The 142,771-nt window shown below is 38.8% G+C and overlaps 1 protein-coding gene and 1 long non-coding RNA gene across 3 annotated transcripts in view; both read left to right on the top strand.

Moving 5' to 3' along the window:
- The first annotated feature begins 22,570 nt into the window (after positions 1 to 22,570).
- On the top strand, positions 22,571 to 99,655 carry usp25 (ubiquitin specific peptidase 25). 2 transcript variants are annotated; one of them, XM_041800971.1, is made up of 26 exons: positions 22,571 to 22,809; positions 33,927 to 34,004; positions 34,345 to 34,489; positions 37,286 to 37,409; positions 43,536 to 43,698; positions 50,665 to 50,751; positions 52,273 to 52,410; positions 57,482 to 57,558; positions 60,137 to 60,210; positions 62,753 to 62,904; positions 66,478 to 66,605; positions 66,697 to 66,792; positions 66,942 to 67,106; positions 68,743 to 68,981; positions 69,102 to 69,172; positions 69,813 to 70,041; positions 70,713 to 70,973; positions 71,430 to 71,569; positions 73,990 to 74,163; positions 76,974 to 77,069; positions 77,766 to 77,944; positions 80,069 to 80,147; positions 80,336 to 80,415; positions 87,970 to 88,093; positions 94,709 to 94,901; positions 98,797 to 99,655. In XM_041800971.1, exons 1-26 carry the CDS (start codon positions 22,768 to 22,770, stop codon positions 98,967 to 98,969), a joined length of 3,507 nt encoding a protein of 1,168 aa, XP_041656905.1. In that variant the 5' UTR covers positions 22,571 to 22,767; the 3' UTR covers positions 98,970 to 99,655. The 2 variants fall into 2 exon arrangements, with proteins under 2 accessions (XP_041656905.1, XP_041656906.1); XM_041800972.1 differs by lacking the exons at positions 73,990 to 74,163; positions 76,974 to 77,069.
- Positions 99,656 to 133,115: 33,460 nt separating this feature from the next.
- The window catches only part of LOC121519313, a 14,009-nt gene continuing 4,353 nt past the window's right edge, over positions 133,116 to 142,771 (top strand). The window contains exons 1-3 of the long non-coding RNA XR_005992697.1: positions 133,116 to 133,241; positions 133,557 to 133,667; positions 136,739 to 136,825. This is a non-coding gene — a long non-coding RNA (uncharacterized LOC121519313). The remainder of the gene's footprint in view (positions 133,242 to 133,556; positions 133,668 to 136,738; positions 136,826 to 142,771) is intronic.

Below are 142,771 nucleotides of genomic sequence, written 5' to 3'. Positions count from 1 at the left end.
CAACACTGCAGAAGGTGTATTTACTAAACAGTGATTTTGGTTTCATAAATTTCTCTAACCTGACACGCCAGATAGACTCCATATCATGGATGTATTTCACATTCATCTGGGAAATCTAACTTTGCAAAGCAGATGGATTTGTCAGACCCCCATCCATGTGGTCCAGTCCCGATTAAGGCACTGGACCACATTTCTTTTTTAACCTTCATGCATCCCTTTAATTTTACACCTGTTTACCAAAATGGCTCATTTCTTATATTAGGTATACATCAATGTTTTCTTCAACTTTTTGTTGGTAATTTTTTTAACCAACTTCTCCCTTAATAACAGAAAATAATGTAAGTTGGAAAAATTTTAACCCCTTATTTGCCAGGTTCTGTCGGTGGTTAAATATTAGTTATTTTCAATATACTGCATGCAAGGTCAATTTTTTTCTGGTAATCAGAGCCTGATATGCCCCAATGATTTTCAGCAACATTGATTTTTATGCATTGTTACTTTTTACGCAGTTCAAAATGTAAAAGAAAAAAAATGCCCCTTGTGTCCTTAATAAGCCAATATCATTTATTCATGTAAGGCTATTGCATGTATAATACGTTAATATTTCTTTAATTATTTCAGAGTTAATTTCTTCAAGTACATTCTTTTTTTCATAAAAATTAAAAATTCGTAAGTTATACAAATTTTAACCCTTTATTGACCAGGTTCTATGTCACTCTGTTTTTTAGACGAGAAATCAACACACACATTTTCAAGTCTCAGGTATAAAAAAAAATTGTTTAAACAAATTGGTCGGTTATAAAAGACAAGAAATCTTTTTTTTTTTTTAAATCAATGTATTTTTCCCCCACTGACCGCAATATGAAAATGGTGCCAAAAACAAACAAACAAACAAACAAACAGATATAATGGATGTAGATGGGACCAAAATGGACTGTAGGGGCACAAACATTAGGATTTTTGTACACAGTGCATTAAAGGCATGGGGTATTAGTTAAAAATGACATTTTTTCAAAATCCCATAAAAATACCAAAGACTGCCTGAGCTCATGCCTGAGGCTTGAAAACTTTTAAAATATTGTAATGACAAATATTTGATTGACCCAAAATGGAACAAAGGGATACACGACGGTTAAAACAAGAGCAAAGAGCCACACCAAAAGCTTTTCTTGGCAGAGAAAATGTCTCCCAACTGGCCTTGGCACCAACTTTATTCCCTGAGAAGCCCCACCATTCACAACTACAACAGTGGAAGCCTGTCAGCTCAGGAGGAGCGCATGCTTACAACCTCATTTTGTCTTGTCGCTCTGATTGGCTGATCATGAATGTGACACAGAGCATTCCTCCAATCACCTTCTAAGGATTTTTTTAAATAGTCCTGCCCTTCCCAAACAGTTTATATGGGAGCTTTCCCGAATGAAAGTGAAATATATCCATGCGATGAATATATGAAACAGTTTATCTGGCATGTCGGGTTATGGCAAACCTTCCCAAAACATTTGGGAAGAGCAGGACGCATTTCCTTGATTTAGTACAAGCTACGTTTTTTTTTTTAGATTTTAGCCACTTGTTAACATTATTAAAGAAGTTTTAAGTTTTATACTTTGTGTATCTCACTGAAGGCCCCTATACAGCTGTTTTAGTCTACATCCTGTTCTTTTACTTCTTCAGGAAATGTAAACCACGAGGGCCTCTTGAGGGTTTTTACTCATGTCAAAAGGTTCAAGGATGAACTGAACTTGATTTGAACTTTCTGATCATGATGGTTAAACTCGATCTGAACTATCTTCACAAGCCTCAAATGTGAGACTCAGGGACTTTCCAAAGGTCAGAGCTGTGGAAAGGTACATAAGCAGTACTGTGTTGTGGTATCAAAAAAAAAAAAAAAAAAAACAACACTGGCTTATTTTAAACATCTCCATTTTAAATATTACAATATGTGCAACAAGTACCATAGGTGGGCATTAGACTTAAAAATGTGCCTATACTTTGGCTCCAGCGTGTTTACTAACCATCATTGTCTACCACTAAAAACATCTGTAGGTCTTTGCTGATATCTTCACCAATACACCTTGATATGTTGAGCCTTGTGCTGTTAAGAGGAAGTGGGATTGGGAATGCTTTCCTCAGTCTTCTGGCCTCATCAGATTCTCCTCCTCACCTCTATGAATCTTTCAAGGGTGGTGATTTGCAAAGTGGCTCCTCATGTACTTCGTATTTTTTGTTTGTCCATCACATTTTCTCATTTCTCATTTCTTGACACCATGAAACCAAATGGTTCGACATGTCAGATTTAAAAGTTGCTGGAGCCTCCACAATCTCAAAAACATCATTACATGGTTCCCCCTCACCACTCGCAGCATCCACCCCTTTAGTGCTGTTAGATCAAGCCAGCGAGTGGAGTACAAAGGATGATGGGTGTTCAAGAGCCGATGGTAGATGTAATTTCCACTTCCCTTTGCTCTGCTCCTCTAAAAAATGACACCTTTTTCCCTGAAGACCTATCGTTTGAAACAGTCACATGTCTACAAGGGTACTGAGATGCTTCTGTCCCCATGATACTGTGAATTTAACAATACCATTACATCTCTGGTGACAACTATTTTTCTCAGAATAGCTTCAAAGAGACGAGAGTTGACTTGGGTGTTCACTGAACAGATCTCTTCTCTCTCTGCAGAAAGGTACACCCCAAAATAATCCCTTGTTATTAAGATTTCAAGGTTTTATATTTTATCTTTTGTAGTAGTTGATTATCTTATGTAATCTTTTGATATTTCTATTTCAGTTTATTTCATACAGCTTAAAAGACACATCTCACAACCAGGGGTGTGGCATGGGGGGAAAAGGGTACTGATTACCTAGGCCAACAGCAGGGAGGGGCCCTTGAGGAAGTTGCAACGAAAAGTGTGTTTTTATCAATTTTTTTCTTAGTAATTAGTGTAATTACTTAATCAAAATTGACAACATTTATGGGTTAACACTCTAAAATGTGTATCAAATAGAGTAAAATGAAGGGGGTACAGTCCAGTGCTGCGAAATAATGCAGGTAAATTCCCTTTAACTATAGTAAATTGCTCATAAATGGGAAAATTATGCTTAAAAAATACATTAAAATGCATATGCAGTACTGTGCAGAAGTTTTAGGCATGTAGAGTGCTAACGGTTCTTCACAGGTTCTGATGTTCCACAACCCCGGGCTGAAGAGAGGAGGGAGGGCGGCGGCCAGATTTAGTGTCGACACATTTGACATGTACGTGTGTCGCTCAGGAAACAAGGTCAAGCTTAACAGCATTTCTTTTGTCCGGACCTTTGCACCCCTGGTAATACACCCGGCAACCACCTTCAGTTTTCAGCAGTGGTGTGCACAGGGGGGGCCGTTGCCCCCCCTTGTGGCCCAATTGTTGAAAAACGCACGCTAAAGTGCCCTCTTGGGAGGCAAAACACGTGCTAAAGTGCCCTCTTGGGAGGCAATACACATGCTAAAGTGCCCTTGAGAGCCAAAACACGTGCTAAAGTGCCCTTGAGAGCCAAAACACGTGCTAAAGTGCCCTCCTGGTTGGCAAAACACACTAAACTTCCCTCTTGGGTGGAAAAAACACACTAAACTCCAGAAGACCATTAGGGCCAAGAAATACTTTGAAACATAACTGTTGCAATGACTTTTATGTTGGGCCCTTTCTTGATCAATATTGAGCCAGAACTATATCTCACAGAACCAGTTTGGATTATCTGGTGCTAATATGGTGTTAAAATGCACTAGAATACAGGAAATGGCATACTTAATTGAAATGTTCAAGGGGAAGACCCCCAGACCCCCCAGGGATTTATTTATTTATTTCAGTGTGTTCTTCACAGTCCAGCGTTAAATCTACACAGTTCTTGTGGATTCTGATCCTAACTACAAACTAACTTGGGTAGTCTGTCTAGTTAGTCTGTTTTAAGGCTAAATAATGTGCCACTTGTATAACATATAAACATGTCTAAAGTGCCCTCAAAAACACGCAAAACTTAGTGCCCTCTTCAGTGACGAGAACACGCTGTATGTGCCCTTTTATTTCTTTTCGCCCCTGCCCTTCAAAAAGTCTGTGCACACCACTGGTTTCCAGGTGCTAAGAACATACACATGCCAACCAGAGGGTTGTGGCAACCGTCCTACCCGCCCTAACAGTACCCTAGGCTATGTTTAAGCACCACATCTACCCATAACTCTGCCCTAAAGCTGTGTTTTTTGTTTTGTTTTCATCAGATTATTTTCCCATGCCCCTGGTAATGTACAAAGACATCCAGAGTATGACCTGGGTTGTGTCAATCCTCCTCCCTGCCTGATGGGGCCCTCAGGTGGGCGTACTCGCCATTACATGCCTTAAATTTTGGCCCAAACATGCCTAAGACTTCTGCACAGTACTGTGTATTTGTAAAAATGATGCAACATTTGTTGCTTGGCTAGCCAGTCAAGTAATATATAAGTAATATATATTAATATATATGTAATATATAAGTATATAAGTAATATGTGTAATATTCTTTCTGGGGGTCCAAAGTCCCGAGCTACGCCCCTGCTCACAACAAGTAGAGTAGTTAGGAAGTGATGTGGGTTTCACCATAGCTGCTTTCTCAGAAGGGTGTGAAGACATTACCAGTTTTATATTGGACATTCACAAGAGTGTTCAATAGAATAAAACAGGTTAATAACTTATATTTCTAGTTTACTCAAAAAACTTTTATGTTCTATAGATTATTGCTTCCTTTGCATCAAACACCGTCTCTGTCAGGACAAAAATACAAATCATGAATGAGATACAGCCATCATTGCAGCAATAAACTTAGTCCTGTCCGTCATGGTGGCTCTGCCATTACAGCCACCACAACAGCCACACGTCCTGTTGCAATTATAGGAACGAAGAATTTTTCTGGCTTTGAAATATCCGAGGTAACATTTATAACATTGAAGTCATTTTTAAACTGATACAGACATTTCAGCGCACAGTCGGTCATCACCCAGAGTTCATGACCATAGGTGAGGGTTGGGGCATAGATTGACCGGTAAATCAAAAGCTTTGACTTTCAGCTCAACCCCCTCTTCACCACAATGGTACTGTACACTGCCTGCAAAACTGCTGACGCTGTGCCAGTCTGTGTGTCAATCTCACGGTCCATTATACCCTCACATGACAACAAGACCCAAAGATACTTGAACTCCTTCACTTGGGGCAAAGACTCACTCCCCACCCAGAGAAAGTAGTCCACCGTTTTCTGGCTGAGGATCATGGCCTCAGACTTGAAGATTCTTATTCCCATACTACAAACCTACATTGCTAAATCCATGACAATATGACTGTTTACATTTTTTTGCAATATAAAACTTCACAGCCTTGCGAGCTGTCCTCCATTTGGACATCTGAAGTAAAAGACAACAACTTCTTCTTCATCTAGCTACAATCAAGGCTAGCCAAAAATAATAAAGAGGCAAGACAGTTGTCGGACAGTTGGAAAGTTAAGAAAAAGAATCCTCTATGGCCCAAATAATGAAAAGAAGATGTTTTGGCTCCAAAAATTAGATTAATGAGCATTTTACACATCTTTGCAGGAGACATATTATGACAATCCAGGTTGTCCTGAAAAAAAAAAAAAGATGTGTATATTGTATTTGAGCCTAAAAGAGTTGACTAAAGGCATTTTAGCATAAAAATTACAAGCAGACCAAAAATAGCAGAACCTGGCTCGGGGTTCTTGTCTCCCTTCATTTGAATAGACGACGCTGCTAGGAGGTCTGCAGGACTGAGTAAACTGTAATATTGATTGCCTCCATGCCAGGTGAATCAGTTAAACTCTGAAAAAAGTATGGATGGTGCTTAATGTACGTACAAATTTTCTGATGATAATTGCGGTGTAGAGACCCATTTAAAACTGTAAAGAACAAACTTTCCTCTGTTCTCATTCATTCCTAATGGCTGTCCTCCACTTCCTGACCTGTGGTCACAAACAACCTGTGGTGATGGGATTGAAAGTCCGTGTATTGTGTTGCATGTTGAAGCTGACTGGTTGCATTGTGCGTTCTTGTTCCTGCTCTACATGGATTGACACATTTTTGCTGCACCCTCCGCTGAAAATTGACTCTACGAGTATCTAAAGTGGAGCTATGGTGGATCTGCCACATGCCACAGATGCATCAGGGCATATGCTGTGGAAGTGCAAAGAATTACAAGAAAAGGAACATTTTGCTCAGGACTGTGCTTCATGTGCCAATTACTGTGCAGCTGGAGTATGTGGAATTGGAGGGTAAGAGGCCAGTATATGGAAGATTTTAGGTCATGGTGATCTTGGCTTTTTACCTCATGATCCAGTCAGTTCATCCTCGTGTCAAGGTTTACACATGTGCAAAGTTTGAAGAAAATCCATTATCCCCCCAGCCCTTTAATCAATGCTGAGACATAATTAATCACTCTAAAATGGGGATTCCTTGGGTATTGAACTCAACTGCAATTGTCTGTGCTTCTGTGTTAGCTTGACTTTTTTTTACACCAGGCGCTGCTGCTTGTTCAGGCTAAACTCTGGTCCTCCTATATGTGTGGCTTCATAAGGTTTTATTTTCCTCATATGAATGATGTCTAATTGGATAACCATAAATGAGATTTACCAATTAAGCAGTGCCATTCCCCCTGCCTTTAAAATGTTGAAGGATAATGAGAGTAAAAGATAATGGGTGTCAGCATGCAGGAGATTCTGGACTCAGCCTGCTCCAACCAGAGATCCGTACACTTCTATCAAATTTCAGAGTGACTGTGCCAGCTCATTTGGACTTAAAGCCATTATATGAGAGACTACACTCATAAAAACTATCACAACTCAATTTCTTACTGCGTCTAACACAATGTTCTGTTCTGGAGCGGCTGGATGATAATGGATGATGCTTTGTCAGCCAGATTCAGAGACGTGTAATAGCTGCAAGCCTTTAATTAATAAGGAAAAATGCTTTGGTTACAGTAAAGCTACAGTATCCATCTGCAGGACTGGAGCAAGGGAAGGCCGCTCTCTGAAACCCCTGAATGAGAAAACACAGGCGGTGAATAAAACCTGAAAGGTGCATGAACGGACTGCAGAGGGCAGCAGAGAGGAGGAGGGATCCATTCAAGAATTTGTCTGCATGACATTGTTGTGATATTTTAAAGGGGCTGTCTTTATGGAGCTAACTTCACCTGGTGTATATTATAGGATCTGCTGACTTTATCCAGAAATTTTGGAAGGGAACTGTATTCATTTCTTTTTAAATTTAAACTTTACAAGGAAGTCCTGGTCAGGCAGCGGCATCAAAGTTTCATTTAAGTACAAATAATAGACCTCAACAAAAACAGATTACATTGGACAGTAAATAGAAAGCATTAATGCTCATCAAAAATGTCCCTTAATACTGTTTTTTACGTCAACCAAACAAATATTTAACATAACAAAAGCTCTGATTCCAGGTGGCCTTGTTTAGTAATAAAAAATCATTTATTCTAATGTTTTTTAGATTTGTATTTTTGTTTTTCAAATGTGTAAAAAAAAAAAAAAACATTACTATGAAATAAAACGTGAGAAATGTTGTGCAATATTTTTTTTTCTCAGAGTAATTTAATCTGAATATTCAACTCAACAAGTGATTTCTCAAACTGTTCAGTGAGACTTCTGCACCTGTCCACAGGTATTTTGGCCCATTCCTCGTGAAACTGCTCCAGCTGTCTCAGGTTTGAAGGCTGCCTTCTCCAGACTCCATGTGGATTTAGATCAAGGTTCATAGAAGGCCACTTCAGAATAGTCCAATGTTTCATTCTTAGACATCCTTGACTGTTTTAAGCTCTGTGTTTTGGGTCATTATCCTTTTAGAGGACCCATGACCTGTGACTGAGACAAGCTTTCTGACACTGCTGGGCAGCACATTTGACTCCAGAATGCCTTGATAGTCTTGAGATTTCATTGTACCCTTCACAGATTCAAGACATCCAGATGCAGCAAAGCACTCCTAATACCAGAGGTGTCAAAAGTATTCACATTCATTACTCAGGTAGGAGTATAGATACTTGGGTTTAAAAAGACTTCTGTAGAAGTTGAAGTATCAACTCAAGCTTTTTACTCGAGTAAAAGTGTAAATGTACTGGTTTCAAAACCACTTAAAGTATAAAAGTAAAAATAATGTAAGGGGGAAAAAAAGCCATTAAGGACAAAAGCTTAGGCCACTTCACAGGGGCCTATAGTGCACTACCCCACCTCCCCAAAAAACATTTTTCCTAAAGGCCATAATGACTACAATGTTATGTTAAAATTATAATGTTGATAAATTTAGGATGCACCTGTTTCAGCCGCATTTATGCCCATTGAAAATGAACACATTTTAGTACAATGCAAATACATTCAAGAGCGATATATTTGTACTACTGAGCATTAACATGTTTCATGGAACAGAAGATATAATGACTAGTTGCCTATAAGTACTGGTCTTCCTGGCTACCAACCTCCTCGCTGGTGCTTGGTTGGGACATTTCGCTCGAGTTCTCTTGAGTCTAACAGAGACATCTTCGTACTAGGCTACATACGTCTGCTATTTTCTTGCTGGAGTGTGATGTGATTTGTGTCATGTTCCCAGGTGTGAGGGATTGCGTACAAACCAATAGGGTGTCGGAATGGTATTATGTTTATAATTCTCATCTAACCACAATCAAATTCACTCTATGTTCTCTGCACCCTGGCTAACCTGGGGTCCCTGCTTTCTACAGCTGAGAGGCAAAAGAGCTACAGCTGCATCGTTTTTTGACAGATTTACCCACAGAGTAATTGTCCGATGAAAACTACATAACATTTTAGTCTAGTTTAAGTCATCTGGATGAAAACTAAACTTAGTTTTAGTCATTTTTAGTCATCACAGATCATTTTTTGTTAGTCTTAGTCTAGTTTTTGTCATGAAAAAAAGGCTGTTGATGAACATTTTTAGTGATAGTTTTAGTCAACGAAATTAACACTGCTTGACAACAAACAAAATCTCAATTATCTACACTCAGTACCCTATCATAACAAAGTGAAAACAAACAATAATTTGTCAGAGGGGACAACCTCCAGAATCCCTTATATTTTTTGTGTTTTACTTTATTTTCTGACAAATGCATTACGATGCTACAGAAATGTGAGAATTTGGCTGAGTGGGAGCTTCATACACCAGCACTGAAAGGTGTCTCTTACACTTTGGCCCTGTCTTTAATTGCTACCCAAATTCAGCTTATGATAGGAGCAACATTTTACTCTTTCTTATAAAAGTGCACGATGGGGACAAATATTTTTGTGGCTTATTTTTACAGAGAATAAGAGATGCATTGCATCTTTATCTTATCTGAGTGTTTGAGCCTCCTACGGCGAGCAGGTTGTTCAGTAGTTTACGTGTCCTGCGGTGAGTGAAGCTATCATCATACAGCCCTCAGGCTCACTTTCAGGATGCGTTTTGATCTTTGACAAAACAACTCTGAACTCTTTATATCAACCTGTCAGAGAGTAGGCTACTGTTTGACTTTACCAATTGATTCATCAGCGTGTTTTCTGATTGGTTGGCTGACAACAGCACAGATTGTCTGACTGATAGCTCTCTCTGCGGCCTGCAGGTCAGCAGAGAGATGAGCGTGCTCAGAGAGGAAAAAGGCTGTTATCAGAGGAGCGTGAGGTAACCTTCACTCACTCTGCTGGTCAATATTTCAGCACATTGAGGGATCAAATATTGATTATGGTGCAGAGCTGAAAATTGGAAACAGACTTTATGATTTATAATGCTACTTGATGTTCCAAGTGGAATCATTTTCATGATTCATTTCCTTTTGCTCACTCCTGCTGATGTGGTCTTTGGCCTTCTGAAATACTGTAAAAGAAGGATGCTGCCACCTGCTGGACAAAGCATGAATAACTGCAAGCAATCCTAAACAGCTACAGATAAGAGTAATGTCAGTGGAAAAAGCATGTATTGATTTTTGCATTTAATATCTATATGTTTGTGCAAATGAAATCAAATGCTGCTTATGTTTTTTTCACATTTCCTCTTATTATCAAACAACAGAATGAAATCAAATCTTCATCAACTATTCCTTTAACATGTCACAATGTCCTAAATCCTTCCCCCATACCAGCAGAGACCTGATTATTCCCATTAATATTTATATGCACCAGTTAGATGACACAGTTCATGTTAACAAAGCATGCTGACTGCCTCACTTATAACTCCTACAACAATGCTACTCCTGAACATCTAAAGGATGACCCAGTTCTGAGAGAGAGGACTCTGAATTAATCACTGCTGACACATTTCAGTGCCCACTGTTTGCATGTTGTTTCATCTGTTTGAGTAATCAGGCTGCGATAGACAACTGAGTTAAGTTCACAAACATGAAAACTGGTGGTGGAGCCTCATTTCAGGCATTAGCAGGTCAATAAAATATCCAGACACAGCGATGAGTCTCATACAACGTAGAGTTTCAGAGGCCAAGCATTGTTCAGGATAATGTGACAACTTAAATCAGAAGAGTCCCTAAAGAGGACACATTTTACCCCTTTAAGACAAGTATATATTAGTCTCAGAGGTCCCCAAAGCATGCCCGTGAAGTTTGTTGCTGAAAAAAAAATGGATTTTTGTATGTCTACAAAACCCTCTGTGTCAGCCCTGTTCAGAACTGATCTGTCTAACTCCACCCCTGACCACACCCATTTCAACAAAACCTGGGGGTGGTGCTAACTCACCACATGACATCATGAGGGGAAAGTCTGAGAACGGCTTGTTTCAGCACACATTTTCTGAAAGGTGGAGGTGGGGGAGGGGGCATTTTCTTGTAATTGTGGACAGGCCAGGGACAGATATTTTTGTTAGAAAAGCCTGAAGAGGTGATTTTGCATCAGTGTTAATTTTGGCAGCTATTTTTTTATTTTTGGCTTAGTTTTAGGGTGCTTTCACATTAGGGGCCCAGTCCTGGACCCAAGTGCACTTGAGCCCAAAGTCCAGTTCGTTTTGGTTGTGCCAATGCAAACGAACCACGCCCAGGCCCTGGGCCCTGGCCCACTTGGGGAGGTGGTCTCGGGTGCGATTCAAGTGGACTCTGGCTCGGTTCGGATGAGATGTGAATGCAACCGTGCTCTGATACGGCACAGAGCGCTGTATCAGTTTTATGACATCGTAAAAACTAAATGTCTTTAAAAAGCGCAGCAGTTTGTTCACATTTTTCCTCAATAAAGGGAGAAAATCATCAGAATCCAGTCAATAAATGGTCTGTTGTGACTCACCTTACAGATGAACACAAGTTGGAGTCAGTGGGAGGAGGTGCAAAGGCAATAAAAGTCTCCTGTCACCTCAAAAACCGCTGTATCTGTGTGAGCCGATTTAATCCTCTGAGCTGTTGCAGATGTGCAGATACGAAGAGCGAAGTTGCTCGCATCTTAAAAAGTGATTTTAAATCATCCACCGCAGTAGGATGGACAAATGGTGGTCAAAACAAAAACAATCTTTGCTCAGGTCATAACGCCAGTGGTTGCCATGGTAGCTTCTTCTTCTTTCTCCTCCTTTGCGGGGTTGTAAACCAGCTACATGCATACCGCCACCTACTGTTTCAGACCGAGTAAATACGGTGGACCTGAGCATGGTTCGATGTTGCTTGTGTGAAAGCACACAAGCGGGGGGAAGGGGGAGGGGGAGGAATCGCACCGCAGCCTGGTTCAAAACAGCTGGGCCTAATGTGAAAGCACCCTTAGTCTTTAAATGAAATGCATTTTAGTTTTAGTCTCATTTTAGTCATTTCTATCCTTTTTGTTTTAGTCTAGTTTAAGTCGTCAAAAACTCAAAACATTTTAGTCTATAAAAAGTCCTCATAGTTTAGTCTTTACTTATAGTCCAAGCATTAATTTTCTTGCCTAAATCTGGTACCACATCATGGTAGTGTGTTCTATACACTCTGCTAACCTGGGGTCCCTGCTTTCTACAGCTGAGGGGCAGAATAGGTACAGATATATTGTTTTTTGACAGATTTACCCACAGTGGAGAAATATCACAGATTTGACTGTCATGGAAAAAAAGACTGTTGACAAATAGTTTTAGTCAAAGTTTTAGTTGACAAAATTAACACTGGTTTGCATAACATGTCCCTTTAAAGACCCAAACGTTTGATAACCGGTATGCATGGTTTGGGCAGTACTGAAGGCAATCCTACAGGTTTGTATAAATAAAGCTTCTCAGGTGTAAATCTGTAGTTAGAATAGGAAAAAACTGCGAATAAAGAGACAAACTGAACTATAAATGTTTTGCCAAATCTGGGGATATGTCTGCAGTCTTTTCCTATGATGCCCTTGGGCAGGGTGCATATATGTAATTTAAATATGTGGTATTTACTTGTGTTTGATTTAGATGTTACCTGTTGTACATTGATAATGATTGGCAGTCTTTTGTTCGTGTTTTTTGATTGATTTTTTTTTATGTTCGATGCTTTTAGATTGTAACATTTTTCAAACCTGGGAGGATTGTATCTCTCCTGAGTGGGCGTGGCTTCAGCTCATTCAACAGACACGCCCACACCATCCTGGAGCAGATTTTACTGCCTCATTTTTCATGATTTTGAGGTTTCATTTTATAAACTTAAAGATGTTTTAGTTGACTGAAATTTCATTTAGGGGTTCATAACATAGTGACCTGTCATACAACAAATCTAAATACAGATTGATTTTCACCTTACAGGGTCTTTAAAATCCAGAATTCAGTCACATGTAGACCTCAGTGTTTTCATGTTTACAGAAACCATATTCCAACATATCTAGTTTGTTAAGAGAAAAACCTTGGATTTCACTTTACAGAGTCTTTAACATGTGACTAAAGTTTTTCACCTCTTTCCGGGCTGGATTTAATGTGGGCGGGGCCAATATGAGTCCACAGTGGGGAATGACCCCGCCCCTCTAACGCTACAATATAAAACCACAGAGCAGTTCATCTCAGTCCAGTCTGTTGTTAGCTGAAGTCACTGCCTTTATTGAAAGTTAACAGTCAGTTAAATACTGTTTTTTTGTTTGTTGTGAGGTAAATATATCAAGTCTATATATATATATATATATATATATGTGTGTGTATATATATATATATATATATGTGTGTGTATATATGCCCTGCCCTGGTAAAAATTCTTTGTTTTTTTTTTCTCTTCCTGTGGCCCTAATACTCCGTCGTAGTTCAGCACCTGTGCCAGCAATGGCGTGGCTGGTAAGAATAATACCCTTCCATGTCAGTGGGTGGCAGTGTGGTGCACAGTAATTACCTAAGACAACAGAATAAGTGATGCATGATAAAAACAAGTGGCAACCTCCAGCCCTGAAAAATGAAGACAATGTGGAAGTGCAAAAAATTGCTATACTGCAAGTGTCCACTTGAGGCTGGCTGCAGGAACACTGGAAGTTCCATCTGAACACATGTTAAACAGCCGGTTTTGACACTAGAAATAAACTGGTTTGCAGCCTGGTTCAAAACACCAAACGTGTCTCATTGGCTAGTGTCTTATTGTGCTCCCACTGTACGGGGGGGGGGGGTGATTTTTTGTACCACGATGGTTTGGATTATATTTAGGATGAAAGCTGATTGGCGCATCTCATTTGATTGACAGATAGCTCGGCAGGCAGAGGCTCTGTTTCTGTCAACCGGAATGCTAGTTAGCAGGCTGGGGATGTCGCGCTGAATGGGCGGGCCATTAGGTTGATCCAAAGTTTGGTTGAGACCGCGATTTCAATATGGAAGCCTCTGGGGATCGGTTTGAAGGGCTGTTTGAGTCTGCCTATTGTAAGCAGACGTCACATGGGCTTTGTCCAGTTCTTCCTACAGTCTATGGATAAATGTGGCGCTGACGAGAGGTTGTAACATTTTTGGCTTGTGGTGTGCCTTGGGATTTTCCTCATATAAAAATGTGCCATGCCTCAAAAAAGGTTGAAAAACACTGTTTTAAAACATTAAAATATGTCAGATTGTTACATTTATCACCTATACATAAAGAGTCAATGTTTCCCACTTCCATATTATACTGTGAATGCAGCACAGTTTCTCGGATAAGAATGGCGTCTTTCTCACTGGGGCAACCTGCTGGTGCACAGGTAAGAAATGCTACTTTTAGAAGAGGTGCAGAGGAAAGTATCCTAAATATTATATTGCTGGGAAACTTTGAAAAGTAAGGACACTCAGAAAGACGTTTTTATGTATCAATGCAGTAAGTAGGCATAAGGCTAGCATGAACAAGCCAAATGCTATTAGCGGCTGTTAACGTAATCTTCAGAGTGTTCAGTTGAAACTTCAGTCTTCAGTTGTCATTGATGACATCTGCGTGTCAATTACTTATGCAGCTGTTGAGAGCTGGTATAAAGCATGGTTTGTGCTGCCACTGTTGAGTTATAGTCCACATGCTAGCAAAAACAGATATTATCAGTGACAACTTTGGCAACTGAAGACTGAAAGTTGAGCTGAACACAACGTTAACAGCCGCTAATAGCATTCGGCTAGTTCATGCCAACCTTATGCCTACTTACTGCATGGATACATAAAAACATCTTTCTGAGTGTCCCTACTTTTCAAAGTTACCTAGCATTATGATAATTAGGATACTTTCCTCTGTACCTCTTCTGAAATATCTTACGCACAGGTAAGAAATGCCCAGGTGAGCATTTCGAGCTTGTCCTGTGATGCTGCGCTGCATTCACAGTCTAGTACAGAATTGGAGAAATTGTTTATTTAAGTGTGTGATGTGTGATGCATGTGCATGCTTACATATGATCAGGGCTTGACATTAACTTTTTTGCACACACCATCCACTGGTTAATGGCTACTAGCTGCTTCGTGTTTCCACTAGCCACAATTCTGCTGTTGGGAAACTATGTGTTATATATCATATGCACCTCTGGTATAAGAAGAAACACACACTCTATTTCCTTCATCAACAAGATCAGTTTAAGCTCTCCTCTAAATAAAGCGCTTCTCTGTGTACACATGAAACACTACAGAGACATGAGTCATACTTTACTGACAGACACTGAGACACTGGAGATTAAATGTTTCTGCTATTGACAAATATATCTCTTTAATGGTAGTAAGTTTATACTTGAAAACACAAAAGGTTAATGAACTCTTTATTCTGAAATATAATTCTCACTCAGACAGATCTTCAATAGAGAATGTTGGAAATCAGCCCCCCTCCCCAATTCTCCGTCATCATTTATGGTGTACATGTCCTTATATGCTGAATTTTACTTTATTCTGCTGAAATCTCCTAGATTCCTAAGTTAAATGATCAGTTGCAGCCTCTTATATGTTGACACCCCTGCAGAAGCGCACACAGAAATCCCCCGTGGTCAGAAAGGAGCTTTAGGGAAAGAGGAAAAAGTTCAGGAGATATTAACTTTTGCCCTCAACGGAGGCCTGAAGTGTGCTCTAGCGGCATGTTAGCGTGCTTTCACTGTAGGTGTGTCACATACAAAGAAGTGACCTGAATTGAATGCCATCTGCACCCAATAAATCAGAACCTGTGTGCACTGTTCCTACATTCATAGATTAAAAATGTGGGGAAGTGGATCAATCAAATCCTAAAAATACATAATTCTAACTTTTTTGTAACACTTAAAGTGTGTACTCATCATAGATTAATTTAAGGTCTATGCAAATCTTACAACAAAGAGTATAGCCTGAAGTGTCTAAAGATCATATATTTTTATACAGTCATTAGGTCTGTCTTTGACTTGGCACTTACACTGTGGAAATTGGCTAGATTTTTATCCTAGGCATTTTACTGGGGATTACAGGATGGAAAAACATCAAGATATTTAAATAACAAAACAGGTTTTCAAACTGTGACATTAATAAATAAATGTAAACAAGAAAATTATACTACTGATAATTATAATAATTAATCATGAAACTATGTTTATTAATAACTTTTCAGCTGTCTCATATATCTAACTTCTCATTTAAAAAACTTATCATAAAGTCTTGATTTTGAGGTTTTGTTCTTGTGTTTTTTGAGTTAATTTATTTTATCGGATAGAGTTACAGGAAATTGAGCCTAAATATTAAGCCGTTATTTATGAAAGCAACACTGGTTAAGTAAGGACGTTCATGGTTTTCATAGTGACAACAGAAATGGACGTAAACGTAAGGCTTCATACTTGTGATTGGTGGAAATTAATTCTCGAATTATACCCTCCATCCGGAGGGTATAAACACAAGCTGGAATCAACGCTCGTCCCTTTTTCACCAAGATACTTGGAGAGGTACATGTTCATTCTGAGCTAGTGAGCTAGGCTTAAAGTTAGTTAAGCTAGCTAAGCTTAGCCATTTTATACTTTTTGCTTACTTTTTGTGAATAAATATATTATGTTGGGTTTGAAAAAAAGATTTGAGTGCCTTTTGTTGTCAGAAATATTGTAAGGCTTATTTAAAAAGTGAAACAGTTTGTGGTTTAGATATGTTAGGTTTGGTTTTGAAACCTTAAAGGTGCAGTGTGTAAAACTGAATATCAACATCTAGAAGTGGGTTCTAGTTTGCATTTCTCTGCTGGAAACTGTGGCAACCAGTTGAATTTAATGTGTATCTGTGTATCTTTAATGTGAATACAATACAATACAATGCAATAACTTTATTTATCCTTTTTTCCTCTATGTTACCATGGAAACATGTAAAAATCCAAGATGGCAGCATCCATGGAAGGGACCCTCCCTATGTATTAATTAAAGGTGAGTTGTTTTTTCAAAATAGCTATTTTTGAATTTAGATGACTAAACACTTATTTAGATAGACCGTCTTAGAAATGTTTTGCTTTATTTTACCAAGTTTGTTCGGCTAAATGATACTAGGCTAAATATTACACACTGCACCTTTAAAGATTCTAAATCAAATCTGAGGGTATGAGATTTTCTTAGTGCTGTAAAATCTAAAGAAATATGACTAGTGAAGAGAAAAAAAAACAACTTTATGTGTCACTTTATTTAAAATAAAATAAAAATAAAGTTATTTGTCCTCCGATGAGAGTGGGTGGTGGTGGGTTTAGATGACAACACACAGAAATTGTGTAGTTTAACAATTTAAAAATAGAATTAAACTACTTTTAAAAATTAAAAAAACAACATTATTTTATTTTTTCATTAGAATAAATTTATTTGTCCTCCGATGAGGGGTGGTGGTGGCGGGTTTAGATGATAAAAGACAATGAATGTCTATTTAAATAATCATAAAAGGGAATAATATTATTTTTAAGAATTAAAAAACATGTTATTGAAATTTTTACTCAAAATAAAAAGTTATTTGTCCTTTGATGAGGGGGGTTGTGGTGGATTAAGATTGGAAAAGATAATTGATTGTCTAGTTTAACAAATTAAAATATAGAAAATAGAAAAAAGTAGTTTTTAAAATTAAATTTCAATGTTGTTTTTTTTTTTTTTCATTGGAATAAAGTCATTTGTCCTCTGCTGGGGGTTTAACAATTTAGAAATAGAATAAAAATAGTTTCAAAAGTTAAAGCAGTAAAATATTGTATTTTTTCACTAGAATGAAGTTATTTGTCCTCTGATGAGGGGTGGTGGGTCTAGATGAATAAAACACTCTAATTTTGTAGTGTAACAATTGAAAAATAGAATGAAAGCAACCTTAAAAAATTGAAACAAGTATATTCACATTTTTTTCACTTAGATGAAGTTATTTTTTGTCCCATTAGGTGGGGTGAACACAGATTTAGATTATAAAAAAAACACTGTCTAGTTTAACCAGTTAAAAATTGAATTAGAGTCGTTTTGTTTAAAAAGTAGAATATTGTATTTTTCACTAAAATAAAGTTGTTAGTCCTCCGATGATGTGGGGTGGAGGCAGGTTAAGATTGTTTAAGATAATTACTGTCTATATTAACTATTTAAAATTAGAATTAAAAGTAGTTTTCAAAATGAGAGAAAGAAAATTTATGTTTTTTCTCTGGAATAAAGTCATTTGTCCTCCGATGAGGGGTGGTGGTGGCTGGTTTAGATGACAACACACACTAATGGTCTAGTTTAAGCAATTTAGAAAATAGAATCACAGTAGTTTTAATAAAGAAATTAAAGGAAAATTTTATATTTTTTCACTAGAATATAGTTATTTGTCCTCCGATGAGGAGGGGTGCTGGCTGGTTTAGATGACAACACACACTTATTGTGTAGTTTAACAATGTAAAAAAACAGAATAAAAGTAGTTTTGATCATTTATAAAAAGGAAAATTTTGTATTTTTTCACTAGAATATAGTTATTTGTCCTCCAATGAGGATGAGTGGTGGTATAGGCTTAGAAAAGATAATGATTGTCTAGTTTAACTCTTAGAAAATAGAGTTTTAAAAATTAAAAAGAGTAAAATATTATACTTTTTTCACTAAATTAAAGCTATTTGTTCTCTGATGAGGGGTACTGGTAGAGGTTTTAGGTGACAACAGACATTAATTGTCTAGTTTAACAATGTAAAAATAAATTAAAAGTGGTTTTAAAAATGAAAAAATGTGTAGTATTGATGTTTTTTAACTATAATAAAGGTTTTCGTTCTCTGATGAGGGGTGGTAGTTGCTGGTTTAGATGACAACAGACATTAATTTTCTAGTTTGATAATAAAAAATGACTTAAGGTAGTTATAAAAACGGATTGATGTCATTTCACTGTCCATTTTAGAAAACAGCAGGTATTCCATTTTTATGTTATAGTGCTCATATTGACTCAAAAACTACTTCCACTGGATTGTTTTTGTTTATTACTGTCTTCTTTTGTTGGAGTTTTGATTTTTTTGTCATTTAAGTTTTATCTACAAAGAATCAAGAGGACAGACATGGATCACATCAGGGTGAGATAAAATAAATACCTGAAAGCCAAAGGGGAGAATAACTTTCTTATTAATTTACATGCAAATGGGCCCACAAACACACACACAACTAAATGATGTAGACTGCTTACAAAGTTCACAGCACACATGCCCACATTAGTAGCTGGACTTACATATATAATCATATCTCTACCAAAAAAGACAGCAGAAAGGCTGAAACCAGAGCCTGCACAGCTCACATGGCAGCATACATGAACTTCAGGTGTCACTAAATGATGAGCTGACAGCTTGTTTTTATCTCATAATAAAGCTATAAATGCACGTAAAAAATTATAGGCAGCGCAAACGAGGTGCTCATGTTAGGCACGGCAGCCAAATCTATAATTAAAACATCTTATGTTATAGCAATATGTGACACTTTGACATGGATGTCTGTTTCTCTCAGATCTGTCCCGTTAGTTCTGCTGTAATTCGGGTACCCAGTGATAGCAGCCTGCTCACAGATGTTGCTAACTCTTCATCTCTGCTCTCAGCTGCATGTACAGGTGACCGGTAACTCAGTGTCAGCAGGTGCATCAGCTGTTGTTTCAGTGTCGCGACTTCTGTTGATGACTTCTGGGTCAAAGCTGGATTTATCTTTTGCCTTCAAAAATGTTTGTTTGTCCAGTGTGTGCCAAAATCCCCAGCAGTCTAGGCCGGCCACACACTACAGGACTTTAAGCTCGATTTGAGGCAAGATTTGCCTCCCCTTGACGATTGTGGAGAGGTATCCCGAGTGGAGCCTTATTGCAATGACTATTTGTCTGACCTCGTGTGTGGTGTCAACACAACTGTTTTATTGCTACAAATCGCGCCATATCCTCCCAGAATTGTAAATATCAAAAAAGTTAAATATACCGTATACCAATGAGAGGGAGCAGACGGGGTAGCGTCATCAGCCGGATCAGACGTATTTTCACCGCTCACAACCATAAACACAACTGTAAACTTGTGGAGTATTTCCTCATGATATTGCCTAGAAGAAGCATATATGTCAGGAAAAAGATCTGTCAAAGCACAGAACAAGCTTACTTTGATGTGTGCAGAGAACTCATTGACATCTACAAACTGAGATGGATCAGATGTAAATGATTTAAAGCAGCTCCTGTGCTGTCGAGTTATTGTTGTAGTCCGTGTAAGATTAAATGGACAATCCATCAAAGCAGCACTAAGATGTAATGAAACGAGCGCAGAGAAATGACCTCTGTCTGCAGCTAAGTGTAGATCTTTAGTCACTTTAACCAATGTGCTGAGCTGGGCTCTCAATCCTGACTTTAAGTAGTCAAATGCAGTGTTCATTTGAAGACAGTCACATAACTGGTAAGCACTACTTTATCAGGATACCCCATATATGTATAAAAATTCATCTTCCATCTCTCTTGGGCTCTGCTGGGAGCAGAGTGCACATATGGGATCTTTGTTTCCAGGTGTTCCAGCAGGTGATGGGACAACATACCCACATGTAGAAGCCTGTGTGAAAGCAACTCAGTTCCCATGGAAAAAGCTGGGTGTCTTGGATCTAGCAACTCCACCAGGTTACCTATGCAGCAGAGGGAAAGGTTCACCTGGTATTTCAACTCTGAGACTGCCGAGCGGTCCTGGACACATTTAGTTGCTACCAACCCTACACTATTTCACAAACAAAAGGCCCTTTTCAGGGCCACTGAACTCTATAAAGAGCAAAGTTTCCAGAAGCGAAAATCCAGGACTCTAAATGACAGACAGCCAGACAGACAGATAGACAGACAGACACACTTTATCAATCCTGAGGGAATCTGAAAGTATTTAGGAGCTTACAGACACATCACACAAGAAATCTCAACATTTACACACACACAGTGACTAGTGATTGTGAAGTGGTCATCAGTGTAACTCTGTGACTGTTAAGGGGTCAACAGAGTGACCCTGTGACTATTGAATGGTCATCAGAGTAACTCTGTGAATGTTGAGTGGTCACTGGAGTAACTCTGACTGTAGAGTGGTCATCACAGTAAACCTGTGACTGTTGAATGGTCATCAGTGTAACTCTGTGACTGTTGAGTGGTGATCAGAGTAACTCTGTGACTGTTGAGTGGTGATCAGAGTAACTCTGTGACTGTTGAGTGGTGATCAGAGTAACTCTGTGACTGTTGAGTGGTAATCAGAGTAACTCTGTGACTGTTGAGTGGTGATCAGAGTAACTCTGTGACTGTTGAGTGGTGATCAGAGTGACTGTGACTGTTGAGTATGGTACAGGGCCAGAAGTTTGAACCTGAAAAAAAAAAAAAACACACAATCTGAAAGTAAAAAAAAAAAACAAAACTGAGCCAAAGAAAAGATCTGAATTTGAAACAAAAAGATTTTGATCTGAAAACATTAAAGCTGGGACTGAAAAAAATAACACCACATTATTGTTTTAGTTTCAGTTCAGTCTTTAACAAAACTTTTGGCATGGATTTAGCTTCATATTCACCTGTCTACTAACAAAAAAGAAGATTTTTTTTTCAATCCATGGTTTATGTAACCATTTATATTTTTCTATTTGTATTTTTGTTTGTTTTCTTTAAAAGACAGAGCTAGCAGTGGAGACAGGAAGGGCTTAAGCCCAATCTTAGTAGGGTCCAGAGGCTTACTTCCCCATGTTTTGCACAAAAGACACTTAAAACATACCATTTTCAAACCATTTAAAGTTCAAATTCATATTGAATATTCCTGCAAATCTATACGTCATTTGGGCATAAATGTTGGTGTTTTATCTTTGAAAATGCATCCTTTACAGCCAACATCATTTTTTGTAATATTACTGATCTAAAATTGCCCTCATCATTTCAAAACAGTAGCCTAATATTTTCTCCTCTGCTGCCTTAAAACAGCGGAAACTGTTTGATGTGGATTTCTGAAAGTTACATAAGATGGGTACAGTCAGCATTTAAAGCGTCATTCAAAAGGCATTTAAAGCAAAATAATGGGTTCACACATCTTTATATATGAAAATGCTGAAAATGTTAGTATTCAATGTAATGTAGGCAGATTTGTCTTATAATGCTGTGTGTGTGTGTATAAGCTTTTCAGTGGCATACAAATGTCTGATTCTATAATGTCACCAGCAAAGGGTATTCATTATACCTGCACTATGTACAGGTAGGTACAGGTACAGCTAGGTACAGACATAACAACATGCCTGGGATAGGAAAACATGTAGACAAATATACACATAAATAGTTAACAAAAAATAAAAACAAACACAACATGGTCAGAAATGAGTTTATATATTGCAATTTTGCGTGCATTGCATACGCAAAGAAGCAATTTGGTATTTGGACAACAAGGTTAAAAATGTCTGTTCTATGATTAATTATTCTATTTTATTGGGGATTATTTTGAACTCACAAGCTTTACAGCATCCTTCCCTATTTTTTCAGTCGCGTTATATCTCTCTGACTTAAGCAGAGAACTTTAAAAGGAACATATGCAAAATTTAGAAAATTACAAAAATGTATGTGGTGAACACTCTGGTGTCCAGTGCAATGTGCATTAATGGTGTATCCCTCTATATGCTATTCAAGATACTATGTGGTAATTTTTAACTGCTCGTGTAGAGATAGTATGATGCTTTTATTTTAATTTCATGTCTTAAGAGATTGCTTTCATCGGCTGCAACTAGTCTGACCCGTGACGTAATTGCAGTTCAGTAAGACGTGAGTAATCGATCCCAGATCTCAGTCGAGGCAGAGCAATGTTTTCATTCCTGCTGACGACCTGCGCTAGTCCCTCTGCCATGGCGCCCGTAATGTCGCTGATTAAGGAGTGGACGTCATAGCATCGTGTTTTAAATCGCCTTGGTGAAAATTACCTCTTGCGTTTTGTAAACCCAGGTTTCCGTTTATTAAAACTTATCTCTGAACCCGCCATGACCGTGGAGCAGAATGTCCTCCAGCAGCATTCTCAGAAGGTAGGCTTACAGGAGCTAACTGTGGCTAGCTAACTTTAGCCTCAAATGCTACATAGTTTTGGGGTGCGAAGCAATTGAAGAGTCGATTGGAATGTACCTTGTTTAGTTTGGTCGGTCGTGATTTGACATTTTTCAGGGCGCGTATGTAAACCGCTGGTCCCAAACAGTTTTAAAATGTAAAAAGATCCATTTAAGGCTGGGCCTGATGTGCAAGCGTAGAGCGTTATCCAATATTTTGCTAGCCGTTAGCCGAAGCTAGCTAACGGCACTACGTAAAGTTCAGTTAAACCTCGGCACTGTCTAAGTTGTGTAACATTAGCCATAGCTGCTGTTTCATTCGTGTTGATATTGACATCAGCTCTTTTGGCAACGGTAGCATCCTGGGCTAACTGCGTCGTCAAAATAAAGGAACAAGGCCAAGTGACAGAAACAGATTTAACGTTTGTGTTGGCAACTTCATACTTCAGTCAGTACATTTCTGTATTAACTGAGCGCTGTGCTGATGCCATTAACTTTAGTTTTAGTATGTAAACATGTTTGATTGGTGTCAAGGATGTCACCATACCCCTTTATTTTCCTTGGTTATGATATTAGAAGGTATAGGTATATTAAACATACCGATATTATTACATGTATTCATACAACAGCAACAAAAATAGTCCCCTCAGGCACCCAATACGAGGAACTTCATGTCTGAATTTACTTAAAGTTGCAGTACTAAAACGTTGCCAGTGGAGCTGTGCAATATATGCAGCGAGCAGGGGTTGTTTGCAGTTTTGAATAGATTTATTCCTGTCCTATTTCTCTTATAAAATAGTGCAGTTTAGGTCTTTTCAGGCTACATGTTAAGGCAAGGAAAATAGGCCAAAATTTTCTCTTAACTAGTGCTGCAAAATTTGGTAATATTTTGCAATTCCAATTATACTTGACAATATTGTGATTTTCAATCACATTCTGATGTAATGCATAAACTGTATCATGAGTCTACTTGTTTTGTGATCATTTTAAATCAAGAGACTAATGCAAGTTTTGAAATTTATACATTTGAAATATAAACATACAAATATTAAGTAACATTTCAGTAATTCCAAATAACTCAATATTTTCCTGAAAATAAGTTTTTCCTTTTTTGAAACAAATGTTCTTTTGAAAAAATGCAAATGCAATGGCACTATTGTAAAGGCGTCTTTCTTGGCATTTTCAGGAACTTTTCAGGTATTATTTAATACATAAATAATTGCAGCCTTTTATGCAATAATGCAGTTGCACTGCTTGACATTGTGACATGCAGTTATTTCTGTTAATTTCATTCAGTAAAACACAACAATTCATATCCAATGTAAAATATTCCACTTTGAATGAAAAGGAGCAGAATGAAGAATAATCTCATATTTCCCTGTTTTCACATAACAAAAATCAACAAATCATATACAATTATACTATTGCAATTGAATAATTTGTGCAGTACTATATGTGTTAATTTTGCAAGCTGTTTTGAATTTAGTGTTTGTCTTTAGATAAAAATGGCTTTTAGTTTTAAAAAGAGGTACAAACTGGAGTGCTTCTGGTGCCTCTTAAACCACTGGTGCTCATGGAAGGGAAAACTTAATGAAGGGGATAGAAAATTTATGACCAAATACACTGGCCAAAAAAAAAAAAAAAAAAAATCCTGGTCCAGGCACTCAAGATGGTTTGAAAAATGTAAAAGGCCTTTAATTCATATGGCTAGAAACACTGAAAATACACAAACGTGTATCGGTTTGTGCCACCTTAGGTTGTTGTTCACAAACCTTTTACCTGTAGTCACCTTCTAGTCTAATTTTCCTTAAAAACATTTTTTAGTGCACTTACGTTAATACAAAGCCCTGACATTTTGGTCTACTTTCAGTCAAAACAATGTATTTTTTGAGGAAGTTTAAAAGGCCATATTGCTTAAATGATATCAATGAAAAACACCCATTTAAATAAGATAAATATACATAATTTACTTTGCATTCATTGTATGTATTGAAGCAAACAATATTGTTTTACCCTCTGTCTCATTTTAATATATATCAGTATAATTAAAAAAAAAAATCCCAGCCATAGTATCTATCCTCAGTGTGACACAGACTATACTGTTTTAAAACTTGTGGTCATATTAAAGTATGGCACATTTTGACAGTTTTACTCTTCACAACCATTATGTGACATGTTTGTTGACAAAAACCAGAGGCAAAGGGAGACTGACTTGGCTGAAATTCTGTAACACTATCCTTACAACAAGCCAAGTGTGTAACGGTTCATTTTGGAGAAATGGATCACTAGGTTATATCTGACCACACTCTCAGTTTACGTCTGTTCCTTGAACTAGTGGTTATTGGATTTAGTCTGACCACCGTGCCCAGCAGCAGTGCACAGCTCTGGTTAGTTATGTAACCATTTTACTGATGCTGCTACAACGTGGGTTATATGTTTGCTCCGCTAGTATGAATGAAAAGAAAGAATACTTTGCATAAGAGTTATGTAATCATGGTTATGTTGTATCACACTGCATGCAATGCTGTGTGCAATGCTGTTTCTCAGATGTGCACTATGTGCCTGCTGTATAGAGCCAAATCTGACATAGTTCACATACTGTAGCTGAAAAACAGCCTTGCTGGGTGAAATGGAAATCTGATGAGCTGTAACTAGTTAGGATTCTGGAGCAGAGGCATAAATAAATGCTTCAGTGATGTCCTCAAACATTAACTATGTTAGGCCTGTGCAGCTTCACTGGCCTCTTGATGCAGTTGCCATTAGCTTGTCAACAATTCCATTTGCTTAGACATCACAATATGTCATGGTCCTCATTGTTCTACAGAGATACATGGGTATGACTACACTATGGCTGCTTTTTCATCAATGAAGACAAGAAGTCAAATATGAGCACTCTTTATTTTTTAGAAGGCACTTTATTAAACATTATCCTAATAGATGTATTTACACTGTATTCCAAAATAAGTATGTTGCATAGGTACAGCTTTAACTGGAAAAGTCAACAAGCAGTGCAGTGTTTCCCATAGTATTACACTGTACTTGGGTGGTAGCAGCAGCAGAGGGGGTTGCCTAACCTTCACAATTTCACATGCTCATCTTTAATGTGTTTCTGCCTTTTTTAACAGTAGTTGTCTGTTGTACATTGTATTTGAATGCTCAAATAGCATCACTTGATATTCCACAATTATAGCAGGTGAGGTATATGAAAACATAACGTTGATGAGATAGTGTATTGCAATTATTATCCTGGAGGGCAGGATTGCAGTGTAATATCTGCAACAAGCAGCTGTAGAAGCAAAGATTAAAATGATAGTGTCAGAAGCCAAAGCTACAATTTTTAACATGAAATGTCTTTCCTTTAATTGTGCATTTATGTGTTAGTGGCCACCTCTCTCATGCATGGATGGTGAGGTTATGGATTTAAAGAAGAAAAATGGTTGCCAGATATTTTAGGGCGGTTGTAAAGATACCTGGGTGGCTCTCCCAGGTATCGTCTATGTGCAGGAAACACTTCAATGACAATATAATCGATTATAATCGACTGGTATTGTTTTTTCAGGGCCAATTACGATAACAGTTATTAGTAGTGCACAGTACCAATAACCAATATTTTGAAAAGATGTGCATTTGTTATGACTAAATGAAATGTTAAATGTCCATGATGTGACCAAATTACAGCTGCAGGTTAATTAATTAGCACCAACTCTGACAACATAAGAAACGGGCAACACAGCAACAGCAGGATACTAGAGGAGAAGCCATACCCACCATAAGTCAGTGCCATCTAGGGTTGGGCAATAAATTGAAAATTAGATGAAATTGCACTATGGCCTGCTGCAACTTTCAGATTATCGAAGGTGCAATATTTCTTTAACCTGAAATATGTGTCAAAATACCAGTTTAAAACTTGTTTTATGCAGCAGAGACATTATGCATTATATATCATGCAATTAATCAAGTGCCATTATTTTAGAATAGTCTACAAAAAAATTCTTCTTTCTTAATTTTTGTACTTTTTTCTTATTAAATATGAAATTACAAAAAAAATCACTTCCTTTTAATACAACAATTCATATCCAATTTGCAATGAGTCAAAATCATCACAATTAGATATTTTTAAAAAAAGGATCAGCCCTTGTTTAATCTAATATTGGGTTGGTTATAATCTAGAGTTATTTGTTGCTTTTGTATAATATAAAACATACAAGAAGAAGAACTTGAGAAATAATCGCATATCAAATTGCAATCGCAATATTGGGGGGCCGCAGTTAGGTTTTTCCCCCCAAATCGTTCAGCCCTAATGCCACCCAGGCCTCAGAGTTAATTTCGCTAGTAGTTGTGTGATATTTAGCTTATCAGTGGCGTTGTAGGCAGGACATTAGACTGTAGGGTGTGAAAACAAAGCCAGAGTAGAAGACACACTTCATAGTGGAGCCAAAGTAGCACACTTTTGAGTTACCTGATTTGATCAATTAGCTGTAAACCCCGCACATGGGATGCTAGACAATCTCTAAGCCATCCATGCCCCCCATGTTTTCATGTATTCGAAGTCAGCTGTTAGACTAACAGTAATTTGACTTTTTCTCACTGCTTTTAGTCATAAGAGTTTTTATCCATCATTAGAGAGCCTAATAACAGCAGAGTATGGTGCAAGATTTCATGTTTTGACCTGTCAATAGAGAAATTGGGTCATGTTTGAAGAACTGCTAATCCAGTAGGTGTGATTTGTTTTGTTTGTAACTCATACAGGCACACAACCCAGCAGTGAGGATGTGGTAGTAGAATCAGTGGGAATGCCCCCAGCTGCACCCAGCAGAGAGTTATGAGCTCTTATTCACAAGCTGCCTTTTAATGGCTGATGACCAGTGTGACAAACAGCCATGCCAGACATGTCACATGGAGACGAGATCTCTGTGTGTTTGTGAGTGTGCCCACATATCTGAGTAACTGCTCTTGTGGTTGGCTTGGCCCAAATCTGTCAAAGGTGTAACTTCCCGTACACTCCATCAACCAGGCTGCTCTCTCAGTGCCAGCAAACCTGCATCCATCAGTCTCTGTCAGTGACCCAAACATACTGCCACCTTCTTGTTTACTTATCTCCAGGGGATGAAACATGGCAAGGTGTAAAACTGTCACATATGTGTGAGTTAGAATAAAGAGCTCAGACATTTGTAGCTGTGATAGCTGAAGTATCCTGCTCTGTTTTCCTCAAGAGCCAATAATGAGTTCTTAAAATCTGAGATAAACTATAAGTAGACTTGAAATAAACATTGAAATTAGACTTTACCTCTGTGTAAAGTAAGACTTGGTTTTATTTGAACCTTAAAGTTAGCCCAGATTGTCTGATTTACACTGTAATATTTAACACCAGGGCTGTCTCGATACCAGAATTTTGAACTCAGACAAACTACCAGTACAATTCAACTGATACTGATACATATTTTGATGCTACAGCAACATGAACAACCAATATTAAATCATCTGTTGGTTTTATTTGCCACAACTTGCAGGCTAACTCTGTACACTTATTGAATTGTCCAGATGTGTTGGCAGTGTTTGGTACATAACATTGCAAGTGTTTTTTGTATTTTAGACAGTTCTGTCTTTTCTCCAGCAGCATCTTAGATCAAAATATATGTCCAAAGATATGTAGTTATTTGAAATGTTGGTACTTTTTGTTACTATTGATGAGATAGCTAGTTGAGATAATATCCATTTGAAAGGTGGTATGATTATGCTACAGCAGTTGTGTATGCACAGTGACATAGTGGTGGCAAGACACAGTGGAAACAAATGGAAAGAAACAGCAGGCCAGATCCCTGTTATAAGAGAAAAAAATGTCTTATTGTAGCCTTGGATGTCAATATAGGACCTTAAAAAAACATGACCTACATTTTTATTGAGTATCATAGCTTAAGGCGCTCTTTGGAGCAAAAGCCAGATGTTTATGTTGTAAATATAGAATCAGATGTTCTTTGAGTGATTTCCAATTTTCTAACACAGTGGTTCCCAACCTTTTTTCCATGTAACAGAGGGGTATTTAGACATGCAAAAATCCTAAACTGGAGTGTTTTTTCAGCAACAGACTTCACAGGCATGTTTTGGAGACCCTTTGAGACCAATATAAACTTGTCTTAAAAGGGTAAAATATGTCCCCTTTAAGCAATGAATGAAATAGTGAACAAAGAGTAGATACTTATTACCATTACAGGCCCAGACCAGCAGAATGTAAGACCTTAATGCACAGAAACAATGTGATAGATCTTGGTATTCAATATTCTGGACCAGACAACTAAGAAAAAAATGTACGCCCTGATAGGTTTATATATGTTGAGTTTTTCTTTAGTATAGATGCTGAGTTTCTGCACAAGGTATGAAGATGTCTGTCCACCATGGGTTGGTGTTATAGCCTTGAAATTACATCACAATATTTCAAGGAAATATGCAGTAACGATATACATATGACACTATAGAAGAAGTACTGAATGTTTTGCCTGTGATTTCAGCTGGCAGGTAGCAGCATTTACAAGTTCAAAGAAAACAAAGGGCATTTTCAGTTCTTTTGTTGTAAATGATTATTTTGATACAAACATTTACCCTCAATGTTTCACATAGTCCTCTGAAATTTACCTGCATGGAAAAACTACCCATATTTGACACTTGGTGGGCTGTAGTCATCATTCATATAGCCATGTGACATTATGCAAAAACTATTACTGTATTATAGTGGAGAGCAGAGTAGGAAATTAATTTTTTTTCCTACAGTACCTGCCACTGTGGTTGGTGTATTTAAAAATCTACCAGCTACTTTCTTTTTTTTTACCAGTCACTTTACTTTAATAATCAGTATAATATAATGTAATGAAGTATGAAATTAAAATCAAGGCTTGTAGTATTCAAGTCAAGGGCTGTTCAGTAAAGTGAAGTGTTTCAAGGGGATTTTCCTGCATTATGGCAGAGATGAGCGAAACATTACAGTAGCAGTACTACTTCTATGATATTGAGTGAGACCATCCAGCACACAGCTGCCTTTAAACATTTGACAGCAGCTCTGACACAGAGAGAAGGAGGCAGGTCTCTTTCATCACTGAGCATGCTGGTATGTTCTGTTCCGATCAAAAAGCTGATAAGAACAAGCAGAAAACCATGACTCAGTATATGCTGTTTACCAACACAACATCACTCTTGTACGTTACTTTTATTTACCTGCCCCGCTGGCTGGTAGGTGGAGTTTTCTCACCCCTCCTATACACCCTAAATACTTGCAGTTGGCAGGTGGTGGGTTCTAATTTCCCATCATTGTGGACGGTATGATGTGGCGTAGCACTATCGTCCACTGTAACTTTGCATATTTGGATCGTTGACCCACTGAGCCAACAGTGAGTATGGATCTGGAAACCTCAGCCCAAGGGTTAGCTTGTCTCTGTCAGACAGCTTTTCTTCAGCTGCCAAACTTTCAAAATAGTCTGAAAAGGTGCCCGGATGATCTAAAACTTTTTGATGTTAACTGATAACTACCATTAGCTAACTTCCTGTCACTGGTTTGGCTCTGAAATGTCGACAGCCCTATACAGAATCATGTTTTCCATGTGGTGTTGTTTTCTGACAGTTGCTACCTTGGCTGGATCTCTCTTGTGAAAGAGATTTTAATCTCAATGGGACTTCCTGTTTAAATGTGGGTGAAATAAAAAAACTCATTTGTTTATCTACAACTGTGACCTTACGTGCTCCTTGAGTATTCTCCTGCTCTCTTGTCTAGTAAAGCTTGAGCATGCTGTTCACAGACAGACTGGGTGTGGTGCATTATTTATGTGCTGTTACACTAACAAAGCTGTGAACTTTCTCTACACTTTCTGCACTGACACTACGGCCCCTGGGGTTTCATAAAAGCACTTTTGCCTCCGAAAGCTCCCGTAAAATTTTGTAGCTGAAAGCAAGACTAGAGTCAGGTGTAAAACCAGCTAACTGAACGGCTCCCCCAGGGTACAACAAATGAGTGCCTTACTTCAAGAAACTACACAGAGAAGCCTCTCTGATGTCTCTGGCTGAGCTGTCAGTGCTCAGTTTTAAATGGGAATTTGCTGATAGTTACACTGTTTGAGGGCAAATTAAAGTCATGATAAAATACATTCTGTGATTTTTGAATGCAGTTAGAGATCACTTTAATAGTAGTCACTCTGAGGACTGGAAATCCTTTTGTTGAATTATATCAGCAGTGTGGAAATTTGCAAGGATCTCAAAATAGCAGTGCCAAATAGACATTGGCTATTTTAGATGGATGCATGCAACAATTTGAGGAAGGAACATTTCCCAGTTATAAATATGGTGTCGAATATTTTTTAGGTAAGATTAGTGAAGTTCTGGCTCATCTGGTCTGGTCTTCTCCTGTCCCTACAGGAATGGAAAGGTACGTTTGGTATCCAAACACAATGGTGTCGTGAAGTAGGATGGTACAGATCAGTTATTTACATATTTTGCCCAACTTTTGAAAAGTGGAAACACAATAAACTGTGTGCCAAACAACTGAACTGGACCACTTGGTGGAAATACAGCACGAGTGAGCTGGAAAAAGGTCTGAAAAGGATGTCCTGCCACCGACTATAGCAGAGTCAAACCTACCCTCATCGATAAACCCCAGTGCTTTTATGAGAAGGGCAGTGGTTCAATTAAATGGCCTATTTAAGCTATAACCACTGCAGAGAAGGGCTGAAAAATCAGAAGTAGTATACTTGTCTTGAAAACTGTGGTAACACCAGATCTAAATCAGTTCTAGCACTAATTTTTGTGTGTGACTAGCAGCTGTTTTAAGATTTTGGATATGTCACCTTTGAATTATTCCAATTTTTTGTTCTGTCTTAAAACCAAAGTCCTTACAGACAATTTTACCTACCTAGACTGGAATTACACACAGTGTTACCCATAATGGATCACATATTTTACAATGTTCAGTACATTTTAGGGCTGGGCGAATCAAATCACAATTCATTTAACTTTTTACCTCGATTATGGTTAATGAATTATTTTTCCAACCCCAACCTGTTACTCTGTTTGCTCTAAAAATACTTGTATAATTTTAAAACAAATGATTGAAAGGAATAGGCACAGATGAATAATTTATGGTTATTTATTGAAACAATTTAAATGTAAAAAAAAGGCAAATTTACCAAGAAAAGTAGAAAATAAGTAAATTGTATCTCTTGCTAACAAAATAAATAATTTTTATACTGTTGTATAAAAAGTAGAAAATGACTTTGCAGCTCACGTTGCACAGTCAGCTCCGTGTTTGGGTTTTAGTGAACTGGATGGGTATGAAAGCATGACTAGTACTTCTTCTCTTGGATTTACAGCAGGCTACATGCCTTGCAACACCTAGCTTCCTATCACGCGACTACTCAGCCAGTAGTTTGTTTTTAAGGGGGTGGTACATAAGTAGAGAGAGAATTACAAGGGGGAAAAAATTGAAATAATTGACATGGCAGGTTTACGTCTTTAGGGGCTGGAAATGTCGGTTTAGATTATTTTTCAATTAATTGCCCAGCTAAAGTACATGTGCAATGAAAGCAACACTAGAGCGCATATGCATCCGCAAGCTACTTTCAGCGTGAACTCTAAAGTGCAGTTGTATCTGTATTTCTCCTTCATTCTAAGAAATTTATGAATGAAAACCAAACGCCAGTTTTCTGTCTCGTAAGTATGCTTTATGATGTGCTGTTGTTATTGAACAGAGTTCTCAATTAACAGGGTGAAAACAGCAGAGATGGGTGGAGCTGGGTACAATCCAGTCTGTAATTGTCATATTGAGTTATTGTTTAGGTTGAGAGCCCCCTGGTGGTGGAATTATACATGCTGTGCATTTAAATGTCTGCCCCTTGTTCACTGCTATCAACCCATATTAACAGTTATAAATCAGACAATGCTTAAAAGCAAGACTCAAACTCATGCTAGAGGAAAGCTGGAGTAACAGAGCAGAGGTCGTGTTGCTTGTTTTCATTGCTTTTGTTCAGTATCCGTGGCAACTGAATTAAAAGTATTGAAAATGTCTGTTGCTTAGATGGTGTGTAGAGTTTCCATGGATGTATTAACAATCGGTCCATTGTGTGAGACATTTAGTAATGGGTCTTACACCAGAGAAGTCCCCTTATATCTGACACTGAGATCTATTGTCTGCTGCAGTCAGGCCGATGTGCGAGTTCCTCTCAGTGAGACTTAAGCCTCCAGCCTCGGATGCTGACATTAAGTGCTCTCTCTCTGTATTTATAGTTCATTTATTCAAACCATGCTCTGCAGGTGAAGTGTGTGTGGCCAGGCGTTTCAGTCCAGCTGGGGTTGACATCAGTAGGTCAGCAGACTTTAATGAACTCATTAACAATGATGAGAATTGATAGCTTAATTAAATAATGCATCACTTCTTAAGTTCTGTTGAATATGTTCAGGCTCAAGTCATAACATGAGTATTGTTCTGTAATGAAATGATACTTTTACAGGCATTTGTTTAAGTCTTTTTTTCCTTCTAAAATTTGCTGAACTCTGTGGTTTTGCTCCTTCTGCAGTGAAGTATAACTCGGCTTCAGTGCTGACACTCCAGCTTAAAGCAGTCTCTTCTGTTGTTAATGTACTTACTGATAGTCTTGGTGTTCTAACTATGAAACTCTGTCAAGTACTTAAATTGCTCTATGACTCAAACTTTGTTAATAAACGTGCATTTGTTTTCCTAAAACTCTTAAAAACCCCTAAATGATCCATCCTCAAGTAGCCCTAAATTGATGACAGTTAAGACACTGAATCTTCAAACAGAGTGGCCATCTGCACCGTAAACACCTCTAGTACCTGTTATAACTCTGTCTGATCTAGGTTGCATTTTGCAGATGTTCTCCAGTTATTGATGTTTTAAATAAACTATAGATAAAAATCTGCATTATTATTACCACAAATTGAAAAACTGACTTTAGTAACTAGCCTGTGAGTGATTTGTTTAATCACTTTGGATCAAAAGCATTCTTTTTACTCTTGAAATTGTGGTTCATTGAAATTGCATTTTTCATAACCATATTTTCTCTTATCAGCTTTGTATTTTTGGTCGTTCCTCTCTCCTCTGACAGCACCAGCAGACACTACTAAACCAGTTGAAGGAAGTCACAGGCACCACAGACATTCAGCTGCTTCAGCAGGCCCTGCAGGTACGTTATCAAACACATTTCTGCTAATACACGGCTATTACAGTTAAATGTTTATGTACAGTGTGGAAAGACAATACTTAAGCTGCACATTATTTTTATTTGGGCAGTTTTGATGCACCCTAGTACAGGCCATCCATCCTGTACAGCCTCAGCAAGATGCTCACAAATAAATTGCCATACAGTCATTTCACAGTATTGGCAAAGGTTTTAGTAAAAACTAAAGCTGTTAAAAAAAGCTTTTCTTGTACCATACTTCAAGTTCTTGTAGAAATTATATCAAGTAGTATTTTTCATGTTTTAAATCCAAATGATGTTACTCTTTGCAAACTCATTGTTGCAGGTGAGCAATGGAGATCTGGCCGAGGCTGTGGCGTTTCTGACTGAGAAGAATGCAAAGGTTCCTCAGCAAGATGAGACAACCTACTACCAGACGTCCCAGGTGGCGAGCGACAGATACATCAGCGTGGGCAGCCAGGCAGACACGAGTGAGCCATATGTCTCAACTTTTATCATGACAGCCTTACAGGAAGGATTCAAAGCTGAGACATGCATCAGCTCAGTTTGTAGTTTCATAATGGTGGCCAGGGCCCATATAGATTGCTTTTAGTTTGTGTTAAATAAACAGCAGGGCTGAGACGGGTTTTCATTTTTAGGGATAAACCATAATGTATTTTTGCTGATATCTGATACGCTGATATAAATAAATTGATTTTAGCCGATAATGATATGTAAGTGTTGTTTAGACCTAAAACATGTGTCCCTACAACACCCTTAGAAGTATTAGAAGTCAGAGTAAATAAAAAGAAGAATTTAGCTGGCATAGATTTTATGGTCCTAGAAACAGAGGCTATTTACAGATTGCTATAGGCTAGGGCTGGGCGAATATGGCAAAAATCAAAATCATGATTAATTGAACTTTTTACCTCAATTATGATTAATGAAAGATTATTTCACCCCCAACCCCCGATTCTGTTTGTTTTGTAAATATTCGTAGAATTTTAGAACGAATAACTGAAAGGAACATACAAAGAGTAACAATTTATGGTTATTTATTGAAACAACTGAAATCAAAACACACATCAGCTGAAATTAAACTGATGTTCTTGTGTTTCAAATACATGGGCCATCGAATAGGCAGGACACCATGCAGTTCCTAGAGCAGTTTTAGCAGCTGTTGTATAAAAAGTAGAAAATAAATCTGCTGCTCACGTTGCACAGGATGAGTTTTAGCAGACTGGATGGGATGATGTCACATGACTAGTACTTCTTCTTCTCTTGGGTCTCCAGCAGGCTACATGCCTTGTGACACCAGGCTGCCTATCACGTGACTACACAGCTAGTAGTTTGTTTTCAAGAGGGTGGTGCATTAGTAAAGAGATATTACAAGGAAAAACATTTGGAATAATTGACACAGCAGGTTTTCATCAGTTAGAGGCTCAAAATGTCTGTTGATTATTTTTTGATTAATTGGCCAGCACTACTATAGGCTGATATTAACAGATGCTACAGGCTAATTTTAACAGATGCTACAGGCTGATATAAACAGATGTACAGGCTGATATTAACAGATGCTATAGACAGATATTAACAGATGCTGCAGCCTGATATTTACAGATGCTATAGGCAGATATTTACAGATGCTATAGGCAGATACTAACAGATGCTACAGGCTGATATTAACAGATGCTACAGGCTGATATTAACAGACCCCATAGGCAGATATTAACAGATGCTACAGGCAGATATTAACAGATGCTAAAGGTTGATATTAACAGATGCTACAGGCTGATATTAACAGATGCTACTGGCAGATATTAACAGGTGCTACTGGCAGATATTAACAGACGTTATAGGCAGATATTAACAGATGCTATAGGCTGATATTTACAGATGCTACAGGCTGATATTAACAGATGCTACAGGCTGATATGAACAGATGCTACAGGCTGATACAGATGCTACAGGCTGACAGTTACAGATGCTACAGGCTGATTTTTACAGATGCTATAGGCTGATGCAGGTGCTGTAGTCTGATACAGGTGCTACAGACTGATATTTACAGATGTTATAGGCTGAAATTAACAGATGCTATAGGCTGATATTAACAGATGCTACAGGCTGATATAAACAGATGCTACAGGCTGATACAGATGCTACGGGCTGACAGTTACAGATGCTACAGGCTGATTTTTACAGATGCTATTGACTGATGCAGGTGCTGTAGGCTGGTACAGTTGCTACAGGCTGATACAGGTGCTATAGACTGAAATTAACAGATGCTACAGGCTGACAGTTACTGATTCTACAGGCTGATATTTACAGATGCTATATGCTGATATTAACAGATGCTACAGGCTGAAATTAACAGATGCTACAGGCTGAAATTAACAGATGCTACAGGCTGATATTTACAGATGCTAGATGCTGATATTTACTGATGCTACAGGCTGATATTAACAGATGCTACAGGCTGAAATTAACAGATCCTACAGGCTGAAATTAACAGATGCTGTAGGCAGATATTAACAGAAGCTATAGGCTGAAATTAACAGAAGCTATAGGCTGACAGTCATAGAGCTTCGGGCTGAAATTAACAGATGCTATAGATGAATATTTACCGATGCTGTAGGCAGAAATTAACAGCTGATTTAATAGTTACAAATGGTAGAACTTTTTTGTTTGCTTTTACTGATAATACAATTGTATATGCTAATAACTGTGGATACTGTGAGATGCAGATAATATCATGCATCCCTAATAACTTATTTGCCCTTGTTTTTGTGGGGTATTGAACACAGTACAGTCCTCTAGAATGCTAAGTGGCATCTTTAAATTTATTATGATATTGTAAAACAAAATCAAAAAAAGAACACCTAGTATTTTTTAACTAAAAATGCCTGAGGTTCAGATTTTTACACTTTTGCGGACAGAAAAGCTAAAATTCTCAACCATTTTTAAAGTACAAGGCATTGACTTTCAATTTTAATGTATTTGTTTGTAAGGGAAAAAAAAAGCGTCTCTAAATTGATCTTTCTGCTTTTTAAGCACCTTTCAGATGCATCTTAAAGAATAAGTGCAATATGTTGACTTTAAGTTCAGCATTTATTTTGCAAAGTTGTGAAACATCTGCAGCTCCATTTTCCTACATGTCACACAGATTAAGCAGCTCTAAGCTTTGGATGTTTCACATAAAGTGTGTAAAAACCACTGATATAATCTGTGTTTGTGTGTTGCGTTGTGATCGTGTATCTTTTATGTGTGTTTTTATTTTCTTTATGCAGATGTAATTGATCTGACTGGAGATGATAAAGATGATCTGCAGAGAGCGATCGCCCTCAGCCTGGAGGAGTCTAACCGGGCGTTCAGGGAGACGGGCATCACTGATGAGGAGCAGGCCATTAGCAGGTAAGCTCAAAAACAAAATGGACGGATGAAGCAAAAAGATGCCAAGAAATTCTGGACTCAATATCTGTTAAATCAATAACAGTTAAGAACACCTACATTCAGCCAAGCCTTGGATGACTATCCACACTTAACAGTTCCACCTACAACTGTTTACTCAGGGTGAGCTGGAATATATCTGATATGCATTTTAGTTACGTAATACTGAATGTTGAGCTGCAGTGAAATGAAAACACAGGACCCTTATTGTAATCAGGGATGTCCGGAGCTGAACCTAAGGATTGGCCTGGACTCTGACCCAGGCATGATTTAACAGGTCACTATTGGATAAAATAAAGCTGATCAAAATTTTGGTATTTCGTTCACTGAACTCTGCTTTAAAGCTGCATGCAAATCAGAAATCTGACTTTATGCAGGGTTTTACACGTTTCAGTTACCTAGGCAGCTAGATTTAGAGAGCAGGGCGCACTGGTGGATAACTGATCTTGAGTGAGGTGAAAAAAACAGATTATGATTTAAATCTTTGGGGAAAGAATAGCCAGAAACAGAAGAGAAATCCTTGAAATATCTCAGTTTATTTAGTCTTGCCGGACATTCTTTTGTAATCTTATCAGGTGTTTGAACATGTTGCAAATTTGCAGTGTATTAAATGACATATTATTAAAGTTATGCTGGAAATGACGTTTCCTCTTAGTGAAAAGTTTACATTCAGAACTAACAAAATATTTTTTTCTGAACATTTCATGATTGAAGTAAATGCAGACTATACATTTTTTATTTTTCCTAAAATCTGTTGTATAAGTATCACATCATCTATAACTTACACTTTTAATACCTCTATTTTCATCTAAAAAGCTGGCTGCAGCTTATACTCCAGGACAACTTACATGCCATTATATAGACACACACCATTATTGCACTGCACAAGACCTAATGCAATGAAAATTAATTCCCTCTTATTGTGTATTGAAAGCGGTTGCTTCTGCTTCAGTACTCAGAATGTGCTGGAATACACAATGTTTTTAACAGCGTCCCCTTTTTCATGTCATAGCTGTGGACTTAAAGAAAATTTGGAGTATATTGTTAAGTAAATAAACCATGTGGAGCACTGGTTTGCCTGAGAACACTCCTCATTAAGGATAAGTGACAGGTCAAGGAGGGCAGAGCGACTCATGGACTGTGAGTCTGTCTCATCACTGTAGGCTGAGATCTCAAGTATCATATAATAGCTAGTATGATAGCTAGATGTGCAGATTCTACACAGTTAAACGGATGCTACTAAAAGAGCAACACTGCTGCACAGAAACTACACTGTGTGGACTTTGCAGAACAAATTCGAAATTGTCATGCAGGAGGCAAGCATAAATCAGTGATTACAAACCTTTTTTTTCCTTTGATCCCACCCTACTTGTTTCTATGAAAACTTGAGCCCCCCAAGGACTGACATGAAAGAAAGACAGTATTACTCTGTCACCAAAATTAACATAAATTGTACTTTTTTTGTGTGTAAATCCAGACAAAGTAGCCCTAAACACAAATTATTTTACCCAACAACCATTGCATGAATTATTTTTATACCATGATTTCTGTTAATATCTCCAAATCTAATTTTAACAACCTCAGGGCAGACAGAGTCTTGCACCCAGACCCCAGGTTGGGAACCAAGGGCAAAAGCTGTCTCCCCTACACGATTTTCAAAAGCAAACAGAGGCTTACCAGGACCTATACCAGATATTATAGTTATTAAGGTCCATAGTTAGTTCATCCGTTTTTTAAAATGGAAATTAAGCTCGTACTTTCGGCACACTTTGGTTAAGCAATGTCAGTGATGTAAAGTAAGAGTCTGTGGCCAAAGCTAGCTTTTGTTAGCACTTGGCAGTGCTTAATTTTTTTCCAAAACCATCATAGTTCAGCATTCTGAGCACTCAGTGCTCTGGGCAGCAATGATAGTTTTTGCTGCTGTGCTTAATGCGCTCTCAGTTGAAAATTGTTCAACTTTTGGACAGTGCTGCACTCGTCAGTGTCACTTCTCCCTCACTTGCCAATCAAAATCAAGAAGGGGCAGAACTTCTGACTACTGACATTAGGGAAAGAGAAGTTATCTTACTAGTCTTCCTTTGTCTTTTTTCAAGGGTAGTTTTCAGGTCTGCAGCTGCTGACTGTGTCGGGACAGGACTCCTTTACGTTGTCTGCATGGCCTCTCTGCGACATTTCCTTAAAATAAATAAATAAGAAGCACTTTGAGATATTTAAAACAACCTTTCAGATTCTACTGAGGAAAGCGGGATTCATGTTTTTGTGATGTAGCAACAAGGAACGCTGGTGAGAAGCACTCTAAAGTTTTCAGGCTTACTAGAATTAAAAATACTGGCTATGGACACAGAGCCGAAGTCCACTGCTCCTTCATGTCACAGTTCACTTTTAAGAAAAAAAAGGATAAGACAAAAGTCATCCGCAACTTGTGTTATCAAACATTTATCTTTTTAACTGTTCCCTTATGTCTTTTTCAATCCATAACAAGGTCCTTCTTCCAAAGTAAAGTTTGTGTCTTAAACTTTGTCTTATTTTCTTTCAAAACAGAAGCAGGTCTGTATCCTAGCAGGAAGTCATCAGTTCAGTTTAAGACCAGACAAAAAAATCCAAAAGAAACAAAATGAGAAACAGTATAGTTTAAAAGTGCAAAAATGGCGAGATTAATCATGATTGATTTTGGAAAGTCTGACAGCCCTGGCTTAAATCAGCATATGCTTTGCTGCAGTGGTCAGGTGAGGTATGCATGCATCATTTTGAAGTTTGTAGAATAAAATGTCTGGTTCTGTGGTTTCATGCAGCAGTCAATAGTAGCTGCTACTATCATGGGCTGTTTTTGCTCTCCAGGCTTCTGCTGTGGTCACATGATTAAAAGCTTTGAATAAAGTGATGGGACGCCATTACAACCAAAAACGCAGCCACCAACATCACCCACTGCACCTGACATGATTCTATTGATAATTTTCAACTTTTCAGGCATGACTCTTGGTTAAAACTTCCTGGATTACATAAACATGTAGACCAGGCTGACACTTTTTAACATCTTTTCTCCATCATAAGGTCATGCAAAGAAAACTTTGGTAACTGTTAAGTAGAGAAACTCTGTGGAGCGCTGGTTTGATTAAAAAGGCGGAGCCCAATCTTGTTGAATCTTTTCAAAAAATTCTAATGATTGGATTGGCTTAGCGACCTCTAATCATGTCATTATAAAAGCATGGTAGACATAAATGCTTCACAATCGTATTGATCTTGCATTGCTCTGTATACAAAGATCATACTCTTTATTATTGATGAATATGCTTGTATTAACCATCCCGATTGCAGCTTCTCATTTAAAGCAGCTGCTTACCGTCACTTTCACAGGATTGGATAACAAACACCAGATCATTTCAAGCCTTAACTAATTAACAGTCATTCTGAGAGTAACTTGAGGTCCTGCCAGTGTTAAACTTGGCTGTTTTTTAGTGTTTGTGAGCCCTGTATTGCTGCTGTCTGTTCTGTGCCAGTCAGCAGTCAGGATTGTTTATGAGGTAAAAGAAGCAGCGCTCTCTTACACCATGTACCATTAGAGCAGACGGCGAATACGATAGCTCCATCAGCTCAAACAGGATGAAATATCTTCTCTAGAGCAGGTCTCATCTCATGAACTACATCTTGATAGCACAAAAATTATTTTTATGATCTCAAGTGCAAAAGTGCAAATTAGAATAAGGATCTTTAGTATTCAGGTCTGGATTGTTAAAAATCAGGTCAGAGCTTTAATTTCGCTGTGTCAAAACATATTGGGGTCCGTTTGGATCCTTGTAAAGTCTAAAAAGCCATTACATTGAGGTTTTAACATTTTAGGTCTTAAGATATCCTACAAATCCGGAATTGTTGAAGGAGAAACTAAAAATAAATAAATGAGTAGGTCCATTTTGTTTTCTTCTTATCTTGTTTATCTATTCATGCTTAATTTTTACTAGTATTTGGTCTAGTTTGTCAATTTATGTAGCTGTGGTATTTGTATCATTTTTTCCTTTTAAGAGGTCTCAAAAGGGTCTCAAAGATCATAACATTTGTCCTTAAAAATGATAGATACTCCGACATATAACACTCACTTTTCTACTGTAAACAGATAAATAAACATAAGATCTGACTGCATATTCACAGATAGCCTCTGATTGGGATCAGGAGCAAATTGTGATCACATCCTACCCTGTTGTATGAAAAAAATAGTAAGATTAGATCACATGATAAAAATTATCTTCCACCTCTCAGTGCTGTGAAAAGAATGAAGTAAATGATTATTTACAGCCTTTGTGACAGTCCAGGTAAAAAACAGTTTAGAAAGGATCAACTGCTAAAAAGACGAACCAAACTTGGGCTGCTGTCAGTCAAATCTGATTTAGGTGTCAGATAAAAAGCTTCTTTTATGTTTTCATTTTTCCATTAGCACTGGCTCTTTGTTGGTCCTTTGAACAAATTTAACCCATTGTTTTTCAAATAGGTCATTTCAGTTCGGTGCAGCACGGCACGCATTTTTTTGTGTTTCCATATAGCAAAAGTTGGAAGGGGTCCCAAAAAATCGACCCGTACGGTCAGACTTTTTGGCACCCTTCCTTAGGGGTACCAGTCTTACCTATCCTTCCCAAAAAGGTGGAGCTACAATAGGGGTTTGCACCGACTGCACGTCGGGAGCGACGTGACCGCTTGGCTCCGGGCTGCAAAACACGGATGTCTGCTCTGTGAGGAGCAGGCAAAAGCAGGAAAAAAGTGAGGGTCCTAGCTTCTCCTGGGGGTTACCAAGTGTGTTTGTTGTCTTGTGCAGAAAAGGAAGAAAACTGGAAAAAACCAAAGACTGATAGCATTAGTTTTGGTGATAAATAGTAATATATTATTTCAGATATTGTGAATAACTGCATTTTAAAATCCAAAACGTAATCCTTTTCCTTGCAAATCATTAGTTAACTTGAATTTCTAAATTGGAGTCCGTCATTGTTAAATATTTTCAAAGAGTAATTCCAGTGTCTGTTTAACAACAGAAGAAAGGCATTTTTAATGTCATTAATAAATGAAAAGACAGGAAAAAAGTGTATTTGTAATTTAATGATAATTATTGTCAAAGAGAAAATACAGGAGACTTTTTACAAAAAATATATTTAATAACATGAATATATAACAACATTTGCAATTGAAAACAAATATTAGAAAATACATTAAGAAGTGTACAATGTACAAGGAATTTTAAACATTTTGTAAGAGAGGGGCTCCTGCCAGAGGCGCCACTGATTTAATAGACGATGCAATAATTGTTTCAAATCATGTCAGTGCTGTTTTTAACCATATGATTTACCTGTGACAGAGTTGCAAGTGAACATGTCTAAAACCTACAGAGAAATACAGTGTTTAATTTTGTAAACTGCTTTATTAAAGGTTTTTATTAGTTTTTAATACTGGATCTGTTTGTTTTGGAGAGAAGTAGTATTTTGAAGATTATCTGCTCCAGTTTAAAACCGTGTTAATACTGAAGGAATCCTAACGTAAAAACAAACTGAGAACCCAGAGCAAAGCTGTTCAACTCAGGTCAGAGCAGCTTCATTTATTTGAAACATTTCATGTTCTAAGGCAGCTTTACTAAAAGTAAGATTCATGCAAGGGAACTTTAAAAACAAGCTTCAACTATTAGAAGGTTGAAATTTTGAAATATGAAGGTAAAGATTAAAAAATGATAGACTAAAAAATATGCTAACTCTAAGTGTATCAATCATGTATGTAAATGTACTGTCTGATGTACTGGAAGGGGACTTTGGAACTTGTTTTTTCAAAGTTTACAGTCTCCCATGCTTTCACTTCATCATCTTACTGTAAAAAAGAAAAAAAAACTTAGGCCCAATATTGATGTGTCTACAGTAAACAAATTTTTCATCCTCTACTGTTAAATAAACACTGAAAAAGTAATATTATTTGCACTGGGTGTTTAACCAGGCCTTTCATATGCAGTGGGATGTAGTTGGCGATGCTGAGATCATTTGGTAGGGAAAAGATATGTTTTATTGGCTCTAATTTATGTGTTTTGCCTTTCTCTGTTTCCTTCTTTTTTTCTGTGGTTTTTTTTAGAGTTTTGGAGGCCAGCATAGCGGAGAACAAGGCGAGTCTGAAGCGCACCCACACAGAAGTATGGAGCGATTCACCCAACCCACATGACAGGAAGAGGATAGACAGCTGTCCTGTAGGGCTGAAAAATGTTGGCAATACCTGCTGGTTCAGTGCTGTCATACAGGTGAGCACACATATTATCAAACTATACCTTAAATCCTTTTTAAGATATTTTATGTTGATTCCTTTGTTGTATTTGTGCTCTGAAAACCTCTGGTAACGGGGCTGGATTTTTGCCAGTAGTCTGCTCCTACAGCTACTTGTTTTGGCAACACAAAGTAGCTTTACATTTCTTACATTTCTGGGTTGCACCAGCTATGCAGAAGTTAAACAGAGCCTAGTCTGAACTTAATTTAAAATGCAGTTTACGCCCAACTAACATTTAAGGTTCTGCACCGGCTGAAATAGTTACAACGTAGGCAAAAGTTATGACTTAACTCTTACACCTACCTCCTAGTGGGTGTGAAGTCCTCCATAAAATGCAACTGTCATGGCGTATCTTTTTAAAAGGTGGGGTACCTAAGAGGATGAGGAGGAGCTGGGGGGTTTACTGGCTGTTTGGTGTCAGCAGTTTATTCTCCATGATAGATTACATCACTAAGAAATGTATGATGATACTCATGCTCTTGTTTGTCTTTGGTGGCATCTGCCCCATTATCATATAAGTTAAATCATGCTATTGTTGAAATTTTTACCACTTGTTACCATAACTGTTAGTTAACACAGGCTGTAGATTAAGGTTGCAGATTTTATTTGTCACACAGTCATAATTTGCCTTATTTTGCAAACTCTTTCTGGTGTCTGCAAAATAAAACAAAACAGAAGGAAGAAATGCTATTCACTGATTGGTCACCTGAAGTCAGAGTGTCATATCTGTGACAACATTGTGGTTAGTTTGGACAGAAGCTCTGTTAGCTGATAAAACAGTAATGAGTCACTAAATAAGATAATTCAAATACATGCAATAAAAGACAATATAATAATGGATAAAATACATTAAACCAGTGAAAGTAAGAAAAAAATAAAAACAAAAGAAAATGATTAAAAAAGGTGAAAACATGGCAGTAAGCTGAGCCCATATTAAAAGTAAAGTTTAAAAAAGGTGTTTCTTTAATTTTCTTTTAAAAACATCCCGAGAGTTGGGGAGCGAAGATGGTTGAGTGGTTTAAGGCGCTACCCATGTACGCGGGCAGCCTGGATTCGAATCTGGCCTGTGGCCCCTTGCCCCATGCCTCTCCCCACCCTCTTCCCTGTTTCCAAGTCTACCCACTGTCCTTCCTCTATCAAATAAAGGCATGAAAAGGCCCAAAAATAAATCTAAAAAAACAAAACAAACAAAAAAAAAAAACATCCCGAGAGTTTGCCATTTTGATGTCCAGAGATAGAGAGTTCTGACATTTTGGGGCATAAAACAGAAAGCTCTCTCTGTGTGGGTCACATGTGACATTGAAAAAAGTTTATATTGGTCTCAGAGGTCCACAAAACATGCCTGTGAAGTCTGTTGCTGAAAAAAACACTCCAGTATTAGGATAGGATAGGAGTTTGCATGTCTAAAAACCCCTCTCTGACCCCGCCCCTTCTCAGAACGAGCTGTTTCTGTGTCTGTGACTTTAAATGTTAATAAGCTGTCTGACTACGCCTCCTGACCGCACTGCACCCCTCTCTGGATATGGATGTAGCTTAATGGATGTAGCTCTCCTGATCCTCACATAATTTTGCAAGAAAAGCCTGAAAAGTGCATTTTGCATAATATGTGACCTTTAAAACAGAGCTTGGACGTATCTAGTGAAACAGGTGACAGATAACCACCTTGACTCATTTTTATTTGATTAGACATACGTGAACACAAGAATGTTGTTGTGATACAGAAAAAGAGAAGCAAGTTGAGATTGCAGAGGAGAAGAGCTCTCAGCTCTCTACTGATAGAAGCCTGGAGCATTACCTTAACAATGAGAACCCAGTCAATAGGGATGCAGGTTGAAATCCAAGTCCATTAAAACCCACTTCTGTACGAGAAATCTGAAGTTTTAGCTTATCAGTACAGCTATTGAGTCTCACTGGTTCTGTGACGTGACATCATTTTATGACTGTAAAAAAAAAACATACATTACTTCCTGCAAGGGGAATATAAGCTCAAAGCACATCAGCTTGGTGCATCAAATTAAACCAAAATGTGGCACCTTCAGCTTTCGTCTTGAAGATTAAAGACATGCATGCGATCATAACACTGGCTTGAATTTAACTGGCTTGCTGAATTTATATAACAGATTGAATTATAACTTTTTAACTTTCTAACTGAATCTCTGCTCAGCTCAGATCACTTCTGTTGCAAATGTGTTGATATCGTTTTTTCCTCCACCAAACAATAGAAAAGTATCAATAATCTAATCGATGAGGACTTTGATCAAGAAGGAATATCAGTAGGGGTATAGATACCAAAAAAAACCTTACAAACTAATCGTCTCTGTCTCTTACAATCAATTGACTAGGGCTGTAGTCAACCAAAGAACAACTTGGTCGACCAAAATCGCACCCAGGCACCAATTAATCAATTGGTCGTTCAGGTAAAAAATTTCACTCATTATAAAAAGTTACCTCGTAGGGGACTAATTCAATCCATCCAGGCTCCTCACTGCACCTGCTTGGTACTCTAAATGATCCTAAAATGAACGTAACAAGCCTTTTGAAGCATTAATATGTCTTTTCTGCTCATCACGTCTTCCTATAGAATATAATTAATTGAGAGACGATCAGCGCACCTGCCTTTGATCTCCATGATACTGGCGCAGTAACTCTTTAAACTCATACAGCCTACAATATAACCTCAGATCATCATTTTTCATTCGTTTGTAACGGTAATTAATAACAGGATCATTTGATCCAGCCCACGCTGTGTCATTTTCGAGCATAAAGCAGGCAGCATGCAGCGTTTATTTACGGAGGTGAGAGGAAAAAAGTTCGCTCGTCGGGACTTAATGACCAGCTGACATCGCCTTTTATCACCTCTCTTTTCTGTTTGACTGTAAGGGAAGCTAACGCTAACGTAAACACTTTAAGGAGATTATAAAAGGAGATTATACTACGCAGCCTATTTGCGGACAGGTAAATTAAACTGACCACGGGAGTTGATACAGTGAGGAAGGGCAGAGCAGAGAGATTCAGCTGCGCCGCTTCAGTACAAACAGCCTGCAACTTTGTGACGAGTTGATGTGATGTTTCTGAGCGTTAGTGCTGTAAAATATCAGAAAATATCCCACTCTGGTAGCCTTGTGTGCTTCTCTACCTGTAATTCCAAGAGCTGCATTGCTCCTGTTCCCAGCAGCACCTCTCTCTCTCAGCTGCTCACATGCTTTTGCCCCCAGACCAGCATCGGGGGGGTATTCGCCGACCAGGGTGATCTTGGTCGACCTAAAGCTTTCCGATCAATTAACCAAACCAATCGAATTGAAGCTGTCAGCCCTACAATTGACCAACGGTTTATCAACTGTTTTGGCTCCAAATTCTGTCCCAGCACGTCACACAAGGGATATTTGTCTTCTCATTACTTTAGCCGAACTAGTCTCCTAGTTTCTCAACTGTACCTGTTAAATCCCCTCTTGTTCATGCACTGACTCTCAAGCTGATAAACTTCTCTATTTCTGCAGGGCACTGGTGGCCTGGTGGTTCTGTCGGTGTTCCCCATGTGCATTAACTGTTGTCCTCAGGTGGCCTGGGTTCATATTAGGCCTGTGGCTCCTTTCCCACATGCCATTCCCCACTCTCTCTCTCTCCCAGTATCCACTGAGTCATGACCCACATTTTATAAATGTGGTCATTAGTCAAAGTGTCAATGAGATGAGATATTTTACCTCCTCACTGCTCCAAGTCAACCCAGGCCTATTTTTGTTGGTAGGTTAACAAGCTGACGTAACAACTAAAGAGCACGGCATTTGTTAGCTCACACAGAGGGGAGGCTGGAACATAGTAGTATAATGAGAGTGCTTTGTTGTTTTGTGTTTCAGCCCACTTCACAATATTTAAGTGGGGACACAAAAGACCCAAGGGGAAAAAGTCAGTAATTTATTATTTTATCGTCTGAATTAGAACAAAACAAACAGCATCCTAATGTTACTGTTTGCAGTTATAGTGATGCAGACATCTGCTCCTGTATCGTATGTAGTGATTCTCAGTGTCTCCATATAAGAGACTCATCTGAATGTTGATATGTTGGGAAAACACCATCAACTCTTCACAGTACTGGCCGTGCTGTCATAAAGTGTTAGTCTCTTGTGTGCTGTGAGTCAGTGGTAAAATGTGACCTGAGCTGAAATATGCCAGATGAACACTGGATACACCATCACATGCTGCCTGGCTCCTGTGTGTAATGCAACCCCCACCCTTAAGCTGAAGTCACCGCCTGAACATGATCCAGCAGCACTCAATATAAGAACACCAGTAAACAACTTTCTCTTATCCAAACATACCCACGCCCCGAGAACGCTATGTTTACTTTCACTAACAAAACAGAAACACAGCAGCATCACTCAGAGTGAAAGGATTTATAAAAGTTAGCAGAAGCAGCTCTTTCATTCTGGGCCTAGATGTGTAACTTTTTTCCACGCTAAACATAATCAGATATCCTTTTTGGTTTCGCTTGTTATGTGAATTGTTTCTGAATGTGTGCGTTCGCCGTCAGTTTCCTTCCTCTAATTTTTGTCGTTATTTCCCACGTTTGAAAATTCAAACTCTTATCCAATGAAGCACCGTTAGGGAGCCAAAAGAGCAGCTCGAGCCAGACCAGCTGGGCCGAATGATCCAGATCTCTAAACAGAGACAGATTTCCCATCACGACAAGCAAAGCTGGACAGGCATTGACAAGATCAGGTTCTACCATGCCAAACCAGCACTGAACCCAACAAATGCTTGGTGGAAATTAGGGGTGTACTGGTTCACAGAGGTCATGGTTTGGTTCTTACCTCTGTTTTGGGGCCACAGTTCAATATGGGTTCAGTTTATACATACAGTATCACATAAGGTCCCGAATCTATGGGCCTAATTCTAGGTTTCTCTTTTTTATTACTTTAGAGCTGTCAGTAGTGTAACTTACAGTCGGATTCTTCTCGTGTTTAGAACTACCTGTGATAGCTGGTACAGCCTGAGTTATTAAACATGAAAAAGAGAAAAAATCAGATTAAAAACAGGCTAAAAAAAAGCAACATAGAAATTAAGTGTCAAATATGTCCTGAGAATGATGGAATTAACATGACATAATGATGGTAATAAATGCATGTCTTTTCTGGTCTTTTTAAGGTATGCTATTTATGATTTATGTAATGTACCGTGACGCTGTCACATAATTGGAAAGGCTATATTAAAGGCTGTACTGTACATAGATATGTAGAGCTAGAGAACACCAGCTAAACTGTTCATTACTCATGAAAAATCATGATTCCTATTCATCCTGGAAGGACAGCATGTAAACACAGGATGGGACGTTGTAGCTACTGTTCTCTACTTCTGCATATCCACATATTGCCTTTAAGATATATTAACATCACCAATGTCCTCAGCCCTCACTGCTTTTACATCCACAGAATTTAAAAGCAGAACAGAGAAATTGGTGAAAGTTAGGGTTGGATGATTTCAATCATCAATGAATCGGTTGATTATTTTCCCAAAGGGATCCCTTTATTAATAATTTAACATGGATATTCCAAAGCTGTCAAAATAACATTACAGTTTAAATGTCTATATTCTTAAACTAAAAGAAAACATTTTTGAGGTCTGTTAAATTAACTAACTTGAACATGCCACAGAATAAACACAAAAAAAATAATAATCATTTTAAAAAATTACAATGATATTTTTTACGTTATGACTTTGCCTCCCTCCTTGCAAACATACATAAACACTTCAAGAACATACTAATGACAACAGCCTGGGGATATGATTTGAATGAAACATTCTTATAGTGGGATTCTGACTTTATTACGTCCTCTTGCAATTATTTTATCCCAGAGGAGCCACAGGTAAGCCTCAGTAAAATAGTATACATTTTTTTGTGTGTTATCACTTATTTTCGCATGAAAACGATTGGTCTCGAGGCTTGTAATTCTCATGGGGGAGGAAGTTTCTCTGCTTTGAATACTTAACATTTTATGACAGATTAAATTCTTTGTGTGTCCCTGAGCTCCTCTCATTCGTCCGTCATTTGTGTGATGCCATAATGACACGACACAACGAATCGATACTTAAATTCGTTGCCAACACTTTTAATTATCGATTTTATTGGTTTTATCGATTCGTTGTCGCAGCCCTAGTGAAAGTGACAGGTCTCGTTGCTTCTCTTCCACTGCATCCTTAATTATTTTTTCTTCTTTGTGCATTTTTAATATGCTTCGTTCTTCATCTTCTTAATTGGTTGTTTAAAAGTGGTTAGCAAATAGTTATGAGTGTTACTGCCACCTAGATTGGCAGGGAACACATCTGCGATTGCTGTTTTTTTCCATTCAGACCAGGACTCAGACGTATTTGTAAGGCTGGCCTTACACCCAAGGATTTTTTAAAACTTCTAAAAGGCTCTAAGAAAAACTAACATCTGAGACAGTGTTTATTTTTTCGACTAAAACTATGACTAAAAATGTTCGTCTACAGCCTTTTTTCCCATGGCGAAACTAGACCAAGACTAGCCAAAGATGGACCTGTAATGACTAAAACTGTCTAAAAATTTGTTTAGTTTTTGCCAAGATGACTAAAACTAGAGTAAAATGTTATTTAGATTTTGTCTGACATTGGAAGTCCATAATATTTCTCCACTGTAGGTAAATCGATCAAGAAACAATGCATCTGTATCTCTTTTGCCTCTCAGCAGTAGACAACAGGGACCCCAGGTTTGGCAGGGTGCAGAGAACACACAACCATGATTTGGTACCAGATTTAGGCAAGAAAATAAATGCTTGGGCTAAAAGTGAAGAGTAAAATGTTAGGACTTTTTATGGACTAAAACTAGACTATCATGTCTGTTTTGATGTGAAAGGATTTATGTGTTACTCTGCTAGGCTGTCTATCTGTTGATGTTTTAACCATGTCTGTATTTCTCTTCATTCTCCAGTCTCTCTTCAACCTGCTGGAGTTTCAGAGGCTGGTGCTCAACTACTCTCCTCCAGCCAGAGTCCACGACCTGCCTCGTAACCAGAAGGTAAAACCCCTGCCTGTTTTTCTTATTAGGCCTCGAAGCAGAAAAACAAAGCAGCCTAAACCACGTGTGAAGACTTTTTATGCTTTTAGTTCAGTTGCCTGTGTTTGCGCCCTCCCATCAGCTCTGTTTACATCACCACAGCCTTTTATAGCTTTATCACGGGGAGCAGCGCTTTAGCTCGGAGGGTTTGACCCTCTCTGAGCTGTGAGCCGCCGTTGAGCAGCTGTGTGATCTGGCCCTGAGGTTGCACCAGCTCAGTGTTTGGCCTCTTACTGTTTGTGTTACTCAGAGCTAGCAAGCTACAAGAAGTACCCACAGTGTGAAATGTTAACTGGAACGTTTGTCTTTCTCCATCGTGACTGGACTAAACATGCAGGGAGAGTTTGTTTTCATAATCCTGGGCTTTTCACATTTAGACACTTAAAAGTTGCCCAGCCACGTTTGCTAAAACAGTGGAAAGATAGTTCTCAGACTGGGTTTGTTTGTCCATATTTTCCCTACTGAGTCACCGCCATAGGGTCAGAAGTATTTCACTAATCTGGTCTAATCCTCTGCTTTAGAAGTGTGGGAGTCATCTCTACATATAAGTTCCCTTGGTGCTAAACACTGACCTTTAACTTGAGCAGTATGAGACCACTAGAGCTTAGACTTTAATCTTTGCATCGGCATCCCGAGTACTGAAAAGTGTGTTGTTATTGTGACCCCTCTGAAGTCATGTGTGTACTCCTGTGCATAAGATCTATTAAAATAACTATGGCAGGTATTTCATATTATTTTATGCATGATTTCAGAAGTTAAAGACGGCCAACAGAATGCTTGATCTAGAGAGGGAGTTCTTTTTTGCAGTGTTTTTACAGACAACTTAGGCTGTTTTAAACACTTGGAAGGGGAAGATGAATGTTTGCAATCTTCAGCCTCACCTCTAGATGCCACTAAATCTCACTCACTTTATCCTCACTAGCATTAGTGTTACTGTTGTTGTGTTAAGGTGACAAAAATGGGTCCACAATGAAGATTCAGCCATAAAAGGACACCATAATTAGATCTGTAGGCCCTTAACACGGCTTCTTTTATTTTGTCATACAAATATGTTAGGTCCTTTTAAGATATATTTTGTGACTTAGTAAAAACTTTATGAGAAAATTGGAATAACTTGAGGTCAGAACAGTCCTTACAACTGTCCAGAACTGTTTATAAAACTTTACCAAAGAATTAAACAGAATAGCAAAAAAGTCTTTCATTTTTTATAAAAAATCGTATAAAAATAAGGCAGCTGATAATCTATGTTTACGTTCAGGTGAATATAAATCTGAAAGAATAGAGCACAGATATGTTTTTCCCACTTTCCTTTTAGAGAATTTTGTTTTCCCTGAATCTTCCGGCACATTCATTGTTAACTAAAAGTGATTACAGTTAAAAACGCCTTTGTTGGGTAGTGTTCAGTTTTCCTTTGAAATGATGAATGCTGATTTTTCTGTAGTTTGGTTTATCGAGTTTTTGGTTTTCCGTCTCTCTGAGCAGGAGCACAGGAACCTGCCCTTCATGCAGGAGCTGAGGAACCTCTTCTCCCTCATGGTGGGCTCCAAGAGGAAATATGTGGATCCGTCCCGTGCAGTGGAGATCCTCAAAGATGCTTTTAAGTCCAGTGAGTCACAGCAGGTAAGCCATTCAACAGCAATTCTCTTTTTACTGACATAACACAGCATATCATTCAAACTTGGCATATCTTCACATTTTCATCTCTGTTTTTAAACTAAAACTTAGAATTTTTTTTTCTAATAAAACAAAAATACTAGTCATAAATCAGTGGCTGAAAACAAGATGTTAAAAGTTCCAAGTCCTGAAAATCCACGTATAGACATTTTTCCTCTCTAACTAGTTCATATAAGGACTGATTACAGTTCAAGGCTCTTGTTCAGTTCTTGAAAATGTCATTTTACATGTAAAGTACAGTAAAAGAGGGGAAAGCAAGAAGTAAAACAGCACAAACAAATAGCAACAATAATTTAACAGTGGGGTCTAGGGCTGAACGATTTGGGAAAATATCTAATTGCAATTTTTTTTCCCCCCAGTATTGCGATTTGATATGTGCTTATTTCTGAAGGTCCTCATCAACAAACAAGCAATAAATCATTCTATATTACAACAACACAATATTTCATTAGAGAAGGGCTGAACAATTTTGAAAAACTAACTTATTGTGATGATTTTGACTTGTATTGCAAATCAGATATGAATTCTTGTATTGAAAGGAATGTTCATTTTTATGTCATTCTCATATTCAATAAGAAAAACATACAAAAATGAAGAAAATTTGATATTTTGCAGACTATTCTAAAAAAATTGAACTTAAAAGATTGCATATGTAATGCATAACATCTCTGTAGCAAAAAAGTTTTAAAACACGTATTTTCAGGTTAAAGAAATATTGCACCTTCTGCAATTTGATAATTGCAGTGGGCCATATTGCGATTTAATCTAATTGCAATTAATTGCCCAGCCCTAGTGTAATCATGAACCAAGGCAATCTATAAGAGGTACATCTTGTTCTCTGTCTTCACCCAGTCAAAATCAGATCTAATCTGCAATATAAACTCAAACCAGGTTTTCCACACAACCCTAAACCTGTCCAGCTCCAGTCTGAAAAAAAAAGTCAGTTTCTCCATAGTATAGATTAGAGGTTGGAATCTTTAGGCACCTCACGATTCAATTCTTAATCAATTATTGATGCATTTTGATGCACTTGTTTTTTATTTTACATTTCTGTTGTTCTCATTGTGTCCAACATAATAAAATAATTACATTTGTGTTAGAAAAAAGAGATAAATTAAATTTCCACTATCCTGTTATTGGAGATGTGTAAACTGGAAAGTTAGGATTGTACTGAACCAAGAGTAGCAGCATCCTTTTTTCGTAACACATTTGAAGTTCCAAACATAAAAATTTCATTTTTCACAGATGAACATCTGGTAACTTAATTCTTGTACCACCTTTCTGTTCCGGCAATTCCACGGTATTAAATATTTAAATAGTCAATTATTGGACATTTATAAATCGATTCAGAATCTTCCACCTCCACATCACCTTGCATCTCAGAATCGATTTTTACCCCACCTCTAGTATTGATATGATTTATAATGGTATGCCAGTCCTCCACCTTTTGGTGCCTCAGTCTTTAGCTAGTTCCTTGTTATGACCTTTTTGCTTGAAATTAGAATAATCCTCCACATATGTTTGCGGTACCCTTTAGCTTGGTGTTCATTTTTTTTTTTATTTCAATAAAAGTGGAATTTCATTCTTAATATCTGTCCCATACATTTTCAACAGCATTTAATTAATAATATACACTTATTGCAGGTAGTATTCAAAGAAAAAGACCTTTTAGTCCAAGTAATTTTAATTCCAAGCCAAAATTATTATGCTATAAACAGTGACAAAAACTTCATATGATAACCAATTCAAATGTTTCCTGGTTTATCAGTGAATGCTTAGACTTTAGTGTTCCAGAGGGGGAAATTCCTTTTCACAGCACCATATCCATTTAGCACACATAACAAATAATACATACTCACACCACACAATAGAAAGCAAAATCATCAGAGCTCACACTCTGGCCTGTTCAGTGAGGCTTTGTGTTTGTGGCAGCAGGGATTAAACTCTTCCAAAAGCAGACCCTCCTGCACTGAAGTGCACTGTATCTCCTGTTGAGGTTGTAGTATGTGTCATGGCTGTGTTGATGAGATCTGATACAGTTAGTGATGCACACTACTGTACTACTAATGATACTACTGTCAGCTGCTTTTTCCCCCAATAATCTGTTTTACACCCCAATGTTGGGTATCAAAGTAACAATTGTATTATGCATGTATTATGCATTATGCAGATATTAGCTGGAACACAGTACAAATGTCTGAATTTATCCATGAAAATTCTTGAAGCAAATAATGTTTTCTACCTCAGCATTCTTAAATATTATGCGCTGAATAGTCTTAAGATTTACAGCTGTGCTTTACATAATTTTAGTACAGTCAGAAGCTTTGGTTGCCAATCCGCTACCGTCAGGTGAATTTATAGAAAATACTAGTGAATAAAGCATGCTTTTTGGTTTATTTTGATTTCTTAAAAGACCTGTTGCAAAGGAAAGATGGGAATTTTTTTTTGGTGGTTTGATTCCAAGTCCAGGAGTTAGAAGTTTAGAAGTTGTCCATTTTCAAGTCAGACTGATTCCTGACTCACAACACATACCCTTTATCTTATAAAGTGGTATTATTTCAGCATCTAATTCTGTCTGTTCTGCTCTAAGGAGCTGAAAGGTAGTATTTGACATTGGGAAGCTTGATAAAATGTGCTCAGGATAATGCTTTTTAGTAGGGATGTCCGATATTATCGGCCTCCCGATATTATTGGCCGATAATAGCATAAAAATGTATTATCAGAAATTATCGGTATCGGATTTTCATTAAAAAAAAAAAAAAAATCTTTCAAAAAACTTTTACCCTGAGTTTAGATCAGTCAACATTTTTACTCCTTTGTTTACAATTACTAGTCCTACTCTAGTCTGGACTGAAGCTGTTTGCCTTCAGTGTTTTTGTTGTAGTTCTGCCATTTGTGAAGAAGTCAAAACTAAGTATTTTGCCCTAGTTGTAGTGGCGGGGTATTGTCAGGATTATCTCAGGGAGAGCATGATCCAAGCTGTTGTTTGAAGCATGTATAAAAATAAGAAAAAAGAAGCACTTGTCTTTTATAATAAATATGGGAGTGCCATGTTGGCACTTTTCTCCATGACTTAAGTTGAAGTTGTTTCTCATTTTTGCACAGGGAAATCAAATGTTTGCATTTGAAAGCCTTGTTGTTACATTTATGAATGCATCCAGTGGGGCATCACAATAAAGTGACTAAATTAGGGATAATGTGTTAATTTCACAACAGGGTATATGTGATGTTGTTACCTTACATTAGTTTTGGTGGAGAAAAACCCGCATATTATCGGTATCGGTTTATATCAGTATCGGGAATTAAGAGTTGGACAATATCGGTTATCGGTAAAAAAAGCCAATATCGGACATCCCTACTTTTTAGCTTATTTTTAGTGTTTTTATTTGCTGATACTGAACAGTAATCTAAACACACAAAGAAAAAAAAAGACATTAATCTGTACTTGAAGCGAAAAATAATTCAGTTTGAATAAAATGTTTGGGCATTAGCAAAGTATCAGAAACTTGAAAAATAATCATTCATGTAAAACATTCACTGTTGACGATTCTGTAGGACAATGGTTCTCAAATGGGGGTACGCGTACCACTGGGGGTACGTGAAGGCACTCCAGGGGGTACACGACTGAAAAAAGATTGAGAACCACTGCTCTAGGAAAGCAGGTGTTATAGTTTAATAAGTGACTGTGTTAACTGCCAACTTTTGGCAGAATGAGAGCATTTTCCATTAATTAAATATACTTAGAAGATATGCATTTTATGTAGAAGTAAACAAAAATGCTCTTTAAAAAGGCAACCATAGACATATTTGGCATAAAGTCACCAGTTAACATGGTCACTTGTTGAACCATAACACCGGTTTTTGATATGAAACTGATGAAAGATTCTGTTATTTTTACTGTCTGTGCCAGTCAGCAGTTTTCGGCTGATGCTTCATTATTTTTACACCACATGAATGTGTTTTTAATGTATGATGTGAACTCAGGATTCTGACTTGTTCCTGGGGTGTCTACATTAAATTTTGTATACCGTACATGTCGGGTCAGACTTCCTGTTACCTGGAGATTATAGAATCCAAAATGAATCCTAAAACATTTCCTTATGAGAAAGCAGGATGGGCTCAGTAACTTGTTGCTCCATAGACAGTGTAGACAATACGTTAGTGTGTCGGACACAGCATTGTAAATATTACAGCGAGCTAGCGCTGCTAATGCAAACAGTGCAGCTGTTAATTCTGTGCATCAGGGAAGGTGGAGACAGCGCATGGAGGAAAATACCAACGGTGGGTTTGCTGTGCTCAAACTGGCTCTTAAAATATAATTAAGTACATTTAAAAAGATTTGGGGATGTTTTGCTGTCTTTATTTTTAATTCAGAGTTTCTTGTTTGTTTGCAAAGCGTGAATATTTAACACCCTTTTCCCTTTTTGTGCCTCGTCCTTTAAGTCGAGTGCCTCACCGCTGAAAGTCATTGTTGTTTTACTGACTCAGCGCTACTGAACAGGGGACGCTTGACCTCTCTTATCTATAACTATTAATCTTCAAACCCTCAGCATCCCCTCTGAACTTTGTAAAAAAAAATCATATTGACCAGGTGTAAGCTGTTTTCTGCAGATATCCTTTAATGTGCCGGATCTGTTGTGTTCTTGTCCTTACATAAGCGTTCACTCTAAGCCAGTGGCTGTGCAGAGGTTAACTGAGGTCCACCCTCTGGCCTGTGTGCTCATCAGTCATGTCACTGCTCTGTGTATTAGCCAGGTTGGAGGGGCAATGACCTGAATTAATGTTTGGCATTGATGTCTATGAGAGAGCGGCCTCATAGCGAGCAGGTTCCCTTTGAGGTTAGCGATCAGTTGGCTAAGATGAGTCATCTTTTATCCCAGGCTCACTTTACATCAGCACATGGCGGATGTGGCATTGATTTGACTGATTGGACTTTTCTGGCAGTTTGACTTTGTGATCTCTGTGTCTTAAAGACAGTTGTGTATTTTGAATGTTTTATCTGTGCTTTTCTCAACAGCAGGATGTGAGCGAGTTCACACACAAGCTGCTAGACTGGCTGGAGGACGCTTTCCAGATGAAGGCAGAGGAAGACAGGTAATCATTAAACAAGAAAAAAAACACACCTTCACAGGATACAAGTGTTGATCTTGTATTTATCACTCATCACCGATTTTATTTTGCATTAAGGCTTAAAAACAGATCCTGTAGTTGCTGAACAGGCTGTCTAATATTTTATTTTACAAGTTTCTTTGCTCAAAAAGCCTTGAATATGAGCAGAGCCAGACTGAGCTGGCTGGTTATCTTGGTCAGGCACTATGACAGGTTTTTATGATTTTACTCTAGAGCTTTTTAGTCAGTCTCTCCTTAAGGAATGCAATTTTAATTCTTTAAAACTTGCTTTTTTATTTACCTGTATTTTAATAGGATGTCCCGTCATGATACAGATATAAGAACAACACAACACAGAAAAATTCCTTCAAATAAAACCGTGTTTAAAATGAACAGTGGCATTTCAAGAGAACCAACTAAAAGCCTCTTTCACCATATTCTTCACGACTCTTTTAAATTACCTTAGTGATATCTAGGGATGTAGCGGTTCACAGGGGTCACAGTTTGGTTCACAACTCATTTTTGGAGTCATGGTCTGGTACAGTTTTAGTTCATCAGAAAAAAATATTATATTAATATTATAACACAGATTTCTAGTTCTAGGTTTCCTTCATTTATTTCTGTTAAGTTCACAGCAGTGCATCATACATTTTTTTCCATCTAATATTATTTAGACAAACATCCAATAAAATTCCCTGAAATCTCCTGGGGGTTTTTTGTTTTTTGTTTTTTTTTTCAAAAGACGCCATCCCCCCAAAAAATCCCACCCCAATTCCCCTACATTTACAAATAATTTTCCCAGATTTCCACGAAAATACCAAAAAAAAAATCTAATTCTGGGGAGCAGGTGGCCTCGTGGTTTAAGGCGCTCCCCATGTGTGCGGGCGGCCCAGGTTCGAATCCGGCTTGAGACCTCATGTCTCTCCCCCACTCTTGACCCTGTTTCCAACTCTATCCACTGTCCTCCTCTATCTAATAAAGGCACAAAAATGCCCTAAAATAAATCTTGAAAAAAAAAAAAAAAATCGAATTCCACTCAACATCCAATTCAAATTTCCTGAAATTTAATGCAATCCTCAAAATTTCGAAGGCCCCCCCCCATCCCCGCCTGAAAATTTCCCCCCAAACATTCAAACACATTTTCAAAATTCCCACAAAAACGCGGTTAGACTTCAAAGCAAATTTCCTTAAAATACAGATGAAACTCCCCAAAATGTACATATTCCCCAAATTTCCTTTACTATACTTAAAAATTCCAGCAAATTCCCTCAGAATATTTGAACAAATTCCATAAAATATCCATGTTAATTCCTGACAGTTTCATTCTGGATATTTATCTTAAAATTTCTAAAATTGTTACTGTGTTGGAGGAAGCCAAATTGTAATGCCCTTATATGTGCGTGCAGGGTCCTAGGAGCTTAAATGGCACCATATAAAACAAACTGGTTACATGCATCCTGCATTTAAACAGAATTAAACCACTTTGACATTTGTAGAATTCTACTGCTGGTCTAATCTGCCAAACAGAAGGAGAAGACACTGTTCCATCCTGTGGAGAAAGTGCTCTAATGTCTAGTATTAACACGTCAACATAGTGGACAATAGCAGCAACCAATGACACGCTCTGGTATTGATGGATTACAACAGCACAATGCTGTCAGTCATTGTTTAAAAAGTTTTTACTCAAAGTGAGATGGAATTCAAACAGAATTGATGCAGGGCAGTGTGTTTATTCTTCTGTTATCATTTTTGCTCTAGTTTTAAGTTTGCACATAAGAATCTTTGCTTCTGCTAAGACTCCCTCCCATGTTGTAAACAAACAGCGCTCTTGCTGCTCACATCCAGATTCTTCTCCTGTGCTCCCCCCTCACGGTGTTCCAGAGATCGCATTCTCTTTCTGTTTTATATCTGTGTTTTTATGTCAAAATGAATCTGATTCATGTATAGGTATGCTTTCTGCTGCTGTTTTCCCAGAATTAGCGGGCTGTTTATATACTTCTGCCATTAATAAACTGGTGTGACCGTGCAGATCTGAAAAGGAACCCCCAGACATGTGCATCTGAAGAGAGAAGCAGACATCTAATTAAAACAGTGCTAGACTGACCAGAAAGAAGCTTTAAAAGCAAGTGTGTCTATGGGTATTGTTAGGAATAGCAATCAGCATAAACCACCCCTCTGGTGTGGATTAAAATTCCTTTCCAAATGGACCAGGTAGGTTCAGGATCTAGATCAGACTGATGTGTTTGTATAAAGTATTTTATTCTTTTCAAGATGTTACTGTTTATTTTTGGCCAAATAAATAAAGCTTTTACATTTACCTGCAGTACATAGAGATTCCAAATGTTAAAAATCACATTAAAATCTTCAAAAATTTGAAGCAATAATTTAGTATCATTTGGCCCTGGCTGTTCCCATGTTTTTGCAGCAACAACTCTTTATATCCAGAGAAATTGCACTCACTGTCAACAAATGCCATGCAGTGAATCTAATGTATTCAGTGCATATGCAGATGTGTCATAGATATCCCCTTTATCTCCTCTGTCCTGTGTTTTTCTGCTTTCAGGGAGGGTGAGAAGCCAAAGAACCCCATGGTGGAACTTTTCTACGGTCGCTTCCTGGCTGTGGGTGTCCTGGAAGGTGAGATGAGCTGTTAAATTAAAGCCAATAAAGAGAAAAAAGCAAGGTGGTATATTGGAGAATCACAGAGAGTTAAAGCATTAACTAGGTCTGACTGCATCAGCCAGAAAGCAAGCAAGTCCTCGCCCCGAGAAATGAAAGGTGACCTTGTCTTAATGAGATGTGCTCCATGTAAAAGAGGAGCGCGTTTGCATTGATTGTGGAAGACCTTGATGGCTGATTGACATTGTGCTTATTATGCATGACAATACTGGCCCAGAGCCACCAAAAGCTGGGCAAGTGGACTCTGCTGCTCATAAAACGACCTTAATGCCTCATCTGCATGTCCGCTAGCAAACTCCTCCTCTGTCTTTTTTTTGGGGCTGCTCATCAGTAGTTGAAGCAGGAGGTCTGTTCAGCGGTTTAATGATGAGTGAGTGACTGCTGAACAAGTGAAAATCAGCGTGGATGCAGACGGGTGTGAAATGGCTCGTTACTGCTGCTTCTTTCACGCTCTTTGCGTTTCCAGCTCTGCTGTCATGCTTGACAGAAATTTGACCTGTATACAGTATGTCTCTGATGTATGTGATTCACTGTGCATCTTTCTCATACACACACTGAAAGCACAGATTTTAGGAGATGATTGACAAAGAGGCAGAGACTACCTTTGCTCTAACCTTGTTTAGTTAGGTTGGCAGTTAAACTGCACAGGTTAGGTCTCAGAGAAATGTAAAAAAGACATTGAATGTCCCAACACTTTAAACTGCTTCTTATATGAGTCGTCTTGATATATAAGCAGCAGCCAACTCTTTATTTGCAAAAAAAAAGGTATTTTAAGTGCAAGTTATATTCCAGATTTTAGACAAACTGCTGATTTAAAGAAGAGTTTTTTCTCAGGCAAAAGAAGTCACCTGTTGACACAGTCTGATCTGTTTTTTATGGTTTCTGCAAGAGAAAATGTTGGCATAGTGGGAGTCTCACACCAGAAAAGTAATAAAAAAAGCTTCGGTGTTAGCATTGACATTGGCTGAGTTGCAGTTTTAAACATCTTAAAGGCCCTAACTGCAACAATCAGTGCATATCTACTTGAAAGACAATATCTCTAACAAAAATATTTCTGTTTTTGTTATTTAAAGGCAAATGTCAGTAGGCAGGGTTTACAGACATCTTACATCAATTGTATCTATTCTTAAGCCCAAAACACACTAATGCCAGACCCTCGCATCATATGACATGCCTTATTTGCCGTCCCTAGCACACACCGTCAGCAGCGCGTCAACGGTCAAACTTGCCACCAGCCACTGCATGGCCAGGTGCTTTATACAAGAGCCGATAGCCTGCTTGGGGATCACCTCTCTGATTAAGTGAAAAGACTATAAGAGCAGTGGTATTTCACCAGCAGCCAAGGCCTCCCACTGATTCCACTTTTTTTTTTTCTGTGCTCTCAAACAGAGCTGCTACTGCAGCAGCCGAGACGGAGAAAACAGCTGTTCTCTCAGGAAAACACTCCACCAGATGTGGCTGCAACAGTAATAGAACAGTGGGTCAAAGTGGCACAAATTGCAGCAGTGCTGGCTGTGGCAGTGTAGGTTTATTCATAGAAAATAATGGAGCCGATGGTTTGGACAGGTGTCTGATGGCGCTGATGTGTTTTGGGCTTTAAGTAAATAGCTATATATGACATTCAGAACGCATCAGAATTAACTGATCAGAAGAACTGTCACCTGGCTGATATGTGCCTTCCAGATGTATGCAGTTGCTGGCTGGTGAAAGTACAATTGGTCTAGATGAAGGGTCAGGATGATTTTTGACCTTTGATCTGTGACCTCAAAAACATAACCCATTCATCCTTGAGTCAGAGGTTCAAACTGTGCAAAAATTAAGGAAAATCCCTCAAAACATTCAAAATGGATATTACGTCCACAATGATGGACAACTAGAAAAATGTTGCCTCATACCCTTGGCTATCGCTGGCTCTAAAGCATGAAAATGTCAGTATCAAGGAAAATGCACCCATTGTTATTTGGAATGTATGCAATGAGACTTTTCTCTGAATTCTCTGAAAAATAGCACTGTGTGCTTGCAAGTTAATTCTTAGTGGAGCCCAAGTTAATTGAAATAAGGAAATGAATCTCAGGCAACTCTGTTGCCTTGCAAAATGAAAGTACAAATCTTTTGTACAAGTAAAAGTGTGGTGTGAGATTTCCAATTAAACAGGAAGTTAATTTTGGTCATTACTTGTTTTTAATATTTAATAAAAATGAAAATGAGAAAATGTTCTGTGATGGAAATTTTGTCTCATGTTCTGTATTTGCCAGTGTTGATTGAAAGTGTCTGAATTGATTTTATTCTAATTATTCAGTCTAAGTAGCTAGTCAAAATGTCTAAAAATGGTATTGAAGGATAAAAACAGCTTCTGCGAGTGAAATGCATTGACATTAAAACTTCTGCTAAAAAGAAATATGTGGTCTGATCAAAATCATCAGCATTTATTGTCTCAAGTAAATGTTTTATTTAACGGTCATCTTTTTATATGATATATGTTTGTGTGATTCCTCCACAGGTAAAAAGTTTGAAAACACAGAGATGTTTGGGCAGTACCCTCTGCAGGTGAATGGCTTTAAGGATCTCCATGAATGTCTGGAGGCAGCGATGATCGAGGGAGAGATTGAGTCTCTGCACTCGGCAGAGAACTCTGCCAGATCTGGGCAAGAGGTCAGTAACAGAAACTATGAGTTAAACTTCATTAAAAGGCCTAAAATATTGTGAATTTATTGTATCTTCACAAGTTTTCTACAAAAGTAATAGCAGGATCATCTAGAGTACAAATACCTCTTTCAAACCAAGCCTAAAAGTTTAACACAGGTAGTGTTTTTCCCCTTAAATATAAAAAGAATCCCCCATGAACCGACTGAAAATTAATCCTGTGATCAAACATAATGCCTTAAGAAAATTCATTTTAGTGTCAAGGACTTCTGTTTCTTTTGAGTACAAGGTATTTTTAGGAGGATTTCTCTGGAGGAAGCATATGACAGAGAAAACTTTATACTCAGAATGAGGGGCAAAAGCTGAACAGCTGAACTTTAGGGTGGAAAAGTTTAGGTTTGACCAGTGGAAGTGGAATGCAGAGGGTTCATAGCTGTTTATAAAAGAAGGACTGCAGGGGAGGTCAACTGGCTGCCTGGGGGCCACATGTAGTCCTCCCCCTCACTCAATGTGGCCCTTTAGGTGACTTTAAATATCTGGAAATGGTAAAAAAAAATTAAGAGAACATGATACAATCTACCATGAAAACACGAAAAATAGACACAGTTCTATCCTCTTTGAATACTGGTGTATGCTAGTAAAATTAGAGCTGTAAATGGCTTTATCTGTCTTAAAAAAATGTGTATGGATCATTAAATTCATTTGTATAATAACCTTGATTTATAAATAAAAATACTAGAATAACTGTAAACTTTCATGTTGATTGCCCTTTAAGAAACAAGTTATACTGGTTTGAATTTTGAGTTAAGCTAAATGAGTTAAGCATTACTATTTGCATTTGCATGATGAAAGCTATGTTCCTTTTTTAATCAATTGAAAGTAATTGTAATTTATTGATAGTATTTCACAATTTGAAATGATTTGGCCCCCTGGTAGTGAGAGTAAAAACTTTGTGGCCCTCTCAGTAACCAAAGTTGCCCATCCTTTCCATACAGGCATGATTTATAAAGTGAAATTGCAGTATTGAGGTAATTCTAATCTATGCAGGTCATATCATAACAAATAATTAGAAATAACACAGTGGGAATATCCCTTTTCAACACCAAGTAAAGGACTTCCTCCTTCAGTATCACATTATTCAATCAGGTTAAATCATTTTGGGTTATTAGGTGGATCCTCTCCAAAGAGCCGACCCCTGGCCTTTGTGTGACTCCTGTGCTGCTCAGACTTTGACCTCTGCTTAGCAGCATCCCTGCCTGTGCCGTCCCACAGCAGCAGGGAGCAGCTAATTATCAGGCCAATACACAGATGAGTGTGGCACCATGCCATCAGCGGGGAGGGATAGGGATGGGCATGGAGGCAGAGCTGCTGCATACACATCATACAGGGAAGTATAAATATAGAATGAAAGCATATAAGGTGGATGTTCATAATTTATTTATGTATAAGAAGGAAAACTAAGCACTGATATTATCCAAAATAGGCTAAAAATTGAGTATAATTTATGAAATTGTCAAATCTTACAGTGAAGCATGAGAGTAATTAGTCGATAAAAATGTGGTATTTTTGTGGAATTCATGGTCACACGTGCAGCCTTTTCTTTTTCCTCACCGCGGGCATAAACATACACAATTAAACAGAAAAAGACAGCAGTGCAGACACAACTGAGGAGTAAATTAAATAACAGCCATCGATGAGTTGTATTGCAGTGTAATTGTTGTCAAGCCTTCTTAATTTAAAACCCTAAAATTGTGATCATTCATCCATAAAATCTACATTTTAATCTGCTTTTTCTTCAGAATCCCCTCAGTGTGTTGTAGCCAAAGCTTAATGATTTTAAATTATTAAGCCAAGTTTTTCCTGCATCTTAACAAGTGATCAAACTGGCAGACCCTCCAACTCCCACGCCCTCTCTCCCTCTGTCAGTGTTACCTGCCAGACAGTGAGTCAACATCAGCAGTAACACAGGGGGATAACTGACAGCAGGAATGAGTCATTTTGACTGTGATATTATGAATATTTCAGCAGTGTTATCAATTCTTTACACTCAACATTTGTTACCAGAGCCATAAGATGATACATGCTGTTTCCTCAGTTTATGATGTAAATTTAAGATCCTTAATTCAGAAACTTGGATGAGAAAACACTCAGTTTAAAAGCCAATCACAAAGCAGCTTCTCATTTCTATACGATGATTGTCGTGGCTGTTATGTGCTGCCAAAAACTAAACACATCTCTTTAAGTATCTCGGTGTCAGGCCAAAATTAAAATTAGCTTTGTTTAAGCACTGGCATGAAACACAACTAGCCTTGTGCCAAATTCAGATCCTCACATTTAAAAGTGTTTCCTCTCTATTTTCCATTTTGCTGTCCTCTGTGGTTAGGTCAGGTGAGGTTTCAGTCTGGCATCATGGAGATAACAGGTTACAGTGGGGTTTGGTTGAGGTGAAGACAGACATAAAAATACTGGTTAAGGGTTAGGAGATGCTTGGTATGAGTTCAACAAACACCAGTGCTGCCAATACCAGCAGGGCATTTAAGATAAGGTTTTTGAGTACCTTTGGGAAGTGGATTGCTTGACATTGAATAATGTTAAAATTATCATTTGAAGGGGAGGTTTCACTTTACAAGACTCAGTAGAGTGCTTAGCCTGAGTTCCAGACTTGTTTACAGAAGGCAGAAGATCTCAAATTCCAAGTTAAGGAGGACAAAACACCAACTTTTCCCAAGTGTATTCGGCTCACATCACAATAAACAAACGCTGAAGTCGGTCAGATAAACTAGAGAAAAGTTTGTTTTGTCTCCTTAACTTGGAATTTGAGATGCCCTGTTTTTAAAAATACCAATAGTTGCCTTTCACTGTAAGCTATGCCCTCTAAAAACTAAATAAAATCCCAATAACCTACATCAGTGATCATCAACTGGCCACATCCGGCCCCCAGAACCATGATCAAATTTAGAAAGCACATTGTTGTGGTGTTTCAGGTACCTTTTTTTCTATCACTCTCTAGAGATATTAAACAACAACTAAAACAGTTTCATAAGAATTGAATTTATGATTCATTCATTTTTCAGAGATCCTCCTGTCAGACATTAGTAGCATTTAAAATCAAACACTATGAATTCATACAGTCCCCAGTTTAGCCACAAAGGCGAAGTCAAATCAGTGCTAAAACTTCATTTCTGACATGTTCTTCAAAATGCAAGTTTCAATTCCTTTTATTGTGAACAGCCACATCAGGGAATGTGGTGTTTTCAGTCACAGCTTAACACACCTCCGCAGGAGAGAAATAAAACTTAAGACCACAACTGCATTTAAAAAGGTCTAAACAGAGACTAAAAAGAAAAAATTTTCTGAGATCTTATATGCTAATTTTGTAATACCACGACAATATAATAACGCTTGGTTTATATCGCCCAGCTCTATTAGCGACTGACATTGGTTCATGCCAGCAGGACCTAAAATTCTCCATGTCTGTGACCTAAAAATGTCTGGATAACTAGTATTCAGAATTGAAATGTCCTTACCAAGTTGTATTTTCTGACCTGACTATGTATTAATCTAACATTGTTTATCTTCCAGCACTGGTTCACAGAGCTTCCTCCTGTATTGACGTTTGAACTGTCGAGGTTTGAGTTCAACCAAGCACTGGGTCGGCCTGAAAAGATCCACAACAAGCTCGAGTTTCCCTCCATGCTCTACATGGACAGGTACCAGAAACATTACTGCTTTTAGTACGTCATACTTTATTTGTGTCTCCTCTTTGAGACTGAAGCCTCTGCTGTGGTTTTTGTATTTTAGGTATATGGACAGAAACCGAGAAATAACCAGAATCAAGAGGGAGGAGATCAGGAGGCTGAAAGAGCATCTGACACTGCTTCAACAGCGTCTGGAGAGGTACTGATTTTCTCTTTAATACCTGTTTGTTTACCACAGCTCTCTGTGCAGCCATGGTGAGTCATTTCTCTCTCTGTGTCCTTTCCCTGTCTTTTTCCGCCTTTCATTCTCACTTCTGATCACCTCTCTCTCCTTTTTCTCACCTGCAGATATCTGAGTTATGGCTCCGGCCCCAAGAGGTTTCCTCTGGCAGATGTCCTCCAGTACGCTATGGAGTTCGCCTCCAGTAAGCCAGTGTGCACATCTCCAGTGGAAGACATTGACTCATCAGCGCCCCCCGGTGGCACAACAGGGCAGCAGCTGCCCCCTCCAAGGTAAGCTATGTTAATGTTAGAAGTATATGGGTCAGGGCTGGGCAAAATATCCAGTTTTTAAGATATATAGATATATTTTTATTTGAGGTTTACAGTGAGGCTATATTGTTCATGCTGAAGCTGATTTGAATGGTATGAATAGATGCCAGGCCAAATGCTCAGCAATTTTCACAGTTATAACCATTCATAGTATTTTGCCTTTTGATCACAAGATAATCGATTTGAGATGTTTACGCTATGTGGGGGATTTTTATTTGATTTTATCTTATTTAAGAGCTTGTATATTAATATTAAAAATCAAATTAATTATACTTAGTTGATGGTATGGCAACAAAAATAGAAGTCATAGACTCTTAATGTTGATCAATTTGCTGTTTTTTAATTTTCTAAAATCAAAGGGACCTCCTGCACACTGTCTAAATTGCACAAATACAAGGCAACACTTGCAAAAGTAGTGGTGCTGACAAAAAAAAGAGTTTTCTTGCTAATTTATCCCACTTTTTACAAATGTTTCAAACGTGTGCAATTTAGACAGAGCTCTTCATCTTTTCGTTCCAAATATGACCATAGATCTTGCAGTTTCTGTGCTTTTTAAACCAACGGATCATCAAAACAATGTAGTTTGAGCATTTTATAAACACAAAATTCCACAGTACATGAAATTTAGACAAATGTTGCCAGTTTTTGTACAGCTTAGACATTGTGTAGGAGTTTGTCTACAATTCTGAATATTTAAAAGCAATTAGATACCAATATTTGCTGTCTAGGACTTCTGTTTTTGCTGATAAAACAGGTTTCAATATCATTTGACATTCACTAGAATCATATCAGAATATATTATTCTGGTGTTATGACAACCATTTGTTATTTCTGTTACAGAAAAAGATCAAGGTATTTATCGAGTAATACCATTCAGTAATAACATTTTGTGGGGGGAATCGGGGTCTGAATCACACCGGCCCCAATAAAGGGATATCTGGGATGCCTGTGATTAGCAAGCTCTACGGTTAAATTTGAATCCATTGTTAGTCAGCATCAGAATTATTTGTAGGATAAAGTTATTAATAGTATTTTTAATCAGTTTCACAATCCTGTTCAAATGCCCCATATAAACTTTAATGCTGCCGTCAGCCTCTTATAACTGCGGTAGCTGTGGTTAATGGCTCCTGCTATTGTGCCTATGATGTAATTGGCGGTGAACATGTACTACTGATAGTACCTCATAGGAACAATGTGGTCAAGCAATATTTTGATCTCCAAAATGGGGGATAAAGTTGTATGTAGGATGCTTCCCTCATAACCAAAGTCATGAGGGACAATATTCAACACCTGAATGTGGATGTTAACCTGCAAAGAGTGTCAAAATCCAACTTCACATTGTTTAACAACTGCTAATGCAATCCTGTATTTTATGAATAGTGCTCAATTTGACCTTTTACTGAGTATTTTCTCAACTTTAGACTAGTCAACTATTTGCAATTATAATTTGTGTTTTATCAGATATGAAATTATTTGCCTAGGCACTTCTTTAGAGTAGATGTTAACTGTAACAAGTCTGGTTGGTTGATGCTAACAGCCATGTTACTGTAGTTTTCGCATTATTTTAATCCCATAAACTCTCTGTGTCCCCCTGCAGCACAGCCGAGCAGGACTCCCTGCCTCTCTCAGAGAGTTCAGGCCCTGCATCAGGTCCTACCACAGGACTCGCTGCTGCCCAGCAGCAGAGGGTACCCATTCATAAGCCTTTCACCCAGTCCCGGTTACCTCCTGACCTCCCCATGCACCCCGCCCCACGACACATCACTGAAGAGGAGCTGCGGGTGCTGGAGGGTTGTCTGCACCGCTGGAGAAGTGAAGTGGAGAATGACACTAGAGGTACGTCCAAAGGCCTCCCGTTTGCAGCCATTTGTACTCAACTCTTAGCACGGTTTACCTATCCAGTAACAGATCGGATGGCACTTTTTGATTGGCTATCTATGATACTTTTCTCCCCAGATCTGCAGGGGAGTATAACCAGAATCCACAGAACCATCGAGTTAATGTACTCAGACAAAACTATGATGCAGGTAAGCAACATCTTTGCAATCAGCTGTAGCTGTTGTACTCTTTTTTTCATTTGTTGTGATGAACGAGGCTTAAACTCACAGCCACTCTTGAAGTAATAAGCTCTAAAGCATACTCACACATAATAAACCTACTGTTGGTTAGTAGCCCACATCATAGAGATCAATAGTGGAGCTATGGTTATAGTTTTCAAAGCTTTACAACGTAATGAGTCCATTTACTCAACAACAAATCAGCTCATCAGAGAAATGTTCAATACTGATTTCAGACATTTTCCCAAACATATGATATGTAAAAATGGTACTTAAGCCGATAAAGTAGTCTTATTTTAAGTATTTTAGTAGAGATGAGTACAAATTAATTTATCTTTTGAGAGCATTCAGACTGGTAATGGTACGTGAGCTGCATTGTTTAAGTTTGCAGGGGCCCCAGCAGAGGGCACTCATGTTACAGGAAGTTCCAGTTCCAAATTAAAAGAAGAAGAAGATCATGTCTAGAAACATATTTACACAATCACAATCAGTGTAGTAGACAAGTGAAAATAGTTGCTTATTACGGCAGAATCATCAACATTGAACTGCTATCATTGTTTATTATTTCCATTTGATGACCAGTAGATTAAATCTTCTTGTGTTGTTCCAGGTTCCATACCGGCTTCATGCGGTGTTGGTCCATGAAGGTCAGGCTAATGCGGGTCACTACTGGGCCTACATCTACGATCCCCATCAGCGCTGCTGGATGAAGTACAACGACATCTCTGTCACTAAATCGACCTGGGAGGAGCTTGTCAGGGACTCATTCGGTGGTTATCGTAACGCCAGTGCCTACTGTCTCATGTATATAAACGACAAGAAGCCCTTTCTCATGGAAGGTACAGGCATACAATCATATTTCTATAAATACTGTATGTGCCATTATAGTCACTGTCTCTAGAAACGATGCCCTGATCACGTTTTTTATTTGTGATACCATTAACCAATCACCACTGAGTGAGATATATTGATACAGATCATACTTTATTTTTTGATTAAGCAGTTGGTTTAGCGGTTTGTCAGTCTACTTAGCATTGTAGTGTACTTTGACCTCCTACAGGGGGCAGTGTAACATGGGAAGAGGAGCACCAAAGTCGTCTTTATTCAGTCAACAACATGCATTTTCTTATACAAACAAACTCAAAGAACAATGAAAGGATTACTCAACAGTAAGGACTGTTGAATTACACAATGATGATGAAGTCATGATTCATTCATAATATGCAGTAATTTATGGAAATTAAAATTTTAATAAACTGAAAAGTAATAAGTCTTTTTAATAGACAGTACAACTAGTCAAGTCAATAAAAGGTAATTAGTCTGAGAACCATAACTCAGCTGCATTATGCTAAATGTCTGTTTTATATGAAGGGAAAACAAATACATTTGTCGTTCCCATCTAACAAACACATATTTTTAATTTCAGGGCTTCACTTATAGAAACCACACGTCTCATTTACTGTCTTGTCCTTAGCAGATGATATTGATTGTCTGTGTACGTTCTGTGCAGAGGAGTTTGATAAAGAAACCGGACAGATACTCAGCGGTATGGACAAACTGCCTCCAGACCTGAAGCAGTACGTGAAGGAGGACAATGAGCTGTTTGACAAGGAGATCGAGGAGTGGGACGCCCTGCAGGCGCGCAAGGCCCAGCAGGAGAAGCTGGCCCTGGCCACAGCCGCCGCAGCTGCCTCGGCGGCATCCACAACCTCCACCTCTTCCTCTTCTCCTCAGCCCATGAGTATCGAGTCCAGCCCTCCAGACAATGCAGGTCAGGGTCATGACGCTCAGAATAGAAGAGGAGAATACTTAATTGAGAATCAATACTGGGTGGGAAGATAAATACAGAAAACTCTTAGTCCCTGGAGAGTTAAAAAAGGATGAGGAAATGACCTTGAAATATCATCTTACAGCCTCACAACCTCAGCTGCCTTTGACAATATATATACAGCATATCATACATACGAAGAATATAGCATGGGGAAATATAGGAAATAGAAACAGGAATGAAATGCAAAATATGAATTAGAATATTATTAAAATCAAGATGTACAAAAAAGTGCTGAGATGCAGATAGATTTGCACATAGTACATGGCTTTCGGGACTTTTTACGTGAATGAAAATGTGCACAAAATCTGACTGGAAGTTTATAAATGAAAGTTTTGCATTGTAAAGAATCACAGTTTTTTATGTTCTATTCTGAAGGTGTGTTTTCCCTGCCTGCAGCTCCCCAGCAGGACCCTGAGTACATGGAGCAGCCATCGCCCACCAGCGACTCCAAACACCTGCAGGAGGACACAGAGAGAGCCATCTCCAGAGCTGCTGCTGAGCAGGAGGAGAGGAGTCCTGAAGCTCTGTTAAATGCTGTATGTAAAATAAACACAGACTTGAGCTACTCTACACTCACTCCAAGGCTAACAAAGAGCGGATATTTTTAAAACAGTACAGACACGGCTTTCCTAGCTGCTGCGAGAAATATCACCAGAGAGGGAATTTCCAGCAAATAACCACTTTAACTCAGGCATCTTTCCTCTCATTAAGCTTTAACAGAAATATACATTTTTGCACAAAAGAAAATAAATTAGTCCTTATTGTTGCATTGTAATTACAATAGAAGGGGAGCTTTTCAATGCAATTATGATTAACGGGGGAGAAAGTCCAATTTTCCACTTTAAAATAAGAGTTTTTTTAAGACATGCTTGAATCATGTCCTTTTAAATCCCTCTTTCTTGATATTTTTTATAACACTTGTTCACACTTGTGCACACTGAGTCAGTTAAAGGATAAAAAAATATATTTTTTATGCAAGTCTTGTTGAATAAAAGGATTTAAATCCAGGGGGAGTTAGTGAATTTTGGTGGAACTGCAGCAAATTTTGAAATGCCATAAAATCTGGTGCATAAGACACATTTCTGAAGCCTAGTTTTCCATCCAAGAGTTGGTGCTGACCTAAATACTGGTGTAAGTAATACACCAGCATGGTATACTGAGACACATCTTTGTTATGAACACAAGTGGAACTGCCCCAATGTGCAATACCTGCTAATATTCAAAATTCACTTCCTTTCATTGTGATGTTGTTGCTGTTGCAAACCAGCCACTTCACTGTTTAAAATGTGCTGTGATACAAAGTGAAACAGACCAAGATGGAGGGGTTAGGCACCACTTTTTAGCTGCTTTTCTCCCTCATTAGGTCTTAATTGTATATTTAAAGAAAATAGTAGTATACTGTTTAGTATAACCTTTTAATTGCTGGTTTAAAGTAAAAGACTCCTCAGTTAAAGGCAATAAGTGAGAAGCAGAAGAGGGTAACTCATGGGCTATTGGTCTATAGGCTACTTTATCAGGCCTGTAAGCAACCAATTGATTGGTCGTTCAGGTTTAAAAAAATTAAAATTAAAGAAAATTACCTAGTTGGGGGCCAGTTTATTCCATGATAGGTTCCTTACTGCACCTGTTCAGTAGACTAAATCATCTTAAAATGAACATAACAAGCCTGTTGAAGCAATAATACATTTTTTAGGCTCATCAGGGTGTACTAAGAAAAACAATTAGTAATTGAGAGACGATCAGCGTGCACCTGTCTTTGATCATAAGATCTCTGTGATCCAGGTGCGGTAACTCGTTAAACTCATACAGCCTACAAAATAACCTCATATTATTGTTTTATAATCATTTGTAATGGTAACTATTAACAGGATCACTTGATCCAGCCCACGCCGTGTCATTTATGAGCATAAAGCAGACAGCTTGCAGTACTTATTTACCGGACAAAAGCTTTTCGACCAAATAATCGACCAACCAAATGGAAGCTGTCAGCCCTTTTCTCTACAACAGTCACTGCAGTCTGAGAGCTCAACCAGCATACTATAGCTAGCAGAAGTGCAAACTCCACATGAAAACAGATGGCATTTAAAGTGCAAGACAGCTGCACAGAAACGGCACATTTTGGACTTAACTAACTTGGTAGACATTGTCAAACAGGAAGTGTTTAAACCAGTGTTATTTCTATACAACTGTAATAATTTAAAATTTCCCACTGGATAAACACAAAACATAGTTGTGTTTAGCTGATTCACCAAAGTGAAATACATTCTGTAAAGCAACTTCACACTGCAACAGTAAAACAACACCACACTATAGCTGCTCAAAATTGGTTTGCAAAATGTGGCTAGCCTTTGATCCTCTTGTCCACATTCCTGTGCTAAATATCATAACACAATACTTTGGTTGTATGTAGATATAACCTGGCATAGCCTCCAGATAACCTTATCCCCAGTTTCTAGATCAAAGTGGAGCAAAACCACACTTTTCCTACAAGATTATAGAGATAACTGTGCTCTCTTGGTGGGCGGTTGTTTATATCAGATTACATAGCATTGTGGCAACAACGCACTAGTTATTAACGAGAGTTACAGTGGCTATGAGTGGTGGGCAGCTGATAAAGTGTTTACTGGGCCTGAAGTGATAAATTTCTTAATTATTAGTTTACCTGACTCACAGTTCTGGTGCCAGCAGCATAGGGATCTGAATTTCACTTTTTAAGCCAGCTAATCACACACATCTCTAGTTTAAACCTTTTCTTCATCTGGGAAAAAAACTGACTTCCTCTTATATGCCTGCATGACTTCTATTCTGGATTTTATGGCATTTGGATCTGTAAGAGTTAATTTCACCAGTACTACTGTATTTCTCTTTCTCTGTATTTCTTTTCTCTATATTTATTCTACCTTGCCATTACATCAGCTCTCTGTCCCTCCTGTTTCATCTCTCATTCTCTCTACAGTCTCCTCCCCCTCCCACCTCCCCCCACCCCGAGGTCCAGGTGAGCTCCCCTTCCACCCCTCCTCCTGACTCCGTCACGGAGGACGAGTCCCCCGGCCAGCGCACCGTCGAGGTGGCCATTCCTAACGTGGGGACTTTTGTCATTGAGTCAGAGGAGGGGGGGTACGATGACGAGGTAGCTTTACCCCCCAGATACAGCCCCCTTTTACCTTGTTGTGCTGACGAGTCTGTGCCTGTTTGATTCAAGAAGTGAGAGCATTTTTCACACGCTCTACTCAAGGGTTTTCACACCTGAGAAAATCTGATGCTTGACACCGGCTGATTCCAGGATTGGCTTTAAATTCTGCAGCATAACACCAACATGTTTGTTTTCCTCCTGTGGTACTCTTGTGTGAAAAGTCTCTTCTTGAGTGTTCAGCATCTTGGCGTGTAGATGGAAAGACCTTTTGCAAACTTGTTAGGTCTGCTTCACACAAGTCAGTCTCAAATAAAAACGACTGGTGAGTGATGTGGTTTAATGAGCAGTTTTAAGTTCTTTCTTGGTTTCTATCTTTTGCACAGAAACATCAGTGCATCATCAACACCCCCCATCTAACCCACCAGTAAAATACCCTGAAAGTAATGGAAACTATGATCTAAATTCATCATTTTGTAAGAGTTCTCAGTGCTTCCAAATGTTTTTTGAAGCATTTTCCCAACATAATTTATGTGTTCGGAGAAGAGTTGGAAATTAGCAAATGCCGAATTGGGGTGAAATTGCTCAACCTATCAGCCATAGTGGTGGATTAAGAAAGGCGACATAACAAATTGATTTAATGCAGATTTTTTTCAAAATCCTGGTCGTCCCGTTGCACTGCTGTGGCTTTATGAGATGAGCCAGATGGACTGCTAACCTAAAAGCCCGCCGCCTTCCTGTGTCTGAATGAGTGCCAGGATCAGTGTAGAGACAGGCTACGTTCTGGATTGGTTTGACTCGGTGTCACAGAAATCTAAATCTCCATAACGACGGTCTTCCTGCTGAAGGTATGTTTAAACTGACAGCATGCTGTGGCTAGGACTCGTTGTCAAACAAGCAGCTGTAAATACTGTAACTCTAACAGATTAGAGTTGTTCCTATTCTGATACCAGTATCGGAAATACATCCGATACTCCTTAAAATGTAGGCATTGGCAATGCCGAGTACATGAGTTTATGCACCGATCCAGTTCCGTTTGGTTTAGCTTTATATTTTGCTTTGTTTAGCCATGTTAGCGCTATAAACCGGAAATCAATTCTTCTTTGCTGCCGGACAACACTGCATGCACGAGCTACTATTTTTAGAGCAGCAAAGAAGAGCCAAAGGATCCACTGCAGTAGCAAAGAATGGTGGCTGCGTGACAGTTTTTCTCTGAATGGGATCATTAAAATGCCTTCCAGACCAGCGTTGTCAGAAACTGGCACAGTTAATCACAAGTTGAATAACTTTTGAACCATAAATTGCTGCCTCTTACTTGTTTTTCCTCTTGAAGCTAGCCGTTTTGCCTTCCAGTTGACGCTATTGATGCCTTTGTATCCCCTGCCAGCAGCATTTTCAGCAAGCCTGGAACTGGTGTGACTTTTCAGGACTTAAATGATTAAATGCACACCAGTAAACCATATATTCAACATCTTTTTATCAATTTTGATCCAATTATGATCATTTATTACTGCTAGCTTGAATGCTAACCATCATACTGTTTACTCTTTGTGTGTGACTGTCAACCAATGGCAGGCTGTTCCAAAATCACGTCATGCTGCCCGAATAGACTATAATGGAGAGAGATAGTGAAAGCTTGTGATGCAGCCCTCTGTATTATTTTTATTTTAAATATTTAGCAGTAAAACTCAATATCATCCAAAAAAACAGCTTTAGGGTCACAGAGATGCTGTACATTATGTTTCTATTTATTGAACCATGTTCTGAGTCAAATATAGGTGTAAAATAATTTGCTAGTCTGCACAGTCAGTCCAGCTGATACCCAACACCTTGGTATCAGAATCGTATCTTCTACTGCTGCAAATGGTAACTGCACTAAAGGTCAGTTAATTTGATAATAAACACGTTATTTTCAACAAGTTCTTCACACCAAATCACCCACATTTTAATCGTAGAAGTACTTTTATTTTGAAACAGCTATATCAGGAAACAGTAGTTTTGTACTAGTAACTTATCTCAACACAGGCATCTGAAAACCAAACACACGAGGGAAACAAAGCTTCAGACCACACAGATCTGTTAGAGGCTACAGTGTATTAAAAACTGAACAGTCTTATAAAAGCACTTTTCTGCTCTCATGCACACGTGACATGAGTTTCACAACACAGGCTTGTTTGAGAGGTGTGTAGCATTCTCTTCATAAAATAGCCTATTACTTAAAAACTGCAAGTCTTGACCTTGTTGTTATACATTGCATAATACTGCTGGTTAAAACAAAGTGTTTTGTTCAAAATTAAGTGGCTGGCAGATTTTTGAATCCACCAGCCACAGTGGCAGATAGAAGACCTGAAGTTAATTCCCAACCCTGGTTTAGGGACACCTTTCTAAAATCAGGCTTTTTCACTCTGCGTGTAGTAACGGTAAATGGTCCATGGACTTGAGCTGGTGTAGCTCTTTTCTAATTGTCTGACTTAGCATCTTGGTTGGTGTAAGTGTAGCATTACTGATGTCTTTATTTCAGCCTGTCTGCTCCGTTTGCTGCCTGTCACCCACAGCTGTCATATGGCTGTTTGGTTTTCACACGTTATTCTTGTGAGGATTGCACATTGTGCTGTTGAACTGACTGGCTGTGTTCCTCATTGTGTCACTCTAACCTCTGCATGGGCTGCTGAGTGATGTCTGCCATGTCCTGACTCTGGTTTGCTTCGTAGCGGTGCCTCAGTGCACCTAACATAGTGGTTGATTTTACTCGGTCTTTCACCAGAATCTGTTGTTTTTTTTTTTTAATGTGGTTCCTGCTCTTTGGGCAGACGATGATGACCCCCAACATGCAGGGTGTTATTATGGCAATTGGCAAAACCAGCGCTGTGTATGAAAAGAGTGGGCCTGAGGCGGCTTTCTTCAAGGTACACATGACCTTCCCTCCTCTACCTGTCCTTTTTTTTCTCTCTCACTCCAAGTCCATCCTCCCTCTCCTTCATGTGTAACTGTCTTTTTTTGTATTTTCTGTCAGTACATAATAAGAACGACAGAAAGGATTGTTAAACTATCAGAACTTTATACTTTCATGTCATACCAGTAAAAGCCTGACAACACTTAACAGCAGTTATGATATTAAAAAAAAAAGAAGTTCTGGGCATCCGGTGTTGGGTAATTTCAGATTCTTAGTTGCCTAAAAATTGCAGCCAAACTCCTGCATAATTTAAAAAATGCAGAACACATTGACATCCTCTGGTCTCCGTCTGTTTGCAGGAGACATAAATGTACCTAAAATCCCAAAAGGGAGTGTTTGCAGGCCTTTTTAAATGCACATCACTCATTCGCCCTGTGTTAATTTTGAACACAATTTTTGTTTTAAAAAGTCTAAGGATGACCAAAGAAATTGATGCTGATTATGTTGGGCGTCCTTTCTACATTTGTTATGGTAAAAAATATGATCAGTACTGGACATTCCTTAAGTTTGTAACCTAACAAAAATGATCAGGTCTGAAAATACCCCACTAGATCTCCATCAACTTGATAGTAACCATAACAAGTACATGCTTAAATATCACCCTGACTGTAGTCAGAATGTTTGACCGAGTGTCTGTCTCTCCTGTCAGGCCATAAAGCTGGAGTACGCTCGTCTACTCAGATTTGCTCAGGAGGACACGCCTCCTGAAAACGACTACAGACTACAGCACATCATCGTGTACTTCATCCAGAACCAGGCGCCCAAGAAGATCCTGGAGAGAACTCTGCTCACACAGTTTGCTGACAGGAACCTGGCCTTCGATGAGAGGTGGGTCAGACCTAAGACATCTTCCAGTGCATCAAAATACATGAAAAAAATCATAAAGGGCCTTTCTCTAAGTGCTTCCTCCACCCTCCCCCCATACTTAATTAACAGTAGTACATATCAGATGTTTAAACTGAGACATTTTAACATTTCATTAAAATATCAGCTCATTTTAGATTTGATGGCAGCAACATATCTCAAGAAAATAGGGACAGGGTCATGTTCACCATTGTGTGGCATCTCCTCTTCTTTTAACAACAGTCTGTAAACATCTGGGAATTGAGGAGATCAGTTGCTGGAATTTTCCGAAAGGGATGTTGTCCCATTCTTGTCTGGTGTAGGATTCTAGCTGCTCAACATTCCTGGGTTTTCTTTGACAGATTTTTCCTTTTATGATGCTCCAAATGCTTTCTATTGGTGAAAGGTCTGGACTACAGGCGGGCCTGTTCAAAACCAGTACTGTGAAGCTATGCTGTTGTGATAGATGTAGTATGTGTTTTAGGCATTGTCTTGCAGAAAAAGTCAAGGCCTTCCCTGAAAGAGACGTTGTCTAAATGGGAGTATCTGTTGCTCTGTAGCTCTATGTTCTTTTCAGCATTGATAGTGCCTTTCCAGATGTGTAAGCTGCCCACGCTGCAACTGCTCATTTGACCTCAGAACAGTTTTCCATTTTGCTTCAGTCTATTTAAATAGGCTTTTTCCTAGAGAGGACAGTGGTGTGTCTTAATCATGTTCCCATATGGCTTCTTCTTTGAATGATATAGCTTTAAATTGCATTTATGCACGGCACAGCTAACTTTCTTGGCAGACACTGATTTCTGGAAATGTTCCTGAGCCCATGCAGTGATTTCTCTTACAGAATTGTCTGTTTTTTTATGTAGTGTTGCACAGAGATTTCTCAGGTTCTCTGAATCTTTTGATGTTAATATGTACTGCAGACAGCGGGATATTCAATGCCTTCAAAGTTTGAGGTTAAACAGTTTTCTGAAATTATTCCAGAACTTTTAGACGTAGAATTTTGCAGATTGGGGAGCCTCTGTCCAGCTTTACCTCTAAAATACACTGCCTCCCTAAATGCTCCCTTTAGACCCAATCATATTACTGATCAGTTGCCTGTTAACCTAACTAGTTGCAAAATGCTCCTTTGGCTATTTTATTTTATTAGTACCACTTACTTTTCCAGCCTTTTGTTGCCATCTCAACTTTTTGAGATATGTTGCCACTATAAAATTCAAACATGAAACGGTAAAATGTCTCAGTTTCAACATCTGATTTGTTGTTTATGTTCTATTGTGAACAAAATATTGGCTTATGAGGTTTGCAAATCTTTGCATTCTGTTTTTATTTATATTTTACAAAGCGCCCTAACTGTTCTGAAACTAGGATTGTATTTTAGCAACATAATACCTTGCTGTTTTCTTTGTTAATGAGGGGGGCTAGACACAAAGCCTCCTGCTGTATTTAATCTTCCGTCTTAAAAGAGAGCACTTCATTCATGACGTCAGACGGAGTTCACTATGACCAGACTGGGAGTGATGAGGGAGCAGTTTTAGAACAGCCCAGTGTGGCATCAAGCAAGTTCTCAAAATGACCAGCAGAGGGCAGCAAAGGCCCTCTCTCAGACATGCACGGTGAATAGCCATACCATCACCAGGGACAAAGCTTTTATTTCCTCATATTATTCCCTCTTTCTATCGTTGAAACACAAATCCAAAGAGAAACCTGTCCCATAATGATAATTTTTAATGCTGCTGGAAAACATGAAATTACCCTCCATGTTAAAGTTGTGATGCTTGTGTCATTAGGGTGTGTGTTTCCTCTAACTCGCCGTTAAAAGTTTTCAGCTGCGCTTGTTGGCCTCAATCCATATTCATGAGTGAAGAATTGATTTGTGCCTTCTCCTCTATTTTGAGCAAGATAATTAGATTTATGTGTGCATGTGGCCTGAATAGGAGCCTCGGGAGGAGTGTTTCACTTCTCCTCTCAGCACTAAAGAGTGATTCATTAGGCCACGCTGAGGCCGCGGGCCAGCACCGACTGTTTCATCTCCTGAAGTACCTCACAATGACTCACCATCTCGCCGCTAACGCAGACTCCTCTTCCTGTCTCCCCTTCCTCCCCCCACAGATGTAAAAGCATTATGAATGTGGCACGTGCCAAACTGGACCTAATTAAGCCCGACGAGGTCAACATGGATGAATACGAGGTCAGACGTGGGTTTTATTTATCTTTAAGTAAAGAGCCAAGCCTTTTAGACTGCTTTTAATGCACACATCATCTTTATATCATTGCTTTTATGTATTAAATCATTAAAATACAGTTTTCATTTGTTTGAATGATGATATTTAAATGTCAGTAAACTTGCCGGTGCTAACTTCTGTTTGTTTTGATCAGATGTGGCATCAGACATACAGGAATTTCCGGGAGACGACCATCTTCATGATGACTGGCTTGGAGCTATTTCAGAAGACAAAGTACGTTAAAAGCGTAAAAAAACATGTCAAATAACATGTGCTAAGAGGGTTTCATACCTACAGGTTGTTTGTATGTAACGCTGCTGCATAATGAACTCTAGTTTGGTCCATGCTCACACAGGGACATTAACAAGCAAACTAAAATGTGTGATGCTTGGTTAAAATGCTCTCTAATTAGTCAGAGTTACTAGCAGGGAAAATGGCGGATGTAAACAAAGACTACATGACTCCTGCTTGGCTCTGGCTGCTCCAGAGAAAATTTCTTTCAGAAGGGACAGACAGCTGTGTGGATTGATGCTGACTCTGCTCATTAGTTGTAAAGTTTGTATTCACCTCTGCAGGCAAATAGCGCAGTTTGAAACTGAGGTGCAACTGTGGCATGAAAATAACATGTGAATGGTGTTTATCAAGACAGTTCTGCTTAAGATGCATGTTAATACCCCTGAACCGTGGCCTGCTCATGCACTGAAGTTGTGTCAAGAGATCTGTCTGGTATGCCTATGGTGTTTAACACAAGTCCAGCTGTAATAAACACAGAGGACGCCTGGTGGATATTTTAAAGGCTTGTGAAATTCACACTAGCTGGTTCAACCAGAAAATAAGCTAAATGCTTCCTGATTTAGCTTGGATTTAAGTTTTTTCATGTTCTTGCAATAAATAAACCACATCTGAAAATAGGTATGCATCGGTATCAGCTAATATCAACCCTGCTTAAAACTAATTGGACAAAGTGTCGGCACAGTGCAAGTTGCACATCTTGGCCCCAACACAGCTTGATTTTTATTTTGGTCGCTTGTCAGGACTTTCAGACTGCCTGTGTGAGAGCTGCGCTTCACATACCTGGTACGCATGTCTCACATGTGGAGAACGTAGAGAATCAAAGTCTCGCCTATTTTATTTTTTTTGTAAGCCTGGCTGATAACCGCATGTGGTTATCAGCCAGAGGAGACAGTAAACAATAGAGAGCCGTATTTAGCTTGTAGCAAATACACGATATTGCCAAAAGTATTCACTCATCTGCCTTGACTCACATATGAACTTAAGTGACATCCCATTCTTAATCCATAGGGTTTAATACGACATCAGTCCACCCTTTGCGGCTAAAACAGCTTCAACTCTTCTGGGAAGGTTTTCCACAAGGTTTAGGAGTGTGTTTATGGGAATTTTTGACCATTCTTCCAGAGGCCCATTTGTGAGGTCACACACTGATGTTGTTGTAGAAGGCCTGGCTCTCAGTCTCCGCTCCAATTCATCCCAGACATGTTCTATGGGGTTGAGGTCAGGACTCTGTGCAGGCCAGTCAAGTTCACCCACACCAAACTCTCTCATCCATGTCTTTATGGACCTTGCTTTGTGCACTGGTGCACAGTCATGTTGGAACAGGAAGGGGCCATCCCCAAACTGTTCCCACAAAGTTGGGAGCATGGAATTGTCCAAAATCTCTTGGTATGCTGAAGCATTCAGAGTTCCTTTCACTGGAACTAAGGGGCCAAGCCCAGCTCCTGAACAACAACCCCACACCATAATCCCCCCTCCACCAAACTTTACACTTGGCACAGTGCAGTCAGACAAGTACCGTTATCCTGGCAACCGCCAAACCCAGACTGGCCCATCAGATTGCCAGAATGAGAAGCGAAATTCGTCACGCCAGAGAACGTGTCTCCACTGCTCTAGAGTCCAGTGGCGGCGTGCGTTATACCACTGCATCCAACGCTTTGTATTGCACTTGGTGATGACTTGGATGCAGCTGCTCGGCCATGGGAATCCATTCCATGAAGCTCTCTACGGACTGTTCTTGAGCTAATCTGAAGGCCACATGAAGTTTAGAGGTCTGTAGCGATTGACTCTGCAGAAAGTTGGTGACCTCTGTGCACTATGCACCTCAGCATCCGCTGACCCCGCTCCGTCATTTTACGTGGCCTACCACTTCGTGGCTGAGTTGCTGTCGTTCCCAGTCGCTTCCGCTTTGTTGTAATACCACTGACAGTTGACTGTGGAATATTTAGGAGCCAGGAAATTTCACCACTGGATTTGTTGCACAGGTGGCAACCTATCACAGTGCCACGCTGGAATTCACTGAGCTCCTGAGAGCGACCCATTCTTTCACAAATGTTTGTAGAAACAGTCTGCATGCCTAGGTGCTTGATTTTACACACCCGTGGCCATGGAAGTGATTTCAATTATTTGGATGGGTGAGTGAATACTTTTGGCGATATAGTGTATGCATGATTACAATGGTGAACTATGTTTGCACCCGGCTTGTTGACAACCCTTATGACGACAACGAGCTGAAATGTGTCTGTTAAAGTTGTTCTCTAGACTTCTACGATTTGTGAAGTTTTCAGTGTCCAAAACAGTAGAATATGTCACAGGAAAGAAAAACATATAACAAGTACACTTCTGAATGTGCTTTTCAAAATAAAAGCCTGGTTTGGCATTTGTTCAGAGAAACTTTCTTTATTTATACAGAATGCTTTTATTTTGAATTATTCCCTGCTCGGCTGCACTATACTCTGAATCAAATCGCTTGTACGGAGGTTTATTTAGATAAAGCTTTTGAGGAAGGAAAAGGCTTTGACAGCAGGTAAACATGACCAAGACACAGACCCTGACCCTAGCATTCACAGTCACTGCATCTCTTAAAAAAGACCAAAGGCACACTCATACTGTACAAGCTGTACTATGCAGAATAGTTTTTTTTTTTTTTTTTTTTTTAATCAATAGTGGAGTGTAACAGCCGTATCTGACCACAATGACTTCAGATCAGTCACAGAGTGAGTAAAATATCTGTCATGTTGTCTGTGTCATACTTAATTGTATTAGCACTCGGGGTCCCTGTGTCTCGTAAACCGTGTGTCATATTACAGTGTGATGACATATCCGTGCTCAAGTCTCATTTGGATTGGAACGGTGTGAGTGCAGGCCAGCTGGGGGGCTGGGGAGGGGGGAATTATCGTGCAGCTGGCCAAAGTGTAAATGCACCCCCTCCCAAGCAGTATTGGTACAGTTGTTTGGTTCACATCAGGGTTTTAATAAACAGCTTTCACACCAGTGGAAGTGAACTACTTGGACTTTACAAACAGTTTGTTTGTTTTACCAGAGCTAAACAGGTTAGGAGTAAAAATGTCCAAAATAAGCTGCTTAAACTAATTCCAAGACACGCAACAACTGAAACAGACAAATGCACTTGTTAAGATTGAGTTTTCGGAGTGCATAGGTCTTTAAAAGGCTGCACACATATGTCACTGTGCTCTTTTTGCCTGGTCTGGTCCTATTGTGTAGCTGTGGCTCTGTTTATCATGAAATAATACATGGATGGATCTGGCAGGACCCTTAATCAGTGCGAGTCACTTGAAGTAAAGAATACAGGGTGCACATTGTAAAGAAGTACAACTTAGCAATAACATCACTTTTACGTCAAATTGTTATGGAGAATAAAGAGGGGAAAATCAAGATTAAAGTGACTCTGCCAAAAAAAAGGCAGAAATCAGTAACATCTTAGCAGTTTAGGACACAAGAAAATATAAGAGTCTGTAAAATAAAATGATTATTAAAGACATTTGAAATACAGGCAAGCAATATTGACAGACTAAAGGTTGGAAAGTGGTGCCTTATGTGACATAACAGATGGTTTTTCTGTAGCTTAATAACTTTTTGTTTTTCCAGTTCAGCTTTGTTGATTTTTTCAATCAATCTTTGTTTTATTCTTCAAAGAGATTGTTCTCTTTGTTATCTTTAATCCACCATGAGCACAGCACTCTGCAACATTTACCAGACTAGCAGCAGCAAGGAGAAACTTCCTTTCAACAGGCAGAAACCTCGAGGAGAGCCAGACTCATTTCATGTAGCTGGAAGGAAATTATATTTGTGCACATTGCCTTGCAAATTTCATTACACTTCAAAGTTTGCAAAGAGGGAAACAACAACAGACCACTGAAGATACAGTTTAAACACAGAACACATTTGAATAAAGACAGTCGTTGTAAATCTATGCCTTTTTGGATCCACTATATCACTTGTATTCAGCTGCATAATGTCCCAGCATGATAGCAGTGCTTAAAACAAAGAAAAAACACTTCAAAAGCTCAAATTTAAGCAAACGTTTTTGTCTTGTTTTTAGTCTAGAATGTCATTACACTTACTTTAAGACACATTCAACCTAAAAAAAAAAACAGTTAAAGATATAAAGCAAAATTAAGGACTGTATTACATGTTAAAAGCAAAAATGTCTGCCAGTGGTGCAAGAAAATTTAGCTTGAGTATATTTTAAATGAGATATCTGTATCCAAATTAGTTTTTAAATATCATTTTTGTGACTTGAATAAAATTCTGCTCCTGCTTAAAGTTGAGGTTCACTGTAAATTCACTACAGCTGTTAAATTTCATTTTGAATCATTGACTCTTAGACCTGGCAGGTTCTGGATCCAGGATAGAATTCCTCTGAAGCCTCATTTGTACTTCTGCACTGCACCTGCTCTATAGTTACATCACAGTGGCCTATGCCATCGTAAGAGCTACATACTTATCCACATAGCTGTGCAATATTCCTTAACACTAGGTCAGCAGTAAAATTTCTATGCTGGTGATATCTCCAGTTTTAAGTTCAGCCACATTGCCCGCCTTGTTTGTGTACAGGAACCCATGGAAACTGAAACCAGGCATATGATGTTGGAGATGGAGCTGATTAATATAGAGCAGCAGTTTATTTACTGCAAATGTTGCAATGAAGAAAAGAGAGGAGACATGGGAGGAGATGGAAAGTATAGCCACTGATTCAGTTTAGGCAGAGGACGAGGGAATTTTTGAGCTTGTTTGGCTACAGAGAGAGACATGAATAAGGAAGTGAACTTCTGTTATTTTCAGGTCTAAACAAATTGGATTCGGTTAGTTGGCTCATCGTCTGCAGCCATTTATCTCTCACTAGAGCAGTGTTAATTTTGTCGACTGAAACTCTGACTAAAAATGCTTGTCATCTACCCTCTTTTCATGAAAAAGATAATACTAAGACTGGCTAAAAACTGATCTTTGGCAATAAAAACGGACAAAAAGTAAGTTAAAGCTTTGTCAAGAAGATTTAAATAAAACTAAAATATTAGTGCAAACCGATGGACATTGAAAATCCATGATAATTCTCTATTACACTCAAAACTAAACACAGTTAAATCCTTACTGTTCACCTCTACAAGTCAACCATGCTGACTGTTGGGCAGCAAGAAGCCAACACTGCACCAGAGTTGTCAAATGGGAACTTCCTTTGCCAGTGTTCATTCAGTTAGTCCCATGGCACCGCCCCAGGGCATTGTTAGCTGCAGAAACGAGAGAAATAGTTTGACTACTTTTGTATCTATTAAAGTATTTCTTTCTTAGTAACTAGTTATCCTCTGTGCTATGATAAAAACAAATCTTTCCCGCTATGTTTAACAGTGAAGAAGTTCTAAACTGTCTCAAATCAGGGGACTCCTTCTCCTTGGGAGCCAGGATTTCCACTGGTCTATACCAGTCTCTTGGGATAGATTGTTTCAGAGACCGCACACAGTGATAACTGATCACTGATTTTCCTGTTTTGTTTGTACAGTGTATGTTGTAGAAAGAGTGTATTAACTCAGCACACCACACACCGATTTCCAGAGTTTCAGCCTTGTCTCATCTCTCAAAACGCCCAGTCTCGCGCAGTCAAACGTGACTTTAGAGGGAAAAGGCTAGCCGTTAGTCCATTATAGTTGTAACTTCGGTCCAGCTCCCTCCCTTGTCTTTTCGCCTGTGGTAGTACACGTTGTTAAAGACTTGTTTTGTTGCCACAAACATTTCAGAGCTCCATCCAACCTTATGCTTCCCGTTTACCAGCGTAGTCTATGGCATTATCGTTGCTATGGCTCTGTTTCTGTTTTACTTCCTCCTTCAGTCAGCCTGCTCTGCCATTGGCTATTCCTCCATATCACACCACAATGTCTGCTTGTATCTGCTCGGCTGTTCTCAGTGCTCACCACACACAGCGCCTGTGATCAGGTTGGAGAGGGTAATTTCACTCGTAACACACCACAGGATAATCTGGCTAGGGAATCTTCAGAGCCATCTGATAATTGGGCCTTTGTTGACTTTGGCTGCAAGGAGGAATTCAGCCTGATAATCTGTACAATCATCACATAGTGTGTGGTCCGTTTTAGTAATTGCCACAGAAATTTAAGGACATTAGGCATGCTTTTATAGCCCAGGTAGGGGACTCCACTTGGCCCTGGGGTAGTGGGAGCCTTTCAAGCCGTACTACAGTCTGCACTTCCTTCCACCTTTTGCAGCCCTATATCCCTACTAAACTCTATCTCTCCTAAAGGTGGTGCTTAACAGCTGTAAGTTCTGAGCTGAGACAGACGATATTACAGAGCCCCATCATCAGCATGTTTTGCTCTAGTTTAACAAGCTGCAGTTACTTTGAAAAAACACTAGCAACAAGCATCCAGGTGACATTGGATTTAACATTCAATACCGGTAAAATACAGGTAAAATGGTGCTCTCTCCTCTCCAAGTTTGACATCTGTAATAACAGAAAAATAGCGAGTGTGTCACTTTTCACAGCGTCTCTGCCAGCCTGTCTGGAGCTTTATCACACGCTGTGAGCTGCAGTGGATCGAGTCTCTTTGTCTTTACCCCAGCACCTCAGCTTTTCATCTTCTAAGAGCTTAAACAACGATTTAAAGGTGTTTAAACTCATGACTCACTTGTTTTAAGCCCATGATGACTCAAAGAAGCAGGCTGTGACATTAAATGAGGTCAGGGAAGCAGCTGTAAACTTTGAAGCTGTGTAAACTCACTGGTACTGCTGCTAAAGCTAAATTAAAAGAGTGGTAAACCTGCTTTTCCTGTCCAGTTCTTCACATTAAAAGTCTATAGTTATAGTAGTATATAGGAGCAGCTTTATACACCTCAGCAGGAGAGGAATGAAACTTAAAACTACAGGTGCAGTTACGAAGAAGTGATCTGATGCTCAGACATGCATTCAGTATGCCATTCCAGGGTTTTTTGGGGAGGAAAGGAGGGATTTAACACCTGAATATGCATTTAAATGTGTTTTCTCTTTTAATTTTTGTAATACTGTTACTCTAAAGGGCAAGAAAAAATACCATGATATAAATTTAAGGTTGTAGGAAAGCGCTCTCAGTAGTCAGATGACCAGAAAAGCATCAGGCTTTAGACCTGCACTAGGTCTGGTCTTTTATGTCTCAGGCAAAAACTGGTCAGATATACTCAGTATTATTCTGTCCTATCACGAATTCACAGGGGTATATTTGAGTTCAGGTACATAAATTTGGATTCCATGCAGTCTGGACCTTTTCCGCTGATAACAAAGCTTTGTCTGCAGCAGTTTCCAAATATTGAAACATGTCCTGTAGAGGGCAGCATCTCACAGCCTGTTCATCCTCCAGCTTTTATAGTGTGAGTGCAGAGAGTTCAGCGAGTTTATTTCTTTTCTGAGAGTTCACTCCTTAAACTCTCGCTACAACTTTGATGCGATTTTATCTAAACGTCACATCTGCTTCTCTCTTCTCTTTCTCTGTGCAGTTACGTGGAGGCGCTGATGTACCTCATCTACTCGTACCAGTACAACAAGGAGCTCCGGTTGAAAGGGCTCTACAGAGGGCATGACGAGGAACTGCTGGGTCATTACAGGCGAGAGTGTTTACTGGTGAGGAAATGCAGACAGAACCACTGAGATTTGTCTATATTCCAACACGCCAGATTGCCGGTTTGTTAAAAAAATCCATGACTAGAGCAATAGAAAAAAATTAACTACCTCTTTGATGGTTGATGCATGTATTTATGCATTTTTCCATGCAAAACAAGTAGAAAAATGTGTTTTAAGCCTCTTAAATATGGAGATTTCATGCTCTTTCAATGTAAAATTGTACTGATGCACAAATCTTTGATGGTTTTAGTCTCTGCTTAAAGACTTTGCCTTGGGATTTAACAAACTGGAATGGACATTTTCTCTATTTTCTGACATCTTTTCACGCCTCTGTTAATTGATTATTCTAGAAATTCATTAACAGATTAACCAAGAGGGAAAGTAATCATTATCTGCTGCTGTAGTCTGTCAGATCTCCCCTTGTGATCTTCCTCTCATCTTCGTCACTCCCTTCCCTCAGTGTCAAACTTCCTTTGCTAAAGTGACTCAGCAAAACGAACACGCTCAGACATTTCCCCTTCAGTACCGCGCCGTGCTACTATAATCAAATTGCTTCTGCTGAGATATTGCTTTGGCTCGCTCGCAGCCCACAAAAGATTCCAGTGAAGGTTTTTCATCTGATACTGACAGATGAAAATCCTCTCAGCGACGCGATGTGAGCCCCTTTTCATTTCACCCCCTCCACGCTGCAGGCTGCACTCTGGTATTATTGGTTAGGGCTGAGGGTATTTTGGTGAGATCGGCCTCATACTGGTGTTTAGCAGCCCTCTTGCTGCTGCACTCAGTAACCTTACACCCACATTGTGCTCATAATGTAATCACCGGAGAGGGAATAGGAAGCAGGAGGGCCAGCGAGTGTAAACACATTACCATGAGACACAAGCGTGTCCTCAGCTCACCTCAAACCTCGGCTCTGCAAGGCCCGATCGGTCAGCTCAGATCTCGGGCCAGAACCTCTGGCTGCGTCCGCCTGACTGTTTACCTTCAGCTCTTGTTTTAATTGAAAACACTGCTAACATTGACACAGTTAATGTAGTTGGATGTTGTGCAAAATCCAGCCCTGCAGTCCCTCGATTCCAAACTGGCTCTCAGAAAATCGGGTCGTTTCCTCAGAGAGGAGGTTAGAGAGTTTGTCTGTGACAGCAAGGCAGTTTTATCCAAGAAGAGGAAGAAAAGCCTGAATCCACATGCAGTGAGGAACATCAGGACCCACTTTAGCTCCTCTGGCTGCAGGAGATTCACTGATATTAATGATGTCTTTTTCTGGATTACTCTGAGCGCTTTAGCTGGCTGATACTTATCTGTGAAAGCAGACTGAAAGCAAAACTGAAAACACTTCAGAATAATGTTAGGAGTTAGGATGTTTACATAAGATAACAGAAGTATAAAAAGTTTAAAAGTTAGCATTGTATTTTCCTGTAGAGAAGTCAAAGCCAGAGGGCAACTTCCTGCTTGAGTCAAAGTTTTCAAACTGTCGAGAGTTTCTGTGAGGCACAGGGAGACAAAGTCACGGAGAGGTGGAAGAGAAAGGTGCCCGCTGCTGTTTTATACCATTTCAAGTCATGCAGATGACATTGCGTCACAGTGAAAAGCTCTAGATAGAAGGCAGCAAGTGGTTTCTGCATAGAGAAGCACTATCAAAGAGCCAAATTTTTCTACTGCGTGCAGCTGTGCCAACCATTCAGATTCAGAGAAAACAATCTTGAGCTGCTTTCGAATCCTAAAAGTAATTAAATATTGTGGCAAAAACTTTAAAAGGCTCACAGGGAATTGGTGGCAAGCATGGATTACAGCCCCCTGTCTACAGTCTGGAAGTGCTGAGTCAGACAACACTCATATATGGTCCATTTCCACTAAGTGGTCCATTTTTAATATAGTTTGCCACTGTAAAACCTGATCGGGCTCGGGTTTTAGCAGCCAATGTTCTATTAGCTTTGCTAATTATGAAGGGAAATCCATCTCTTTTAAAGATGTGGATCATTTAGCTCAGATCAGCAAAACAGCTCTTCATTTGGTGCCAGTTTGGCCTTTTAAATGTCTTTAAAATAACAGAAACTGAAATTCAAACGGGAGCCAGCTGCTTGATTCTTATGAAAGAGTCGGCTCTGCGTTCATGAACGACACATCCTTACTAGGTTGCTTTCCACATTGAATTGAATTTTTTTGTGACTAAATGAAGACAACACTGTAAAGGAAAGACATATTGGCAACCAAAATAATAACAGAAGTTTATTTATAACACCCTGATGGATTTCAAGGGCTAATAGCAGTACCAGAGGTGTTTCAGAGGTAGAGCCAGTCATAGCCAGGGCCAACCAAGGCCCACTTGAAATTGGATTGGCCTTCCTAAAATCCTTTAAATGATTGGTTAATTGCCTTGTCAGCTATTAACTATCCATGTAAGCATACCTATTCACTGAGGATGTCTTAACCATTATAACATTGGTTTTACTAACATTACTGTCCTCAGGGTGAGCTATATGAAAATGGCCTCACCATCCTTATGCATTTTTGTATGCAGCTCTCAGTGTAAAAAGTTTGGACACCCCTGCCTTAAGGACTGAGCAGTATGTGATATCAGTCACCTCCATGCCAGGAAAATTGGTTAATCCATGGGAAAATTCACTTTTTCGCAGTATAGGAAGTGTAGGAAGCATACCAAAATTATATAGGATTAATCTGATGATGCAGTGTGCAGGTCCACCTAAGGGAGTTAAACTTATTAGCTGTCCTTCAGTTCTTAATTGTTATCCTTCACTGCTGCTCTCCATTTGAATTTTGTGCATCACTGGGAGGACGTGACTGCAAGCAACCTATTTGTGCAACTTTGTTACTCCTAGGATATCGCAGACTTTTGTCAGTAAATTCCATAAATCTGCTTTCAAATCATTTTTCAAAAGCTCTCGCAATTAGCAAAAGTTGCCTGACGACAGTGAGGTTTTCATCCATCAGATTTTATGCCCTAAATTTAGAACAAAAAAACTTCCTGGAAATGCTGCAAACTCAGAAAACCTTGAAATATTGCCAAAGACGTCACCCTTGGGGTTTGTGGAAAATTTGGCGCTTAGATAAAAGGACAGCGTGGCTTCTTGCAGTGGAAACATGTTCGGCAAATAAGCAATGACATTTCTGGATTAACATGCTTAAGTAAGATGCCAGGAAGCAGAAATCTTTCAAGAGCACAGGTTCAGAAACCCTTAATTTCCACTGACAATATCCTCCTTTTAGTTCACCCCTTCACTAGCATCCAAGACTATGATTAGGCTATGGACAATAATGCTGCACAGTCTTTAGCCCTCCTTTGTCCCGCATTTTTGTGATTCTTTTTTTGTGTTTTTCCTACCAACAGCTTGACCTGTTGACTCCTAATACTCACATGACAGTAGTGGATGGAAATATGCATAAACACGCATTATCTGTGCTTGATTTTTAAATGCTTATTTGGATTTTATGCTGCATTTTGATGCATCTTATCAAATTTAATTTAAAATAAAAATTATCCCATTGTGTTTGTCCTAACTAATTAATTGATTTGACAATGTCCTATGGTGAAAATTTGACAAACTGAAGAAATCTAAGCTTGAATACAGGTTTTAAGTAGAAGCTAACTCTTAACTAGTTGATTTCATTGTAAGAGAACTTTACTCCTCCTAAAGTCAGTGCCTCACAGCATGCATTACACAAAGTGTTTGATTTGCCAAAGGATTGTGAGGCTAAACCCGTGTGACTAAGTCATAAAGACAATTGATCCAGTACCTATGGCAAGTATTCACACATGGATGTTTGGAAATGTTAATGATTTTATAAATCAGTCATAGTCAATATCATTTTACTTTTTTTGACAAAAGTGAAAAAAGTGGAAACAGATTTCTGCAAAGAGATTTAACAAAAATACGTAACAGAAAATAAGTGAAGGCATTAATATTCACTCCTTTTAAAGTGACTGACCTAATTCAGCAGAGGTCCAGGCAACTGGTGTGTAGTGTAAAGACATCTGTGTCTGGAAGGTCCAGTCACTGATTAATCAGTATTTCTGTCTACCATTACACCATGAAGACAAAAGAACATCCCAAGCATCTCAGAGAAAAGGTTATTGAAAAGAATATGTCAGGGGCTGAATCCAGAAAAAATTCTAAGGCACTGGAGGCAAGGAGATACTCTGCATACAACAACTGTTTGCCAGGTTCTTCACCAGTCAAAGCTTTATGGGAAAGTGGCAAAGAGAAAACCACTGTTGGAAAAAACTTAGGTTAAATCTGGACTGGAGTTCACCATGCAGGAGACTCCAGGGTCAAGTAGAAGAAAGTTATTTGGTCTGATGAGACCAAAATGATGTTTTTTGGACATCAAACTAGACACCAAACACTGCACAACTCAACAAACACACCATCCCCACTGTGAAGCACACTAGTGGCAGCATCATGTTGTGGTGATGCCCCTTAGCAGCCAGCCCTGGAAGGCTTTTAAAGGTAGAGGGTAAATGAATGCTGCAAACTACATGAGAATCCTGGAGGACAATCATATTCAGCCTGCAAGAGAACCACGGTTTGGGAGAAGATTTATTTCCCAGCAGGACTTTGACCCAAAGCATACAGTGTAAGCCACACAGTTTGAGATAACAAGATGAATGTTGACCAAGTCAAAGCCAAGACTTCGGTCCAATAGAGAATTTGTGGCTGGTCTTGAAAAGGGCTTTTCATGTCCGATCCCTGTGCAACTTGACAGAGCTTGAGCAGTTTTGCAAATAAGACTGGAGTAAAATTTAGGTGTCCAGATGTGCAAGCCTGATTCAGCAAAAGGTGACTTTACTAAATGCTGACTTGAAGGGGATGAATATTTATGCAGTCACTTATTTTACCACATATTTTGTAGATATCTGTTTTTACCTTGGCATCAAAGAGCAAAAAAGCCCAATTAAATTGACCATTATTGTTTGTTAAATCAATGTTAGGTCAAAACATCCAAGGATGGAATACTTTCTATAGGCTCTGTATAAATCCCTGTAAATGAATTGCCCAAACTGAGACAGGACCATTGCACTGTTGTTGTGTGTGTCTTCCTTCATCCAAAATTTTGTAATTTTGTCTTTTTTCTAACTAAACATCAGTCATTGTTTATAATGCTACCAGATGATAACTTCGATGAGAAGTGATGTTGTTTTCCAAAATTATCACTTTAGTGCCACTTTTATTTTAATATTACACTTAGATTTTTTTTAATCTGCAGCTTTTCTCGTGGCCTGGCTGAAAAAATGACAACTGTTGTGTATTTTAAATTACTTTTTATGTTACTGTTATGTCAAATAATGTCTGACTTCTAAAACATATCCAGATAGGATGTAGAAATATCAAGATTCAAATGTGCTGGCATGTAGATATAAAGTTATCTGTCCAAGAAAAATGTGATCGAAAAGATTATTTTGCTTTTATTTACAACAAAGAAATCTTGTGACGGTTGAGGGTTGGGGGCAGATGCATTCAAAGCAGTTTTTTTAACCGAGTCCTCCAAGGCAGCATTACAGTTTAGGTTTACAAGCAGCAAAACCCCAAAAGAAACAGTAGTTAGACTATTAATATCTAACGAAAGAAAGGAAATGTAAAACCCATTGATATCAACTTTTTAATTTAGTTTGGTGTTTTGGGGGCACGGTTGACCCAGTTTTGTTTTAGTGTGGCTTTTGTCTAATACAGTGATACTTAACGTGTGGCTCTTGAGCCTCATGTGGCTCTTCTGTGATGATTTGTGGCTCTTTTATGTCTTAATTTAAAGTATTATTCTTTTAAACTTTGACCTCTGAAATTTCTCATTGCAAGTTACATCAACCAGTTTGTTTCCCACATTTATACAGTAGGTTTTAATGGTCAAATTTAATTGTCAACCTTTATTTTTCCCTTTTTGTTACATTTTTTGACACATTTAATCCAGTTCTGCTGCTTTTAGCCCATTTTTACCACTTGCATTAGCCACTTTTTTGACCATTTTGCCACTTTTATCCCATTTTTGCCCTTTTTCATCAGTTTTAGCTAGTTTTATCCTGCTTCTTTGCAATTTTTCACCCATTTCAGCTGCCTTTTGCCATTAGATGCCACTATTCTCCAATTTTTCCACTTTTTTACGGCTTTTTTGCCCACTTCAGTCACTTTGCACCCATTTTTGCCACTTTTTACTCAGTTTTCTCCATTGTATGCCTATTTTGTCCCATTTCCCCCCATTTTTTTGCCACTTTTTATTTATTTATGCTGCTTTTAGCCCATTTTTAACCACTTCGTTTAGCCACTTTTTCAACCATTTTTGCCACTGTTATCCCATTTTTTTCCCTTTTCCATCAGTTTTAGCCATTTTTATCCCGCTCCTTTGCAATTTTTTGCCCATTTCAGCTGCCTTTTGCCAGTAAATGCCACTTTTCCCCCTTTTTTACACGTTTTTGCAGCTTTTTTGCCCATTTTAGTCACTTCACCATCTGGACTGTGGCTCTTACAATGGCATTTTTCAACAATTTGACTCTTTGGTTGAGCAGAGTTGAGATACACTGGTCTAATGTATATTGAATTAATGTTAAAGATGATTTATTTGACCCTTGTTTTAGTAACCCATCACTGCTTCCCCCTCCCACAGAAACTAAACGAGCAAGCAGCGGGCATGTTTGAGTCTGGAGAGGAGCCGGAGGTGACGACGGGCCTGGGCATCATGAACGAGCTGGTGGTCCCCTGCATCCCTCTGCTGCTGATCCATGACACGGATAGAGACCTGCTGGCTGTGGAGGACATGAGGAACCGCTGGTGCTCCTACCTGGGCCAAGAGATGGAGTGTGAGTCCCTGAGAGAGGAGCGGCACAACCCGCCCCGTTAGATATTTCTGGAGAGTTGAAGTCGAAGGTTACTGGAACATTCCCTGAACCCTGCCAAAGATCAGCAGAATCAGGACAGCACTCAGATAGCAAATCAGAAGGGCTGGCATGATTGAGGCATTTTCTCTGCTGCTGGGAAATCTCAATGATTAGAAGTGAGGTGGTGTTTTATCATGGAGCAGATGTGGCAGTTTGTATCTTCTATTTCCCCAGCTGAGAAAAGTGGTAGACCTCGTCATGAAATGCCTTAAAATGACAAAAGAAAATGGATGAAACATGGTAAAAAACAATCCCCCATTTCAGGTTTCTTTGAGGGATAGAGATTTAAAATGTCTTCCTGCATGTACATTCCCCTTCAGTTCTGTGTAGCTGTGTAGCTCTTTTAGTACCATCTGTTTTCACCATGTGGAGACTTAATCCTGCAGTCTTCATGTACAGTAGTTCAGCTCTGAGCCTGAAGTGATTGTTTTACACATTTCAGCCTGCAAATCACTGCGCTGGTCCACTGCTGATAGTCTTTTGTCCTCTTAAATAGAGGAATCTTTTCAACCAAACCAGCTCTCCTCGGGTTTATTCACTCACCAGTACACCAGTGCTTTATTTAATGCAGGATTGTGACCTAATGAGGGAGAACCCTGGTCTGCATGGCTCTGTTTCCCAGCAGGTTTTAAGCAGTGAAGCAGCTTCTGAATTATCAGTGTATGGGGGCGAATTGGCATTTTATAACAGAAACATAAGATGTACAAGTGCCTGTGTCTACAGCTGATGGTTGTTTGTGCTGGCAGCGCCCACAACCTCAGTTAAGAATGCCTCTCACTCGGGTTTACTTGTATTCAACCAAAAACAAACTTGGTCGACTGAAGTTACTCGGTTTGTCGTTGGGCTATTAAAAAAAAAACCTGCATGCACTTATCTTTAGATCAGTGACCGGTTCCTCCCATAGACCAGTGTTAATTTTGTTGACTAAAACTATGACTTAATATGTTCGTTGACAGCCTTTTTTTTCCATGACAAAAACTAGACTAAGAATAACAGAATTAATCTGTGATGACTAAAAATGACAAAGTAAGTTTAGTTTTCGTCAGGATGACTAAAACTAGAATAAAATGTAATTCAGTTTTTGTCGGACATTCGAAATCTGTGATATTTCTCTACTTGTGGTAAATCTGTCAAAAAACAATGCATCTGTATCTATTCTCCCTCTCAGCTGTAACTAGAATGGTCGCCTGAGGCGGCAGACCCACGCCTAAGCAGCGCCACCGAGGAACTTACACTCCCATTGATTACCATTGTGTTGAAAATTTCGAAGTCCGAGAAAAACTGAACGGGTTCATGGATCATCACCAAAATCTAATCGATTCTTCCCTGTCACTATCCTAATATTCCCTGAAAGTTTGGTGAAGATCCGACTTTCCGTTCTCGAGTTATCTTGTACACATACAAACAAACAAACAAAGATACGGAACCCTTTACATAACCCCCTGCCGATTTCATCGGCGTGGGTAAAAAGCAGGGACCCCAGGTTTGGCAGAGTGCAGAGAACACACCACCATGATTTGGTACCAGATTCAGGCAAGAAAATAAATGCTTGGAAAGTAAAGACTAAAATGTGAGGACTTGTTATGGACTAAAACTAGACAAGAATGTTTTTGAGTTTCCGTCGACTAAAACTAGATTAAAACTAAAAAGGGAAGAAATGACTGAAATGTGACTAAAACTAAAAGACATTTTGTTTAAAGAATAAGACTAAAATTAGAAATAGCTGCCAAAATTAACATTGCCATAGACAGTGTTTGGAAAAGGGCAGAGCCTTTGAAAAAAAAAATGCAGAGGGTGATTGGATAAATGTTCTGTCTGTCACATCTTTCAGGCCAATTAGAGCAAAAAACATTACGTCTTAAACTCCATAGAGAACTGCCTAACATGGACCATGGCAACTATAGACATGTCAGTACACGACTTTTGTTGATTTTGCAAAGAAAGTGCTGTTCTTTGTTCTTCTTTTATTGAAGACATGTCTTCAAGTTCTGATAAAACTGACGCTTTAGCAGCATACACACTAATCTCTTGTGCCATAATTGCTTCTTGTCTTGTCTTCTTGTCGCTGCTTCTGAAAGTAATGCCTCTCTAATTTTAATCCATAAAAATTTTTTTGAAAGTCAATTTCCTATTCCAAATCTCTGATTTCTGTCTTTTGTCTTTATAGTCCCGTAACTTTTTTTAAATTCAAGTTACATTGCTGTAACACACATTCTTAAAGCCCAGGTTGTCCCATTGAAAAGGATGATTACAGCTTGACTTTGAACCACAGAGTTGATTTTTATAAGTTTTTTAAGACAAAAACTCCAGGCAAGACACACTGGTTAACAAAATAGCTGAGAGCTCAGAGGGTTAAAAGTGTGTGTGTATGTGCTGTTACTTGGTTAAAAAAAAAAATCAAGTTAATCATCTCTAAACTGTAATTAATCATGATTAATCAAAGCGTTTTTTTAATAGTGTAAGTATATTTTTATGTCAAGTGTTTTATTTTTATTCTTTTAAGTCTATGTACAGCACATTAAAGGGCTGATCTGAGTCCTTATCAATACCACTATCAATACTTTCTATAGTTTGGTGGAAAGACAAAATAAGGGCAAATATTTAAACTACAAGTGGTCTTAGCTGAGTGGTGCTGGAGTTAAAATGCTATGATTCAGTCTGTCACATCTATTGTAATCCCTCAAAAATAAACACATATTCACACTGTATTTTTTGAGGTTTCTCATCAAAAACTAAATTATTCAATTTTTATGTGACATTTGAACAAATCATCACATAGAAAATAGTTGTCTAATTTACTGAGGTTACCTGAACGCATCATATTTTTTCATCTTCAGCTCATAAAGTTGGCTAATTAACTTCAATTTTGCCAATTCCACCACAGATTTCTAATGTTAATTATAATGATAATATGGTCATTATTTGAGTATTTACAGTAGGTCCAGCTACAACCAGAAAATACACATGCAGCATCTGTCTGCATTAATTAGGAGCTGCCTCTGATCAATGCAGAATCGTCCACATCTGCGTCATGATGCATTGTGGAAATTGCTGTTTTCAACACCACTAAAAGAGACTAAGGTTGTTTTTCCCTATGTGTAGATTTTTTTTCTCTAGTTGACCAAATGACCGGAAGGTGTCAGCCTGGAGTTTACTGTTGTGAGGGTTTGAATGTTCTGCTTTCTTTGGTATTATCCTTACGGTCATTGTTAAAGATCTCAGAGGAAAAATGAAGAAAGCATGTGAAAAATGTAAAGCAGGGCTGCACTGGTTGGTTTTAAGAGAAGTGCTATTGATGAGCATGGTTATGCTCCAAAAGTTGAACTATATTAAAAAACAGCTGAGAATGCTGAGCACTTAAAACATTGTACTACTTTAGTTTTTGTTTTAAAAATGAGCGCTGTCAGTGCAAAAGTATGGTGGCTGTAGACACAGGCCATTAATCAGCTAAATTACCAGCAGGTTAACAGACCATGGAGTTGTTTGGAGCCTGAAATAGTATAAAGCATTGCTTTTTGCTGTAAAAGATGTTCAGCGAAAGCTACAGAGAAAAAGATCAGAGGATGTTTGAGCTTTTATCAGGATGTTCTGGTATCAGTCCTCAGAGAGCTTGTTCTGCTGTTGACCTTAATATTATCACTCAGACCTGTGCTCACTGGAGTTTTACTATCTTTGTCTGTCATTGAACATGTTTTCTGACTACGTCTGATACTGCAGTGAAAATATTTACTCTCTGATTACTTTGTTTTATAGTTCAACTCTCACTATAAACGCCTTCGAATCAGTCGTGACGATCTTTTTGTTCTCCTGCCGACAGCAAACCTCCAGGAGAAGCTGACTGACTTCCTCCCAAAGTTACTGGACTGCTCGACAGAGATCAAAAGCTTCCGCGACCCCCCTAAGGTGCCCGCCTACTCCACCCTGGAGCTGTGTGAGCGATTCGGCCGCATCATGGCCGCCGTATGCAGGGTGCCCACGGAGGGGAGATGAGCTCAGAGGGATGCCGCTTCCCGATCACAGGCCCGACCCGGGGCTCAAATCCATGGACCTGTTTAACCCTTGCCTTCCTTTAAATCCAGGGGTCACTCGCTTCTAGCTGTTATTCCTCTGTTACTCTTTTGCTGCTATAGGTTTTATCATTATAAATATTATTTCACTTTTATTTTAAGCGAAACACATCGGAGGAAAGAAAGAGGAGGAGGAGAGGATGGACTGTTAGAGGGAATAAAGAAATGTGAGAGGAGAAGAGGCGATCCTGCAGTGGTTAAAGCCAAGTACATTCAGCTTCAGCTTTGCAAAAAACAGAAAGAGTTTGAGGGTTTTTCCTAGTTTATCATTGTTGTTGTTGCTGTTTGATTCAAGCTCCCCTGACCACGCTCACAGCCCCTCTGAAGCCCCCCCGCCCCTCTCTCTGCGTGAAAAGGATCCCCCGCTGCTCTGCCTCCAGTTTGGTACAGTATTACCATGTTTTGTTTTATTTTTCTAAGGAAGGAAGGAAGGAAGGAGAGAGCCTTCAGATGTAGAGCGGCTCACAGAGTCTCACATGGGTCTCATGTCTTTGTGGACTGAATGAAATGTTTTAAGTGCTGTGGTAGACAGCCATGGACTTCCTGTGGCTTGTTAATAAATGAGAGAATAAAATTTTATTTATGGCCCTTTTAGGCCAAATAAACAAACCTTTTGCCTCATGTTTCTTTTTTGCTCACATAACATTTATTCACAAATCTGTACAAGGGTGGTTGGATTTTCAGAATGGGTTCAGTCAGCTTTACGTCATAGTTTGGGGCAGGGCGTCCTGTGAGAGAAGGGATATTTTCCCCCACTCTGCAATGTTGTGAATGTGTGGATTTTAAATTCAGATGCTAATACCAACATTGGTAAGATATAAAGTTGCCCTTTAATTTTAAGTCATCACATGTGTTGTAAATATGATTTAAAGCTGAAGAGCAGCATGCAGACCCCATTGAACTGAAGAATAAACTAATCAGACACCGTATTTTAGAACAGTGACACTCAACGAGTGGCTCTAGAGCCACATGTGACTCTTTTGTGATTATTTGTGGCTCTTTTATGTCTTCATTTGAAATATTCCCCCAGAAAACCTTAGAAAAGGGAAACTTTGACCTCAGAAATTAAGACTTATACAGAAGGCATAATTGTCAAATTTAATTGTCCTGTTTATCCAACTTTTTGCATTTTTTCACAATTTTTTTGCCACTTTTCACCCAATTAAGCTACCTTTGCCATTAAATACCACTTTTTTCCTACTTTATGCCCATTTTTGCCAGTTCTTTTTCAATGCTTTTTCCCAATTTTCACATTTTTTTTGCCATGTGTCGCTTATTTAAACTTCCTTTTGCCATCAAGTACCCCTTTTTTTCCTATATTTTTTTGCCATTTTCATCATTTTTTCACCACTTCCCACCTATTTAAGCTACCTTTTTGCATTGAATACCACTTGTTTCCTCTGTTGCCCATTTTTGCAATTTCTTTTAGCCATTTATATCCCATTTTTGCCCTTTTTCACCACTTATTGCTCAGTTAAGCTACATTATGCCATTAAATACCACTTGTTCCCTCTTTTTTGCCCATTTTTGCAACTTCTTTTAGACACTTATCCCATTTTTGCCCTTTTTCACCACGTATTGCCCATTTAAGCTACATTTTGCCATTAAATACCACTTGTTTCCTCTATTTATGCCCTATTTTGCCACTTTTGACTGCTTTTTGCCTATTTTAGTCACTTTTCTCTCATTTTGCCACTTTTGGACCATTTTTGCCACCTTTAACTTATTTCTATTGCTTCTTCAAAAGGTTTTGCCACTTTTCACCACTTAAATTGTGGCTCTTGCAAAGGTCTTTTTCAACAATTTGGCTCTTTGGTTGAGCAGAGTTGAGTAACACTGTTTTAGGGAACTTGTGCATTCACATATTATTGTGGCTCCTAGTGTCAATTTGTATGTCTAAGAGGCAAAACCACATAATCTGTAGACATATTTAGCTTATTATGACATCGATCCATCATTCGTGGTGCCCCTCTAAACACTCAAAATTAGCTTGAGGTTGTGGAGCAAATGCCATTGAGCTTTTGGTTTTCTCTGGTTAAAAATGACCAGAAAACTCATCAAAAACAGATGCATTGGCCCTCCTTGGATATACACTGACTAATCACTTTATTAGGCACACATGTTCATCTGCTTATTGACACAAATATCTGCACATCCAATCATAGAGCAACTGATGCATTCAGGCATGTAGACATGGTCAAGACGATGTGCTGGAGTTCAAACCGAGCATCAGACTGGGGAAGAACGCTGATTCAAGACTTGAACGTGCCATGAATGTTGGTGGTCTGACAGGCTTTCATTACAACAAATCCTGACCCTACTGTTCAAATGTCATAGCAGAAATCGTGACTCATCGGGCCAAGCAGGTGGACACCCGGTGAGGTCTTCTGCTGCTGTAGCCCATCTGCTTAAAGGTTTGACGTGTCGTGACTTCTCAGATGCTCTTCTGAATACTTAAGTTTAACAGATGAGTTCTTATTTGAGTTACTGTTGCCTTTCTATATGCTCGAACTAGCCTGATCATTCTCTGAAATCAGCCATCAGAGGCATTTTAGCCCAGAGAACTGCTGTTCGCTCTGTATTTTCTCTTTTTTATAAACCCTGAAGATGACTGTGGTTGAAAATCCCAGTGGATCAGCAGTTTGTGAGAAACTCATACCAGCCTGCCTGATGTTGGTCTACAGTGCCTATAAAAAGTATTCACCCCCTTGGATGTTTTGCCCTTCTATTGATTTACAAATAAATCATCAGTTGTGGTGATGTGCAGTGCATTCTTCCACCTGACCATGGAGTCTCCAACATGCCTTTTGGGTATCAAGATTTAATCTGAGATTTCTTCAACAGTGGCTTTCTCTCCCCTAAAGCTTTGACTGGCAAATAACCTGGCCAACAGTTATCTGCAGAGTCTCTCCCATCTCAGCTGCAGCTTGGAACTCCTTCAGAGTAGTCATAGGTGTCTCGGTGGCCTCTCTCACTAGTCTCCTTGCACGCTCACTCAGTTTGTGAGGACGGCCTGATCTAGGCAGATTAGCACACGGGCCAGATTCCTTCCATTTTTTTCGGTGGTGGATTTAACTGAACTCAGGGGGATGTTCAGTTCCTTGGAATTTTTTTGTCTTCATCCCCTGACTTATACTTTTCAATAACCTTTTCTCTGTGTTGCTTAGAGTGTTATTTTGTCTTCATGGTGTAATGGTAGCCAGGAATACTGATTAACCAGTGACTGGACCTTACAGACACAGGTGTCTTTATACAACCATTTGAGAAACATCCAAGGGGGCGAATGTTTTTACAGGCACTGTAAATGGAATGGCTGCTGCCATGTGATTTGCTGATCAAATACTTGCATCTCGAGTAGTTAAACAGGTGTGCCTAATAAAGTGGTCGGTGAGTGTGATAAATCCATAAATCTTTTTTGTTTTAATTTTGCAGGCTTTGCTCTTGGCTGGAGGTTCTGAGTCGCCGACCCCTGGCTGGAAACTGTAATATCCGAAACGCCGGCCATCATTTTCAGAGGCCTATAAAGTTGCCAGACGATAACTAACGGGTTCAGAGATTGTTAAAGACATTGACTTCTACTTAACATGATTAATAACCTTGCACATTATTGTTAGAAGTGAAAAATGGCCCTTTCTGAAACATTACAGTCTTGGGCAGAGTTACTGAAAGAGAGAGGTAATCAGAGCTTTGGTGTTCTGTTTAAAATCACACTGACATGAAAAACTGCAGACCCCTTCATTTGGTAAACCTTTGGTAGGATCTGGCCTTTTTAAAAAACCTCAATCCAGGCCTTTAATCATTCGGGAAAAATTATTAAGATGGAAAAATCATTAAAAAGTGCTTAAGACAAGCATTCCTTCCTGAGCTCTGAAGCTGTAAATGTAGGGTTATCATCAGCTCAGTGATCAGTTTACTATCTGTTAGAAAATCATTTTTATTTCTAAGATGTAACAGAAATCTCAGAGTTCTGCCTGTTTGTCAGGATGGACATGCAAAACATGAACGTCTCAACACAGACTGATGAAAGACACGCTATGTAAATTCTGCCACCAGGGGGCTCTCAATCAAAACAATAACAGAAGATGATGAGTAGAGACAAATTAAGCTGCCCTCTCAGGGTGTTTTTGTCATTACACTGCCCCCTATACTTTTAGTGTACTTTTTTAGATATAAGAACTTATTGTAATCAAAGATAGAAGGGGCTGCAGTGAGTGTCATATCCTATTGGAGTTGAATCCCTTTTTGGAGCCAATACCTCATTCACTAACAAAGACCACACCAGTCAGAAATGAGTCTGAATAGTTTAATACTGATATAATGAAATGTTAAAGAGATGAAGGGATGGAGGGATGAGGGGATGAAAGGATGAATTTATGAGGAACTGAGCAGATGGATGCAGAGATGATGTTGGGATCAAGGTTATAATAGTTTTGGATTTTAAATTAGATTTTATTTTCATTTCATTTTCACTTTCTGTGTTCAATTTCAGTTTAATTTTTATTAGTTTTTATTGCTGGTTTGTTAGTTTAGTTTTTATTTAGCAAAAATGCTTCGTTTTAGTTCAGTTTATATTAGTTTTAGTATTTTAATTTTTTTACAGATCGATGTCGGGGATGATTGAGCATCATACGTTTTTAAAAACGTATTCAAACAGGCTACTCTTCACTTATCATTTTATTTATTTAATGATGATGCTTGAATACAACTCCAGTCATAAAACCACCGTTGTGCAAAGTCTTAACCAATCAATTCAGGCAATTTTACACACCCCAGACTTGTCATCTCCTTGACATCTCCTTGTGGCTCTCAGTGAGGATCCCCCATTGGCTCCTGTAATAAGAAAGAGAGGAGGTAGAAATAAAGAGGGGATAAAGATGTGGTCTGATTGGGAGCATATCGAAAAACCTGTATGTACCTCTCAGTCTTAATAGTGCCTTCACAGATGTGCTATTTACCCATGCTATGGCAGGGGTGTAGCTAGGGATTTAAGGCCCCCAGAAGAATGTTACACAGGGCCCCCCTTCACTGGCCAGCCAAGCAACAAATGTGTCATTTTTACAGATATCTATCCATTTTAATATATATTTGAACCATAAATTCTACATTTGTAATTAATATTTTTAATATGTTTAAATTAAATTTACTTGCATTATTTTACAGCTGCTAGACCATTATTCTATTCTTTTTGATACAAATTTAAGTCTGTTGACCGATTTTGTTGCTTTTTAGTCAATAACGACACTAATTACTAAGAAAATAATAAAAATAATCTTTTCATTACAGGTTTCTCAAGGGCCTCTCCCTACTGGGGTCCAGGGTAATTATGCAATGGGCACTAATCCATCCTCACACCGTCACAGACGCTGGTTTTTGATGAGGGTCCTTTACTCTTGTAGGACTTAATGTGGATCTGTCAGACCACAGCACACTTTTTTTACCTTTAGATCAGTTTATCTCAGATGAGCTCAGGCTCAGAGAAGTGGGCGGGGCTTCTTGATGTTGCTATGAGTTTCACTTAGCATGGACGTTTAACTCACATTTGTAGATGCAGTAATGCACTGTATCAAATGCCAGTGGTTTTCTGAAGTGTTAACCCCTTGTTGTACCCATCATAGCTGTGAAACGTCAGACTACACAGCAGTGTTAAATTCTCAGTGTTAAACATCTCAGTGTTGATTTTAACATTAAAAGTGTCACTTTAACTCCACTCAGAGTTAATGGCTTTGAGTGTTGGAGTTATCTGACAGTGTTGCTCCATTTGGTTAATCTAAGAGAGTTGGTTGATCCAAGCTCCAAATCTGGGAGGCAAGGTTTTCCCATCATGCCTTCGTGCACAGTATTTAGATGTGTTTTATATGCTTTAGATATGTTTAGCTGTGTTTAGATGTTGCCTGTTGTACAGTGATCACTGCTGGGATTCACTTGCACACGTTCTTGGTGAATTAATGCAGCTTAGTGTCAGGACACAGTAGTGAGACGCCCAGCCATGGTCAACTGACAGCCAGATCCCAATTATCCCCTCTCATCTCCCACAACCAATCACAGCTCTTTCTCTCAACACAGCATGACGTTCTCACTGCTTGAAGCACCACATGCTGCTGACAAATCTTCACCTCCTCCACCCCAGCTGCCTCCTTTATAGCATAAAGCTAGTTGTACCCTCATATTCAGACTCATGCTACTATGAATTAATTGCTTTTGAACTCATTTGATTGTTTTCAGTATGCATTGTCATTAATGTATCTATCCAAATGGGGGTTTCTAGATTTTCAACTCAGGGCATTTACTAAACTATATTGCCAAAAGTATTCATTCACCTGCCTTGACTCTCATGTGAACTTAAGTGACATCCCATCCTTAATCCATAGGGTTTAATATGACGCCGGTCCACCCTTTGCAGCTATAACAGCTTCAACTCTTCTGGGAAGGCTTTCCACAAGGTTTAGGAGTGTGTTTATGGGAATTTTTGACCATTCTTCCAGAAGTGCATTTGTGAGGTCACACACTGATGTTGGACAAGATGGTCTGGCTCTCAGTCTCCGCTCTAATTCATCCCAAAGGTGTTCTGTCAGGTAGAGGTCAGGACAGGCCAGTCAAGTTCATCCACACCAAACTCTCTCATCCATGTCTTTATGGACCTTGCTTTGTGCACTGGTGCACAGTCGTGTTGGAACAGGAAGGGGCCATCCCCAAACTGTTCCCACAAAGTTGGGAACATGGAATTGTCCAAAATCTCTTGGTATGCTGAAGCATTCAGAGTTCCTTTCACTGGAACTAAGGGGCCAAGCCCAGCTCCTGAAAAACAAACCCACACCATAATCCCCCCTCCACCAAACTTTACACTTGGCACCATACAGTCAGACAAGTAACGTTCTCCTGGCAACCACCAAACCCAGACTGGTCCATCAGATTGCCAGATTGAGAAGCGCGATTTGTCACTCCAGAGAACGTGTCTCCATTGCTCTAGAGTCCAGTGGCGGCGTGCTTTACACCACTGCATCTGACGCTTTGCATCACACTTGGTGATGTATGACTTGGATGCAGCTGCTCGGCCATGGGAATCCATTCCATGAAGCTCTCTACGCACTGTTCTTGAGCTAATCTGAAGGCCACATGAAGTTTGGAGGTTTGTAGCGATTGATTCTGCAGAAAGTTGGTGACCTCTGTGCACTATGCACCTCAGCATCCACTGACCATGCTCTGTCGTTTCACATGGGCTACCACTTCGTGGCTGAGTTGCTGTCATTCCCAGGTGCTTCCACTTTGTTGGAATGTTCAGGAGAGGAAATTTCACCACTAGGCTTGTTGCACAGGTGGCATCCTATCACAGCACCATGCTGGAATTCACTGAGCTCCTGAGAGCGACCCATTCTTTCACAAATGTTTGTAGAAACAGTCTGCATGCCTAGGTGCTTCATTTTATGCACCTGTGGCCATGGAAGTGATTGGAACACCTGATTTCAATTATTTGGATTGGTGAGTGAATACTTTTGGCAATATAGTGTATCTCATTGCTCTGTAATTACCATAAGACACCTCATGTTGCCATTTTAGTTTAATGAGAGGCAATCTATAATTATGACTAATGTGGAGCACTTTGCAATATGAAAATGATTCAGATGAAAACACCCAGTTTGATATTGCATTAAATGCAAACCTTTAAAGAACAACACTGTGAGTGTTAAAATGAACACAATCAGAGAGTTAAAATATTAACACTTCCCAAAGTGTTAAATGAACACTCACTCTTGTCTAGAGCTAGATTTAAGTGTTTGCATGTCTTTAGATCTCGGTGTCAAAATAACTGGTGATTTTGCTGAAGAGGACCTTGCACCATTCTTCTCTCTCCACATTTAATTTACTGTTTTATCTTCTTTAAACTAAAGTTTGTACTGAATAAAATACATAACATAGGTCTAGTCTTTTATTTTTTATTTATTAGAATATTGAGGTGTAAAACTTCGAGGTATTGTGCCTCTATAAAGAAATGAATGACTGATGCTGAATCCACAGATCTCTGAGCCGACTCAGACCTATGAGTCCTCCTGCTCCTCTCCTCTCCTCTCTCGTTTATCTGGTTTTGAGCAGCTTTTTAGAATAAATTTGATTTGCATGGGCACACAAACCCCAAAGCACACAGTATGTGGTCAAATTACTAATAAAACACACAAATGAAAGAGTCAATATCAGCTGCTTTGAACATTTTGACTAATTTCCTGGAGTAATTTTAATTTCCGGGACCACAGATCACAACAGCCAAGCCCTGAGATAAAGGCAGGAAACTTTTTACCCTGTAATGAAACACAATTACATGAAAGCTGTGTTTCAACCATTCTGAATATGCTGAGCCATGTTTGGTATGTTTAATTCATGTTTTTGGAGATGAGATGCTGAAATGACGAATAATCAGGAAAGAGGATTATAGGAAAACATACATAAGCTTTAACAAAAGGAAAGCAAAGTACTTGTTAGTCATAAAATGATCAATGGAAAAAAACCTACAGCATATATATATTTATGTACTATCCTGCTGCTTCCTGTGCACAGTCACAACAATGTGCACAGTCACAATGCATTTAAGCACAGGGACTTCTGTTAAAGACAATTCAAATCAATCTGACAAAAAGAAAAAAAAAAATCGCTTATGTGTTTCTAAACCAGCAGAGGGTGCTATCTGCTTTTGAGGGTTTTATTTCAAAGGGTATTTACCTTATTCCTAAGTCACATGGACTACAGACAAGACTAAACGGTGCCTTTATACTGATAGATGACTTTCACCAGGGATGTCAGACTCAATCACAGCAGGGGCCAAATTCTGAATTTGGGTCTAACCTGAGGGCCTACTGGGGTCAATATTTCCTGTCAACTGTCAACCTCGTCTTCACTGGTAACCAATTACAGGGGGAAAAAAACTTTGATGGTAAATAATTCTGATATTAAAAAAAAAAGGCAAAAAGGTAAAATCACGATTTTTAACAGCTAAAGTATTTTTTAAAAAATCATGAGTTTAAAAGGTCAAAATATGAGATAAAATTTAAAAAAATAATAACTTTAAAAGGTCAAAAGATGAGATTAAAAATTTTGAATCAAAAAGGTCAATAATTGGGGAAAAAGTTGTATTTAGGAGTTGAAAAGGTCAGGATGTGAGGAAAAAAATCTAAATCAAGAGTTTAGAAAATTCAAATTCATAAATTTAAAAGGTCAAAATATAAAATAAAATTCTAAATCATAAAATTTTAAATATGAGATAAATTAAAAAAAAAAAAAAGATTTATACAGGTCCAAAGATGAGATAAAAATTTAAGATTTTAAATCGAAAAGGTTAATATTTAGGATTAAAATTCCAATTCATGAATTTGAAATGTCAAAATATGACTTAAAAATCTAAATTGTGAACCCAAATAGTCAAAGTATGAGATAAAAGTCAAAATTATGATTTGATAAGGTCAAAATATGATATAAAATCTCAAAATCATAACTTGAAGTCATAATTATAAGATTCAAATTAGATAATATTAAATGAAAACACAAATTTCTTCTCCTACATTCCTGGTTTTTTATATAATTATTTTAACTCTTTCTAATTCTTATGACTCAGCAAGGATACTGTCAATCATCAAGGTTAAGTTCATATTATAATACTGGAGGAATCTCAAACCTCACACTGGTTGGCCAGTTATAGTAAAAATATGATATGATCTGGTGGGCCGGGTTTAACTGTACCACGGGCCAGATTTGGAGCCCGGGCCTTGAGTTTGACACCCCTGACTTACACAGTACAACTAACATGATCAGACATGTAAACCAGCACCACCGTGCTGCATAGGAATTTATTTATTATACCAGATTTAGAATGATTTTATAGAAAATGTTTAAAAAACATATTTCTGTTAGATATCAGGGACAGTTTTTACACATAAAGAAAGATATCTGAAATGAGACCGCAAACGAAAACCTCACAAATGTAAACTTTGATGATTGTTGTAGAAATCTAAACCAAAGAAGTTTCAGCTGGGGTGTATCTACAATCTGAAAAACCCAAAGATTTATAAAATCTTAACCAGATAAAATAGTTGATTTTCCATTGAACTTTAAGATTCACATCATCATTGGCATGGCTGGGTTTGTTTTATTTCCTCTTCTGGTTATTCTTGATTAGCTACTGCTTTGTTCCATGTGATAATCCCCACACACACACACACACACAATAGGATTTCTGATAGATGTTTGCCATGTTTAATATTTAGGATCTCATGTTGGAGTGCCACCACTTGACTCCAGAGAGGTAACAGTCACACTTACCTATAACCATCCGATAACTGGCCTCTGCTGATCTTACTAAGAATAGAGGAATCAGGCATGGAATTTAAAAGAAAAATGTATAAAATGCATGTAAATGTCAGGGAGGGACACAACCACTTCCTCCGATCCTTGCTGTCTCTTATCAGACACATTATTCAGTCTATGCTGCTTTTCAGATTTGGTTATAAGTCATAATGTCAGAACCATTCAAGGCAGTCTGAGCATGAGTTACCTGAGTGTGACATAACATGGTCATATTGCAAACACAATTGTGCATATTATCAACCTTGTTATGAGAAAAATATGATTTTTATTGAGGATATTTGTACTTTGCTCCAGTCAGCTTTCCCTCAACCTTGTCCAGTCTGAAAAACACCCCCACAGTATGATGCTGCCACCACCATGCTTCACTGTCGGATTGTTCTGGGTATTGATGAGCGGTGCCTGGTTTCCTCAAGACATAACGTCAAGGATTGAAACCAAAAACAGTTAAATTTTAGTTTCATCAGACCAAAGAATCTTGTTTCTCACAGTCTTAAAGGCAGGGGTGGAAAGTAACTAATTTTATTTAGTCACGTTACTGTAATTGAGTTGTTTTTTGGGCTATTTAAACTTTTTTGTGTCCATTTTGAAATTACTATTTTTTAACTTTTACTGAAGAAAGTTTTAACCAGAGTAAGTATATTTTCAACAGAGTACAACACTCTTGTACTTTTTCCACCTCTGTTGATAACTTCAGCCCATAGTGAGAATGATACCATGGGTTCCCATCATGCCCTTGGGCAGAGTGTTTAATTGTGCTTGTTTTTTTTTTAAACTTTCGACAAATTTGCACCATTAATGAAGTTATCCACTGAGTTAGAGCTCATGCTTGCTCCTAAAGGACTCATACTGCATATTTTTCATCTGTATGCTGTACCTTGATATGAGGTTGACTCATGGAGGAGATTCACTTTGCTACACATTTTCAAGAGTTACTGCAGCTCGGTTGTATTGTAAAATATTTAACATGTTAAAAAATAATGTTTACATGCAGAGTGGACCTATATAGCCACTTTTAAGGTGTTGAAATTTAATCCTATATGACTTAATAAACACTGTGAGGTATGTTGGGTATTTAACTGTGTTATAGAAGGGTGACTTTAACTGAATAACATGGTTGGAGATCTATTTTCTTGTTTTTTTCTTGCCAAGAGGAAAATATAAAATTACACTGTACAACTCCTCAGTAACTACTCCGTAATCTTTAAGGAAACTTTATATTAAATACTTTTTACTTTTACTTGTGTATATTTATAGACCGGTACTTTTACATAAGTACATTTTAGCCATAGTAACTATACTTTTACTTGAGAGCAATAGATCTGCACCTCCCACCTCTGCTGAGAGTCCTTAGGTCAGCTTGAAACATCAGGCTGCAACATAACAAAATTGAAAAACATGAAGGGGGGTCTGAATACTAAATGCACTGTATATATGAAAGTATTTAATATAGCCTCTTTTGAAAATAATTTTATTTAGAGTTGAAATTCCAAAAACGAATTTAAAACACTTTCATTGGGGTGTAGGCTAAAATACAGCTTATAAATATAGCGTACAAATACACTATATTGCCAAAAGTATTCACTCACCCATCCAAATAATTGAAATCAGGTGTCCCAATCACTTCCATGGCCACGGGTGTGTAAAATCAAGCACCAAGGCATGCAGACTGTTTCTACAAACATTTGTGAAAGAATGGCTCGCTCTCAGGAGCTCAGTGAATTCCAGCGTGGTACTGTGATAGGATGCCACCTGTGCAACAAGTCCAGTGGTGAAATTTCCTGGCTCCTGAATATTCCACAGTCAACTGTCAGTGGTATTATAACAAAGTGGAAGTGATTGGGAACAACAGCAACTCAGCCACGAAGTGGTAGCCCACGTAAAACGACAGAGCAGGGTCAGTGGGTGCTGAGGCGCATAGTGCGTAGAGGTCGTCAACTTTCTGCAGAGCCAGTTGCTACAGACTTCCAAACTTCATGTGGCCTTCAGATTAGCTCAAGAACAGTGCGTAGAGAGCTTCATGGAATGGGTTTCCATGGCCGAGCAGCTGCATCCAAGCCATACATCACCAAGTGTGATGCAAAGCGTCAGATGCAGTGGCGTAAAGCACGCCGCCACTGGACTCTAGAGCAATGGAGACGCATTCTCTGGAGTGACGAATCGCGCTTCTCCATCTGGCAACTTGGGCACCTTCTTGTCCAACATCAGTGTGTGACCTCACAAATGCGCTTCTGGAAGAATGGTCAAAAATTCCCATAAACACACTCCTAAACCTTCATTCATATGTGAATATGTGAGTTCATATGTGAGTCAAGGCAAGAAAGCAAATACTTTTGGCAATATAGTGTATATCCTTAGATGACTGCTGTGTTTGTTCCTTAAACCTGTTAAAGTAGTAATGATGGAGCTGTTTAGACACATAAATTGAGTATGTCTCTGTGCACTTTGTAAAGTTGACCTGAACCTGACGATGCGTGTCGGGATTGTCCATATTGATTGTTAACTCTAAGTTTAGAAGAACAGCTGTCAGAGGATCAGAAAACCTGGAGCCAAACCTTCACTGTTTGACAGTCAGCCTGACAGACTCTGATGGTGTCTAACATTTGTCTCTGGCCTCACACGAACTTCAATCAACTCGATACAAAAGCTCAGACATTCCTTCAGATCTGTCTGTAGCAGCGTTAGCTCGTCAGCTGACGGCTCGTCTGTTTCAATTGTGTCGATCTTCTGTGGCCTTTTTCTGTCATTGGCTGAGCACCATTTGAGAGGTCGATGCTGCTGCAGGAAAGCTGTTTGGCATAATAATATACATGATGGAGGAACACGTGTTGGAACAGACTGTCAGTGCCGGCACACAAAGACTACAAGAGACAGAAACTTTAAATGAAACTCAAGCTGTTGTGAAAGTTCTTTTGTCTCTTTGCATGTGCTAAAGAATCTAAACCAACATTTAAACTGTGGTGGGCTCAGGGCGTCAAGGAGCAGGACATGATTAAATAATATATCTACAACACCTATGTTATAGGACAGACAAGAAATTAGGAACTATTTAGCCATTTATTTCACAAAGATACACAAGTGAGGATGTCGCTGAAATTGAACTCAACAACCTCGTTTGTGCCAACTGGGATGTTCATCTTAATGGATTGCAGAATAAGTTCAGAGAGACTGTCTTCACCACATCTGTTCCTGAGCTGGGTCCTGATCAGTTTGAAGAACGACTCTTCTAAGCAGCTGTCTTTGGTGCTGAGGCATAGCAGTATTTTTAGGAGCTTGATCAGTGTAGGGAAAGGCCGTCACCATGTTTTATCCATAAAAGGACATCCAAGAAAAGGCAAGATCATGTTTAGTCCTCTGGAAGGGTACTTTAAAGGGCAATTTAGCACAGTTTATCCACTGAAAGGCAAACCTAGAGGGCATTTTTCACATTTTGCCCACTGGAAGGACAAGGGCACTTTGTCAACAAGAAGGGCATCCAATAGGGCAGTGATCACGTTTTACCCACTGGCAGGGAAACTTAGAGGGCACTCAAGGGAAACCGAAGTGGCACTTTATCATGTTTTGCCCAATGGAAGGGTCAACTAAAAGGCACTTCACCTCTTTTGCCCATTAAAAGGGTAACCAAGATGGCTCCTAACTAGGTTTTGTCCACCAGAAGGGTAACCTGGATGACATTTTACTGGGTTTTTCCCCAGAAGACTAGCCAAGAGTTCATCATATTTTGCACCCTAAAAGAGTCACTTTAAGGGCCTGCACTTTACCATGTTTTGGCCATTTGAAGGGTAACCTAGGGGGCACATTACTAGGTTTAGCAAACCGGAATGGTAACCTATAGTGCGGTTTTTCCCACTGAAAGAGTAATCAGAGGACACTTGATCATGATTTGCCAACTGGAAGGGTAACCTAGGGGCACTTAATCATGTTTGGCCCACTGGAAAATCAACCTAGAGTGCACTTTACCATTTTTCGTTCACTGGAAGGACAACCTTAAGGGCACTTTACTCGGTTTGGCTCACCCTACGCGCAATTTAGAGAACACTGTGCTAGGTTTTGTACACAGGAAGGGCAACCTAGAGAGCATTTGAGGGGTTAACCTTGAGCCAGTGCATTTTAAAACAATCTACCACTGTAAAATTTAACCCTTAAAGCTGAAGAATTGTCAAGATTTCATGTCTGTCATCAGGTACACCCATCTTGCAAATCTTCAAGCTAAAACATTTGTTCCTGGTCAGAGATTGGTAGGATTAATCAGCATCATTCGTGATGAAAGAAGCAGCACAGGCGTGGTTTAGTTGTCCTGCAAGCCCAAACAATGTCAGCCTGTGAAGAGATTGGAGATGATATTGCTTTAGCAGAAAAGGACCACATTGTTTTATTAAAAAAGAGCAAAGAACTGCACTGACAGCTTGGTTGGAAAGATGTATTATCTTCTCTTCTAACCTGTTTCAGTGAGAGTTGGATTTATCCAGCTGGCTCCACTGATGGTGAACAATGATGATGGCTGCCTGCACTGGGTTGTTTACTCCCTGGTGTGTTGCATGCCTTCCATGCCATACGCAATAAATACAATGAATGTAGTAGACAATTGATCCAACCACCCTCTAAGTTTGTTTGTTTGTTTGCTTGTTTGTTTTCACAAGGCTCTTCCTTTTCTGTTTTTTTTTCTGTGAAATAAATCCTTCAGTCTCCAAAATTTGAGTCCAACTTTATTTTCAATTTAAAAAACATGAGCATTGGGTGTAAAAAAAGAGACTGCGTCAACTGGTGTACAATAGGGCCCAGCATTTTCTATAGCAAAGTCTGATTTGTAACAGAAGCTTTGAAACATGACCCTATACAGAAGGATGTTCAACCAAACAATACACTGATAACCGAAAGAGTGCTCATGAATGCCTCTATGTGTACTTTTCCTTTAAATACATGTCTGATGAGCATCATTTGGCATTACAATGAAACACAAAACCACTGTTACTCAACCCTGCTCAACCAAAGAGCCAAACGGTTAAAAAATACCCTTGCAAGAGCCACAATCTAAGCAGTGAAGAGTGGTGAAAAAATCAGTTGAAGTGGCAATGAAAATAAGTTACAGCTGGTAGACAAGTTCAAAAAGCGGCAGTGTCTCAAAATGGGTGAATGGGTTAAAATAAGCATACAATAGCAACAAGTGGGCGAAAAGTCACAAAAATGGGGAGAAAAGTGGCAGAAATGGGTAAGAAGTGACAAAAAATGTGTTACAGGTGGCAAAAATGGTCATAGAGTGGAAAAAGGTGGCAAAAAATGAGTGAAAAGTGTTTAAATTGGGCAAAAAGCAACAAAAAGGTGGGGGAAATGGGCAGAAATAAGTAAAAGTGACACTTAATGGCAAGAGGCAGCTTAAATGGGGAAGAAAGGGGGAAAAGGGGGAAAAATGGAAATTGCAAAAAGCAGGATAAAAAAGGCAAAAAGTGGTGAAAATGGCAAAAATGGTGTAAAAGTGGCAAAAATTGTCAGAAAGTGGCCAAAAGATCTGGCAAAAAAGGGCTTAAAGCAGAGTAAATGGATTAGAAAGTGGGAAAAATTACAAATTAAGGCAATGGAGACATAGACAAAAAATAGAGGTTGACAATTAAGTTTGACAATCACAGCCTGCTGTGTAAGTGTGGGAAACAAGCTGATTTATGCTACTTGCAATGGATAATTTCTGGGGTCAGTTTCCCTTTTAAAAAAGGTTTCCTGGGGGATTAGTATTTCAAATTAATAAATGAAAGAGCCATGAATCATAACAAAAGAGCCACACCTTGAGTATCACCGCGCTAAACAAAATGGTACTTATGTGGACAGCTGTGCAGGCATTAAGACTTTCGTTTGCTTGAAGATCCCTATGGAGAAACATCATGTTTTACTTCCTTTTACTTCTATGGCATCTAAATACACCTAAAACATAATTACCAATGAATTTGCATGGTTGTCTGCTTATAAATCTGCAAAGGTTCTGTACCAGCGTCACACATCAGATAAAGTGACTCTTCAATTTTGACTTTCTTCATTCAGTCTCCACAGTAATCACCTATGTCTCTGTTTCTGAGTAACTGTGCAGCCTAGAGAGCTGGGGATCTGCTGCAAGTGTCCTGATTTTACCCTCCTCATAAAATACCACACCAGGAGCTCTCGTCTGTGTTTGTGTGTCTGTGTGGTTTGTGTGTAACCACCTTTGTGTCTGCCTTTTGATGGCCCTATCTCAGCAGACCTCTTGTGGTGCATTAATTATCATTATTGGCAGGGGCATCCCCTAATTTTGCTCATTATTTCTATTGACTTGCATCGGGGCATGGAGCCAGGTAGTGTGATGATTACAGAGTAGAAACAGTGGCAGTTTAAATACACCATGATGCTGATGGACGGACTTAATTATGGAGGTTTGAACTGGTTTTCCAACCACATCCAAATATAAACCTCACGGACCCAAATCACGACCTGCAGTCGTTGGAGCGGAAAAACAGCTGAGACGAAACGCTCAAATCTGCCCAATCCTTGGAATAATATATACTCAATGACCTTCCCATGTGTGTATGCAAACATACAGTGCTGTGTAGAAGTATTGGCCCCCTCTTTGATTTCTCACTTCTTTTGCATTTACAATCATTGGAATAAATTTTGATGTTAGACAAAGATAACTACAAAAATACAAAATGCTGTTTATAAATGATGATTTCATTTGCTAAGGTAAACAAGCCACTCAAACCTACCTGGCCCTATGTGAAAAGGTAATTGTCCTCTAAACATTATAACTGGTTGTTCCAGGGGTGCCGAAAAGGGGAGAATAAGGAGAAGGATTCTAGGGGCCCGGGATTGACCGGATATTAGCTCATATTTCTGAAAAAAAACTCTCGATTTATACGTTTCACTGTTGTTTTAGTTCAATAATCAATGCAGGCAAATGTTTAGCAAGCTGCTCTTTCAATCAGTCAAAAAATGATGCATGTTCTGAAAAGACAGGTTAAGAGCAGCAGCAGCAGCAGCTGTCTGTCAGTCCCCCCCTGAACAAGCCCAAGTACCCCCTGAGGAAGGAGGTGAGCAGCTGTGTGTTAAATTAATCGATTATTATGGAGAAAAAAACATGAAAAAATAAAAAATTGTTCTGAAATAAAAAAGTCTATAGTCTGTATTTATTTCAGACTGATTTTAATGGTTTAAAAAGCATCAGCTATCTGTGAAATATAATGTTTGCTCAGTAGTTCTGGACCACCTGAAACAGTGATTTACAAATGGTATTACATTATTGGAAATACTATACAATGTGAGCCTAGCTTACTTAGTTTAACATCTGCTGCTGGTTTTATTTAGTATCATTATTATTATTATTATTTATTTTATGTATTTTTATTGTTTGCTTGTTGCATCTTGTTCTGTAGATGATAATGTTCAAATTACAATAAATCATAAAAGGCAGCTGGCCATTTTGTTTTTGATGGTGTTTTTTACTGAGATTTTATTTCTTTCTCCACAGATTATAATTGCATTTCATTTTAATGGAAGAGGTTATTTTGTATTTAAGTTTTGTATTTTCAGGTAATTAATCTTAAGAGAATTTTATGTTTAAGTATTTGAAGAAAGAGATGGGTTTTTGATGATAGAGTATTAGTCTTGCAGCAAATAACTGAATCTAAATGAATTTCAATGTATTTTCAGTGCTTCCCCTAGCAAGTAACTGCCATGTTGTTCTTTTCACAAATATGGGAATGATAGTCAAAAATATCATTAAAATGCATGGTCAGACATTCTCCTTCAGGATTTCCTGCAGAGAGCAGAATTTGTGCTTCTATCAATTATAGAAAGTGGTCCAGGTCCTGAAGCAGCAAAGCAGCCCAGACCATCACACTGGCACCTTATTTTGAATTACAGAGGGGCTAAAGGGAGCTTGGCTCCCCTGCAAAGGGTCCAAGCTCCCCTGAAAACCTCAAATGAGACGTTTAGAAAGGAGATGTAGGTTATTATTTTATGTACATCAAGTTTCCTGAAATATAAAACCAATAGTATAAATATCCCTGAGTTGTTTGTTTACTTGTTCATTACATAATAAATTAGAAATTTCAGCCATGTGTCTTCATGAATCAACAAAATTCTGCATCTGTTCCTGCTGTGATTATTCACGAGGGCAGCGCTGCACTCAAACATAGCCCCGACCTGAACTTATCAGTGAGTTGTGTTTTTAATGTATATTTTGCTCTGATTTTTTCTGACTTGTTGCACAATACTTAAATTGACAGCAGGTTACAGAGAGTATTAACTCCCTGCTGCAGAAGAGGCATAATGACTGTTAGCTCTGTATGTACGTGCTGTGCATGTGGCCTGAAGCACCGTTGTGCAAATCAGAATAAAGGGCTCAACGAAAGCCACCGTATAAGTCCAACACTGACAACCACCACCATGTTTCATCTGTTGGTATGATGTTCTTTCTGTCAAATGCTGTGCTATTTTTACTCCAGATGTCATGGGACACACACCTTCCAAAAGTTCAACTTTTGTCTCATCAGTCCGCTGAAGATTTTGCCAAAAGTCTTCAGGATCTTCGAGGAGGTGTTAGTCATATGTGAGATGAGTCTTTGTGCAGCTCTCCCATGGATGCCACTTTTGCCCAGTGTCTTTCTGTTTTGTTGAATGATGAACTCTGACCTTACCTGAGCCGGTGAGGCCTGCAGGTCTTAAGATGTTGTTCTGGGTTCTTTTGGGACCTTGGGTGAGTCCTCTTTGAGTCATTTTGGTAGACCGGACTCCTGGGTATAGGTTCACAGCAGTTCCAAGTTTTCTCCGTTTGTGGATGATGGCTCTCACCATGGTTCGCTGGAGTCCCAGAGCCTTAGGAAATGGTTTTGTAACCCTTTCCAGACTGTAGATGCCAGTGACTTTGTTTCTCATCTGTTCTTGATTTTCTTTTAACGACACCATGCTGTGTTGCTTTTTGAGATCTTTTGGCCTACTTCACTTTGTCAGACTGGTTCTATTTAAGGGATTTCTTGTATCAACAGGTCTGACAGTGTTAAGGCCTGGGTGTAGCTCATTGAATTGAACTCTAACAAATGTGGTTGATCACAGTTAATCCAAGATTTAACAAGGGTGTAATTACTTTTTCACATATTGCCGGGGAGGTTTGGATGGCTCATTTAAAAAAACTGCATTTTGTCTTTACTCAGGCCATTTTGGTCTTGTATTAAAATTTGTTAGATCAAATTAAACATTTAAGTGTGATAAATATGCAAAAATAAGATCTGCAAGGGGGCAGCACTGTATGGCATGTAAGTTTGATATACTTCTGATTATTAGGCTTTTTCAAAAATATCTAGGGAATAGTAAGATATTTACCAAATACCTGTCAAGTTAGATTATGCCCTAGTTATCTTTTAGGGGTGCTCAGATAAAATGTAGGGGTCCTGTTAGACCCCTAAATGGGTCTAAAGTTGCCTGCTTGTCCCTACACAAAAAGAAAATAAATAAATGACCATATGAAAACAACAAGGACGTGATAAGATGTGTTGTGTTTTGTTGCTCAGCAGTAACTCACAGCTTTGTTTCCAGGCAGGTAGCTTCATGCATCGCCCACACATCCCGCCCCCAAACCTGCACCACTCAGTCCCCCCGGCCTGCTGTACCGCTGCAGCGATCTGTGCTGTGACAGCCAGCGAAGCTGAGAGATGGCAGAAAAAAAAAACCTGTGCATCGTTCCAAGTTTGCAGCTAATAAATGTTACACAACCTTCCCTCTCCCTCTCCAAAGTTAAATAAGTCTGCTTTCTGTGGAGTCATCATTTTGTGCATGCTGAAGAATTCATTCTTTAGAAATGTGCAGAGATTAAAGTGTGCAGTGGGAGCTCATTCTTCTGCAGCTGCAGAGGCTGATTCAGAGCTCTGGGTTCACACTGCAAACAATCTGCAGCCAACGGTGAATAGGGAGCAGCAGAGGGCATTCTTCACATGGCTGTTCTGAACACATATTTAACATCTTTGTTCATGTGGCTCTTTAATCCCCCTTCAACCGAATATCAATTAACAAGCCCCTCTTTTATAGTCCGGTTTGAGAATGGCTGAGGCTAAACTGTGGCCCGTTCACTCAGCAGTTAATGGTGCTTCCTGAGAGTCCTGCTCTTGTTGGACTGTGTTTTATGTTCAGATAAAAGTTGTGCCGGGAGAAAAATGCCATCTGGGCTCTGTTCCAGCGGCTGGTGCTTCACAGCAGCTACCGCCTCACACCGGGATGTGATGAGAAAGTTGGTGGGAGAAGGGTCTGAGGTGAGCAGGAGGAGGAGGAGGAGGAGGGGATCTAAAGGTGCAAAATCCATGGAGACGCAGTCGGGCCAAACAAGACTTCATTGGGTGGACAAACAAAAGGTGAGGTGGCTGCCTGACTGCCTCATTACTGAAGCCCAGCAGCAGCCGCCACCAAACTGCTGAGATATGCTTCTTTAGGCCGTCAGTGAGGGCAGCACTAATCAACATCTCGCTGTAATGAGTGATGTTGAGCATTAATCTTTCCTCCTGGGATCAGCTGTGTTGTTGCTGTTGGCTCAGTTGCCAAGGAAATAAGCATCTGGATGTAGGCTGTGTGCTCTTTATATTTGAGTAAACTCTAACCTCTAAACGAGGCGTGCTTTCTGTCACTTTTACTCTGAACAAACACATTTTCTCCTCTTGTTGAGTTTCAGGAGTGTATCCACTCTAAGCAGAAACCTCTGAGACTGACATGAAAAAGTTTGAGTAAGTTCTCTTGAGGCTGGTTCCAAAGGCGGGTCAGTTTCCATGAAGTCTTGTATTAAAAAGCCCAACTTAAAGCAGAAATGTAGCACACTATTAAGGGTTTTGTCCCTTTAAATGACAAATGATTGCTAAAAGGTATCACCTGAGCTTATTTAGTGACTGACTGACTGAACTTAGATATACAACCCAAATTCCAAAAAAGTTGGGACACTGTGTAGAATGTAAATAAGAACAGAATGCTATGATTTCAAATCTCATATACCCATATTTTATTCACAATGGAACATAAACAATACATCAGATGTTCCATTTCATTAAAAAGATTTCCTCATTTTGAATTTGATGGCAGTAACACATGTATAAAAAGTCGGGACAGGTTCATGTTTACCATTGTGTAGCATCCTTTCTTCTTTCGACAACAGTCTGTAAACATGTGGAAAGTGAGGAGACCAGCTGTTGGAGTTTTGGGAGAGGGGTGTTGTCCCATTCTTGTCTGCTACAGCTGCTCAACAGTCCTGGGTCTTCTTCTATTGTTTTCTATTGGTGAAAGGTAGCATTGTCTTACTGAAATACACAAGGCCGTCCCTGAAAGAGATGTTGTCTGGATGGGAGAATATGTTGCTCTAGAAACTCTCTCCACTTTTCAGTACTGATAGTTCCTTTCCAGATGTGTGAGCTGCCCACATCATAGGCACCAATGCAACCCCATACCATCAGAGATGCAGGCTTTGTAGTGGGTGCTAATAACAAGCTGGATGGTCCCTCTCCTCCTCAGTCTGCAGTACACAGATCCTTTGGTTTCCAAAAAGAATTTCAATTCTTTCATTAATTTGACCACAGAACAGCTTTCTCTTTTGCCTCAGTTCATTTTAAATGACCTTTTGCCAAGAGAAGACAGTAGCCTTTCTGGACTGTGTTCACATATGACTTCTTTTCATTTGTGGACTGCACAGTGAACTGTGTTATCAGACAATGATTTCTGCAAGTGTTCCCGAGCCCACACAGTGATTTCCAGTACAGATTTATGCCTGGTTTTAATGCAGTGCCACCTGAGGGCCTGAAGATCACAAGCATCCAAAACTCACCTTCAGTCTCGTCCCTTGTGCACAGAGATTTCTTGAGGTTCTCTGAATCTGTTGATGATTTTATAAACAGTAGATGATGGAATGTTCAGATTCTTCACAATTTAACATTGAAGAACATTTTGCTGAAATATTTGCCTCTAGTATTTCCTTGCTTGCACTGTATCCAAATTCCTCGGTACACAGTTGCTGCAGGACATATACCCACGTAGCTTATTAGCTACACTGCAAATGAAGAACTTTTTTTTTCCCATCTCTCCCTTTAATCTTTTTGCAACTCCCTCCTCTCACTTTCAGCTAACCTGACACATCAGATGGACTGTTTCAGATATTGACTGCATGGATGTATTACACATTAATCTGTGAATGCTCCCATAGAGAGTGTTTGGGAAAGGCAGGACTTTTCAAAAAAATTCTAAGACGGTGATTGGACAAATGTCCTGTCTGTCACATTCATGATGGGCCAATCAGAGTGACAAGACAAAGTAAGGTTGTACGCATAACAGGCTTCCACTGCCATAGCTGTGAATGGCAGGGCTCCTCAGTGAATAGAATTCATGCCAAGGCCGGTCGAGAGATGTACAACAGCACCAAATCTCTGCCAAGACAAGCTTTCCTTGTGACTCTTAGTACTAGTTTGAACAAATGTGATCCAGTTGCAATTAAACTGCCACTTTCCTACAGCTACATCTGAGCTAATAGCTACTGAGGCAGCAGTCACTGGATTCACCAGCAAACTCCACCCGTAACAACTGCAATTTCATGCAGACGCAAGCCGGGAGAAGAGGGAAAACATTTTTTCTGTCATGAAAAGCTTTCAGTGTGGCTCTTTGCTCTTGTTTTAATAAAGAAATATTGTCCAGTTCTGACAAAACTGCCGCTGTGGCTACATCCAATCTAATTACCCCACTAGCAGCCACCACCCTGTAACTGTCATAAACCCATGCCTAAGTAGGTCAGCAGAAGAGCAAAAACATGTTTTCCATCATAAAAATCTTTTAGTGTTATTTTTACTCTTTATGTCATGCAGAAACGTGGGCCAGTTCTGATTAAACTGTGGCTATGTTATAGTTACATCTGAGCTAATCAGAGGCAGCCATTGCAGCTGGCAAGTATAACTAAACTGCACCCATAGCTGCCGCCTCTTTCTCCTCAAACAATGATGGACGCCTCTGCTCTAGCTGCCTACAAACATTGTAGATTGGAGCTTTTTAAGATGGATTTTCCTGAAGGCAGAGATGGGGTCTGGCAAATACATCTGCTTTGCAAGGTTAACAGTCTTGGTCCATTCTCTGTCTCAACTTGGAAACTCGGTAAAGCCTTGACTCCAAAAAGTCTTGGTCTTGACTTGGGGCTTATCCCATTTCTACCCCTTAACCCTTTCCCTTAGCCATTCCCTTTAGTCTACCCCACCTCTGATGAAAACACAACTGTTGTATCTATCTATCTAAAGTATTTACATTTATGTGCCTTCTTCTTAGTCCATTGTGCCATTTCGCAAGTGAACACAGTGCATGGTGGGAAATTCATCATACATCTTGGGTTGAAGTGTGGTACTGAAAATTTTTGTTTCAAGGTCTATGCAGCCCATGGCCCTTAGCCCTAGCCCTTGATATAAAAGAGAATTGGGATACACCTTTTACCTGATGTGAATGTTTAAAACCAAGGGGAAGGGCTAAGATAAGGGCTAAGGGCTGGAAATGGGAATGACCCCTGGTCTTGGTGCACTCTGGTCTCAGGCATGTCTTGTTCTTGGATAGTGCAGTCTTGACTCCATCACAAGTTAATGCCACGCACATCGTGGATTCATGTTGGATCTTTAAAAATAATTTGACTAAAAGAAGAGTCTAGACCTGCCCTTTGCTGAGATAACTGGCTATGAATTGGCACTTTATAAATAAAGACTGACTGAACAGAGTGACTGACTCAGAGTGATAAATCTAATATTTCATCAGAGTAGACACTGATTTAAATAGGATGACACTTTTAGGGCAGACATAAACAAGAGAAGGCAAAAGAAAAACAGGAACAGTTTGCCTGGTGGCACAACAAGGTCTGATTAAAAATAGCTGTGGGAATGAGCAGTTTGAAGTTCTACAGTCATTCATCACCTGATTGTTAAAGGGGACATATTATGCAAAAATCACCTTCTCAGGCTTTTCTAACAAAAATGCCCCTGGCCTGTCCATCTCCCTTCAAGTACCAGAAACCCCCCCTTCCTCCACCTTTCAGAAAACCAAGCGGCAACCTCTGGTCCTGAAAAAATGAAGCCAATGCGGAAGTGCAAAAAATTGCAGTACCACAACTGTCCACTTGACGCTGGCTGCAGGAACACCAGAAGTCCCGTCTGGACAGCTGTTACACAGCCAGTTTTTACACCAGAAATTAACTGGTTTACAGCAAGGTTACAAAAAAAACAAACGTGTCTCATTAGCTAGTGTCTTATTGTGATCTCACTGTACAGGGGGCAAATTTTTTTATACCATGATGGTTTGGATTATATTTAGGAAAAACCTCACTTCACGCTGATTGGCAGGTCTCATTTGATTGACAGATAGCTCGGCAGGCAGAGGCTCTAGCTGTTTCTCAATATGCATACTTCAGCGTACTTCTGGACTTACGGACTTGAGATACGTCATCAATCAAAGCCAAAGTTCTGTTCCAATTCAAAGTCTGCATCGAGACAAGTTCGGTCGAAGTACCCGGATGTGGACTCGCCCCGCCCCTTTTACCGAGTCTGCTGCTGGACGTAACTTGAGCGGACTTTTCACAGTTACAATCCCACAATGCAATTCGCACCGTTCAGCGGGAAACTCAAACAATTGCGGAGGAGAAGTCACACAATTGTAAGTAACTGTTGCTGCCGCGAAAAAATATAAATAAATTGCTTGTTTGTGATAGAATTGTGTTTGAAAACCAGAAACGTTGGATGAGTTGGATAAAATTCATCCTTGATAAATTCTAAATGGACGATGTCGGTGTTTTTGGAAACACTAGCAACGGGACAACCGGATGTGATGTGTAGGTACGTAAAAGGGGACGCTAGCAAGTCTGCTGCTGTTCCAATAGTAGTAGGATCATTCGGCGGATTCCCGTACCCCTGAAGTCTGAACTCTTGAACGAACTTGCCAAGTCTGTACTTCCAGAGAAGGCAAGTTCGAACTTGTAAACTTTGAATTGAGAAACGGTCCACGTCAACCGGAATGCTAGCTAGCTAGCTGACAGGAAGTCGTGCTTGGTGGGTGGGCAGTTTTCAATATGGAAGCCTCTGTGGATTGGCTTCAAGAGCCATTTGAGTCTGCTTATTGTAAGCAGACGACTGACGTCAGATGGGGTTTGTCCAGTTCTTTCTACTGTCTATGGCTGAAACAAGCCATTCTCAGATTTTCCCCTCATGATGTCATGTGGGGAGTAAGCACCACCCCCAGGTTTGGTTGGCCCCCACTTGGAAGAAAGTTCTGCCCTCCTCTCCTGACAATCAGGGGAGCCACATCCATTAAGCCACATGCATTTCCTGAAAGGAGCGAGGTCAGGGGCGGAGTCAGACAGCTCAGTAACATTTAAAGCCAAAGACGCAGAAACAGCTGGTTCTGAGCAGGGCTGAATCATAGGGGTTTTTAGACATGCAAAAATCTAATGGTGGAGAGTTTTTTCAGCAACAAACTTCACATGCATGTTTTTAGGACCTCTGAGATGAATATAAACCTGTCTTAAAAGGTTAAAATATGTCCCCTTTAAGTCATAATATTTACAGTTTGTTCATTTGCTCTGATATTGTTGATTCTGTATGTTACCGGCATATCTACTTCCTGTGTTCTCTGGTATCAACCTGTGCTGCCTTCATCTTTCAGTCCCCGGTTCATCCACTTCCTTAAACCTCTCCAACTGAAAAACACAAACAAAATGTTTAATCTCAACGAGGGAAAGGATGACAATAGTTTTAAAAACACAAAACATCTCAAAGTAATGAAAGCCCTCTGCATATTCCAGTAATGATGGAAGTTTTCCCTCTTTGAGTCTGATTTTGTATGTTCAATAAAATGCATTACCGCCTCTGGTTAATCCCTTTCAACAAGTCTTTAATTGGTGTTGATGAGGTAAGTCCTAAGTGCTATTGAATACCTTTCTTTCAGAGGCAGCCAATAAGAAGTGAAGTCATGAACATGGAGAGAAGGAAACGAAACACTCCAGACGTCCAGTATTCAATTTCCTATTTAGGCAAAGTCACAATCAGCAAAAAGGGAGTGTTGGCCCCCAGTCAATAAAGAAAAACGGTCTGATGCATTTAATATATGAAGAAACATTCACAGAAACCCAAGGCCATGAATCATTACCTTAAGCCCTTTCAGCTCACAGCTCTCGTCTTTTAATTTGCCCCCTCCCTTCCTCTTCTTGTGGCCCAGATCACCGAGGAACTCACTGCGAGCATTGTTCCTCCTGCCAGCTCACTTGGCATATCTGGTTTTATTTCGAGGCCTCTGGCTGTTTGGCAGGAGCAAAAGTAAGCGGTGTTAAAGGTATTTATGAGGCTGTCCTCAGAAAACCTTTCTTTATATCAACAGTTTGACTAATGCATGTGACAGTAAACTTGACGTTGGCAGCAGCAGTGAAGAAGTTGTCTGTTTGACTGATGTGGGCTGAGATAGCAGCCAAGCCAACATGGATTAATTATAGTAGCTTTTAAACGACTGTTTTCACCAGCACCTCTTTGTTTTGGAAGTGGCTACGTGATCAAGCTGTTAACTATTACACTTCCCAGAAAGCCTCCGCTCCAGTCAAAATCAGGATTTTTAAGATGTTTTAAATGTTTGTGTTGGATCAGAGGTGTGGGACAAATATTCCTGCAAAGTTAAAGTAGGGCTGGGCAACATGTCCAAACATATCATTATATTTCCAAACAAGATAATAAGACTGGCAGGATTATTAACATCAGTACAGTTCATGAAGCGTTAAAAAGACATTATACTGTTCTTCTCGAGCAGGGGGACCAAACTTTTCCACTGAGGGCCACATACAGAAACATATAAGAATGGTGGGGCCACTTTCATATTCCCCACCTTGAGGATATTAACTGTAAGTAAGACTAATCCAGTGCAAGTTAATACATGCTTAGCTACTGAATACACCCAAATGGCTTGTTAATTGCTGACAAAGCAAATAGACAGTCATTTTTTAGGATTTGATGGAGCCAATCAGATTTCAGGGGGCGCTGTTTGGGCCTGTCTATCACTGGCTCTGCCCCTGAAATACTGTCGGTGCTGCTATCTGCTGCAGTAATCCATCAGGACATGATCAAGATATCATCTTGTCAAAATGTTTGTTTACAGAATCAACATGGTAGCACTGCCAGCTGCTGAAACTAAAAAGTACAATACAGTTGAGTACAAGCTTGATCATATTTGAGTTTATTTCTAGAATTTGCTGCTGGCCAATCAAAAATGGACTGCTGGCTGCAATTGGCCCCGGAGACATATGTTGGACACCCCAGATCTAGAGACTTAATTTAGCCATAGGTGAGAGCAGTGATGAATGAACTGGTTTAAATGAACAGATACTAGATCTATTGCTCAGTAAACAGTCTGTTAACTGTAAGAACCACAAACAGTAGCTCCAGTGAAAGTTCACCCAGGAAGATCACTTTATTCTGCATGCTGGTTTTAGTGATTATTCTTACTCTATGTTGCATGCTCTACTCCACTCATGTTCTCTCATTTTCTCCTAATTATCAGCTGTTCTCCTCGTCACAGCTATCTAATTGGCAGTTCATCTGGAAACAGTGATACAAACACATTTAAACAGGATTGCATGGAATTTGTGATTCCAGAAATTTAAAGAACGCAAAATATTGAGTGTTTTCTATTCCTTAAGGATGAAGGAGTGTCAAAGAAGAGCTCTGAAGCTCCTGACTGAATGACAACCTGACTTCAAGAAAGCGATTGCTCTGTGACAGCAGGAATTGTGACCTTCCTGCATGCTCACAGATTCTTCACACACTGATAAATATACACTGCAAAAACAAAACAAGTTGAAAATACACAAATATTTGTCAGAAGTCATTATGTAAAAGTTTTTGAGTAGTGGACATTCATTATTTTCAGTATGACTCAAATGTACATGTTTCTTATCCACTGCAATTTTCCCCTTATGCCTTTTACATATTTTAATTTTGAACAATCATTCCACCCAAAGTAATCAGATTTTATTTACTACAAGTAACAAAGACTGAAAGATGCACTTTGACTGAGAAAATGCTCTTTCACAGAGGTCAGTATGTCATCCCTGCTTTGTTGAAGTTCGGGTGGGACTTTTCTAACTGAGAGGGTAACTGCACTCATGGTGCAAATGTATCTAATGCCCAAAGGCATTCTGGGAAAACAAAAGAAAACTCAAAAAATTATGCCAAAAACCTTGACTTCAAATAATTAAATTAAATGTAAATTTCCCTTGTATTTTTATTGCATTAGTTCAAGATAAAATACTACATGAAAGTAATAATAACAACCTTTTAGAGATAGCTTGAAATAATTGAGTGACTTGGTCATATTTTATTAAATTACAGTTATGCTAACTTGCATGGTTATGAGTTAATTTAGTTATTGAAAATAAACTAAAGTTAATCTTTCACAACATCTTTATTTGTAAATTAAAATACACATTAAACTCATTTTATCTCCCCTGACTTGGAAGCAAACCACAAACCCCTGCACTGCCTTTGCACTGCATCAGCCCAGTCATGATGTTACTTGTGCTATTGCACGAGTGCACAGCCCCCTTTAAGTGAAAGCAAGAGCAAACTCATCTGATCACATAGAGTTTACTCAGCTTGTTTTAACTAAGTTTATCCAATGCATATTTTCATTGGGTTTAGTTATTATTAATGAATAATATTTAATTTGATGTCATTTAGTTACGCTTTACCCAAAAATCAAGCAGTTTACTCAACTTGTTTTAATTGAGTTCATAAGAAGCATATTCACATTTTGTTTAACTATAATGATTAAATAACATTTGATTTTATTTAATTTAGTTAAACTTTACCCCACAATGAAGCTTAATTATTATTAAGGCCTAGAATAATTTTTGTTTGTATGCAGATTAAGGGATAAATGTTAAAACATTTCAGTACAATGACAAAAAAACTGCCTGAGACCTAAGAATGTGTTCTTTTAATTCAGAAAAATAGAGCTGAAGATGTTATGGACAGATACTTTTTCAACTATTCAGTCATTTACAAAATGTGATACAACATCATATATACCACCAGAAAGCTATGATTCCCAGGATTCTGACTATGTAAACCATATCAGGATAAAACCACCACAGCAGCCACAATTAAAGCATTTGTCAGTCAACAACCCAGCAAACAATAATAAAAGTGACACAGCTCACCATTAGAAGCTCTCTGGTTTTCTCCTGATCATAATGTCCCATCAAAAACAGCCCTGCTGCATCAAAAAGAGTCCCCACAATCTAAATCCAGTCAAATATTTAGTCCAAAAACAGGATTACATCCACAAAGACCCATGGACAGGTGTTGTCTGGTTTCAGATTGGCAATTGTTGTCCTCAATAGTTTACTGTATTTGCTGTAAAAATGTCTTTATTTCCAGGCGATTATTTAACCTGACACGCTAGATGGATGTGTTTCACACATCCATCTGGGAAAGCTTCAATAGGAAACATTTAAGAAAAGGCAGAGGCTTTGAAAAAAACTCGGAATGTGATTGGGTGAATGTTCTGTCTGTCATCTCTACGGGCCAATCAGAGCAACAAAACACGTGACGTAGCCGCTGCATGTGCGCAGCTACTGAGGAATAACATGAAACATGGTGACTATAGACATGTAAGTACTCCACTTTTGTCGTTTTTAAAAAAGAAAACAACTCACTGCTGTTCTTCTTCTTTTAACGAAGAAATGTTGTCAAATTCTTATAAAACTTATGCTATAGCAGCATCTACACTAATCTCTTCCTGCATAACTGCACCAGCTCTTGCTGCTGCTTGTTTACGTCATGACTCTGCTGCGCCTGAAAGTACTGCCCCTCGTCGCTGATTGGTCCTGTCACTTGCTAACTGGGCCCAACAGTTCAGATGGGAGCTTTGCAAGATGGATTCGCCAGTAAAAAACAAGGAAACAGGCGTATCCATCTGCTTTGCAAGGTTAGCGATTATTAGAACTACTATATGAAAAAAATGTCTGCCAACCTCCATCCTTTTTTGGAGACTTCAGTTTGAAACACCTGGACTTTTCTTCATTAAAAAAAAGGTATAAAACCCTAATTTTCTGTCCTATTGTTACCATCTTTAAACCTGAATTAGCTAAGGCTTCATACATTTGTCCAGTTGAGTTTTTCAAAATAAAGTAAAACCATTTTATTTGCACTCTCTGCTCCCTTAATGTTCATGACAAACAGTGTGAGGCAAATTATTACAGCTGCCTATAGGACCAATATTGAAATTCAATCTGGTGTCAAAATTATACACATCTAACCACCCTGAACTCTGTGTGACATGTGAACAATCCAACACTCAGAGCTCAAGGCATTCATTTCACACAAATCCATCATAAATACCAACGTGCCCAACATATAGTCAGAGCTGTCTGCATGGATGTCTGTACCACTATGAAAATTACTGCTGCTGTCAGAACCTAATACTTAACAGTTCCCGTACCAACTCATGTCTGTGATTTCTCACTGGGAAGCGACACGATGGAGCCGTGAAAAATCACAGAATGAAGAGAAATAGCAGAATTCTCAGTAAAGCCTCTGAATGAAAACAATTCTGTAAACTTGAAACATGGTTTAGTGGACAAACATGAAGCCTGGATATCTGAAAACACTTCTTAAAAAATAAAAACCCAAAGGATTACAACAGGATTATCAAACTGGTAAACCAGCTTGGTTTTGGAACATGGAAGTGCCAAAAATACTCATCCCCTAGCATATTTTACCCTTTTATTGATCTAATAAATCAATCACGGTCAATATAATTTGACTTTTTGACCAAAAGAAATCACAAAAAAACCCTTTAAGTCAGTCCCTTTAAAGTGACTGATGTAATTCAACAGAGGTCCAGCCAGTTGGTGCTAGAAGTCTCACAATTAGTGAAATGGGGATCACCTGAATGTCTCAAGTTATTGTTGTCCAAAGACATCTGTGTCTGGAAGGTCCAGTCACTGGTTAATCAGTATTCCTAACTACCATTCCACCTGTAAGACAAAAGAACACCCCAAGCAACTCAGAGAAAAGGTTATTGAAGACATGAGCATGGGGACAAAAACACTTCCAAGGCACTGAACATCCCCAGAGTTCAGTTAAAATCATCATCAAGAAATGGAAGGACTATGGTACGTGTGTAAATCTGCCTAGATCAGACTCAGAAACTGAGTGATCGTGCAAGGGGACTAGTGAGAGAGACCACCAAGACACCTATGACTACTGGAGTTACAAGTTTCAGCAGCTGAGATGGGAGAGACTCTGCGGACAACAACTGTTGACTGGGATCTTCAGCAGTTAAAGCTTTATGGGAGAGTGACAAAGAGAAAGCCACTGTTGAAGAAAACTCTTGAACCTTGGCTGTCTGTGTTGAGGACAACATCCTCTGAACACAGACTGTACAGATCTAAAAGCTAGGTTAGGTTTTCAAAATGAACTGATCATGTTGCATGTCTGTTCTATATCTTAGATTGTGCGTGGCTGTCAGAGTCATTTGTCAAATATTTTCTCAACATTTAAACGTTTTCTTAAATGTTAAACATTTTGGGTAAAAACCCCCAAAATAGCCAGAGACAGCAGCTTTGGTTTTGATGCAGCGTTGCAAAGAGGTTGCTGAAATACCCCAAGTCTTTGCTCAAACTTTTGATTTCTCTCTGCTCTTTATCATCTCATGCTGATGGTCTATTGGCCCACAAATTTGGAAGAGTCTTCTCTCTGATGGTGCATTTTGGCCAACTTCCGCCTGCTAAGAAAAATGTGTATGTTTGTCCAATTAAAGTGAGGCATATTAACGTCTGAAAGAAGTTACTACATGTTAATGTTCTGCTCAGTGCACAATGATAATGAACATACTATATACAGTTGCATTTCAGAAAACAAGAATATCAAAAAAAAAAGGCTTACAGCCCTCAAAAATTAAATTTTCCCAACAGAGTCTCTATGAGGTCCAAGTCAAACCAGATGACTGCCCAATCAATCACAGTAAAACCATGGTCAGAAGTTTCTGATAGTTTTGGCTTCATTATGCTCAGGTCCTGCTGGAAAAGTAAACAGTTTCTCCATAAAGGGTCGAAAGTCTGTTACCACTCCTGGTAGATGCTGACAGCGTTGACTCCGGACTTTATAAAGACCAGTGGACCAACACCAGCAGATGACATGGCACCTCAACCATCACTGACTGTTGAAAATGGAAACACCGGACTTCAAGCACCTTGGATTCTGTGCCTCTCTGATCTTCCTCCAGACTCTGAGACCTTGATTTATGAGTGAAAACTACAATGAAAAATTTAGCTTAATCAGAAAACATGACATTGGACCACTGAGCACCAATCAAGTCCTTTTTCTCCTTGGCCCAGGTGAGACACTAGTGACCCTTGATGTGGTTCAGGTATGCCTTGACACTATATGACACTATATGACACTGTGTGGTGGCTCTTTTCCTCTGACTTCACTCCTTGTGAAGCTCTCCTAAGGTCTTGAATCTGCTTTGCATGTCAATCCCCTGGAGGCAGAGCTCATCCCTGTTTCCTGCGCTCCTTGCCACACTTCCTGTCAACTTTCCATGAATATGGTTTGTTAAAGCCTCTGAGAACAGCCTGCTCTTTCAGCAATGACCTCCTGTGGCTTACCCTCCTTGTGCAAGAGTGCCAATGATTGTCTTCTAGACAATTGTCTAGTCAGTAGTTGACCCCATAATTATGGTTGTGTTTACTGAGCCAGAGACAGAGAGAAATAACTGACAGACAGAGAGAGAAATAATTGACAAGGAGTTTGACTTTTCAACAATATTATAACATTTGAGACAGTGGATTTTTGTGAGCTGTAAGCCGTGATCATAAAAAAATAAAACTAAGAGGTCTTGCAAATTTCACTTTTAATGAGAGGAATCCAGAATATAGGGAAGTTGAGCTTTTTGAATTGAATTACAGAAAATGAACTTTTTCATGATATATTGATTTTTTTTGAGATGCACCTTTACATGACTTCCAGTGATCTCATAATAATTGATAATAAATTCAGATTGCTATTATTTAACAGGATTTCAAATCAGAAACCATAAAGCTTTCAAAAATTTGAATAGTGCATCTTAAAGAAGTTTCACATAATCAAATTTACTTTTTACTTGTAGGGGTTGCTTTTTCAATAAAATACAGTCTAATAAGACACACTCAACCAACTACTCACTGATAACGTAAAGGTTTTAAACCGTGACTGAAATAACAATAATGATGACAAAACATTGGAAACAAAAAGAGGATGTCTGATCAGGGGCAAGGTCAAGATGAATATAGTTTGACAGAAAGATTATTACTTTAATTTATTCATTTATTTCACATTTAATTAATGAGCAAATAAAGCCATATAATTTACAACATATTTTCTGTTAAGACTGGATTACATTTCAACCCGGTTTCTGATGAGAGATGGGTTATACATAAATGTAAATAGTCTGTGAATGTCTAAGAATTACGTAACAGATAAGATAGATAATATCTTGTCTGAACATAGATAAAGCTACACTTTTAGCCTGTGTCCCCAGTGTTTGTAGGCTACTCATAATTCTTCAACATATATTTTTGTGGTCAACGATTGTTTAATTTCTGTCTAAAAAATATCGAAATAAATAGCTAACTGGTTAATTTTGAGCATTTTCCTCCCACAATTCATAGCGCTACAACCAGTGCTTATTCGTTGACATCTTTCCGTTAGACTCTCTGTTCTTCTCGAGCTTGACCTTTTGGTAAACGGCACCTGTTACAACGTTTTTAACACGTTAACGAAGTGGTTACGTTCTTTTCAACGCTTTTGGCCTACTTTTCTGACAGGTATGCCAGAAACACACACATAATTGGTTAAACTATGTAAAATTGTGATTACAGTAGTGATAGTTCGTTGCAGCCTTTCGGTCAGTTTGTTAATAGTTGCCATTTGGATGTAACGGTTAGCTAATTAGTTAACGGTTCTAAGCTGTTGGTTGTCGTTTGACAGGCTTGTTCACAGGGAAAAAATACAGTACGTCCTCTTAACATGAAATGTGTTCTCGAATATTAAGAAACTGGTAAAAAATTATTGAAAGCTGTGTATTTGTTGCAGACAGTTGACTTAACACCATTATTTTTTCACGTGTTGTAAAATCGAAGAAACGACCGTGTCCAGGAAAATTGCCACACCAGCTAGCAAAGCTACTGTGCTTTTACTGTACCATTTTTTTGGGAGCTGACCTCCAAATGAACCTACAGAGGAAATACAGGGTAAGTAATGTCAAGAAGCTGTTGGCAAATGAACCTAATTTTCATAAGAGGGCTTAGAGTCAGTCATACTTCATTTTTCTGTCATTCACTGTTTATCTTAAGCCTCTCAGTGAATTTCTTCCTACTCTTAGTAGTATTTATGTTAAATACTTATCAAACGGTAAGCAGCTAGAGGCTTCCTCACTCCTGCTTTTTCTTTACAGCCTCCATCTTTCTCTCAGTTAAAGCAGACCAAAATTCATGTATTTCTTTCTGTTGGAAGATGTCACAGGTTTGCTAAACTCTGTATGCACTAAATTATGATATTATCAGTGCCATTTGAAGATTATAAGTTATTAATAGAAATCTTTAATTTAATTGAAGAGGATAAGAATCAAATAAAAAGATATAAAATCAATAAGATGGTATGAGAACAATAAAATAGTAAAATAAAATAAAGGTAGTGGAAAGAAACAGTACTTAGTAAAAGCATTAAGATTAAAATACAACCATACAAACAGTGGTAGCAGAAAATGAAGATTGCATCATCAAGTAAGTGTAATAAAAAAAAAATTAAAAGCCATAAAAGCAAAACAAAAAAAGAAGATAGACAATAAGATCTAAGAGGATAGAGAAAGGTAGTGAAAGGAAGTGATTTAAAAAAAGTGACAGACTCTGGATGCCTTATCTCTTCAAGTAGGTCACAGGGCCCTGATGGAAAAGGCAAGATTACCTTTAGTTTAAAGTGTTGACTTTGGAACAACTAGGAGCTCCCCACCCAAAGGATCTGAGACCATAAACTCGCTCATGGGAGGTCACTAGTTCAGTTCTGTAACTCAAAGTGAGATTTGTGGGTTCTCTTAAAGTGATGAATAAAATATTTTGCACTATTGTCTTAGGTAATTTAAATATACTCGGATTTATTCATAAATTAATTTCTATGTGACGTTACAAGTTACAATGCCGTTAAAACACGGTAAAAACAAGTTGTGATGCAGATTAGGGATGAACGACATCAGATTTTTAAAGATATTCCACATATTGATATTTTCAAACTCATTTTGTTGATACCGACACAGACAAAGGTCGGCCTAAAGCTGACAACACACTACAAGATTGTTTGCCAGATTTTACCCACAGTCCCCAGTTGGGGAAAGTCTGAACCAATCTGCAAGAGTTGTGTAAAGCTGGGGACACACTACACAACTTTCACAGTCTTTACAGATTTTGAAAAGACTAGGAGTACACACCACACACTAACAGACTAGTTTCAGCAGATTTTCGTTTGACAACTGAAAGACTGGGGATCAGACATTTAACAACTGTGCCTGATGAGGGATCACAGACTGAACTACAGCCAACTGAATGCATCAAACTCTCACAGAAAATCTTGCAAGGGCGAGGTTATTTCCCATGTCCCACCCTCTCTTTTTCTTTGGTTGTTGGTTACAAATGTTTGCAGTTGGATAGGTAATCAGTTCACACTACCCAATTGTGTCGAGATTCAAAAATGTTTGATTGACGGCGACTGAGGTCGGATCGAGTCTGTTCCCCTTACACACTTACAAATTCCCGTCACACCCTAACAGATTTTGTGCCAACTAGCCATGCCTACTGTCCCCAACTAGTGCAGACTGGTACAGACTTTGCCCAACCAGGAATCTTTGGTAACATGGCAAAATATCTTGTAGTGTGTCCCCAGCTTAAAACTACACGTACTGTACTTACACCTCTGCAGACCAGACACATTTTTGTTGTGCAATTAATTTGCATGTAATTGCAAACTTTTGCTGTGGTAAAGGTTGTGGGGGAGGGGTGGTTGTGTCATGGCTGATTGTTCCAAAGTTTTGGTTCAGATAAAATACAACACTCTCTGCCTATGATAAAAGAGCAAAGGACTGGAAGTGTCCTCCCCTACATATCACTTATCAGCATAATATTATGTGTTTTTTTTCATGTAATTATTTGTCCCTCGGTGCTGAGTTATTTTTGTATTTAGTATGATATTATGTAACCAAGTAAAGGATGGATACAGGCAGCAGGCAGCCTAGCAAATGTGAAAATATGAATCAACCAAATTTGCTATTTACACAGCTTGAGCTGTTTACAATAAAACAGGACTTCACTCCTATGATATATTTGTCTTACCTAAGAGATACAGCTAATCACAATTGGCTCCCTGCAATTACTCTGCTGCCCAGTCCTGTAACACAAACATGTGAGCCACTCCCTGAAAGCAAACCTCGAGTGTGCCCTTAATATAATTAATATTATTAAATTAATACAGTGAATGAAAAGTTGGCCCCTCTACCAAACCAGTTGAAGAGACAAGGGGATGCTGTCTGTGCTGTTATGCATAGACAAAGAGGAAAAAGAGACTTCATCTTACTTTTATCTCCTCTGTGTCTTGGGCTAGCAGTGAAAAGTGCAGACTCACAAAACTTGAATATTTGTTAGAATATGCATGGTTTATTCAGAAAATCATGTTGCTTCCTATGTGATTAGAAAACCATGTCAAATTTTGCCTCTATATTATTTTCAATTTTTGACATTCATTTGCATAACCCATAGAGTGGACAGGCCTTAATGCTTGGCTTATAAGGTGAAGCAAGGGATAGGCGTTGTTTTGGGGATATTCAGTGATTGTTTCTAAGACAATCAACATATCATACAACTGTTGTCTTAATTTAGTACTATTATTTCCACTATTTTTACCAGTGTTTGGTCATGCCGTGACGTAACTAAGAAACCTAACTTCACCTCTCTTATACTTAGATATGATCTATTTTACTGAGGAATTTTAAATAGAGGAAATACATTGTTTCTTATGTTAAAACTAAGGACACACAGATGCTTTGGTGTTACATTGGTATTGGCCTTTTTGACAATTACTCATCATCAGAAAATAACATAGGCATGAACCCCAGTCACCACTACCATCCAATGCACGCAACCTGCCCTGATTGAAAACTCAACTCCATTGTTGTAGCTCAATTTATTTAGCAGCCATTTCAAACAAACTCTTCACAATTTTTTTTTACCACTATTTACCTCTCTGCTATAACAGTATGCCACTTTTTCTTTAAATGCAGGATTATCGCCCAGTGAGGGAGAGAAGCTGTTATAAGTGATGCTACCAGCCTGGTCTGCATCACCTTGTATCCCATCATATTTTGAAGGTAAGCTAAGCGGACACTTTCAGACTACAATGAAAAGGGGCAAATTTTAAATCCCATCAGGCTGCGGCAATGAGTGAGGGTGGTGCATGCACTAGCCATTATGATGGCTTATGTCTCAGCATTTTATACTGGCATATTGGTTGTTCTTGAAACTAGGAAGCACCTAACTTTTTAGATAAAAAAGGAGGTATTGAAACTGCATCTTGGACACCTTATTTCATGCTAGAAGGTCCTTTTCCAGTTCAAGCTCCTCTTTAAATTCTCAGAAATGTCACATGATGTCATACTTCTTCACTTACTTTGCCTCTGTGCATGAACTGATTCTTCAGCCTCTATTTAACACCCAGTCTTCCGGTATCTACTTAAGCTTCGAGACGCTTGAAGATGAGTAGACACTTTTATTATGCAGGCTGAGCAAATAGTTGTACGTTATTCAGCTGAGTTAAGTGTCTTTACCTCCTATCTGCATCCTCCAGGAGCCAGTTATTCTCTGTAGAGAGGGGAAAAGCTGCAGGGCACACTTCAGACACACAGCCAGGGATGTGGTTAAAATGCCTTTATTGGTTCAGGGCAAATCACCTTTAAAAGTCACAACAAGGAAAAAGTCAAGAACTTTCTTTTAAAGGTGACACAGAGCTGGTATCTTTCCAACGCCTCATGGACCATATTACTGCAGATTGACTCTTTAACTCCTAGATGTTGTGAAGAAATATGAGGCACAGTTTTTCCAATATCATCACATACTTGAACAGAACATCACAAGTGTTAGTGAATTTATAGCTGAGTAGTGATCTGGTATGCTATATCATAGAGTCCGTAAGATAAGTATGTTAATCATGTGTCCTCAGAAGTTGACCATTTATAAAACAATAGATAACCTGTTTAGAGAGAAAGAGATAAAATGCTCCTATAATATCATGTTCCCATAAAGAGGATGAGGCTGTCAGGAGTCCAGCGTTTAAACAGCTACTGCCTGTGAGATGTTAAAGTGGTGGCCTCTCAAATGAAAATATGTAAACAAATGCTGATAGACCTTTCTTATCCATTTAAGTAGAGGAAATATTTTCCACATCATATGGTAATGAAGGTTAAGGTAAAATCCACCTTTTTTGTCCACATTGTTCAGGATAGCCTTCTGATAACCCCAGTTATTTTAAATGAACAAAAGTATGACATGAATAAAACGTGAAACCTATCTTAAATTTTCTCTTGCTGCAAATTGAAAGCAAGGCAGGTTTTTGTTATAGAGCACTATTCACATGCAAATTCAAACTACCTTGCAGAGGTAAAAATAGAAAACATTTACAACATTAGGCAGCAAAAGACATTGCAAATGAAATATACTAAAAGATAAAGCAGATGACATTAGGCAAAAAATAAGAACTTAACAACAACAGAAGATTGTGTGTTTGCTGTGCACACCTTACAGTGCTATAGTGATGCTGACTACCAAGTCATATTTTTCTGACAGACACAGATTCACCTGCCAGTTTTGCCTAATCAAGACAGTCACCGTTTGTTCATTAACTCTGCTCTCTTCTTAATTATTTCCATGACATAAACACTACTACATAAGTTCATGGGAAGCTTTTACTAAAGTTTTATTAAGATATAACAGAACTGTAGGAAAAAATACACACATTTAGACTGACATGGTCTGAATGGTCACCATCTGACTTCCGATACTAAGGCTGAATAAGTTTTTCTGTTTGTTACCTGTGGAGGGCAGCAGCAGGCTTGAGATCCGTCTAGGCTGCATCTAGTGTTGGAAGGAGAATAAGAATAGACAGAAGAACAACAGCACTACAGCCAGGGCCTTTCTCACTCTGCCCTCCCCACCCTTCCAGTACACACTTCCACACCATTTGCATGCTCTCATGGAGGGTGATCTACATGGAGTGCTGGCCAAACCCTCAGAGTGCAGACTGAGAATAGTTAAACCATCAGTGAGTCTGCTCTGATGCTGATCAGGTGTAACATCATTAATTGTCCATCATTGGAAGTTTAAGTTTTGTGATACTTGAAAACTTGAACTTTCAAAATAAGTGAAAAATAGGAGTATAATACTAATGTGAAATCAAAAAAACTTGGCATTACTATTAGGATCGAATTGATACATCTTGAAATTCATATATTTATTATTGTGAAATGTTTCATGAATACAGAGCTGGAAAATCATTCTATAAAAAGATTGAAATTCAAAAATTTTGGAAATAATTGAAGTACTTCTAAGTATGTAGTTTTTCTCTCATAACGTGGAAGGATTTTAATGAGTCTAACACTGGGTCCTAACTGTACCTGACACAGGGGAGCACTAGCTACCATATAAAAAAAACTTGATTACATTTTTTTATACTATGGTATACTGTCAGCTTGTGAGCAGAGCTGCACAAAACAGCACAAAGTGAAGCGTTGCCGTGTTCCTGTTTTTCTCTCTGTTGTGTTGAGATGGGCAAAGAACAAGAAAACAGGTAGATGAGGAGTCACACAATTCGTGTATCATTCGTTCATTTAATATTTGATTGATAATTGAATAAAAAATAATGAAAAAATGGTTCATTTTCTTGTTTTCATTTCTGAAACAAAATCAAATAAACAAGAAATGATGTGTCTATTTGACTTTTGCTATTAATGTTGAGATCAGAGAATGTAATATAAAAAAAACGAGCTTAAGCAGTTAGTATGTTTTAAATATTAATTTGCATAACCGGTGCAGGTGTTGTGCTGTTCAGAAAAGCATCCTGAGAATCACATGCCCATTGCTGAGGAATTCACACTTCCTGAAATGATATATGGAACACAAACACCGGCACCAAGTTAAGTCATATTCCCGCACTCGTGCTCCTTCATTTGCATTCATGCCATGCTTTGGTCCAGCTTGTCCTTCCGTGCCAGAGCCAGTGAAGCATGCCGCGTCCAAGCACGGAAGAGTGTACTCATGCTGGTCAAATGTACTGGGCTTTTAGGCTAAAACATACCCAGGCACAGTACAGCTTGTCTAGTCTGAGTGCGCCCTAACTCGGTGCTGGCGTTTGTGTTCCCATATATCATTACAGGAAGCATGAACTCCTCAGCGATGGGCATGTGATTCCCAGGATGCTTTTCTGAGCACAACACCTGCACCAGGTTACACAAATCAATATTGCAATCAAATTGACTGCTTACAGCTGTTGTTTCATATTACATTCTTTGATCCCAACATAAATAGCAAAAGTCAAAAAGAACGCACCATTTCCTGTTTATTTGATTTTGTTTCAGAAATGAAAACTAGAAAATGAACAGTATTTTCATTATTTGACTTGATTTTTAAAATGAAAAAATTGAACAATGAGCCATATTTCATTTATTTGTTATTCAATTATCAATAAAATATTAAATGAACGAATGACACACGGATTTGACACAAGGAGTATCTTTGATTTTCTTCCACTTTCCTCCCTCTGCTGACCTTGTTAGCTTGTCCTAAACGTGGAGATAGCTGCATTAATAATACCCATATCCGAAATGTTTTGTGCTGGGATTTGTGTCAACACAGAGACAGTTCATTCTGCTCAAAGCTGTCAGAGGCTTGTCAATGCAAATTGCCACAAATCTGTTTCTCCACTTTCAGTGGGGTGCAATATGCCATATTTTATAAAGGTGGAACCGGAAATTAATAAGGCAGAGAATTAAATATTTAATGGATCCAGAGTGGATAGTGAGCTTGTGATGCTTTGTGATGCGACATGTCTGACACTTGCATGCTGTTGGGAAGTGGTGTTATATTTTTAGGAGAACAACTTCTTATTTTAGTGATATAAAATCAGGCTACATAAAGTTCTAGTTTCCCTGGCAGTGAGGTGAGGTCATCACAAAGCCTACTGCTTACTTCACCCTCCACCTTAACTGAGGGAGATTCAGTCAAAATGTCAGATGGAGTTCACTCCAGACTGAAGTGGGACTGATAAGGAAAAGTTCAAGGAAAGCCCCAGTGTAGAACAAAGCTTGAAAAACCTCACTGCACAATACTGCAACCTAAAGCTGAACCCTAATTGACAAGTCTGTTTCAAGTCATGTTCATCAGTTTGGGCTGAATCTTACACATCCCTATGACTCAGCTGTGCAGACTGAAATTTAACTCAAGGTTATAAAAAAGCATCTTGCACAGATATTTGTACAACTGACCATCACAGTTCACCTTATCAAATGTTTGACCATTATCATATGCGATTTCATCATCTAGATTATTAAAAGATGAAAATGATTGAATTTTGAAGACTCTTGAACTTGTAATGTGTTAAGAAATGATGAAATTCATCAAACTTCTTGCAAATAGACAAATCCTACAGTCGATTTGTGGGTACTGACATCTTGAATGCCCACCATAATTGCACTGGCAACTGCGTTGTACACTACTGTCTTTCAACTCTGACTGCAGGAGATAAACAGATAAAAAACATCAGACAGCCACTGACAAAATAATCTTGATCAGAAAATCTTAATTTTGTTAGATTTAACAAATTGGACATCTGTATTTCAACCCATGTCTATACTTATTTTAGAAATAGAGAACGATGAAGAGATTGGCCATCTTCTATGGCACATATTTGTGACAGTGTTATTTAATATAATTTAGCTTTTTCCACGTATTAGTATAATTATTTAACATCAGTATTTAACTGAATTTTACATGTGTTTGTGGTCAATGGCTACATGAAGCTTTAACTTGATTATGCTTAACAGAAAACAGCTATTTACAAGGATATATATAAATCACTTTGAGATAAATCCAGGCAAAAAAAACTACCATTCTTAGTTCTCCTCTGAAGAATATCTTAGTGCCCTGTGCAGTCACTGAATCTGTGTAAAGTGTCCACTCTCACACAGAAGGACTCTTCATGAAGTCAAAGCTTGTGTAGTGTAGCCCTCCTGTTTTCTGTTTTTCCAAAAAATAAGTTTCTCATGACTGTGAGAACAGCTGAGAACTCAACAAGGTTTTACTATGTCCCTTAAAACACTGTTAAAAGTAAGGTTAAAAGTCATGTTAAAAGAATAGAAATGTTCATTTCTTTGGACAGCATTCATTTAAATGTGACCCCTAAACTATGAAACAGCCTCTCATCAGGTCTGCTCCCTCTGTTGTCTGTTTCAAGTCCTTTCTCAATACGTACTTTCACAGTCTGACTCCTAAGCTCAGTAGCTTAGACTAAGAAGTTAACTCAGTTTTACTGATTATCATTATTCCTGTTGTACTCACTGCCATTTGTTTTCTATCTCAGTGCATTTATGTGGCTTTTATGTGAGGTTTTCTTTTGACTGGGTTTATCTATTGGCACTGGCCAGATAAAATTCTCCGTAACAGAAGGTAATGATAGGATCTGACACTTTGCCAACAACAATGTTTAGTGTAGTACTGATTTAGAAATTAATGCAACATAATATAATTAATCGATTTTTTTACATAAATAATCAAACACTTAAAAGCTTTGATACAGAGCCCTTTAAATTATATTTTAGAGGAAATGTGATCAAGATGCACATTTAGAGGAACATTTATTTTATCAGTGTCCGTTCAAGATGGATGCCACTCTCAACACAAAATTGTTCATGGTTCAAAACTTAACAAAAAATCTCTAGTAGACAGTTTAAGTTAAGTTAAGTTAAGTCATACTTTAAGGTTTAAGGAAAAGGGTTGTGGTTTTGGTAGAATTAAGTATCAATCTCCAAACTGTTCACTATATTCTTACAGACACCAGATTCTAAAATTTGCACTGTAACTAACAGACGCATTTCCTAAGATATGTCCATCTATATGAACATAACAAAACCCTTTACTAGCAAACAATGGAGAGTTTTGTTCTTGTATAATGTAGGTATGAGAATCTGAGTATTCATTCATTATTAGTGGTTCATGGCTGTCAGTTTGGGTTAAAGGTGAATAGAAGTATCTGTCTGCAGGACAGTACT

Source organism: Cheilinus undulatus, linkage group 12 (assembly GCF_018320785.1).
Source record: "Cheilinus undulatus linkage group 12, ASM1832078v1, whole genome shotgun sequence".
Classification (NCBI taxonomy): Eukaryota; Metazoa; Chordata; class Actinopteri; order Labriformes; family Labridae; genus Cheilinus; species Cheilinus undulatus.
This window is presented reverse-complemented; position numbering and strand designations above follow the sequence as displayed.

What these genes read in the sequence shown, in the direction of transcription:
- usp25 (XM_041800971.1), top strand. Translation starts at nt 22,768, where the DNA reads ATGACCGTGGAGCAGAATGTCCTCCAGCAGCATTCTCAGAAG. An exon ending in GGGCAGCCAGGCAGACACGA is followed by an intron (nt 34,490 to 37,285) that starts GTGAGCCATATG and finishes TTCTTTATGCAG; the next exon opens with ATGTAATTGATCTGACTGGA. An exon ending in CAGCCCTCCAGACAATGCAG is followed by an intron (nt 70,974 to 71,429) that starts GTCAGGGTCATG and finishes CCCTGCCTGCAG; the next exon opens with CTCCCCAGCAGGACCCTGAG.